The 144,179-nt window shown below is 42.3% G+C and overlaps 3 protein-coding genes and 3 non-coding genes across 7 annotated transcripts; 2 read left to right on the top strand and 4 right to left on the bottom strand.

Annotated features, from left to right (window-relative positions):
* The first annotated feature begins 45,130 nt into the window (after positions 1–45,130).
* On the top strand, positions 45,131–46,837 carry LOC103180731 (corticoliberin). The gene is made up of 2 exons (XM_007896748.2): positions 45,131–45,251; positions 46,336–46,837. The coding sequence occupies exon 2, from the start codon at positions 46,345–46,347 to the stop codon at positions 46,825–46,827; it is 483 nt and encodes a 160-aa protein (XP_007894939.1). The 5' UTR covers positions 45,131–45,251; positions 46,336–46,344; the 3' UTR covers positions 46,828–46,837.
* A 75-nt stretch (positions 46,838–46,912) lies between these two features.
* Positions 46,913–75,348, bottom strand: trim55a (tripartite motif containing 55a). Of its 2 annotated transcripts, XM_007896747.2 has the most exons (10): positions 75,020–75,348; positions 71,888–72,060; positions 61,901–62,066; positions 60,978–61,073; positions 60,253–60,486; positions 59,218–59,240; positions 58,974–59,098; positions 58,239–58,438; positions 56,699–56,983; positions 46,913–48,164 (listed from the first exon to the last, which is right to left on the bottom strand). In XM_007896747.2, exons 1-10 carry the CDS (start codon positions 75,185–75,187, stop codon positions 48,057–48,059), a joined length of 1,578 nt encoding a protein of 525 aa, XP_007894938.1. In that variant the 5' UTR covers positions 75,188–75,348; the 3' UTR covers positions 46,913–48,056. The 2 variants fall into 2 exon arrangements, with proteins under 2 accessions (XP_007894938.1, XP_042187764.1); XM_042331830.1 differs by lacking the exons at positions 71,888–72,060; positions 75,020–75,348 and adding an exon at positions 63,188–63,339.
* A 2,438-nt stretch (positions 75,349–77,786) lies between these two features.
* Positions 77,787–77,859, bottom strand: trnaa-agc. The gene has a single exon. It is a non-coding gene; the product is annotated as a tRNA-Ala (tRNA).
* A 4,562-nt stretch (positions 77,860–82,421) lies between these two features.
* On the bottom strand, positions 82,422–82,515 carry trnay-gua. The gene is made up of 2 exons: positions 82,479–82,515; positions 82,422–82,457 (listed from the first exon to the last, which is right to left on the bottom strand). It is a non-coding gene; the product is annotated as a tRNA-Tyr (tRNA).
* Positions 82,516–87,733: 5,218 nt separating this feature from the next.
* On the top strand, positions 87,734–87,806 carry trnar-acg. Its single transcript has one exon. It is a non-coding gene; the product is annotated as a tRNA-Arg (tRNA).
* Positions 87,807–92,472: 4,666 nt separating this feature from the next.
* Positions 92,473–101,091, bottom strand: LOC103180729 (dnaJ homolog subfamily C member 5). Its single transcript, XM_007896746.2, has 4 exons — positions 100,983–101,091; positions 97,568–97,781; positions 96,986–97,157; positions 92,473–92,567 (listed from the first exon to the last, which is right to left on the bottom strand). The coding sequence occupies exons 1-4, from the start codon at positions 101,087–101,089 to the stop codon at positions 92,473–92,475; spliced, it is 588 nt and encodes a 195-aa protein (XP_007894937.1). The 5' UTR covers positions 101,090–101,091.
* Positions 101,092–144,179: the final 43,088 nt, after the last annotated feature.

The raw sequence follows: 144,179 nt of genomic DNA, 5'->3' as shown, positions 1-144,179 counted from the left end.
CCCTTTCGCATTGAGTTGAGGAAGAACTTCTTCACTCAAAGAGTGGTGACTGTCTGGAACTCACTAGCCCCCAAGGGCTGTTGACGCTCAGTCCTTGAACATATTCAAGACTGAGATAGATAGATTTCTTATTGCAAAAGGGATTAAGGGATATGGGGATAAGGCAGGGTTAGGTTATTAGCCGGAGTTAGATTAGAAGATCAGCCATGATTGAATGGTGGGCAGGCTCGAAGGGCCGAATGGCCTACTCCTGCTCCTACATGTTATGTTATGTTATGTTATGTTATGTTATGTTATGTTATGTTACTTTGGACACACCCTGCTTACCTAATTCTAGAGAGTATTAGGTGCAGGTTGACAAGAACCAAATCTTGGGGACCTCAAATTGTGTGTTGATGTGTTGCTAGAATATGTCTCACAATATATCTGAAGCATCTTTGTCCAGGACACTGAGAGAAACTCCCTTCACTGTTTGAGCAGTACCATTTGATCTTTGAAGGCCACCTGAATAAACACACGGGACCTTAGTTTAACATCTCATCTGAAGGACGGCACCTTCAACAATGCAGTGCACTCTCAGCCGAACAGACAATGTAAGATCAAAGTCCTGACATGGGGCTTGATCCCATAACATTTCTTAATCAGAGTCAAGAGTGCTACCAACTGAGTCAGGCTGACCCTAGAAAAAATATTGTTCAGTCCAAAAATGTACAACTATAGCATTATGTGAACCATGGCCAAAAGGCACTGGAATGCTACTTGGAGTTAGACTTGGGTAGAACAGAGCAGCTCTGCAGAATGCTAAGAATGAGAGCTAGTGCCGGCGACTGACCACTAATCAGCTATTTGGGAGCAATCCTGGGCTCACATCCTACCACTCAGATGAAGAGGAGGTGAAAATTTTCAAGAGGAAACAATCGCAGTAAAAATCCTTAGTGGTTGCAGACTAGTCGTCATTGTGCTTCACATATGAACACATTGCTCATGTCACAATTGATTAGGTTTTTACAGCGTTATGTTGTACTCATGGTAAAGGCAAATGTCGTAGGGTAGAGCACAGGGCACTGTTCTGAAAGCTGGAATTGAAGCTATACTTTCAGTGTGACAGGGCCACCATTCAAGATCTGACCAATGACTCATTTCCGCATGTGACTCCACTTATATATAAATTGAGAGGATGTCTCAAAGTGCTTCCCAAGATTTACTGTAAAGTGTAGTGACTGGGTATTTTACAGGCAAATATGGCATCCAGTTTGACGCAGCAAATGTCCCACAAACATCAATGAAACGAATGACCAACTTTACAGAAATTGCCAACATTTCACAACAATATTTTGAATTTTTTTTGTTCATTATTACAAACTACTTGAGTCCAACATAAAGTAGCTCTTGTTACCAGTGATAAATGTTAGCAAATTCTACTTGGCTGTATGGAAACTATGTAAGTGGGATCAGGAAAGAATTTGTAATGTAGCTATAGCACTGGCATTTTAGTTTCTCAAGTAGGAGGCAAAATTGGTATTTACATTGGCTCTTACTGGGATGTACAGTTGTAACTCCACTGGATTGTGTTAGGATTAAGGAACCAGGAAGTGTTACTTTACCCAGAGGGTAATTGATGACTGGAACAGGCTACCAGGAAACGTGGTTGGATGCTGGACCCATTTAAAAATAAGCTTGATGCTGTGACGGGAAGTCAGCAAGGTGGGTATTTTGAAAGGATGAGGTCAAATGGGACCAATGGTTCCTACGTATGATTTTGTAAAAGTTAACTGGGGGAAAAATCAGTCCTGCATCAATTATGCCACTCGGGAAACCGACCAGAGGCAGAATTCATTCTGTTTATGCAATCCTATATGAACAGAAGAGCTGCAGTATTTGGGGTGTACAAAATAATCCCTCAGAGTTTGACTGTATGTGCTTCAAGCAACAAGTGCTCCAAGGAAATGTTTGCTGAAACTCCCTTGCTAGTCTGATCCCATTAGGTCTTCTTAGTTGACACGGACAAAAGATCATTCGAATAGTGCACTCACTTTACAACCAATTTTCATTGAAACTCAGGTAAAGTTGTCCTTGAAGGGCCTTTAAACAATGACTCAGAAACAAATTTCTAATATAATTGCTAAAAATATTATACTTTAAATATCATGCATTCCTTCTGTTTTAAATGCACCCACACAAATACAAACTGGCTAATATTGTAATTATACTGACATTCATAAACAATGTACTAAATTACTTTTTTTTAAGTATTTAAGTGCAGTGACTTTTAAAACACAATGGCCTAATCTAAAAATGCCATGAGTCTAACAAATGCACACTCATTGGTTACATCAAAGAAGATCAGTCTGACCGACAAACATGCTTGTATCACTGCTTCAATTATAACTCTTTCACTCTTTCCATTTATAATTAACATTAGCATCATTTATTAAGCATAAGAATTTTTTTTTGCATCTTACCTTTTATATATTCTTTACACTGTTAGTGACAATTCCCATACGCTTCCATCCAAGAATTCTGCAACTTGGTGCACAACCTGATATGTTATCAGTGGGATCTAATTTGCGTGTTGGGTTAACAGCCTATTTGCAAAGTTTTGGATGGATTTAACCATGTGCACAATTTGCGAGTTGGGTTAACTTACAAGTTGGGTGGAAACATACAGTCACAATCAATTATATAATACAACAACGGCAACTTGCACTTATATAGCGCCGTCCACAGGGTAGCGTCTCAGAGCGCTTAAATTAATTAATAATTAATTAACAACAAATGAAATTCACAAATTCACCAGTAATTATTTTCATTAGTTGTTAATGGGATAATTAGGGACATCTGCAATTCCATTTGCGGCTAATTCAACCTGTACATTTTGCACATGGGTTATTATCATTATTATTAATAATAATCTTGCCTTTGTTATAATGCCTGACATGTCATCTCAAAGTGTTTCACACTTGTAAAGTGCAGTGACTGAATTTTGTCAGTGAAGGCAGCAGCCAATTTGCAAACAGAAATGTCCCACAAACAGATCAATTTTAGGTAGGGGATTGTTGGCCAGGATACTGGGAGAAATTTCCTTCACTTTTCAAATCGTGACATGGGATTTTTAATGTCATCTGATCAGGAAGATGGGGCCTTTGTTTATCGTCCCATCCGAAGGATGGCACCTCTAACAATGCAGTACACCACCAGCACTATATTGATAACAACAACAACAACAACAACTTGGATTTATATAGCGCCCTCCACGCCGGACGGGGTCTGATATATGATATGATATGAGTTCAAAGTCCCAACTCGCTAATTAGATTCAGATGATTTAAAATGTCGTACCAACTTGGCACTGTTTTACTGCTCTGATCAAAGGCTCAGAAAACATTATCAGATGTGAGAGAGAAGCTAAATGGTATATAACATCACCAAAGGCTGAGAAAAGATTACAGACTTGAAATCATTCCCATGTATCTTGCATTTTTCTTAAATAATATATACTGTGAATTTGTGGGATAACTATTAATAGCAATCATAATTGTAGCCTTTCATGAAAAAGTCTTTGATAATGCTATTTTATGGTGGAGAACAAAACGAAAGCATCACTTTTGTGACAACTGCATCAAGTCCAAGTGATGCAATTCATGATGCGTGCATTTTAGAAACAAATGAGAAAAAGGTTTTGCAACATTTTGTTTTAAATGCAGGGGTGTTGCTTTAAATTTTATCTTGCTGATTTCCAGCACTCATGAAAGCATTCCAAAATTGATTACTAACAAGAAAATATGTTTTGCAATTGAAAAAAAAATGGTATCATTTTGAACGAACATTTCAACACCATTTTTGTACTGTGACTTACCTGTGTCATCAGTCTAATTTGGGGCTTGTTCAACAACATCAAATTACGCTTGATTAGCGCCCTTCACGTCGGAAAGACATCCAAGGACGCTGGACAATCAGGCGTTTTGGACCCAAGCTGGAAATGTAGGGTTGGGAAAGTGGCTGAAGGCATGGTCGAAGTGGAAGGTCTAACGATGGGATTTGAAGGAGGCAAGAGAGGGGTGAGGTGGAAGGATTGTGGGATAGAGTTCCAGAGTGTGGGAGCAGAGATGCTGAATGTCTGCCCACCAATGGTGGGACGGGAAGTGTGGAGTCCACCAGTGGAGGGAGCAGACAGACTTATATGGGGTTATGAGGTCAGAGAGGTAGGGGGAGCAAGACCGTGGAGGGCCTTGTAGGTAAGAACAAGGGTTTTGTACTCTATCGCTGAGGAATGGGGAGCCAGTAAAGCTGGGCAAGAACAGGGGTGATAGGTTCCTGGAGCCTGGTGCAGGAGAGGACACGAGCTGCAGAGTTCTGAATAATCTGCAGCTTGTGGAGGGAATAGTTGGGCAGTCCAGTGAGCAGGCAGTTGGCGTAGTCAAGCTGGAACCTAATGAAAACATGAATCAGGCTCTCGGTGGATGCGGTGAGAGGCAGTGGTGGGCAATGTTGCAGAGGTGTGGAAAGGTGGATTGGGTCACAATATGAATGTGGAGTTTGAAGGATAGCTGAAAGTCGAATGGGACACCGAGGTTTCGGATTGGCTCTTTGAGGTGAAGAGTGCAACCATGCAATGGTGATAGTGTCAGCAATAATGTCAGCTTAGGTGAAGAGGCATTGGTGGGAACCAAGTATGAGGGCCTCTGTCTTGCCAACATTGAACTGGAGGAAGTTGGCTCTCATCCAGGAGAGACAATTAGCAGGACATCAATGGTTCTGGAATCGAGGGTGGAGGTGACGAGATAGAGTTGGGTGTTATCTGCATACATGTGGAAATTGATCCCATGCCTGCGGATGGCATCGCCGAGCGGAACCATATATAGATTGAAGAAGAGGGGACTGAGAATAGAGCCCTTAGGGATGCCACATGTGACAGTGCGGGGGCTAGAGGAGAAGCCATTGGTTGGCCACAAAGTGCAGACGGTGGGAAAGGTAGGATTAGAACCAGACAAGAACAGAACCATTGAGGTGGAGGTGAGAGGAGAGGCTGTGGAGAAGAATAGAGTGGTCAACAGTATCGAAAGCAGCCAAGAGGTCGAGAAGGATGAGCAAACAGAGAGAGCCCTGGTCGCAGGTGGACAGAATGTCATTTGTCACTTTGACCAGGGCTGTCTCTGTGCTGGTAACAGCATGAAACCCAGATTGGAGGGTTCATGTTCAGCTACTTAACTGTGACTATTTCTGATGTAATATAACTTACAACAGGCAGTAATTCACAAAGCAGTGGATTGGGATATTCAACATAAATTGTTGAAAAGTATGGATTTAGTACATTACATTGTACTATCTAAAGTACCTTTACGCTGCAAAGATAGTACTATAGCTTTTCTCTAGGTCAAGGAAATTTTCAAAATCACTCACAATATTTGTGTTTTTCTGGACTATAGTATTATTCATTACTTATGTAACAGGAGATGGGAAAAATACCTATTAATAATCAGAGGAACTTTGAAATATTATGATATAATACAGTATCATATAAAATCTAGTGTTCAAAATATTAGTCTCAAGCTATGTTGTTACTGCAAAATCAAAACTTTGACTGGTGTCATGAGTTGCAGTTTTGCTTATTAACGTAGAAATTAAATTATAAAGTGGTGTGAAAATGCAATCTTTCATGACCATCCAATAACAGCATCCGATAATTGTCGACCCTGTTTTTGAAGCTTTGCATTTTTCACCACTAATCATACATTTACTAATTGATACAAAACAATGTTACAAAACTAGGCTTAAAGATCAATTTCTTGCAGTGACTCTTCAGTTGGTAGAACTCTTGCCTCTGAGTCAGAGGATTCAAGCCCCAAGTCGGGACTTTGAGCTCACAGTCCAGGTTGATATTCCATTACAGTGCTTGGGATGTGCTGCATTGTTAGAGATGCATGCCATCCTTCAGATGAGATATTAAACTGAGATCCCACCTGTCTGTTCGGGTGGGCATTAAAGGTCCAATGACACTATTTCAAAAGAGAAGGGAGTATCTCCTCATATCCTGGCCAACAATCCCCCAAATAAAATTAGACTTTCACTTCATATTTGTTTATGCGACATTGCTGTGCGCTTTTTAGCTGCTACTTCAGCTACAAAATAGACAGTCACTGCATTTTGCAACAAATTACGTGAAGTGCTTTGAGATGACTTCCCAACATGGGTAGTGCTATACCAAATGCAAGGATAATTATTATATAAATGACAGCTCCAGCAATAAAATAATGAATTACCTTTAATACTGTTTTGCAATATTATCCACCTGTGTACGGTCCCAAAAGTGACCATTCACACGGAGGTTTCACTGTCAGTGATATGAAAAGAAAAGGAATGAATGTCTTGTACTACACAGCAAGATCTGAGGATGATCTGTCTCTAGTGGAGGCCCAGTCAATATTATTCCTCCTTGCAATGCTGAAATAATTTACACGCTCTCTGTGAGGCATCATATTTAAACACAGGGATCTAATTTGAAATATTAATTAATAATAAATCATCTTCTGGTTGTTACCTACATTATTCTGATTACAGATTGCTCCATCTTTAACTAGCAAAGAACATCTAGCACTTTAATGATTTTAATGAACTTCAACAAACTCTTAAAAGTACAGGCTTTTGATCTCAGGGCAGTGTAGCATTATTGCGCTGCTGTAGTTTATTGCACTGATCCTAAAATGTCAGTAGGAGTCTCAAAGTGGTTCACAGGATTTACTGTGAAGTGTAGTGACAGTGTATCTTGCTGGCAAAAGTGGCAGTCAATTTGGGCCCAGCAATGCCCCATAAACAACTATGAAGTGAATGATCAATTTTATTTGTAGGATTATTAGTTAGAACAATGGAGAAATTCCCTTCACTTTTCAAGTAGTGCAATGGTATGACGAAGGACAAATAGGAGGATGGAGCCAGCCGAGCGGAGGCAACGGGTGGTGGAGTAGCAGCTAATTAGGTGGTGGAGTAGCAGCTCGGATAGTAAGGACGTGCAAGGGAATTAAGCGATTTGAAAACCAGTGAGAGGATCTTGAAACCGATCCATTCGGTGATTGGGAGTCAGTGGAGCCTGGCAAGGACTTGATTTTGCACAAAGTTTTATTCTCCAAATTCCATTATTAAACTCTACAGTTGTAAAGATGGAATTTTGAACCCCCCCCCCCACCCCCCCAACCAATGATAAATTCTATCAGCAAAGCTTACATTTTGCCAAGATTTTCTTTCAGAAAGTGCTTTTTATTTGAAGCATGGACTTTTATTGCAAGTCATATGTGAGGGAATGGGCACATAATACTTTCATGGAGGCAAAAGGAGATGCTGTACTTTTGCCTTGAAACAATTGCAGTCATTGGTATTCACAGTGGTTCCTCACATTCATGAATATGATCATTGAAGTCTTTTTTTAGATCCGTATATGCGCTAGTTATAATCCAATGTAAGAAGAATCTCAGAAACCCAATTGTGTTACTCGCTCCATCCTATTCATGTCACAACACCAATCAATTGACAATCACTTTACTGTTCCTGCATCTTTCCCGCTTGATGAGTGAATGTAATTAAAGAAAATGTGAGCTTGAGGTCGGTTACATAGTCGTGAGCCTCCAACCAACCCCAGGGTAATAAATGGTTTCTGTACCTAGGTAATGAAAAGAATTGCTAATTTACTCAATTATCTGTCAAACAATATATTTTTTCCAATTGCCAAAGTTAAAAGATTTCTTTTTAATTTCCCAAGAGGCTTAGGTAGTACTGACTGTACTTCCTTTCAGAAAAAGGCAATAGGAAGTTACCACAAAAGGTGTAACAAATCAAAAAGTGTGAGAAGAGCATTGTCAGGCTATAGAGGCATATCGGGGACTGTTACCCAAATAAGAATTATCTATACAAATGCACGTAGCATAAGAAATAAAACAAATGAGTTAGAAGCACAAATTCAGCTTAATGATGTAGTCGCCATTATAGAGAGGCTATAGAGAGAGAAATATATGGAAAGGAAAGATTTCGGTAAGGGCGATCAGGTGGTGGAAACACTGTGGGTAGAATTAAGAAACAGCAAAGGAGGTAAAACTCTGTTGGGAGTAGTCTGCAGACCTCCAGAGAGTTGTGATGTAGTGGAGAAATGTATAAATACGGAGATCAGGGAAGCATGTAGCAAAAGCAATGAGGTTATAATGGGAGATTTTTATTTTCACATAGACTGGGAGAAGCAGGACACCTCAGGTAGTAAAGGCAACAAATTTCTAGAATGTATTCAGGACAATATTTTTGGAACATTATGTTTTAGAACCAACAAGGGAACAAGCCATATCGGATTTGGTGATGAGTAATGAGCCAGAACTAGTTAACAATCTGATAGTAAGGGAACATCTTGCAAATAGTGATCTTAATATGATTGAATTTGACATTAGAAGTAAGGCAAACTTTGATTGGTGAGAAATATATTGACCAGATAAACTGGGCTGAATTGTTAGTGGATAAACCTGCAGATGAACAATGGGAAGTATTCAAAAAAGTATTTGATACAAAACAGAACAAGTACATACCCCTAAAATGCAAAAGCTCCAATCGTGTATTTAAGCAACCATGATGGACAAAATAGGTTAGAGACCGTATCAAGCTAAAAGAAAAGCCTTATTCAAATGCAAGAAAGAAGTGGGAATGCAAAGGACTGGGAGAACTACAAAAGGCAATAAAGGGATACAAAGAAAGTAATAAGAGGACCAAAAAGGATGTATGAAAAAAAACATGCAAGGGATATTAAAACCAAGAGTAAAAGCTTTTATAAATATATTAAGAGAAAGAGAATGGTCAAGGGAAATGTGGGTCCGTTAAAGACAGATGTAGGTGAGACTATAACGGAAAATAAGAAAATGGCTGACTTGTTAAATAAATACTTCGCTACTGTTTTTACAGTAGAGGATGAGGACAAAATATCAGTCGTACAGGGGAACCTAAAAATAAGTAAATGAGAAATGCTTAATAAAATTAATATAAATTAAAAAATGGTAAGAGAGAAAATAATAAGACTCAAGATAGATAAATCTCCAGGACTTGATAGTTTCCACCCCAGATGTTAAAGTAAATAGGAGAGGAAATTGCAGATGCAATTGTCATAATTTTCCGAAATTGCGAATGCCACCCTTTTATTAAAGAAAGGAGGGAGAAACTAGGAAACCACAGACCTGTCAACTTAACGTCAGTTGTAGGGAAAATACTGGAATCCATCACCAGGACAGAGTGACTGAACACTTGGACAGGTATGAGTAGCCAAACAGAGTCAGCATGGGTTTGTGAAGGGTAGGTCATGTCTGACTAATCTAGTTGAATTTTTGAGGAGGTCACTAAAATGGTGGATAAGAGAGTGGTGGATGTTCTTTATATGGACTTTCAGAAGGCATTTGATAAGGTTCCACACAAAAGATTATTAGCGAACATGGAAGCGCATGGAGTCAGAGGTAACCTTGTGATGTGGCTTGGTAATTGGTTGGGAGGCAGGAAACAGAGAATAAGAATAAAGGGAATATTATTTGATTGGCAGGACGTGACAAGTGGTTTTCCCCAGGGGTCTGTACTGGGACCTCAGCTATTCGCCATGTATGTAAATTACTTGGATGAAGGAATAGAAAGTTTTATATCCAAGTTTGCAGACGACACTAAGCTGGGAGGCTCAGTAAATTGTGTAGATGGGTGTACGAAGTTACAAAGGGACGTAGACAGATTAAGTGAGTGGGCAAAGTTGTGGAGGATGGAGTTCAATGTAGGGAAGTGTGAGGTAATCCACTATGGACCGAGAAAAGATGAAGCAGAATATTTTCTTAATGGGAAAAATTAAAAACTGTGGAGGAGCAAAGAGATTTGAGTTTCCATATCCACAAATCACTAAAAACAAGTTCTCAGGTGCAAAAAGTATCAAAAAGGTGAATGGAATGTTGGCTTTTATCTTAAGGGCCTGGAATACAAAGAGGAAGAAATGATGCTTCAGCTGTACAGAGCGTTAGTCAGATCCCATCTGGAGTACTGCGTTCAGTTTTGGACACCACACCTCAGGAAAGATATATTGACCCTGGATGGGGTACAGGGTAGGTTCACCAGAATGTTACCAGGCCTAAAAGTGTTAAGTTACGAGGAAAGGCTGCATAAACTTGGGATTGTGTTCCCTTGAGTTTAGAAAGTTGAGGGGTGATTTGATTGAGGTATTTAAGATGATAAAGAGATTTGATAGGGTAGATTCAGAGAAGCTATTTCCTCCGATGGAGGAATCCAAAACAAGGGGCCATCGTCTTAAAATTAGAACCAAGCCATTTAAGAGTGAAATCAGGAAGCATTTTTTCCTTTGCATTCCCACTTCTTTCTTGCATTTGAATAAGGCTTTTCTTTTAGCTTGATACGGTCTCTAACCTATTTAGGTTTAGACTTATTGTATTGTATTTACTTGTTGAAGGAACTGCTTGCTCCTACTTGACATCATGGAGTCCTGTAGCTCAGTGTTTAGAGCACTCGCTTTGCAAGTGAGAGACCTGAGTTCAATTCCAGGCAGAGGGCGAAACCTTGGGCAAGTTTCCTTACTCCACACGCCTAATAATAATCCCTCCAAAAAACCAAAAACAATAATTAAATTGGTCATTTTCAATCTACGACTGTTTGTGGGACACTGCTGTGCGCAATTGGCTGCCGCGTTCGCCCACAAATATACAGTCAATTCACTTTACAGTGTGTTCTGTGAAGCGCTTTGGGATGTCCTCGTGATGTGAAAAGCGCTATATCAAATGCAAGGATTATTATTATTATTATTATTATTATCATATTTGATTTTCTTCTAAATTATGCATTTAATTTCTCACTATCTCTTCTCTCTGTCTTAATATGGAACTTTCTGTGTGTGTCTCTCTCGATCTCATAATACAATAAGTTTAAACCTTTGTTACCAGTTATTGCAATGACATTCAAAACACGTTGGCTACTGTCGTTCTGCAGTTAGTAGCCAGACAAAGGAACACATGAGAAGACAGAGAGGGAAGTGGAGAGACAGGCCCCATGCTAAGAAGTTGAGCTCATAGTCCAGGTTGGCACTCCAATGCAGTGCTAAGGAAGTACTATATTGTCTGAGGTGTCATCTTTCAATGAGTCTGCCTCTTCAGATGAGTTTTAAAACATAAATGATAGAAATAGGAGTAGGCTCTTCTGCCCCTTCGAACCTGTTCCGCTATTTTAAAAGATCATGGCTAATCTGTACCTCAAGTCCATTTACCCACCTTGTCCCATATCCCTTAATACCCTGACCTGACAAATATCTATCTACCTCCATCTTGAAAAGGTGACATTGGTTGAAAGAGAAAGGGGTCTTGTTTTCTGATGTCCTGCACAACAATCCTCCAGATCCAAAATTTATTATTCATGGTTGTTTGTGGCAAATTGCTGTGTGCAAAGTTGAAAATGCAACAATTATTATTATCAGATTGGTCACTGCCTGCTTTAAATCCAACAGATAACAGCACAAATCTGACATTGTGTTCAGCTCAATGTGTCTCTGGTGTAGTAGTGCACATTTGCTCAAAGTACAAAACGGGTTTCAGACAAGTAAAAATGCAGCTGATAAAATATATATAAGTGGAACTCTTCATTCTGGATTCTTAAAAGCTGTGCCATTGGGGTATGTCATCAAATATTTATTAAACTTTGAACTGTTTTTAGACAAATGATGAGGAAAGTTCTTTATGATGGGAAGGTACACTCAGAATTGTCATTGACATACAAGAATACAGACAGTGCATCAATGATTTTAAACCATTTTTATTTTTAAAAATTCAAATTGATGGCATGCGGGTATCCAATTTTTTTTTAAGCACACCTATTCAACCGTTAAGTTCAAAGACTGCACATTAATGATGGTACAGTATGTTATAGCAGATATTCAGATAATCCATTTACCTGAGTGATATGAACTCGATTATCAGCTTCATCTCAAACACTGATCTCTATTATTTGGTTAATAAGAAATTACTATTAAAAAGTATTCCACATGACTCGCAAAAGCAAAAGTGTAATTTGCATGGAATGTTAGATTTCACCATAATTACAAAACAGTTGGTGAGCTAAGAGAAAAAAAATGGGAAGTTCTAGGGTTGCTCTCTAAGCAATTTAAATTAAATCAAATCATTGCGAGCAGTAAACATAGGTTAGTAGTATTACCCTCCAGGGAGGAGAATCATTAAATTATCCTGTGATATTGCCAAAACGCCCTGTAGCCAAGAAGTGACAGTGCAGAATAGATACTGTAAATAACTTCAGTAACTTTGACATCTGGTGAAGGTGTTCTCGCTAAATAGCAACGAGAGTTATTCAGTGCTTGGAGATGGCATCCCACCTGAAGGGCGCTATATAAATGCACATTGTTGTTGTAAGTGCACAAAGTGCCAGTTACAGTAGTTCTCTCTCCTCATCTCCTTACCCTCTGATGGTTGATCGTACCTTTCACAAGGCAGGTCAGTGGATGAGAAATGGCATCCAGTGTCAACAATGCCATGCAGAGGAATTATCCTTGTATACAAAAGCAGTCTCAAGTGCCCAGATAGGTCACCGGTATCTCTGTTGCTATAATGAAGATTGAAGGCAACCAGCTTATTACCTGTAGCGAAGATAATTAGTCGAACCTTGTTTTAATTGTTTTGATTCCTGAATTGATGTTGTTGCATGTGGAGCTTTCATAATGGAGCTAGTTCATCATTGTAATCAAACCCATGGAAACGTTTTCACGCTGTCAGAACGCAATGATTCTACCGCACCATGTCCAGCAACTTTGACATCTGGTGAAGTTGTTCTCTTTAAATAGCAATGAGAGTTATTAAATGTAAATCAAGTTCAAATGTCAGAAATCAATCCAAGCCACAGGAAGCAAAGCTGCTTTCTTAATGCCTTGTTTTTAAGATGCTTGTTTGGTTGCCACCCATGGCTTTATTATAGGAGTTTGTTATTGGTGGCTGACATTTAAGAAAGAATCAATTACTCAGAGGTGTCACTACCTATCTTTCAGCTCCATTCAGGATGTCATCGTTCAACTGATCAATCAGCTTTATTTAGCAAACATTGATCAACTGTGACTTGAGAAAATGAATAACTTATCAAATTGGATGGTTACATGTGAAGTTCTTGAATCGAAAAAGGATTTTTTTATTAAAAAAAAGCCATGTGGACAATATAAAAGTATCTAAAATGTTTTTTTCCTGTTTTGCCAATGTTACACCCCAGTTAAACGGATAAGGAAACAAGAGGCCTCCATTGGCTCTACCTATCTCGCTCTGTCTAACTAGTTACAGCACTTTGGGATGTCCTCCCGATGTGAAAGGTGCTATACAAATGTAATTTTGTATTGTAATGTGTCTATTATTACATTGACTTATATGGGAACAGAGTAATGTGCAGGGCTGTGTAAGACTATCTGGTAGACCCTAGAGCAAAGCATCTACAAAAAATACAGGATCCTACACTGCTCTATCATGTCATATTCATGGAATTCTTCAAAAAAATAGCTACCTAATTCCCTCTTGAATGTGCCTCTGCACACTTTGCCTCTGCCGCCTCCACGGGTAGTCTATTCAACATGTTCACCACTCTCTGTGTAGGTTAATTAAATCTGAGTTCTCTGTTCACCTTCATGTTAATGTGCTTGAGTCAATTTCCCATTATAATAATAATAATCCTTGCATTTGATACAGCGCTTTTCAAGTCTTTGTGACGTCTCAAAGCTCTTCACAGAATATACTGTAATGTGAATTGACTGTATATTTGTTGGCGAAACACAGCAGCGAATTGCGCACAGCAGTTATTAATCCAATATCTCAAATAGCACGCACTTATTCATTAGGGTGGAGGGCCAGTATATCTATACTACTTTGTGTGTCAACCTGGCTCAGTTGGTAGCTCTCTCACCTCTTACCATTGATAGAGTTTGGTTGTAGCTATTTGGATACAAATAACTAATTTTATGAGAGTACTTAAAACACCTGTTGATTTTAGCAAAAACATCAATGTTTTAGGGTAATGTGTTTACGTGAACAATGGAAATTACTTACAAATTAAAATTTCAGTTGTTGAGGCCATCAATGCAAACTCTGGTGTTTGCCCATTCCCATAATGCCCATTGTTTGAAGAAAGGTTTTCTGCATTCACTTTTAATTTCTTTAATTTTCACACTTGTGTTTTTCACTTTACCTGTGAAAATACCATTGTCTTTAATTTATCCTGTTAATATTTCCAAATTGGACAACTGAAAAGTCCCTGGGTAGACATTTCATCAGTAACTTCACCCTGGCAGGCGCAGGACAGATGAACCCAATGTAACTATATCGTGCCGTGACAGGGGTAGATTTATAGTGGCTGGTTACAATGACCCACTTCCAACCCACCATTAACTTATACATGTGAATTGGATTTTTTTTATTGAAAGGTTTGCTAGTATAAGTTGAAAATACGAGCCCATGCAATATATCAGGCTAATTGTCATGTCCAAGACGTGCTTCTCTATTATTGCTTTGCCCTTTAGCCAAGATGGGTCACAAGTAACTTGAATGAATCTGAATCTCTTGTCCTTTTCACCTTAGTTTTCAATGTCTGCTTCTTCAAACTGGCTAAATTACCTTTACTTCATGTCTAGTTTCACTTGGACATTCCTTTTTGTAAGATGCAACGGGAGGTGCAGCTCTTAATAATAACTGACTATTGTGTCACATAGGCCTGCAATCCTTCAGTATCATTGAGGTTTGTGTATGATTCTATAGAGAATCTGGAGAGCTGGCTTTGATAGCAACTTAACTTCAATGGGTAACGAGAATTGTCAACACTCATTTGGGAGCAGCAGCACAATATGCTTGGGGTGCGTTTGGTCAAGCTATAAATGAGGTTGAATCCAAATGTATATATTTTAATCAGGATTGCGATAAGTTAAAGCCATCGCAACAGCACTTCAGATACTGCACAGGAAATCCAAAACACAGCATCAAAACACGAGCACTGGTAAGTAGTTACTGGAAACTAATGTACCCCAAATAACATTTGAGTTCTTTGAAATATGGCTCTAACACCCCTCCTCCCTCATGTAAAAGGTCAGCAATATCATGGCTTGTTAATGTTACATCTAAAGTTGGAATTAAATATTGTACCTGAAAAAATGAATCCATGGTGGTGTTAAAACATTAATAGGTGGTTTCTGTATTCCAATGTTTCCTGCTTCTACTTTGGAGCAATATAATAAATAGAGTAGACCAACGGATGTGATTTAGCCTGTATTGATTTTATCTAAGCAGCCATTGAATACTAATTACAAGTTGTTCCTCATTTTCTACTTTGCATTTTGCACAGAAACGGTCCTTGAACACAGTAAAAGAGAAGGTAAATTTATTAAGATTGGGACTTTTAAAAAAAATGGCACATACTGCACACATTCAATAAAAGTAAATTTAAGTCCAATAGAAATGCAGAGCAGATTAGAACAAGCAGATTAGTATAAAGTGCAAAGAGCTATGGTTTGAATGGGCTCACAAGCCAGAAATGATTAATGACATTATCCATTAAGGAACAGACACAGAAGCTTTATAGAATAATGTCACAAACCACGATTAGAATTGTGGGACAGCTCTTTCATTTTGTAATTGTGTAATTACTTTAATCTTGACACATTCTTCAGAGTCTTAAATAAGCAATGAAGATGAATTAGTCCAGGTTGATACTGCAATGCAGTGCTGGGGGAGTGCTATACTGCTGGAGGTGCTGTTCTTCAGGTGACACATTAAAACTGAGGTCTCATCTCCCTGTTTAGGTTGACTTTAAAGATCCCACTGCACTGTTTGAAAAGAGAAGGGAGTTTCTGCCTGTGTGCTGGCCAAACAATTAATAAATAAGATTGATCTTTCACTTCAGGGATGTTTATGGGACATTGCAGGGCATAACCTGCCTGCTGTGTTTGCCTACAAATACATAGTCATTACACCTCACAGTAAAATTCTATAAAGCTCTTTAAGAATTCCTGATAACATGATAAGGCCCTGTATTAAATGCAAGGATTATTAAAACAAAAAGAAGCATAGAAATACGAGCGATGCCGGTCTATCAATAAATCTCTGCAAATACCTAAAAGCAGAATTCATTCATTTACATGAAAAAATATATTTTTTGCTCGATTCCCAGCCTCTGCAAGTAGCTCAGGTACCTAATTCCAGCTGTTAATGTACTTTCTTTTTCCATAATAGTGTACAAGTAAAGACAAAGGGACACAAATATCGTCACTCTGCAGTGAGCACATTAGGGAAGTTATGTTAAGGTCTATAATAATAATTATAATTATTACTGTAATTATGATTACTATAATCCATCCATTTGATATAGCGCCTTATCATGTTATCGAGACATCCCAGGTGCTTCTCAGATTTTACCGTGAAGTGTAGTGACTGAATATTTGTAGGTGAAGCATTTCTGCAAATATCTTTGCTTGAGAACATTACTAATAATTATTTTATTCATATTTGCCAATTCCCTTTTAATGTTGCACATGTAATGTGATAATGTCTGATATCCCGAACACTCTGAAATGGAATGAATGTTGCTCCATGTTCTTCAGCACCACCAATGGCCACTTCGTGTTAATGCAGTTCTTTTTACAAATGCCAATCTACAGTACATCTGCCAATAATATGCTGCAATTAGTTTGCAAATGTCATAAACAGTTAACCTGAATTTGTACAATATATCTGTGGCCTATACCAGTAATCTGTCACGTTATTACATCCTACCTTAATTGTGCAGGTGGGAGATTTAAGTGTCAGTCAAATACAAGCCAAAGCCCTATAGGGTAGGTTGGTCTTCGCTGTACAAGCAGCGGTGTAAGGAATTCTTACAGTGGGAAGCTTTCCAGATAGTGCTTTCAAAGGCAAGCTGTGTAGTTTTAGGCTGGTCAAACTCTAGCAGTACTCCAACACACACACTGGGAGTTCCCAAGCTTTAGCCTGCAACTAACTCTCTCCAGAAGTAGGTAATCAGGGTGCATCCCTCCAGAGAGAGGGTGCTCATTCCACATCCAGAGACAGAAATTTCCATTTACAGGTGAACAGTACCCATCTGTATTGTAATATAACAAAACCGTTTATAATATGTCTACATTTTGGAACCAGCTCTGTGCGTAATACCAATATGAATGTTTTCGAGTAAAATTACCCTGCTGATTTTGAAGTAGAACTCTCCTCAGTTTGAATTGGGAAAGTAAAGCTGGAACAATCTTTTCACATGTTCCAACGAGGTAAAACAAGAGGGAACAAGATTCACCAGTAAGATATTGAATTGTTACTTTTGGTTTCAGTAAATGATTTCTGGATTTGTGAAAGGCAATTTTAGGACATTTTTTTTACACAGACGGCAATCAACAGCTGGAACGGGTAACCAAGAAGTGGTGGTTGAGACCAGGACTCTTGGCTCTTTTAAGAAATATCTTGATGGTGTAAAGGAAAGATGGAAGGGTTAATGTTTTTGATGAACAAATTTTAGTGGACCGAAAAGCCTCTTCACCCGAATCTCTTTTGTAATCATCTGAAACATAGCCACTAGAATCTCTTGACACGGCTAAGTAATTTCTGTTCTAGCTTCTGTTTTGAGCCAGTGCTCACCACTATAATCTCACTAATATCATACCAGTGTCTACATTACGAGATGAATAAATGGACTTGTAAAAGCAATTCCTGGATGTGTCGCAGCTGACCCTGAAGCTTCTTTTGAGGGAGGTGTCACAGTCAGAACTCAGATTGGAGTCTGAGTGTCGTCAACCCCATGGGGTTGTACTTGTACGTGTCTGGGATTTACTATTTACAAATCATATTGCAAATCTTAAAGAATAAACCCCACAATATAACTTTGTATTATTTTGCATAATTATCTTCCCCCAGCTCAGGTATCAGTTACTCAGTAGCCTTTATATTACTTTGTGCTGATGACACAAGGTTTACAAAGTGCTGAAAGCAGCTGCTATTTCCCTTCTCTGCTACTCCCTTGCCTCTTCCCTAACAGTGTATGACAGCTGTTTCTGCTGCATTGCTAAATGAAAATATCTCACAAAATACGAAAATATCTAGAATCTTGCGCTTGAAAGGAGTTACTAAATATTTTCCAAAACTGGTGTGGACAATTAGATGTTCAAAATATTTTGACAGTTGTATAATTGTTCATTTCATTTCAGTTGTATAGAGAATAGATGGCTTTGCTGAGCTGCAAAGCAGAAGAATATTATTCTAGTCTCAAGAGCCTGGGACTGAAACACACACTTAGACATCTATTTCCTATTTTCAGGTCTCTGCTGAAGACCTTTCTTTTCGACCACGCCTTTGGTCACCTTCCTCCCCCTCCCCCTGGCTCGGCCGCGGGATCCATTACTGTGAAGCGCTCTGAGACGCAGTCCGGCGTGGAGGGCGTTATATAAATCCAAGTTGTTTTTGTTGTTGTTATTTAAACTGCTGCTCTCCTCTTCCCCAGAAGGCACTGACTCACGCAAGCATAGGGGTCCACAGCACAAGCCACACTTCAAGAATTTACTCAAGGGCCATTCTCTTCATTGGTGAGACAACTGTGAGTGTCAGTGGACTATACCACATTACGGTCTGAGTCAGGCTGCTGTGGCAGGTGGTGACAAGCAGTGGTCAGGACATAGGTTTGGAGCTGTAAAGGGCAATTTCTGGACAGATACCAGGAAGTTTTTATTTACTCCAAAAGCAATCATTGACTGGAACATGTTGTCAGACAAGGTGCTAGAGGTCAGTACACTGAACTCATTTAAAAAGCAGCTTGAGATGCTGTGATGGGGTGGGATGGTAGGATGGGTGTTCTGGAGGGATGAGATTGGATGAGCTGAAGGGCTTTCTTCATCCAAGTCCATCTTGTTATCTTAAGCGAAAACAGAAATTGCTAGGAACATTCAGGAGATCGGGCAGCCTCTATGGAGAAAGGAACGTGAGTCAACATTTCAAGTCCACGACCCTTCGTCAAAACTGGGGCATGTTGGGAGGGAGAGGCTTTTAAGGGCAAACAGAGAGGGGTGAGGCACGGCAAGGAAGCCAAAGAAGAAAATGGGGTAGAGGACAGGGGATGATGGGTTAAAGAGGTGTTAAAGATACAAAACAAAGAGGGGGCCTGCAACAAAACAAGGGAAAAGAGGTGTTACTAATGCAAAACAAGGGGTGGGGCAGACCAGAGGTGTGTCTGGTACCCAGATGATGTTGTCACAGTCACAGAAAAGGGGAGGAGGAAAGTGAGCTGTATGGTCCGAAATTGTTGACATCAATATTGAGGCCAGAGGGCTGTAAGTTTCTTGGTAGATAAATGAGGTTCTGTTCCTCAAGTTTGTTCTGTGGCTCATTAGAACAGTGTAGGAGACCTTGGATGGAGAGGTCAGAGTGAGAGTGGGAGGGAAAAGTTGAAGTGGCAAGAAACTGGAAACTCAGGGTTGTGCTTGCGGACAGAATGGAGGTGTTCGGCAAATCGGTTACCCAATCTGCATTTTGTCTCCCCAATGTAGAGGAAACCACATCGTGAGCAGCAAATGCAGTAAACTAGATTGGTGGTAGTACACATAAATCGCTGTCTCACCAGAACTTGTTATCTTGCCAGACCTTCTCAAATCAGAAAACAACAACAACAACCTGCACTTACATAGCGCTTTTATTTTGAGAGGACATCCCGAGGTGTTGGACAGTTGGACAAAAAAAAGGCAATAAAAAATAAAATCACTCTGTGTATCCGCTAATGGCTGGCTCTAGAGTGCCGCTGACACAGTAGCAAAATGTGCCTGATATGAGGGGCGCTTAACATAGGGAGCAAATATACCAGTAAACTATTAGGTAGCAATCTTACAGATTAATTGTCAATTACCTCATAGTTGTTGATGGGATTTTGTTGTGTGTAAAACAGCTGCCACGTTTGCCTCCATAAAAGACACAATTTAATGTAAAGTGCTTTGATGCGTTTTGAAATGATGAGATGCTATTGAATGCACTTTTTTTCACTTGAAAAGGAATGGAGGAGATTAGATTAGTTAACTCGCACTTCTAATATAACCTTTAACCCTTACTCCCTCCAGCTTCCTCCAAATCGTGGTTCTGACCCTTCAATCTGCACCCTGGAAAAATTCAATTATTTGGTTTCGCTCTTTGTAATTGTAATTAATATAACGGAATTCTCCCTAGCTTGTGCTGTCTTGAAGGATTAAAAGGATTTATAATTCCAATATAAAAAGGAGGTTTCATACAGTGTTTGCAGTTTTAAATGTCTCAGAAATTAATTGATGTTGAAGGCAAACGTGTTGTCTCTAGCTACTTTGAATGTAATAAGACTGTGAATTTTTAACTCCTAGTGTTGATGAATCGATCATTTTAGTCACATTGAGCCTTCAGGCATTGCTCTGAGATACTTATGTACTATTAGCATGAGCTTGAATTAATTTCTTGAATACTGTTCAGATCAGTATCCAGCACTGTGTCTAATGAGTTTGAGGAGAGAGAACACTCTACTATACTATCATTGGCTTCAGTGTCAGAAGCAAAAAGAATGACATACTTTCTTTTCTATTTAGAATTTGTGTTCTCACATAAATTACTTTTCAAACTCGAGAAAGTATCATCACTCAATCAATAATGAAAACATTGCAACACATCATACCCCGGCTTCATTATTTACACAAAGTTCCTTATGGGCAGCTAGTGTCAAGTACAGTGACTATCCTTTGTATGTAAATTAAACAGTAATTTGTGCCAACAAAGTCCCACAAGAAGTCCCACTACCAGCCTTGATGTGACTGACCGATCAACCTGGAGGATAGATGGTATGAAATTACTAAACGAATGAAGTACAGAATAATAATCCTTGCATTTGATAGAGTTTTATCACAATGTGGCGACAAGTATATGATGAGTTCTGTAGCTCAGTGGTTAGAACACCCGCCTCGCAAGCGAGAGACCTGGGTTCGGTTCCCGGCAGGGCGAAATGTTGAGCAAGTTACCTTACTCCACAAGTCTCTGTTTACCTAGCAGTAAGTAGGAACTAGGTTGTTAGTTGATTGTGGAGTCCTGTAGCTCTGTGGTTAGAGCACTCGCTTTGCAAGTGAGAGACCTGAGTACAATTCCAGGCACAGGGCGAAACCTTGGGCAAGTTTCCTTATTCCACACGCCTAATAATAATAATCCCTCCAAAAACAATAATAAATTGGTCATTTTCAATCCATGACTGTTTGTGGGACATTGCTGTGCGCAATTGGCTGCCGCGTTCGCCCACAAATATACAGTCAATTCACTTCACAGTGTGTTCTGTGAAGCACTTTGGGATATCTCGAAGATGTGATAACAACAAAATTACATTTGTATAGCACCTTTCACGTCGGGAGGACGTCCCAAGGCGCTGGACAGTGTACAGCATTTCAGACCCGAGCTGGGGTCAGGGGAGAGAAGTGGGGGAGGGGAAGGGGGGGTGACCGATGGCATGGTCGAAGAGGAAGGTCTTTAGGCGGGTCTTGAAGGAGGCTAAGGAGGGGTTGAGGCGGATTGATAAGGCGCTATATCAAATGCAAGGATTATCATTAAGGATTATTATTGTGTATTTGTGACTGTGTAGTTTGTGCGCAAGTTTGTACATAGAAATGTTCCACTAAACAGCCACAATGTGAATTTTATCTGGGGGCTTGTTCACCAGGACACTGGGAGAAACTTGCTTCTATTTTTGTTTGGTGCCATGGGACCTTTATTGTCCATCTCAACAGGCAGAAAGTTCTGATGCAGAGTTCTTCCATAACTGTATTGGAGCATCAGATGAGACTGTGAATTCAAAGTGAGGCCTGACATCAGGATTGAACTCACAACCTTTTGGAATAATGCCTGTGCATGAGTGGAATCTGCCATAGTTGGGTCTCAGAGAAGCTATCACATGTATGAGAGATGTTGTTTGGTTGCACTGTAAAGTGTTAATAAGAGGTCCTGCTCTGTAGCCAATCCATTTGTATATGTTCTAAGAGATCACTGTGTTTGGCACCTAGGGTGAGCAGATGGTCAGAAGTCATGTGTGATCCTTACACCCCAGGAGGTACTCGGGTAGGGAGCCCAAGCTAAACAGCATTTCAACCATGAAGTAATCAGGATGTAAGTCAACGATACACTGGGGCTTTGGAGTGTTCAGATCAACGCTGCTTTGAAAGAGGCCCACGTTCTTATTGTTCTTTTTTCATCATGAAGATCTTGAAAATAATGCATAAGCAACTCTCTAAGCTTGTACATTTTCATTAAAATGTCGGTGGCAAAGGGTCGGGGTCCCTGGAACACCCAGTTATCCTTTTCCGAGAGGCAACACTATGACAAGTGAGCTGTGAATTTGATCTATTATCTTCAAGAAATTCCCCGCCTTTATGAATCTGACTGAATCAGTTATAATAAATAATCCCTACCTTTGATATAGTGCCTTTCACATCGCGACACCATCTCAAAGACCTTCACAGAATATATTGTAAAGTGTAGTGACTTTCTGTTTTGTAGGCAAACATGGCAGCCAATTTGCACACAGCAATATTCCACAAACAGCCAATTTTTAAGACATTTGCGATTAGTGCTCCCAGCCTGTACAACAACAACAACCACTTCCACGTATATAGCGCCCTCCATGGAGGGTAGTGTCTCAGAGCGCCTAACAGTGGTGAAGCCTGACTCCGAACTGGGAGGCGTGGGGGGGGGAGTTTGCCACAAGCAAGGTCAAAGAGGAAGTTTTTCAGGTGGACTTGAAAAAGCGGAGAGAGGGGGCAAGGGTGAGGGATTGAGGGAGAGTGTTCCAGAGTTTTGGGGTGTAGTGGCTAAAAGCACAACCTCCGATGGTGGGGCGGAGGGTGCAAGGGACGAGGAGGAAGCCAATGCCAGTCGAGCAGAGGCCCAAGGTGGTGAATTGGGTAGTGAAGAGTTCGGAGAGATAGGGAAGTTCCAGGGAGTGAATGGATTTGAACATGAGCGTGAGGATTTTAAAGTCGATCTGTTCTGTGATAGGGAGCCAGTGGAGCCTGGCCAGAACTGGTAAGATGTGGGTACAGAGTTTGATCCGGATCAGTATGCAGGCGGCAGAGTTCTGAATGAACTGGATCTTTTGAGTAATCCAAGTGGGAGGTGACAAATGCATGCACGAGAGTTTCGGCTGCATTTGGGGTAAGGGACGATCGGAGGCGGGCAATGTGGCAGAGGTGGAAGAAGGCTGTCCAGGTCAGGGACTGGATGTGGGGGAGGAAGGACAGCTACGGGTCAAACTGGATGTCTAGATTGTGCACTGGTTTGGTGAGTCTGAGGGAGAGCCCAGGAGGTTGAGGAGTTTAGATCCACAGGAGTGAAGGCGTTGACGGGAGCCAAGTGTCTTGTCCATATTCAGCTGGAGGAAGTTTAGACTCATCCAGGCCCTGATGTCTGCCAGACAAGCTGATAGAACATCGGCGGACCTGGAGTTGGTATTGGAGGAGGCAAAGTAGATTTGTGTGGTCATCATCATATAATTCATGGTGCTCTGTATGTTACTTCTGATAGTCTTTTTAGTTTGCTCTATTTTGTAATTAAACTTATTTTGATTTGATTGGAAAAATCGAGTCATAAAATATTTGTTAATGAAAGAGATTTGAAACATAGCTCGGAAATCCACTCAATACGAGGCACTAAATAGTGTTCCTGAAAGACGCAACCCCAAAAAGCCAAATGCTAGAAAGTCACATTTCCTCTTCATAGGAGATGTGTGTCCAATTGTATTGACTGATTGCACTCTTTTAATACGAGGGAAGTTCCGCAAAATATTTCAAATATTTCATTTGATTTCAAATTGTAACAGGAGCCAGTTATATATTATGCCTCGCATTTGATATATGACTTATCACGTCATCGAGGCATCTCAAAGCTCTTCACAGGATATACTGTAAAGTTCAGTGACCGTGTATTTTGTGGGCAAATGCAGCAGCCAATTTGTGCACATCCCACAAACAGCCGTGGAGTGAATGAACAATTTTATTCAGGGGGATTGTTGGACAGGGTATTGGGATAAACTCCTTTTTTTGAATAGTGCCATGGGATCTTGAACGCCCTCTTGGACAGGCAGACGGGACTTCAGTCTTAATGTTTTGTCGAAGGATGGGACCTCCAACAATGCAGCACAATGGTAGCACTGCACTGGAGCGCAGTTTTGATACTGGTTCCAAGTCCTGACGTGAGACTTGAACCCACAACTTTCTGACTCAGAGGCGAGAGCGCTACCAACTGAGCCTGGCTCACACACAGTTATCTAATATAAGAATCCTGCACACTTCTGCAGTGTTGTCAGGAAATCACTAGGTATCTCATATATTTACTTGTCTATTTGACTAAGCAGCTGTCACTTGTGTGAATTGAGAATAAAGAGCTGACAGGTCTCTGTTGTGTAGCCTGTGGGTGTCTGAAGGACTCTTGTAGCAGAGTTAGTTAGCGTTACAGTCATTATAGCAGCTACTGACATTACAGAATTTTGAAGCGCTCTCCTTTTAGTCTCACCAGGTTGTTGCCTAATTAAGTTTCTACCCTCACGTGATGTACAGGTAGCTCTGATGAAAGAAATATTTTTTAAAAAAATATGCTTCTCCAACTCTCTGGTCCTCCATATTTATAGCAAACCATCACCAGCAATGGATAAGAGCTACTGAATATACTTGATTAAATCACAGATGTCTGTCTATGTTTAATAGTGAACGTATTCCACTATGGCATCTAGCTCATCTGGCCTTTGGGTGAATAGAAAGCTCTTCCATTCTCAAGTCATGTAAAGTATATCCTAAATAAAATATCTATTCCAGATGTCAGTTTGTCTTTCAAAATACTTCTGTGGCACTGCTTGAAGCTTAAACTATACATTGAGAAATAAATGTTGTCACAACGTTTTGCAATATTGTCTTATGAGGTTACATTGCATCTCTTGTACTGGTAAATGACACAGTATCGAGATAGTAGAGGTGACAAGACTGATTGACTCAAAAATGAGGTGGTGCTAGAGAATAGATGGAGGCAGGTTGGCTCCCTGAGTGTTTAATAGTTGCGGAAAATATTTATTAAAATAATTATTATCATTATCTTTTTGATCAATTTCCTTCAGCTGACAGCCAAGATTAGCTCTTGGAGTGGCATATATGTTTATATTATATATATTACATTAAATCGTCTTGATCAGTTCAAAACCAGCCTAACAGACCGATGAAAAGCTAAGAGATAAAAAAGTTAATGGGTAACTTTCCTTGGTTGTCATTGCTGGGAATTGACATTTGCAACCTGCCCTCCTGACCTTCCACTTTAAGTTCAGCTCAGAGTTTGACAGGACCATTTCTTTAATGGAATATTGTCAATCTTGCAGCTTTAGCTTTTGATTGCTTGTTAGACTATTGCCCTATTCAAACGGCTTACAAAACTTAAATTATTGCTTTTGATGTAAGCTCCTCATCAGGTCAGAATATCTCAAGGTGACTTGTTACTTGGGCAAATTCATTTCAATATAAAAAAGTTCTTCCTGCCATTCAGAGTTGAAAAAAAGCTGGAAAAAGGAAGCCAAACAAATAAAAGTTTAAAACGTTAGCACAAAGGTAAAGGTTAGATACCCTATTAGCTCAAATGCCTTATTTTCCCCAAGCCTCTCTTTAAATGAACAAGTCTAAATAGTGTTGGGATCTCAACTCCCAGTGTTCAAGTCAAAAGACCAAACAATAAAGTTTTGTGGCTTACTCAGTTTATTCAAATATAATACATAAAACCTATACTACGCAGTTCTGAAGCAGTCAGCATGCTTTGGCCCTCTGCCTCTGCGTGCCTGGTTCCCTTACAAATCAATTATCAGACACGTAGGCCTTTCGCAAAGAGTCAAGCGCGCTATTACTTCTGTTTATCCTATGAACCGGGCGTTTTGACTACAAAACAACTTGTATCCTCCCAAAGCCAATGGTTGTCTTACTTCAACATTTCATGTTGACCATTTCTTCTTAACCAGACAAAAACAACCTATGTTATTAACAGATGTCGAGCGATGGTTTAAGTACAAAATGGTGTTATCCGCCATTTGGTTCACATAAACAAGATTAACAACTTTACGTTTACAATTTTATGCGGCCCTGTCTTAAAGCGCTTTATGACATATATCATATTCTAACAGTCCTCACCTTGAGATTATTATCATTAATTAATAATAATCCTTCTATTTGGTATAGTACCTTTCACGTCAGGAGGATGTCCCAAAGTGCTTCACGGGATACAATGTAAAGTGCAATGACTGTGTTTTATAGATGATCATGGCAGCCAGCATATCGAGAAAAACTCCCTTCTCTGAGAATCTCTTCTTGTGTCTAGTGACGTGGATAAAATATCCTTTCAGTATAATACCAACATCTCTTTGAGTTTCTCCAGATATGTTATTATAACAGCTGCTTGCTCAGTGGGATTAAATATTTTTTTCCCCCAAAGCTGCCATATGCTGCTATGTCTATACAATTGGAAAGCCTGACTGTGAAAGATCTCTGAGGTATAACATTTTTCTAATGGCCTCACAAATCCCTTTACAACAGTTAATTAAACTTCTGAGTATCTGTTTCTTTGACATGAAATGTGTGGCCAATTTTGCTCCACTGGGTGTCCCAGCACGAAACGGTGGACTTTAAGTGAGAGGTGATAATCTTGCTTCAAAATGCTGCTTAAACAAACACTAAAAGCTGAAAAATGTCAGAATGGTTGATTGGCATCGGCTGAAAAAGAAAGGCGGGTTACCAGTATAGTAAATAGTGGAAAAAGGGGCTCAGGACATGATGCATGGAACTCACAGGGACCTATGAGATCTCTGACGTGAAGAACCGGGGGTGGGTGGGGGAGTGCGGGTGGGAGCACATAGAAAGAAATCAGTCACAGTTCCCACTCCTGATTGCTATACAGACATTTCCAAGTGTAGATATTGAATGAAACGAGGACTGAACTCAATAAGCAAAATGAACAAAAGATTTTTACAGACACATATGCCTATACATAAATTTGTACTTATAATAATAATTCTTGCATTTGATATAGCGCTTTTCACGTCTTCTCGATGTCTCAAAGCGCTTCACAGAATATGCTATAAAGTGAATTGACCGTATATTTGTGGGCGAAACACAGCAGCCAATTGCGCACAGCAGTGTCCCACAAACAGTCGTGGATTGAAAATAACCAATTTATTATTGTTTGGCTTTGGAGTGATTATTATTAGGCGTATGGAGTAAGGAAACTTGCCCAAGGTTTTGCTCTGCCTGGAATTGAATCCAGGTGTCTTGCTTGCAAGGCGAGTGCTCTAACCACTGAGCTACAGGACTCCACTGGACTTAACAAATAAACAGAGAGTTGTGGGAGCTTGCGCTACTCTGTCACACTAAGACCTGCTCTCTCTGCACAGGTGGAGTATGTGTTAGTGTAGATCCTCCCAGCCACAGTGACCCTTCATGGCCTGGGAGGACTCATGCCTAAATTGTCCTGAGCTCTTTTTGCTTGGAATGATGATATATCAGGAATTTACTGAAATCGGCTCTTGGTGTGAGGCACCATACTCAGTTGCAGGAAAATGGAGGCAGATATCTTCGGGAGAGGAGGGGAGAAAACGGAGGGAGAAAAATTGCCAGAGAGAGAAAAAAACATAAGACTGACTTCACCACCTATCTGCCCTGCAAACACAACCTGCTGAAAACACTGGGGATAAGGAGTGCAGCAATGGCCAGTCTGCCAATTGAACCTGTCTGCTCTGATGTCCTCCTTTGCCCAGTTTAGGGACATTGGCAGTGATGAAACGTCAGAACATTGAGGCAGGCTCAGGTGCCGCAGGGGCTGAAATGGCCCATGTGTGAGAGAATCTGCGTCTCTGATCCTGCTGTACACTGCTTCACACCAAGCAGCACTGAGCTGTCAGAGACAAGAAAAGGTGAAAGCATTTGGCAGAAACATAAATGGGTCGATTTTCCTCCTGTCACTAAAATTAGCCCATGAATAGTGACGGAGCTTCCATAGAGCAGAGGCTTAGTAACTGTAAAACAGAAGCCGAAGTGGAAACTTTCCTCCTAGTGGTTAGTATAATCATCAATGTATACCGCAATTGAAGTGCGCTGGCCCGTAATAATAATAATAATAATCCTTGCATTTGATATAGCGCTTTTCACGTCGGGAGGACGTCCCAAAGCGCTTCACAGAACACACTGTAAATGAATTGACTGTATATTTGTGCGCGAACGCGGCAGCCAATTGCGCACAGCAATGTCCCACAAACAGTCGTAGATTGAAAATGACCAATTTATTATTGTTTTTGGTTTTTTGGATGGATTATTATTAGGCGTGTGGAGTAAGGAAACTTGCCCAAGATTTCGCCCTGCCTGGAATTGAACTCAGGTCTCTCACTTGCAAAGCGAGTGCTCTAACCACTGAGCTACAGGACTCCACGTAGGTGTTCAACTACATAATGCACAGTCACTACATTTTATTGTAAATCCTGTGAAGTGATTTGGTACGTCATTCCCCCTCCCCTCACATGTGAAAGGCATTCAATCAAATGCAGCGATTATTATTATTTAATGAAGTTAACATGTAATTAGTTTACATGCGTTAACTTACAGGTGCATTACATACCACCATTGAGGCCGCTGTGATAAGCAAAAACTATTGCATCACGTTGACTTAACATTTACTCAAAATTAACATTTATCATTGGCGGGTGGGCCTTCTGCCACTCTGCCCCCACCATCTGGAACTTTAATCCGCAGTCCCTCCGCCTCACCCCCTCCGTTGCCTCCTTCAAGACCCATCTCAAGACCCACCTCTTCGATCACCCTGCTTCCCCCCCTGCCCTCCACCCTCCCAAATCCTGACTCCAGCTTGGGTCCAAAACACTGACTGTCCAGCACGTTTGGATGTCCTCCCGACGTGAAAGGCGCTATACAAATGTAATTTTGTTGTTGTTGCATTGTTGAAGGTGCCGTCCTTCCAATCAAGGTCAAACTGAAGTCCTGTCTGTCTATTCAGGTGAAAATTAAAGATCCCATGGCATAACTTGAAAAGAGAAGGATCGAGTATCCTGGCCAAAAATACCAAGATACAATTCACTTCATGGCTTTTTGTCAGCCATTGTTGTGCACAAATTGGCTGCCACATTCATGTGTAAATACACAGTCACTACACTTCATGATAAATCATGTGAAGTGCTTTGAGATATCCTCCTGATGTGAAAGGTGCTATGTCAAATATAAGGATATTATTATTTCACAGCACTGTATAACACTTGCACTTTTATGCATTCAATTTAGCATAAATCAGGACCCTGTAGCGTTCCAATCATAAAGGTATGTGTCATAAATATTGCCGACATCTACTTCAGATTGATCAATGATACTTGCTAGAAACTGGGCAATGTCCAAGTAAGGTTGCGTCTCTGTACATTAGCTGCAATGATTGTCTGCAGTAAATCTGCTACTGTTTTGAAAGGCATCTCATTTAGTGCTCTGTGACTTAGAGAAGCTCTGCAGTGGTCACTGCTGCAATGCTGTTCACTATCTTGCAAAAGCGCAGATGAAAGCCACAAGGTGCACGTCAGAAGTAGAACTTGGCGCTCCAGCCACACAGATGTCAGCATTGATAATTGTGCCGAGGCGGGAGGGGACCATGTGGGGGAGAACGGAAAGGGAGAGAACCTCTGGCACATCTGAGTAATTCCTAATCAATACTTGAAGAAATTCTAAATTTGCACTGTGCGCTACAACCAATGTGCTGGTCTGTATGCAACAGTCAACAGATGAGTCTGAACCTCTTCTTGAAACCTTGTACATTGGTACTATTTGAGTCAACAGGAAAAGTAGCTGCAACCATCTTGGAACAAAAATATGCTGGAAAGATTATTTTCTCAATTCGGGGATGGAAAATGTTTTCCTTAAACATGCAGTCAAATGTCTGAAAAACCTCCAATATACCATTTGCATGATACTATTTGCCTTTGCAAGTTTGAGGAATTTAAAGCTTGAGCAGGTGTACTTCATCACTGGGAAATGCAGTTTATCGAATTGTCTTCTTTATCGTCGAAGGATTAATATAATTTAAAATTTCCCAAATGAATTGTTTCTTACTGTTGCTTTGCTTAATTATTTATCTAATTCAGGATCTTATATAAAAAAAATTGGGGTTGGGGTGAATCATTGTGATGGTTTTGTACTTTGTTATTTGCCTGAAAGATATTACAACAGAATGCTAAAGAAATAATTTAGCCTTGCATTTGATGTACTGCCTTATCATGCCAATGAAATGTCTCAAAAACACTTCACAGGATTTCACTATAAAGTGTAGTGACTGTATTTGTAGGTAAGTGCAGCAGCCAATTTGTGCACAGGAATATTTCACAAACAGCTATGAAATGAATGACTTTTTTTTATTTGGGAGATTCAAATAATCCATGGTATCTGGACAGGCAGACTGGGTCTCAGATTAACATCATCAGATTAACATCTCGTCCAAAGAATGGTACCTCTGACAATGCAGCACATCCCCAGCATTGCAGTCTCAGCCTAGACTGTGAATTGTTGCAGCACATTATAATGTTTAAACATCTGAAAGTGCTTGCAGTAATTACTGTAATGTAATATAATGATTGTTGTTGCAAGCAATCACAACACCATGTTGCACAAAGTAAAATCCCAATTTCAGCCTCGAGGTGCTGTGACTTTGAACGTTCAACTTCCCTGGGCTTCAGCACAACAGTTCTATTATTAATAGCAGTTTGCAAAATACAAATGGTAACCTCAATTTTATAATGGAGTTGTGTTTAATTTATTAGCACTTGCATAACTGGACACATTTCTAAGGGCGCACTGAAGAATCTTTTTTCTCATACATTTCTTGATTTGTCCGTGACACGATGCACAATAAATTCCTACTGCTCGGTTTTCAAGAATAGGGTTGACTTTGCTCCATGTTTCTTACATGATTTACTTCCATCCCTACTCTTAAAGTGCCTCTGGGACGCTCCCCTTGTGTGAGGGACGCTGTATAATTGCAAGTTGTTGTCGTTCTAATTTAGAAATCCGTTACTTTCTTCGGAAATCTATTGAATAACACAAAATTGACCTCAATGTTACCTCTGAAGCAACCACAACAACTTGCATTGATGTAGCACCCCTCACGCAGGATAGCATCCCAGAGCATTTGACATTATTTCAATGGTTCCGCAAAAACCTAAAGTTACAGCCCATCACTCCTGTTTGCAAATGTTACGTGCTATAATGCTCCAAGGAGAGCAGGTGGGCATTTTGTATTAACATCCTAACATTTGTGGAAAAAATAAAGCCACATTTATCTGATTACCATACTTTCCAATAAATTGACTGCACTAGAATAGATATGTTTGAGCCAGGCATATAATAATAATCCTTGCATTTGATATTAAATATAGGCTATTTGCTCTGAGTTCAATGCAAGAGTCCATTTTGTGCTACATCATGGCAGCTGTGCAATATCAGCAATGTCTGTCTAAACAAGATAACGGCTCACATCTCTGCTAAATATTCTTAGAAATACATTACTTCTTCTGCTTTAGATATTCCTGCTGTTAAGTCCTACATATTTGAGACACTTCATAATGAGCCTCCTTTACTGGACAAGACTTTCTCCATTATGTCTAATGAGGTTTACATGATAGACCTGTGAGGCCAATTAATTCTTCAGACTGCCTGTTCCTGATTGGCACTTTACATTTATTGAGCAGCAGGCTCCCCTGAAAAATCGCATGAGCTACTTGTCAGTCTGATGTTAACACCCAATTTCAAGGTTAAAGACCATTTTTATATAACTGGAGAAAAAACATCCTATTTATCTCTATACCTTTGTTCAGGTTGCTTGCCAAATATATACATCTTTTCAAAATTACTTTCCTTTTAATCATGTATTTCTAAAAACTCCTCTTCAATTCAATGCTCACTACATGATGAGAAAATGTGCATAGTGTGAACTTTCCTCCCTGGAGGAGAAGGTAAGTGTGGTCTCCTTGGGGATGAGCTAGCTTCATAGTGATCTTCCTGACAACAGAATGTCAGAATCCAGTCAATGCTCTGTGATGGCCTCCGCAGTTTGGTTTCTGAGTCAAGTGGGTCTGCAGTACTCCAAAGCATTGTGCATAGAAACTTCTTTCCCGCGCTGAGTGGAGTATCCACACATGAGTTTGATGAGGGATATGTAATACACATATAGAGAACAAATCAAATTTTGTATTCGGTTAAATATACTATGCTGTTGTATTGGATATTATTATTATATCAAAATCAGTGTATTCACTGTCTAATACAATATATTCATATTGTATGATAAATGGTTTATGTATGAGTAGCCATACTAGTTATTAAATAAAGCACTGTTACAGAGTGGTCCATATACAGTATGGCAAATAGCAATTATACTTTAGATAAACCCTGTAGCATTTGCCTCGCAAGCGAGAGACCTGGATTTGAGTCCCGGCAGGGCGAAACCTTGGGCAAGTTTCCTTATTCCACACACCTGATAATAATAATCTCTCAAGAAAAAAAAGCACAATAATAATTTGGTCACTCAATCATGACTGTTTGTGGGACACTGCTGTGCACAATTGTCTGTCACATTTCGCCCACTAAAATATACAGTCAATTAATTTTACTGTATATTCTGTGAAGTGCATTGAGACGTCTCGAAGATGTGAAAAAGTGCCATAGCAAATGCAAGGATTTTTTTATTTTTTATAACTCGTCAACTCTGATAAGATGTCATTTAAACTATTTCCCTTGGGTATCACGTTTCCCCCAAAAAAGTTTAAAGTTTTTGATAGATTTATACAATGTCCTGGAGCCTGCAATAAACATCTTTGTTTAAATTCCCAGTCATTTACTTTCATTCTCCCCATAACCCACCCCACCTCTTTCTCGCCCTACCCCACCCCACCTCATTCTCCAGATAGGAGATTGGCCGTGACCAGATCCTGGTTTGACCATAATACAAAACTCACCATGTGGATTTATTGCTCACAAGCCACATGGATACCAAAAATCCGATGAATTATGGATAAAATAAATTCCGTAAGAAAAGTCAACTGTGCAAAAAAAGACAAGAAGGCAAAGATAGTCAAATTTGTTAAAGGAATGATTAACCTGGAAAGAGGCAATTTCTTGCGCAAATGCTCAACGGTTTGTATATTATCTCATTACCAGAAGAGGGCACTGATCCTGGACCCATCAAAGGTCAGTCACAAGCAAGGACGGCTAATCCCTAAAGACCTGTTAAAGTCATCAATCATTCCATCAGACCAGGAGTGTAATTGATGTCTTTCTTTTTCAGCTCTTTAGAATATTACAAGCTTTGAAAACAGGAAGCCTCCATGCTATTTCCAACGAATTATGGTGCTGCCAATGGTTACATTGGCTCATGTCTGCCCTGCGTTTCATTTATTGCAAACCGGATGAACAGCTGAACGTTGCATTAATATTGTTAAACAATAGTTACAGTGAAAGAATCCCGTCCAGTACTCAGGATTAATCGTGGTTGGTTGGTCTTTGGACAGTTTGCTTAGTTTTTACCTTTAAAATCTAGCTGGAGATAACTGAGGACCAATGAAAGATGATTTACTGTAACCACTGGTTTACTGCAATATTTCTGGGTCTTCTGATAACTTTTTTTTGTGAAACTAACTAAATGAGCCATTACAAACACCTTGTTTAGTTGACAATATAATGTTCTAGTTTAAGATTTAGAGGAATCTCAAGTGCTCAGGTATGTCTAAGAGAGCTGAACCTATATTGTATCCTTGAAACCTTGACAAATGCTTCCTGCTATTCACTGAGTAAACTGAGTATTCGACTCTCCTACTCTCAATTAATCTGCTCTGTTCCACAATCAACTGTCTCAGAGCAATTCTTAGGCTTAAAATAAGTTTGAATATGAATGGAGTCCTGAGGCTTGAGCTTGATTTGCATTGCCATCCTTCTGGAAAAGTTGGCCTTGTTCCATCCAAATGAATTGTGCTCTTGCTGCCCACTACTTTATTGATTCCTGAGCCACAAACCATATAATGTCATTGATTTCTTCCATTTCCAATTGCAATAATAATCCTTGCATTTGGTTTAACACCTTATCATGTTGTAACATCTCAACGTATTTGTCTATTCATGGATCTTATAGTAACTAGCCTTCATCTGTGAGAAGAGACTGCCTAACCAGTGACAAGTGTATGCCAGTCGGAAACTACAACAGAAGGTGTTTTCTTGCAGCAGTTAGAATGATATTTTATTTGAAGGCAAAATACTGCATGTGGAGTGCTTATATTCCTTTGAATAATTGATGGTTGTGTGCTGATAATTACATCTGTACTGATGTTTCTTGGTTCAGTGAACGATTTTTTTTCAAATAAAATAATTGTTTTAAATAACTTTGATTTATTATACTTACTGTGGTTTGATATTCTACCACAACCACAACAACCAATTACATGCGTATAACGCCTTTCACATCAGGAGGATGTCCAAAGGCACTGTACTTGTACAGTAAAACCTACTGGCCCACTGCATTGCTGTTTTCCATTTTAATTTCAAGCAGAGAAATATTATTCTAACCTCTGGAACTCCCTCCCTTTACCACTCTGTCTTTCCCCTCTCTTTCTGTCTTTATGTCCCACCTCAAAACCTACCTCTTCAAATGTGCCTATGATTATCTCTTCCTCCCACCTCGCTCTTCTCCCTTGCACAGTGTCCAACCCCCATCCTTGTGAAGCTCCCTACATAAATGCAAGATTTTGTTGTTTCCTGTATTTAATAAATGCATAGAACTGGTTTGCAGCATATGCCATCTTTATTAGTGAATGCTGATGTTCTGTTCAGTTCTGCATTTTACTAAATGTTTTTCCTCCCCATCCAAAAAAAAATACCAGGCTGTGACATACAGTTATCTCTAAATTCCTTATGTGAATTTATGAGTTTATTTACACTCATTTCTCACTGAAAGGACCTTGTTTTAGAACTAACATTAGGTTGCTCTTGCCTTACCTTTGTTTTCTTCAGAGTGAGATGGATGAATCAGGTCACCAAGAATTGGGTTGCAGTTTGGTTCTGAGGCAAAAATAAAATCACCAGGTTCTGATGTCATTAACAATGAGTAATATGCTAAATAAAGCGGAAAAGCTAAATAAGGTGGCGGGAACCCAAAATAACCTGCTTCAAGTTACATCCTTGCAAATGAGCCTAGAATTTGATTAGAATGATGGACAACAGCTTGATGTGTTAGAAATTTCCATTGACTCTTCAATAAAGAAGCTCGAATCCTTTTCCTTCTTTGCCAGTTGCCTCCTTTAACACTAGGTGAGGTGTGGCATTACTGCTAGCAGCACAACGATTCAGAGTGCATTTATATGTCCCACACCCAACCACTCTCCCCTGGGATTGAGATTGCTGCAAATGCCGGTCATTTTATTTTTGCAGAAAGATACTGAGAAACTAGATACAGTTTGGGGATTTAATTTTGTGTTGGTAAGAGAGGGAACTCCATATCACCAATATCTAGCCATGTCCTTCATAAGCAACTCAAAAGCATGGCCACATTTGTAGCCTGGCTATCACTGTGAACAAAAGGCAGCATTAGTAAGAATACCACTTAACCCGTTTACTGCTTTAGACTTTCACAATAGTTTCATCTATTTACATCTTTCGACTGTAGCTTAGAATGCGATGAGAATTATGTATGTTTTAATAGCTATATACCACTATCTCAAGAAATAATGGAGTCTGGGCTCACAATCCAGCGCAGTGCTGCGAAGCACTGCACTGTTGGAGGCATTATTGCTTCAGATAAGACATTCAATTGAGTAACAACCTTAATTAGAATTAAGAATTAAAAATTAGAGTAACAACCTTAATTGGTTCTCATGTTCGGAGAAGTGTTATTTAAATTCTGTTGTTTCTGAGGGTTTTTACACAGTGCTGATTTACACCTTTAATATTCTGGCTTAAACGTGCTAGAGGGTACTGTTGAATGAACCATCATAGTGGATTGCCCAGCCAGTTGGAGATTGTTACAAGTTTCTCTGTGTAAAGTAACCCTTATTTTTTCTCTTCCAGACTTCAGACATTATTTATGCTCACTTTACACAAAAAAGTTCTCCAGTGTGCATTCATGTGAATCTGCTTATATGTAAGCCCAGGAGTCTGGAGACATCAGTGTTAAGTCATGGCAAATATAGGAGTTGGGTTGGCAGGAAAATTGAATCTTTAATGAAATTCTTCTCTGAAATTAGAAAAAAAAGAATTTACAGCCCCAGACAACAACGCCACAGTTGCTGAAAATTGCAGCGTGGGATCAGACTGCTTTTGGACATTGTTTTTAGATAATTTGCAGCAAGCAACCATTTTACAGACTGCCTTTACTGTGAAAGGTTCAGCTTCTCTGCTTCTACAAAACACCGTTGACTGATACTGTTCCTTTGGGCATAAAACAAATAGGGAGTCAACCTGCCTCATTTAGAAGTCAATGAGTCGGAAGATTGTGCGTTCAAGCCCCTTGTTGGGGCTTTGAAATTATATAGTCTAAGCTGATGCTCCAATGAAATACTGGTGGGAGTGCAACATTGTTGGAGGTGTCGATCTATGGATAAGATATTAAACTGAGCCCTGTCTGCCTGGTGGGCAATATAGATCACACGGTACAGCTTCTCTAGTCTCTCCACATAACTAAAATCCTTCGTCCCGGGTACAATTCTGGTAAATCTCCTCTGCACCCTCTCCTAGGCCTTGAAATCCTTCCTAAAGTGTGGACACAATACTGCAGCTGAGACCTAACGAGCAACTTACAAAGGTTTAACAGAACTTTTTGTTTTTGTACTCTATGCCTCTATTTATAAAACCAAACATCCCATATGTTTTTTTTAATAGCTCTATCAATCTGTCCTGCCACCTTGAAAGACCTATATATGTGAACCCCAAGCTCGCTCTGCTCCTGTACCCCCTTTATAACTGTACCATTTATTGTATAGTGCCTCTCCTCATTCTTCTTCTCAAAATGCTGTACCTCATACTTCTCTACATTAAACCTCATCTGCCATGTGTCTGCCCATTTTACCAGTCTATCTATGTCCTCCTGCAGCCTGCTACCATCCTCCTCACTGTTTACTACATTCCCAAGTTTTCTTCCCAAGTAGTGGTCTTCAATTTCTGTTCACTTAACAAAATATTATTTTAAGCTATACTTATATTTAAAAAAGGAGATAGAACAAGCCTAGGGAACTATAGACTTGTCAGCTTAACAACGGTGGTAGGAAAAATAATGGAATCCTTATTGAAGGAGGTAATAGCAAAACATCTAGAAACGGAAAACATAATAAAGAATAGTCAGCACGGATTTCAAAAAGGAAGATCATGCTTGACCAACCTCATTGAATTCTTGAAGTGGTAACAGAAAGAGTAGACAAGGTAGATGTAATATATTTAGATTTCCAAAAGGCGTTCGATAAGGTACCACATAATAGACTAATGTATAAGGTCAGAGAGGCATGGTGGTAGGGGAAGGGTCAGGGGGAGCAGGGGAAAGTATAGGCAGAAATGGGATGAGGTCAAGGCTGGGCTGAAAAAGGAGAAGCAAGGGAAGCATGGGGGATAGAGTTCCAGAGCCTGGGGGCTGAGAGGCTGAAGGCCCGACCACCGATGGTAGGGCGATTGGGGCGGGAGACGTGGAGCAGACCGGAGCCAGAGGAACGGAGGGTACGGGCAGGTAGGTAGGGGGATAGTAGGTCGGAGAGGTAGGAGGGAGCAAGGCCGTGAATGGCCTTGTAGGTGAGGATGAGGATCTTGAAATCAATCCTCTGGGGGATGGGGAGCCAGTGGAGGCGAGCGAGGGTGGGAGTGATGTGGTCCCGAAGCCTGGTGCGGGACAGTACACGAGCTGCAGAGTTCTGAATGACCTGCAGCTTGTGGAGGGAGGTGGCGGAAGGCCGGCGAGGAGAGAGTTCCCATAGTCCAGCCTTGAGGTGACAAAGGCGTGGACCAGAGTTTCAGCGGCGTGAGGGGTGAGGTAGTGCCGTAGTCTGGCGATGTTCCGGAGGTGATGGAAGGCGGTGCCAGTTGTGGTGCGGATGTGAGGGAGAAAGGACAGCTCAGGTCAACAAAAACCAGAGGAGTAAGGGGTAAAGGGTGGCTACTCAGACTGGCAGGCGGTGGGCAGTGGTGTTCCACAAGGATCGGTATTGGGACCACTGTTGTTCACAATATACATTAATGATTTGGACTCAGGAATCAGCAGTACAATTTCAAAATTTGCAGATGACACAAAATTGGGGGGAATAATTAAAACAGAGGAGGACTGCAACAAATTACAGTAAGACATTAATAAACTTGCTGAATGGGCATTTAAATGACAAATGCATTTCAATGTGGAAAAGTGTGAGGTGGCAAATGCATTTCAATGTGGAAAAGTGTGAGGTGGTACATTTTGGTAGAAGGAATAAGGAAGTCACATACATCCTGAAAAATAAAAACCTAAATGGGGTAGAGGAGCAAAGGGATCTAGGGGTACACATACACAATTCACTAAAAGTAGCAATACAGCTTAATAAAGCCATAAAAAGGCAAACCAGGCATTGGGGTTCATTTCTAGAGGGATAGAAATGAAAAGCAGGGAAGTCATGGTAAACTTCTATGGAACCTTGGTTAGACCACACTTAGAATACTGTGTGCAGTTCTGGTCCCCACATTATAGAAAAGCTGTAGAGGCACTGGAGAGGGTGCAAAGGAGATTCACAAGGATATTTCCAGAACTGAGATGTTATACCTATCAGGAAAGGCTGAACATGCCTGGACTCTTCTCTGAGAAAAGAAGGGTAGAGATTGACCTGATAGAGATCTTTAAAAGTATGACAGATTTAATAGGGTAGACATAGGGAAGATGTTTCCACTTGTAGGGGAGACCAAAACCAGGGGCCATCGATATAATACAGTCAAAAATCGATCAAATAGGGAAGTTGGAAGAAATTTCTTCACGCAGAGAATAGTGTGAATGTGGAACATGCTACCACAAGGAGTTGTTGAGGCAAATAGCATAGATGTATTTAAGGGAAAGCTAGATATGTACATGAGGGAGAAAGGAATAGAAGGAATAGAATGCTTGAAGTCTTAGTTGAGGAAGGGCGAGAGGAGGCTCATGTGGAGCATAAACACCGGCATAGACTAATTGGGCCAAATGGCCTGTTTCTGTGCTGTATATTCTAATGTATTCTAATGTATGTTGAGTGTAGCATGATTTTAATATTGAATTTAGCATTGAGTAAGCCTTCTGAGAATATCCTGTTGTTTTGTGTTCATTTCCACAGACAGTTGTTATATTTTTCTGTACATAATTCAAGATTTGGGCGTTCCGATGGAGTGCTATAACTGACACAGACACACTATTAAATTTGTAATGTACACATATAAATTATCAATATTAAGCCATTATGCACAATATGCTTAAAGTAAATAACTGTGCTAACATTCTGCGAATGATTCACACCCACAAAATAAGCAAAATCCTCCATTATTGTCCCTGATGTACCATTATAATTATACCTGTGTGAATAACATCAGAATTCATGGCTGCTTAAGTAGCAAATAAACAAACTTACTACAGCTGTCTTGGTACAGTGATCACTTATGCTCCGGATTTCCTGATGCTCAGACATGGCACAAAGGGCACAGTTTAGAAGAAATGGAAGGTAACCATTCGTGGTATGATATGATATTGGTTCAAGCCTCGAGTGCTGAACACATTGCATTGCTGGTCAAGTCAGATATGCTCGCATGAGGAGAGAGAGGGGAACTCAGAGAACTGTCTTCCATAGAACAATTTCTTTCCATTCCTCCCAGCAGTTCACTTACAAAGTGTCTGAGAGGATCTTGAGCTCCCCCTGTTGGCTAGAAAAGGAGTATGACATTGGAAGAAGGAAAGGAAGAAGCATTTTTTTTAAAAAAAGGTCCATGACAATAATTATTACAACCATATTCACTGATCAATCTAAAAATTTGTAGGTTAACGACCGTTTTTTCCTTTTTTAATATAGTATTGGTTGTAAACACAAATATCTTAAGTGAAAAAACAAAATGCACCAAAACCGGGACTTAAAGAATGAGGTGTGACATCCGTCCTTCGGATGAAAAGTTAAACTGAGGTCCCATCTGCTTGTTTCAGGTTGATGTGAAAGATTCCATGACACAATTAAAAAAGAAAGGGGATTTTCTCCCATTATCCTGGCAAACAATTCCCCAGATAAAATTGGTCATTCACCTCATGGACATGGCTGTGCACAAATTTGCCTGCAAATACAGTCACTACACTTTCCAGTAAAATCCTGTGAAGCACTTTGATACATTTTGATGTGATAAGGTGATATGCCAAAGGCAAGGGTTACTATTATTATTATTGGGGCTGATTGAGATTATAAAAAGTTAAAAGGGAAGATACTTCTTGATCTAATTAGATTCTGTTTAGTTTGACAACTTGTGCAGAAATCTAGTTGTTTCAGATAACCTACATGAGTTATCTGTGAACTCTATGTCACAGGGCTTGTTTAAGAAACAACCACTTGACGAGCTTGCTGAAGAAAAATGCCATAATACAACATGAGTGCTGATATTGACAAAATCTAGATACTATCAGCTTTGGTACTGCTAGTAGTTAAGGCATTTAGCTACTTTTTTAAACAATTATTTACTTCAGTCAGTTTACAAGCTGAGAAGAGGATGGAGGAGCTTGATGTATATTAAATCTGTATGTGATTATGCTAACATAGAAAAAATAATGCAATCCAGCATATGGCATGACGGCAATATTGTTATTACTAAATTCAGATTTCATCAGATTCCTGGAAGCCAGATTCTTCTCAGAATTACTGTACCTAACATCACAAGAAATCAGAATATGATGTTTCTATAAATTCTAACAATTTGATTATTGGAAATGTGGTCTGCTGTTCCAACACAATTATCTTTCCAAAATCAAATTGTGCCCAATGGCAATTATAATACTATCAAAATAACACTGACTCGGTTGCTAATATTAGTGCTCTAAAAATACAATACACAAACAAACTGCATTTTTAGTTTATTTCTCCCTCCAATGATAGCAGCTCCTCGATTGTGCAATATTAACTACTTGAGGATTAAAGACTTCCAGGTTTTAACATTTGCATCTCTCTGATATGAGGATTTAATAAGATTACTCTAGAAATCACTGAAGACGAGTGTTAGTTCCAAATTCAAGAAGTGTACTGTTTACATTTTTGTACATTTGTACTTGTAGTTAGAACAAGTGTGGAATATATGTAGTTGTAGAATTTGTTCAATTTCGGGGACTGGGACTTAGTTTCTTACTCACCTTTCATTGCCTCTTTCCCAACTATATTTTTATATTTTTTAATTTATCTTATTTTATTTATGTATTTGTGATCTTATAATAAAAATAATGCTTGCACTTGATATAGCACCTTTCACATCAGGAGGACATCTTAAATCACTTTACAGAATGTACTGTAAAGTGTAGTGACTCTGTATTCTGCATGGTAAACTTATTGGTAATCTGTTTAAAACATATAGCTTTACAAATAACAGTGATAGACCCGCCTCTTGTTCCATATTTGGAAGCTCAGGAAATGCTCCTGAAAGCAGAATGAAGTGTGCGTTGTGTGAGTTATCTGCACATAACATCAATCTTACATACCAATTAGTGAGCTGGAAATTCAGTACTGATCGATAAAAAAAAATTAAATATAATATTTTACCCCTCATTATAAGTTGCATCCCTGCTAAAGAGATTTGCAGCATGATTATGGTTGGTATTCACTGCATCATGTTGTGTTTTTTTTGTTTCACCCATATAATGTTTAGGTATGCAACTTAATTTTAAATTGATAGGACAGTTAAAAACTGAAAGTGAGGGTGCTTTATATGTATGTTGGCAGGAGGTGGGGGAAGAGAGGAACATAACAGACAAAATATAGCAGCTAAAAAAACTCAAAGGTTGTACAATATGAGTTCTGCAAAATAAAAAGATATCCTGTCAGACTTGTTCATCTCATAATCACGCAGGAGTTAATTAATAATAATCATAGAATCATAGAATCATACAGCACAAAAAAAGGCCATTCGGCCCATCAAGTCTGTGCTGGCTCTTTGAAAAGAGCAATGTAATGTAAATCCCAGTCCCCAGCCCTTTCCCCATAACCCTGCAAACCCGTCCTCCTCAAATATCCATCCACCACGTTTTTCAAAGTTGTTATCGAATCGGCCTCCACCACCCTTTCAGGCAATGCATTGCAGATTCGAACAACTCGCTGCATTTGATATAGCACCTTTGATTTCAGGAGGATTTTGTAGCCAATTTCTGCATAGCAATGCCCTACCAGCAATCACAAAATGCCTGGCCAATTTTATTTGGGGAATTATTGACCAGAACACCAGGAAAAATTGCCTTCTCTTTTCAAGTAGCATCATGGGACCTGTGATATCCACCTGAACAGACACAGATAGAACCTCAGTTTAACATCTCATCCGAAGGATGGCACCTCTGACAAAGCTGCACTCTCCCAACATTGTACTGTATTGGGGTGTCAATCTGGATTGTGAGTTCCAAGTGCTGTAAGGCTTGAATCCACCACATTACGACTCAGAGGCAAGTGCTATCATATCAAATGAGCCTGATCGACGCATGTGTCTTGTGTGAATCATTGTTGCAGATTACATTTACATTGCTGCTGTAATTGAAATGAGATGTGCTATTATTGTACTCACTTCAACCAGTTCTCTGCTCTCCACTTTTTCCCTTTTCATTTTTTAGGGTGTTTACCTTCCAAAGACATATAATACTTACAGTTTTCCCCTCTGCAGTCCTATGTGCAATCTGGGAGTCGTTTTCTTTAACCACATAAAAAAATGACCCATCGACAAAAAACATCCATTTACTTTTCACGGTCTCATCCACTGTGAAATTTAATATTTTTATCTTAAATCAGAAGCTAAGGAGAATTGTATTCTCTGGTAAGGTAATACTATCTTCCAATGTTTTGCACCCACAATTTATCCTATTTTTCTAGCTATTAGATGTCAATCTCATTGCTATAGAACTGGGAATAGACTGGTCTTCTCAGGTGCTGTCATTAAGTCTATTTGTGCATAAAACAGGACAGAATTCTTCAATTCAACAATTGTGATCAAATATCGATGGAAGATTTGCAATTTGTTCTGCATGAAAATAAAGCTATTAATTGCCAAAGTCATAAAAGAAACTCATTTTGTATGAAGTAAACTATATTTTTTCCCTGGTGTGGAACCATAAGTGTATCTTTGGTTGTCACCCTTAACAAGGTAGAAAGGGGAACATGATTTTTTTTATCACATTGGAATGTCTCAAAGTGATTTACAGTAATTATTATCAAGTAACGTTACTATTGTATTTTGAAATTGTTGGAAAAGCTTTGCATTCCAAAGTAAATATTTGCTAACTAATTGCTAATAGTACATATTTGCCAACATGTACTGATTAGATTTGAGGTGTACCTAGACACAGTCACCAAATAACACTTTCTGTACATCTTTCAGGGAGGTCCACAGTCCGATTTAAGCAATCGTTGGTTCAGTATCGCAGAGTAGAAGATACTATGAATAAAACACGAACAAAAAAGACTGAGTGTTGGCAGACTATTCCACCAGAGGGATATTGTATTCAACCCACTATTGTCCTCCTCTAGTATCTACACTGTGCACTTTCCACCAGGGATTTCGGGAGAGTGGTCAGAAGTGGGAATACTGGCTAAATGTTTTCCTTTTCACGGTCATTGGGGCCAATTGCAGCTGCATTGACTGAGATGAGTTAACTTGGCACAGACTGCAGATTGGATCTGGCATCTTCCTGATTTGATGGCTCATTTTCACACGAGGCAGTGTGAAATGAGGGGAGTTGGCACAGGGTCATTTTGCATTTCATTAACTTGACGGAGTTCAATTAACCTTTGAATGGGCTTCCAAAACATTTCCATTAAATCGTCTTGAACCGTTTTTTTTTTAGTAAAATAAAATCTCAGCCTATTGTAGAAGTATCTGAGACATGGTGTTCTCTACGTTCATCTGATAATACAGCCCGCGGAAATGCATAAAGTAAAGGAAAATATCCCAAGTCTGATATATCACATTGGACACAAAACTATCCTATTGTTCCCTATCGCCTGGTCTCAGTGCAAAGTTTGTTTTATGTATTACATATATATATATATTTAGGTGTGGTGTTCATCGAGAAATCTGCAACGAAATAACGCCAAGAGAAGTGGGACGGAGTAGTGTTTTGGTCCAAACAAGTCTTCCTCACGACAGGCGCTGATCAGGATGTTTCAGCACCTTGGATAGCGCTGAGCTTCCACACCCAATATAGCCCAATCTTCCCAAAGACCAACCAACAGAACCCTATAAAACCACAATCCGACATCAAAGTCAATGCCTGGCCATCTCTAATCATAGTAAGTGATCCAGGCCCCTATAAAAATCCTAATACCCCTCCCCCCCCCAAAAAAAAAGAGCATCAGATAAACAATCTCAATAAACAAATCGAGGGTTTGCTGCACGTCGGTCTGTGTAGTCGCTTTAACCTGAATCGCTGTCAGGGGGAATCACAGAGAATAATACCCACCAATTGCCCCTTTCAACTTCCAGCATCGGCTCCAAATTAAGGGACTCCGCTATATATTAAAAAAAATATGGCCAATTGGGTCCCGCCGCGACTTGGACTGGGAGCTGCTGCGTGTGGTGCAACACGGTGCTGCCTGTGGGTGACTTGTTCCACAGTCCCTGCGTTCCCGGGAGCTGAGAGCCTCGCGTTGCTGCCGCTTGTGTTGTAGTGTAATATCTGTGTGTGTGTGTGTGTGTCCCTCCCTCTGTCTGTCTGTCTGTCTGTCTGTCTCTCTCTGAGTCCCTTCTCACCTCCTCCTTCATTGTTCATTCATGAGTGCGCCCGCACGCCGCTCCTGGGCGATGCGTCACTGGCCGGGGCTGCAGACGCATCTCTCTCCAAGCGCAGAGGGAGGGTATAAAAGTGGAGGAGTCGAAACCCCCAAATAACTTCCTATCACTTTGCAACCCGATCGTGAGGATACGAGGCAGCGGGACTGATCGGGATCCATCAGATCTCATTGAGGTAGGCGCTCCTGATGCATCCTCATCTCACTGGCTTCATACTTTTCTCTCCAGCTTTTAGGGGACGCAGTCAGTTACCTTATTGATGAGAGGTTTTGAAAATAGCTTGAAATAGGTCTGCGGGCGCTCTCTCTCTCTCTCTCTCTCTCGTACCAGTTGCCTGTTCTGGGCTTCCAACGTGGTAGCATTGGTTACTTCAGATCATGAGTCCAAGGCATCAGGCAAAGCAACATCCTGTGTGATGGAAATCTGCCTGTGATTTGTAGATCTCACCTCGAAAGTTTTGCATATCAGTGTGAGCCATCAGTCAGCCCCTGGCAGAATGCAGACTATTTTTAATCTCTTGTGCTTCACGTGAGATATCATTACTGTTTTAGATAGCAGATACTTTAGCTGTCGTCTGCTTTTTTTCGAAGCACGAAATGGAAATCCTTTCCTTTCAGTTACAGGGGTAAATGAAAACCTTTACGGGGAACCGAGCAAAGTTTAAAGTGCACAATGAAAGTCTTCGTTAACCAATATGTGTATAGCATATGTATGTGCTCGCTGAGCTGTTCTGTAGGTGTTCTCTCTAAGCAGTAGGGACCCCCAACATCAGAAGGAAAGAAATGATCACTGTGAACATTGATCATGTTTGTATTTTAATGTAAAGTCCCAATCCAGGGAGTCTAAAGGAACAGGGCAGGTATTGAGATGTCTTGGCAAGACGGTGGAAACACAAGTTACGTCTCATTTATTCATTTCATCTAATACTTGAATGAAAATAACGTGCATGTCATTAACAGTTCCCCTTAGTAACTATAATAGTAATCCTTGCATTTAATGCAACGTCTTATCACGTTGTTGAGGCAACTCAAAGTGCTTCACATGATCTACTGTAATTTAGTATCTGACTGTGTATTTCGTGGGTGATCACAAGGGATCGCAGTAAAATCCTGGGAAGCGTTTTGAGACGTCTCCGCGTGACAGGGCGCTACATTCAATACAAGGATTACATTAAGTGTGTAGACTCTTTGCTGCCGATGGTGTTGTTTGAAACGTGCCAATAGCAGTGAGTGCAATGTGTGTGTGGCTTTGTTTTCCAGCTTTCTGCCATGAAGATTCTCATGCTGCTTTGCACTGCCTTCCTTGTGCTCGCCTTTCTTCCCTGCCATGACTGTCGAGCCCTGCAAAGCTCTGCACCAGCTACAAGCGGCCAAGAGCTCAAGTCCAGACTGCAGCAGCCGGGCTTACCGCTTTGGCTCCGCGTCGGGGAGGAATACCTTCTCCGACTGGGCAAAACCTACAGAGACCCACCCGCCTTTGCTCCGGACCACGGGGTTTCCTTAACGCAACTGACCCAACTCAAGCGCGCACTTCAAGACAAAGTTGGAGACTTGGACGAAGTTGAGAGCAGGTACCAGGGCGAAGGCGACGAGATGATGATGATAGAACGGGGCAAAAGGCTGGAGGAGCCTCCCATATCCCTGGATTTAACCTTCCACCTGCTAAGAGAAGTGCTGGAAATGACTCGAGCCGAGCAACTGGCGCAACAGGCTCACAGCAACAGGAAAATAATGGAGCTAATCGGGAAATAGACACACACACCACCCCAGTCACCAAAGATCTGACATCTACCCCGCAAAAACAAACAAAAAAAAACAACACATTATAACGTCGTGCTGATCTGACATTATACCCATTTATTTTTATAGCGTCAAACTATAAAGTTGTACATTTCAATCAATCAATCAATCTAACACTTGTATTTGACGATCAACTGACATTGTAGAAATCTAGATAATAAACATATCGGTGCCCAATCATTTTTGTTGTGCCAGAGAATGTCTAATATTTATATTTTTTAATAAAAGCTGCAAAGTGACGCTCGCTTTATAACTTTATTGTGGGTGGGGGGAGCCAACAGTGTTCGTCGATCAAATGATGTGGTGAATTTTCTAAATGTCGGGAAGGAATTGTTTGCTGATGCAAAAGGCGCATAAACTAACGCATTTGAAGCACTGAAATAAACACACTCGTGTTACAGAATGATGGCTTCATAAGTTTTTGCTCCGAAGCTTGTATTTTAGGAGCGAGCGAACAGATCGGGGGTGGGGTGGGGGGGTGGGAACAGGATTTTTTTTTATCATCAATTAAATCTGAACCCACCTGAATCCCATGCGTTATTGCTACGCGGTTATTACTCCCGAAAAGGCGCCGTTACACACACATAACTGAAATCTGAAATCTGAATTGATATCATTCAGATTTGCAAACGATCTTGCTGAAAATTACACCATTGCGCCCTTGGAGATGTGGGCGATCTTATTCATGGTCTCAAAACATGTTTTGGACATGAAGCGTCTCTCCCCCTCGCCAGCCCTGTAGCTGTCTGGGGAGCAGATTCCTTCGCTTCACACTCCAGGTAAGAACTTAAAAGATTATTTAACATTTCCCGGATTGTCAACCGAAGTTCGTTGGAAACGTCCCGAAAGGTTACCAGAAACCCCGCCTCTCGGTGCATCTTAAAAAAAAAAATGAACGCTGATATTTTCCAAATCCCCATCAGCTCCAAATCGTGTGGTGGTGTCAAGTGAAATTAAGGTGGAGCCTTAGAACCAGAACAACGGGTGAAATTAAATCTCGCTTTTTGCGATATAAAAAAAATCAAAGTTCAGCAGAAACCTGAAGGTTACGTTTTGAACATTTAAAAAAAAAATTTAAATTTTTTTTTTTTTGGGGGGGGGGAAGTGATGGATGAGGGATATTCTCTCTCCCTCTCTCTCTTTCACTGTGGGCCGTTGTTCTGTGCGCTTTGCTGTTGGAGTCAGTTTAACCAGGAGAAGGAGAACACGTGGCGAGCGCCTTTGCCACTCTTCGCTTCACTCCCACTCTGATCCTCATCCCCGTCCGGGGCAGCGTGTTCAGAACCAGTCTGCGAAGAGAGGGTGAAGCCAAGAGTTCGTTCAAAGTTTTTAAAAAATATATATATATTAGCTCGAAAAGCAAAAAAAAAAACCCACCACCACCACCCTTCCGATTGCGAGACCACAAGCGACTGCAAAGAGTATCTCGGCTGAACAAAGCTGTTCCGTTTCCCCACACAGACCCATTCACCACTGAAGTACATTTCATACCCTGAACACTGCACATCAATAACAATAACACAGCAGGAGCATTGCATGGGCACTCTGACAGAGAGTGGGTGCTTTTCAGGCTCTGGACACCTCCATTGCACAGGCATATCCTGTCTTTCCAGACAGGAACATTCTGGCTTACCTCGGGATTCATTTATTATCGGTCCTGGTGTCAGAATTATTAATCTTAGGTGAACATATGAGCCTAGGCGTTTCTGAGCAGGGCAATTACCCAAAGGGAATCACGGCCTTGGGCATTCAGACTGCACTTCCGAGCTTCACATCCACGTTGCTCATCATCACATCTAACGCATACTTTCTCAGACAACAAAAAAAAAAGTGTCGGTAGGATTAAAGGAAGCACTGGCATATTGAGGGTTCCATTCTTGTGCAGCAAATGCATATGAGTTATCCGTTTATTTTACAACGGCGTCCTGTGAAAGGGGGAAGTGGCGCTTGTCCACAACATACAGTCAATCCACTTTACAATATATTCTGTGAAACACTTTTGAGACATCTCAACGACGTGATAAAGCTGTATATCAAATGCAAGGATTATTGTTATTATTGCTTGGCTGGGCATCGCTTGTCTACAGGCAGCGAAGCTGTTAAATTTTTAACAGCTCCTGTTCAGCATAGGCGCATCCCCCACTCCACAGGAATTGACGTATTTCTCACCTCTTCTCTCCAGATCTACCTTCTCAACTATTTTTTTAAACTCCAGTGAGGAAACACCTGACGCTATGCCGCAGGTCTGTATCTGACAGCTCTGGGCCAAAGGACTGCATCAGTGTACCACAAGGGTAGAATCCAGAGCAGTCAACCAGAGCATCGTGTGTCATTCAAAAGGAGGATATCTTAGTATTTTGGGCTTGGGGAATGGCTAATGCCTACTTTGTTTGTATTGATATAATTCAGCTAAAATCAATTAAAAATAGGGGAACATCTTCACGTCAGACTGAGATCGCTGCTGTCCCTTCACACCCTGGCACCTGCCTACCTTTCTAAGCTGCTTTCTCCCCACTCCACTACTCACTGCCTCCGCTTGGTTGGCTCTGGCTTTCAGCTCCTCCTGTCCCATCCGCTCCACCATTGGTGGTCGCGTTTTCAGTCACTACACCCCGAAGATATGGAACTCTCTTTCAAAGTGGAGTCCTGTAGCTCAGTGGATAGAGCACTCGCTTTGCAAGTGAGAGACCTGAGTTCAATTCCAGGCAGAGGGCGAAACCTTGGGCAAGTTTTCCTTACTCCACACGCCTAATAATAATCCCTCCAAAAAAAAATAAATAAATAATAAATTGGTCATTTTCAATCTACGACTGTTTGTGCTGTGCGCAATTGGCTGCTGCGTTCGCCCACAAATATACAGTCAATTCACTTTACAGTGTGTTCTGTGAAGCACTTTGGGACGTCCTCCCGACGTGAAAAGCGCTATATTAAATGCAAGGATTATTATTATTATTATTATTATAAAACATTTCTTCAAACATTTCTTCACTCAGAGGATAGTGAATTTATGGAATTCTCTACCCCAGAAGGCTGTGGATGTTCAGTCATTGAACAGAATCAAGACTGAGATCAATAGATTTTTAAAACTAAAGGGATATGGGGATAGGGCGGGTAAATGGAATTAGGTTAGAAAATCATCCATGATCTCATTAAATGGCTGGGCAGACTCAAGGGGCCGAATGGCCTACTCCTGCTCCTATTTCTTATGTTCTTATGTTCAAACTTTTTGCCTTACCCCCTTCTTCCCGTTTTAGATCATGATTGAAAACCTTCCTCTTCAACCAAGCTTATGGTCACCACCTTCCTCTCCCCTGCATGGCATCAGGCTCTGCCATTGTTAAGCGCTCCGAGACACTGCTCCACGTGAAAGGCACTATATGTAAATGCAAGTTATTGTTGTTGCTGTCATTGGGAAAACACACTTAGGGAAAATAGCTGTGTACAGCATGTGTGGGATTTTTGTCAGCCAATCCTGCGAGGGGCTTAAGAGCAAAGAAGTGGACAAATTAAACTATGCTTGAATGTTTGTGCAACTTATACACCTAGTTTGCAGTTGGAAACGGCTACACAAAAAAAATGAGCAAAATTAAAGGTGTGGCTGGTATTTGGAATCAGCTCACCATTATTCAAATTTCAACATGTTCACCAGCAGCCAGACATGGAATGGGTCCCAAAGTAACTCAGCATCAACAAGATACACGCATCTCAAATACATTATTTTGGAGTTACCACTTGAATTATGTTTCATGCCTGTGAAATGTATTCCCATGATACAGACATGCTTTAAACAGACTACTGACATGACATTGTGGAAACTGGCATTGCCTCTGTCAACACCCACATCTCATTATTAGTAAGGTATGTCACACATATATTTAATTACATTGCAGAGATGAGTACTTCAATAGATTCATATTCTGTTGTAGATTTATAACATATCATGGGTATTTAACCATATATATCCAGTGATAGGAAACTTCATTTGTTCAAATTAATGTTTCAGTTTTATGGATGTCAGGAGTGACTGGTATTTGTACACTTTGACAGGCTTTGCCAGCTCACAGGGAACCTTTCAACTTCAACATATCTCTCTTTCTCCCAAAAACTTCTTATGTTGGAGAATTGCAGAGAATCCAAACAAATCAAGTTTTTCAACATCCAAATCCAAGCAACAATCCAAATAACATCATCTATAATAATATTTGTCTACTACATTACAGCTAATCCTGAAATATAATATGAATTTTTAAAAAAAGATCTTGTAACTTCTTGTAACTAGCCTGAATGTTTTACTGATTGGATGCATGTAGCTTAATTCAACAAACAAAATGAAGCACAATAGCTCCTTAAGCAATCAGCCAATCGCTTAGTGTTAAAGTCTTAATGGATGAGAAAGTGAGGTTGGTTTCTTTTCTAATGGTGTCCAATGAAAACAATTTGAAATCAGAAATGTAAAAAGTTTACAGCACAGACGTACATTCAGACCATTGTGCCTGTGCTGGTGCAACACTTACTAGTTTTAATCTGTTACTTGGGGGCTTCAGTCAGACATCAAATTACATCAGGAAAAAAAAGAAGGTTGTGCTAGAATGGTGGAGATCAGTAATCCAAGATTATCAGAAAATTCTTGCACTAAAGTACATTTTCTGATGACAGTTATCAAGGGAAACACAAATACAATTTATTCAATTTAGATCTTTTCCTATTTTAGATTTTATTAACAACTTGCACTTACATAGCACCCTCCAGCAGCAGGGTAATGTCTTAAGAGTGCGTAACAATGGCGAAGCCTGACTCCGAGGTGGGGGGGGGGGGGGGGGGAAAGTGACCATAAGCACGGTCGAAAAGCATGGTTTTCATGAGGGACTTAAAAAGGGGGAAGGGGCAAGGCGGAGGGATTGAGGGAGAGTGTTCCACAATTTCGGGGCATAGTGGCTGAAAGCGTGACTTCCAATAATAATAATAATCCTTGCATTTGATATAGCGCTTTTCACGTCGGGAGGACGTCCCAAAGCGCTTCACAGAACACACTGTAAAGTGAATTGACTGTATATTTGTGGGCGAACGCGGCAGCCAATTGCGCACAGCAATGTCCCACAAACAGCAATATCCCACAAACAGTCGTAGATTGAAAATGACCAATTTTTATTATTGTTTTTGGTTTTGGAGAGATTATTATTAGGCGTGTGGAGTAAGGAAACCTGCCCAAGGTTTCGCCCTGCCTGGAATTGAACTCAGGTCTCTCGCTTGCAAAGAGAGTGCTCTAACCACTGAGCTACAGGACTCTACAATGGTAGAGCGGAGGGTGTGAGGAACAAGTAGCAGGCTGGTGCCAGTCGAGCGGAGGCGCCGGGTAGTGAATTGGGTAGAGGAGGTCGGAGAGGTAGGGAGATGCCAGGGAGTGAATTGATTTGAACACGAGTGTGAGGATCATGAAGTCGATCCGTTCCGAATTGGGGAGCAGTGGAGCCTGACCAAAACTGGTGAGATGGAGTACAGAGTTTGATCCGGGTAAATATGCGGGGGGCAGAGCTCTGAATAAGGTTGATTATTTGAATAGTGGAGCTAGGGAGACCAGCGAGGAGTGCATTTGAATAATCCAGGTGGGAGGTGACAAATCATGTACAAGGGTTTTGGCTGCATTTGGGGTAAGGTACGGTCGGAGGCGGGCAATGTGGTGCAGGTGGAGGAAAGCGATCTTGGTCAGGGATCGGATGTGGGGGAGGAAGGACATCTGGGGGTCAAACCAGATACCTAGATTGTGCACTGGTTCGGTGAGTATGAGGGAAAGCCCAGGGAAATTGAGGAGTTTAAGAGGACTGAAGATGTTGAGAGGAACCAAAGAGTATAGCTTCCGTCTTATCCACATTCAGTTGCAGGAAGTTTGCACTCATCCAGGCCCTGATGTCTACCAGAGAAGCTGATAGAACATCGGCGGACCTGGAGTCGAACCTGAAGGAGGCAAAGTAGATTTGTGTGTCATCCGCATACATGTGGAAGAACTGTGTCTGCGGATGACATCGCCAAGAGGGAGCACATAAATGAGGAAAAAAAGGGGGCCAAGGATGGAGCCCTGGGGTACCCCGCAGGTGCAGGGGGAGAAATCATTTACTGAGATAAAGTGGAGGCAGTTGGTTAAGTAGGACTTGGACCATTCGAGTGCGGTTCCACTAAGGTGGATGAGGGAGGAGAGGCGGTGGAGGAGGCTGGCATGGTGGACTGTTTCGAACGCGGCAGAGTGATCCAGGGGGATGAGGTAGAGGGAGCCCTGGTCAAAGATAGGATGTCGTGATTTTGACAAGCCCTGTCTATGTGCTGTGGGCAGGGCAAAAACCAGACAGCAGGGGCTCAAGGAGGGAGAAGCGTGACCAAAGTTGACCTGCAACAATGCATTCCAAGACTTTAGTAAGGACAGATAAGTTGGAGATGGGATGCTAGTGTGCGAGATTAGAGGGACCAAGGGTGGGTATTTTGAGGAGGGGTGTGATAACAGCAGTTTTCAGTGGGAGTGGAACAGAGCCTGAGGAGAGAGACTGGTTGACCGGCCAACAGGGGGGAGAGAGGGGGAGTTGAGTGACCAGCAGCTGGGTGGGGAGTGAGTCGAGGCAGCAGGTGGTGAACTTCATACGAGTGATTGTGGTTGAAATGGAAGAAAAATGGGGGCAATGGAGTGGAAGGAGGGGAAACAGCAGGAGACGTGGCTGAGGGAGAAGGTGGTGTGGATGGTCTGGGTGGGGTGGAAGGGGATATGCAGCCAAGCGTATGTTTTCAATCTTTGAGGCAAAGAATTCTAGGACCTCTTTGCACTTGGTGTTTGATGTGAGTATAGAGGGAGCTAGAGGGGGTGAACGGAGGAGGTGATGGATGGTGGAAAACAATGTCTTTGGGTTGTTTTTGGCCTTTGGGTTGACTTTGGAGTAAAAGTCAGTTTGGGTCAGTGAAAGGAGGAGGCGGTAGGTACAAAGGAAGCAATACAATTATTAATGGAGTATATGAATTAGTCAATCATGCTGAAGGACAAAATTTCATGAATGAGTCTTTTTGCTTTCATCTTGATTCCAATTGTCTCCCTCTTCTAGATACTAACTTGCAATGGTCTTTGATGCCTCACTTAAATGGAACAAAGCATTCTTCATCTATGAGATTAATCAGTGACACGACAAATAAGCCCAACCCTTTCCTCACCCAATATTATTCTTGATTGGGTTGTTTAAAAGGGAAATAGAGAGATACTTGGAAAGTAAAGAGTATTGAGAGAAATTGGAAAGGGTGAGGAAATAAAATGGCCCCAAAGACTGGATGCCCTACTGCTGTTCCTGTGTTACTGATATCCACACACATGTATGTTCCACATGAGATATTACTGATTCAAGAGTTAAAATGCTAGCTTTTCCTTTCAGTAATATGAGGTCAATTGTCGTGCTTTATCAGAGATTCACACTTAAGATTTTTTTTGGAGCCAAAATTGTGAAGCGCTTTGGGACAAACAACTGACACGAAAGGCGCTATATACGTGTACATTTTATTGAATTGCACATCGATTTGAGCAAGGTTCCCGATTGTCATGAATTTCATCAGTTGTGCCAAATTGTGAAAATACACACCAAAAAACTTTACGGAAACAAAATGCACTTTGTTTCACCCACTAAAAACTTTTAGGCCTTTACTCCACGCTCAGTTAATAATTTGAATTTCACATAAAAGTAGCTTCCCACTCTCATGGATGTAAACTGAATGTGCCTTATCAGGGTTTAAGCTAAGAAGCAGAGAATCTCGGCAGCTCAGTTAATTTCTCTTGAAAAGAAATCAAAACTTAACCTCAATAGTCAGGAAACATCAAACCCTGCCACTTGCAAGATTTCAAAGCTTCTCATAAGTGCTACGGCAAATACTGGAAAAATATTCAGCAATAAAAACAAAAAACTGCTGCAACATGCAGGTTAGCTATTGGCTTAAACCCTGTATCTTGGCAATTTAGCTTAAAAACTGTGATCAAAGGTGGCCAGCAGTTCAATGGCTTGGCAGCTTGACTTGTAAAAAGTGGATTCCCATTCAGAGCTTTGGGAGTTCAAGCTGTCCTGCTTGTATGGAACAGCTTCAGTATCTCCCAGTTTAGAAGGAAAATTAGGTAAGATCAGTCCAACTCTGAGAGGCATTTCTCCTGCAACCCAAGATATAGGACAATATTGAGAGGAAAGGCAGAAAGGGAAAAGCTTGAATGTCCCATGTTCTTCCTTGAAGTAGGAAACTTGACTTAAGGAGCCAAGAGAAAACCAAAAGGGGGAAATATGTTACTCTTTCCATTCCCATCTTAAAAAATATATTTTCCCTTTGATGCGGTATCATTACAGATGGAATAAAGCATGGTATCGTTGCGATTCTTCATACAATAGGGAAGAATGAGAAACTACTTTGTGCCCTTAAGATGCCTTTTTTTATGTAAAAAAATTCTTCCTACCCATCAAAGCAATAATCATGTACTGAATCTGATTCCAAAGATGGCGAAGCACGATCATCAAAGCCAAAACTGAAATGAAGAACGCTAGCCCCTGTGAGAGAATAAGACACTGGTGCTGCACTTGTGTTCATAACCGATTCTTTGAAGATTTTGTTATTGCACAAGAGTGATGAGAAGGCAATTAGGATAAATAATGCAAACACTGTTAACCGTAGTAAAGCATTTCATGCAACTTACATGAAAGGGCCATTTTGTTAGATCAGTCATTTTGGTGGAGAGTAACCCTTTCTTTTGTTGTTTTCTTTCACCCTTTATCTGTTCAGGCTATCTTCAAGAGAACAGGATTGGAGAGTTTCTTCCACCCTATTTTCTCTCCTTACTCCTCTCTTGCTTACCGAACTGAGATAAATCCACAGCCTCCAGCAGCAGTCCGCACCCCAAGTGGCCTTGCTTCACGTGTGAGCCAAGGCAGTGTGTATCAGGAGGATATTCAAGCATGACACCATACTCACCTAACATTCACCTGCATCCACCTTCTAGCAGAGCTCACTAGATGGCGAGCACGAGCTGATTCTGGCTGGCTGGTGGAACTCTCCTCTTCCAAGCCCAGGAACACCAAATGTCACTGGGGGAAGGGAATCATCCCACTCAGCTCCTGTTAGGCCTGCAAGCCAAAGCCCTAATGGGTAGGGTGGTTCTAGCTGGACAAGGAACAGGAAAGCTTTTGCCAGACAGCGATATCAATCACAAGCTCTGCAGTTTTAGCTGGTTAGAATCCAGCAGTACCCCCAACACACACTTTTGGGCTCCCTTGGCTCCTGCTGACCTGCACCAAATTAGGTGGGAATTTGGGAATTAGGTCAGCAGAATACGACCCTCCAGGGAGGGAGTGCACATTTCATTCCAACAATCTATCTCTGGAATTTCCATGTGAAGGTGGGATGCATGGAATTCTCAATTTTGTTTGGATTCTCTTAAGTATGGTGATGGGTTTCCACATGTGTCAGTCACCCAGCTGACCAAACAAAAATGCCAATTGCAGTTCTGAACTGTCCAAGATAACTTAATTCAATGCAGACAGGAATCAAATATGGGATTTTTCTACTCTGTGTGGGTTTGTGCCACGCCACATGGGTACATTTTTCATTGAGTCTTTGGGGGTGTGCATCAAATAGTGTTTTTTTAATGTACCTTTTCAATAATGTCCTAAATGGTAATGAGTGAAAAGTGCAGTTTACTTTAATCATGCATAAAAGGCTCATTAAGACGCATGATTGAGCATGGCAATGAGGTGCATGATGTTATGGTTGAATTGTTCTATAAATACAGAACTCTGCAACTATTTAGATACCAATCTTTACTGACCTGCAATGCAGCTGCATCTGAACTAGCTTCATCAGCTTCCCCTTCAAGTGCAGCCGAACTGTGATCTGCTGCGGGTTTCTTTGTGCCTTTCTCAGTGGATCCTGTTGACCCGATCTCACTGTTACTGCCTCCTGAACTGCTGCTCATTAGCTCCACACTGGGGCCAGCCTTATCCAACATCGGAGCTTTCTTGCAGGTTGGGTGAAGCAGAGTATCGGCAGTTGTTGCTGTTGACACCAACTGAGATCCCTCAACACCACGAGCCCCACTCAGCTCAACTGGTGCCTATATAAAGACAGTTAGAGGAATAATAACAATAACCTTGCATTTACTTAGGTGCCTTATTGCTTCAAATCACTTGTATATCTAGGTGAATGTGAGAGCAGTCCAAATCATGCGCAGCAATGTCCCACAAACAGCCAAGAAGTGAATGATCATCTTTTTAATTTGGGAGTTTGTTGGCCAGGGCACTGGGAGATGTTTCTTTTTCTCTTTTCAACTGCCGTAAGTTCTTTAACATCCACCTGAACAGGCAGACAGGACCTCAATTTAACATCTTATCAGAAGGATGGTAGCTCCAACAATGCAGTACTTCCCCAGCACTGTAACATAGACAGTATCTACTTTTATCCATCTAGCACTATAATGAGTTTAAAATAAAATTTAAACTTAATGGCATTTTTCTTTTTCTTGGTTGAATTTGAGCATTATTCTAGGGATAACTGCTCATCCTCATTGAGGGAATCACCCTTTTTTTTATTGAGATAACTCATGTTCCTGAGATGACTCCCCCCTTGCCTTTGCTTCTTATCACTGCTGTCAGTGGCTCTTTATACACCATCTTTGAGCTGCTTTTCTCAAGTACTCACTAAATCAGTCCAAATCAGTGCCACTTATGTGTTACCTACCAGTCCTTCCCATCCATATACATCATGCTGGACCTGAATGCAAGCAAGTTCCTATGATGACAGCAAAGTGGAACTCGCATTTCCCCCAACCATTACCATCTATTTGATGTGAGATTCATGATTTGGAAAATGGGCCAGTTAGAACGAATCGTGTGCTCACTGAAGGTGAATAAGAAGAAATTCTCTTGAGATTAGCTGGCACATTGATACACAACAATTATTTATATTATTTAGCACTGCATCAGGAGGACATCTCAAAAGCACTTCATGTAGCTGACTGGGAGTCTGAGTTTAGGGGTGGCGGCAGCTAAGAAGGGTAGGGAAGGGTGAAAGATAATCAAAAGTGTGGTTGCAAAGAAGGTCTTCAGGTGGGCTAAAAGATGCAGAAAGAGGGGGCGAGGTGGAGAGACTCCAGGATGGAGTTCCAGAGAGTGAGGACAGAATGGCTAAAAGCATGATGAAGTTGCAGTTTGGGCAAGGACATGAAGCAGGCTGAGGAGAGGGAGTAGCCAGGGCAATAGGGTTGCAGGTCACAAATGCAAGTTGTTGTTGCTTCCCTCTGGGATACCGCAACATATAAAAAACAGTTATTTCTCAAATATTAACATCAAGTGTTGAGTGTTAAGAGTTACCTGTTGAAAAGCTATCTCTGGCACTGAACCACTTTCCTTCCCTAACGGCAATGCACTGGTGCCTATCGGTTTCAGTTCTGCTGCAGTGTCAGGTGGCAGTACAGTAGTGGCAACATCATCCTCTCCTTCAGAAACTTCAGTGTGAACTTCTTCTTCCTCTGCCTCATCCGCTTGGTCCAGCTCATCCTCCTCCTCTTCAACTGTGCACATTAAAAAAGAACATCACTTTGAAAGGAGGTAAGAGCAACTCACAAAAAGGTCTGACATGACACACGTCTTGCCTCTAAATACGTTTTACTTTCTGCATCAATACAGTGTTACAGGTTGCCAATACCATGCTAGTTTGGATAAACTCAGTGTGCTCACACTGCTTTCAACTAGAAAGGTTTTAGGAATCAATCCCCTTACACGGAGTCAATTCATGTAGAAAATGGTGGAAATAAGCGATACTTTGTGAATTGGTCACAGATATTTTAAAAGAAATGTTATCCACTCCAGTTCTAGGAGCCAGTGCACAATCTCTGAGTTTTGTTTAACCCTTGCCTCTTCTGATCCTTGACCAAGTCCACTATAACAATGCTATCTAAGGACAAGTGATTTTTTTAAATGAGCACAATCAATTCGCTAAATACTGTAAATGTAATACAGTGTAAAACTAAATCAAGGGACCATAAAACTGAGTAGAATTAGTTAGAAAAAATTAAATCTTTGAAGATGGTTGCTGAATTTGCTCACATTTCTGGAAATCAATCTCTTTAAGAAGCCTTTCTCCTTTCCTCAAGTCTGCTGAAAAGTGGCTCATGTCTTCATAACCACGTTGTATCATTTCCAGATGTGATATTTTGGATGCTTCTGAAATTCTGAAAAAGTCAGACAGCACTTGTGCATTTGCATTAGAACTTGGCATTGTGACAATCCTTTTTTTTACCATTTTAAAGTTAAAGGAGAGCATGCATAAACAGCAGAGTTGGGTACTTACTTTTTGAGGAGAGGCTTGGCGTTCTGTAAGAGAAAAGGAATTTTGTTAAATGCTTAAAACTAAACTGATCAACTGCCCCGAATCAGTCCTATCCGCACCAATCCTATCTGCACAGGTAACCTTCCAGTGGAGAACACTGAATAGCAATCACGAGCAGGACGCTTGGCTGATTTTCCTCTTGCTAACCCAGGGGCATTGATAAGCAGGATCCGTCACTCCAGGGAAAGAGTGCGCATTCCATTCCAACACTCTGCCTTTGGAATTTCCATGTGTAGATAGGATGCAAGGAATTCTCAATTTGGTTTGGTGATATGGGTTTCTACTTTGTCAGACTCCTGGCCAATCAAAAAAAGGGGGTGGAGGGCAGTTCCAGTGCTCTGAATATTCACCTGGCTGAGATCATTTAAGTCAGTGCAGAATGAGATTCAAATATGCAACTTTCTGGTCTGCATGAGTAAAATTAAAATCATGTAATTCAAGAGTTAAACCAGATTAACTCCAAATAATACCATAACACCACCGCCAACAACAACTTCCATTTATGTAGCACCCTTCATCCAGGGTAGCATCTCAGAGGTTTATTAATATAACAATGCATAACAAAATATCCTATAAATAAGCATTAGTAATTGCTATTCTTGCTGCTCCCGGTGTTTGTTGGTCTCTTCTGTGTATCACTACAAGTGACAAATACTGAGGATATTACAACTTTTATTGTGGTCCATAAAAAACATGTTTGTACAATGCTGGTGATTATTTTAGTACTTCCTTTCACCTTTCTACCAAATGAATCCTTGGCACAGCAAAATTCCCGACACATATATGTATACCTTCTTGCTCACAATTAATAATAATAATCCTTGCATTTGATATAGCGCCTTATCACATCTTCGAGACGTCTCAAGGTGCTTCACAGAATATACTGTAAAGTGAATTGGCTGTATTAGTTGTGGGTGAAATGCGGCAGCCAATTGCAACGCATTCAAACGGCTTATTGTTAACTTACACATGATTAAACCCATCTCATCTCAGTACCTGTATAAAGACAGATATCTCAGGCTCCTCCATGGACTGCAGCCCAGACTCAACGACCTTGGACACCATCTCGAGGTGGTCTCCATATTGCTTCACCAGCGAACGCACATGTTGTGTCTTCTCTTCCTGTTCCACTGTAATTTTTTGCAACATGTTCTTTTTCCGTTCCTCCAAGATTTGATACAGACCATCAAACTTTTCGCACATGGTTTCTTTTTGACTCCTACTATTGTCCTGCAACATATTTCAGTATCAGCTTTTTAGCACAGGTCTCACTTTTCCCAACTCTCCGCAGAGAGAAAATCCCATTACAAGCTCAAACTGGCGAAGCTGACCTGTCGAGAATTGGATGTATTCGCTGAACAAGACACCTAAAATACCTTGCGATTGTGCCCTGAAAACCATAATCGTCAAATTTAAGTGTGGAGAATTGTGTAAAATTCTTAAGATTGCTTTTTAATTTGGAAGCCTGATCTCCGCATTTCTTAAAAGGGATTAAGACCACACAAATATATGAGGAAGAGGTCTTACCAGGAATTACTTAGGGTAAATGTTTGCTACTCCAAGAAACATTCATCCTAACCCTGCTTTTCCCCCATACCCTCTAATACCTTTCGTCAGCATGTGCTTGTTCAATTTGTTTTCAAATGCTCCCAATTGACATCCTTCCAACATTAGAGGTGCTATATAAATATGTATAGTATTGTAAGAAAGGTTATAAATACCTCAATGATTTTGCATGTGTCTTCCAACTGAGCGATCACAGACTGGAGTCTGTCGTTGCTTGCCACCAGTATTGCAATTCCATCAGTGAGTTCACACTGGACAAATGATACAGTAAATGACACAGGTAAAATCTAATTGAGACAAGCAGTAATTATATGACTAAAGCCCTCCAGTTTCAGATATGACATTTTTTTTCTGCAACTGAAATTATAATCAAGACAAGATGCAACCAATAATTACTGAAATAGCTTTGCTGTCAGAACCATCACCTCAAACATTTTCCAATCCCAAGATTTTCCTGCTCCAGTTTATTCCTTCCTTCCTTCTCCTGAAGGCAGTTTGACCCCTTTTCCCCCCTTTTATGGGTGTATAGTTCCTCGGATCCTGGTTGCTCTCTGGACCCGAGCCCGAGTCTGGTACCTGTCCCAAGTGACTATCATTTATGGGGGAGCCTCAACAATAAACGTTGGCAGTAAATGCAAATGCTGAGAAATCATAACTAACTCCAAACTGTCCTTGTCAAATGTGCACGTGCATGCACATTCTACCAGGGCTTTCTATAATTGGAGTGGGAATATCGAGTCATACCCCCTTCCCTAATCAAACGGCCAGTTGATTTAACTTTAACTGCTATCCTGACTGAAATGGCAAAAGACAGTGCATTTACCCATTAGTGAAGCTCGGGGGCAAATTTTTAAACTGTAATTTTTGTGCTAAGGCAGCCTGGGGGTATGGTTCTCTGGTGTATCAACATATTAAGCCAAGGATTAGTAGGGGGTGAATTTCTTGTCCTGATTGCTTCACTCCCAGTGCATGACCAAATAACATTAGGAGCATATTGCTGCCTGTTCTCTATTGGGAAGGCCCAAGGATGAGGGAAGACACTGTAAACTGGAGAGGACAATGAGGATAGAACACCCACCTTTTGTCTTTTGTGAACATTGTTGAGTGGAGCCACCTCGCAGTCTTTGTGAGCCCCAAACACTTTACACAAGGCACATGTGGGTACTTCACATGTCAGGCAGTAGATATTGATCTTTTCTTCATCGTGCTCTTCACACATAGGCAGTTCAATCTTCTTTACAGGTCTGCAAACAGAATGCATTTTTGCAGCTCTGGGTTAATTTGAAGAGACAAGATGCAAGGAGTAAGAGGACTGGGACAGGCTGGGCATTGGGAATGAAAGTACAGCTTGTTCTGAAAGTTAGTGCAGATGCGATGAGCCAATGGCTTCCTTCGTTGTAATATTAATATTATCCTATATTATTATTCCACTATATGTGTCTGGCTTAACAGGCTTCTACAGTATATATAATAAATTTCTATGATTCAAAATTAACAGTAAACATCCAGGGTTGTTTGACGCTTCCACTAATCAAAAATTTCTGGCCAACAGCTATTCAAGATAAATTGATCGTTCACTTTATGGCTGTTTGTGGGACATTGCTAAGCATAAAATAGTTGCTGCTACGATTACAGAGTTGCTGTCTTTGACGGCAATTCCCTGTGAAGTGCTTTGAGATATTCAAATAAAAGCAGGATGATTGTTTTTTAACATTTTTATTTTTTAATAATAATAAAAAAAATAATAATTAATTTATTTTTGAATAATGAATTAATAATGATACGATCCTTGTCTGCGCTCATGGAGTACAGCTTTCATTCGCTGCCTTACTTGACAGTCTAATTGCAGCCAATCCTGCGCGCAATTAATCGGCTGCCGCCTTTCTCGACACGAAATATACAGTCAATTCACTTCACAGTTTATCCTGCGAAGCCCTTTGAGGCGTCTCGAAGATCAAATGTAAGGGTCACGATGATGGTGGTGATGGTTTGGTCTCTTCACACCAACATCCGAGGATTCAAGATGGCGGCGGTCGGGCGGCGCGACGTCGCCGAACACGATGGTAAATCAGGGAGAAAGCCCCGTAGTGTGTTTTTTTTTTTTGCAATCCAGACGCGTGGGCGGAGCGGGGCTGCCAGGGGTTCCCGGGCTCGAGGCCTCCCGCCGCGGGGGAGCGGGGGGCGGCCTGGAACCGGGACCGAGGCGGCTGCACGTGGCCTCCTGAAGCAAGGCCGGGGGTCGACGCCCCTGGCGCGGGGCCTCGGGTCGAACACGCCAGCGCGCGGGAGGGCAACACCGGGCGCGGGCTCCGACGCCCCCAACGGCCCAGCGGATCCGACGCGGGGAGAGGGACCCGGGTCTTACCTGTTCGGCGCGGAGCCGACGGCGGGGGATTCGCCGTCTCGGCTGCTCCAGACCACCATCGCGGCCATCGCCGACGCCTCCAGTCGACTCCGACTGCCGCGTGACGTCACATCCGCCCGCCTACCCTCGCTCTCCCCCTGAGAGCCTCGCCTCCCTGACACCACGACATGGTCTCCCTCCCCACTCGACCCCACTCTCCCCTCCCCGCGGGCTCGCCACGCCACGTTACCTCCCCCGACCCCACTTCGCCCTCAGCCGTTACTCCTTGGCTCCCTTTCAGCGTCTGCACTCCCGCGGCGCTAAACGCCTCGACCTCCCCCCCCCCCACCCACCCGGGCGCTCCCTCACGCTCATCGAAACCGGCTCGCAATCTGGGCGTCCGGTTCGACCCCCCCACCTCCCCGGCGCTGCCGTCCTTTCCTAATCCCCCGCATCCGGCCCCATGGCCAGGAGCGCCTTCTTCCACCTCCGCCACATTGCCCGCCTCCCACCCGGATTACTCAAAACGCACCCCTCGCCGGCCTCCCCGGCTCCACTGTTCACTCGGAACTCTGCTGCCCGCATACTGACCCNGGACCCGAACTCCGTACCCACATTTCACCAGCTCTGGCCAGGCTCCACTGGCTCCTCGACTTCCAAGATCCTCACGCTCGTGTTCAAATCCCTTCATTCTCTGGCACCTCCCTACCTCCTCACTCCCAATCCACCACCCGGCGCCTCCGCTCAACTGGCACGAGCCTCCTGCTTGTCCCTCGCTCCCTCTGCTTCAGCATTTTAGGTCGCCCTTCAGCCACCACGCCCTGAAACTTTGGAACACTCTCCCTTAGCCCCTCCGATTTGCTTCCTCTCTCCCGTTTTTCCAGTCCCGCCTTAAAATCTTCCTTTTCGACCCGTGCTTATGGTCACCTCCCCAACGCCCCCTCCTTTGGAGAGCACTATATAAGTGCATGTTGTTGTAGTCTTGGCTGACTGTCCAACAGCAGCCACTCTGACTGCCCTATCTCCCATTCCCGCCACAAGGACCATCAGCAACAATAACAACAACAAAATTACATTTGTAGAGCACCTTTTACGTCGGGAGGACGTCACAAGGTGCTGGACAGACAGAGTTACGGACCTGAGCTGGGGGTCGGGGAGGATGGAGGGCAGTGGGGGAAGCAGGAAGATTGAAAACATGATCGAAGAGGAGGGTCTTGAGACGGGTCTTGAAGGTGGCAAGTCTTTGAGCCTGGGGACCAACCTCTTCTCCCTCATCTACATCCCCACCCTCCCTGTCAATCCTACCCCTCCTTGTTCCCCACATTCCGCCACAACTGTCCCCTCTGCATCGGCCTACAAAATGTCCGCTTCCTCTCCAATCAAACATTCACTATCCTCATTGTCGATGAAAACATTGACAACCTCGCACCTACCGAAACTAGGCGACACCTTTCCCCTCCCTGACAGAGGCCACGCCACCCGGCTACACCTTCCGTCGTACCCCACAACCTTAACGGCCGTGGTGGTGGCGGTATGGCTCTCATCTCCCAGTCCCCATTCAGCCTATCCCCTTTCTTCTCCGGAACATTCCCCTCTGAGCACCTTACTCATTATCACCCCTCCAACCTATCCTTCAAAATTCTCGTCATCTAACGCCCCCTCCCCAAGCCCTCCCCCACCTTCCTCCCTGACATCGCCACTCTCCTATCTTCTCTTTCCCTCAGTCCGAACGCCTCCTTATCCTAGATGACCTCAACCTTCACTTCACTCCCTCCTACCTCTGCTGACTTCTCCCTCCTCTCCTCCCTCAACCTCTCCCTCCACATCCACTCCGCCAGCTCACATCCACCAACACCCGCTCAACCTGGTGCACTTGGGGCCTCAACGTCCCTCTCCACTGCCTTGGAGTCATCTGAACTCCTCCCACTGTGGGCTTCCTCCCGCAATGACCTATCCTCCTCGGTCACTCTCTTCCACAAATCCCTCTCCATCACTCTCTATTCCCTTGCTCCCCTCACTTCCTGAACCGTCTCCTACTCACGGAAGTCACCCTGGTGTATCAGCCACCTCCGCTCCCTTAAAGCACAGGTGTGTCCCGCTGAATGCACCTGGCTCAAATCTAATTTAACGGTCCATCGGCAGATCTGGCTGGACCTCCGCTAAATAGTTCTTCCACTTCAAGACAATCTTGGAGATCAAGGACAACCTCAGGTTCCTCTTCTCCATCACCAACCGGCTCCTCCTCCCACCTTCTCACGCCTCGCCCATCATCTCCTCCAAGTCCAACTGCGAGGTGATGCTGGACTTCCTCAAAACCAAAGTCGAGGGGATTTGCTCAGTTGCCTCTGCCTTTCCGTCTACTATCAGCTTTCCCAATCTCCCCCTCACTCCTTGGCCCTTACCCATCCATCCCTCCATAACTTTGAACCTGCCTCCCCCTCCTTTCTTACCACCACATAGCTCACATGAAACCGACCACCTGCTCCCTCGACCCGATCCCTACCCCTCTGCTTATCTACCAGCTCTTTGCCTCCTTGCCCCTCTACTCACAGACATCATAAACCTCTCCCTGTCTACTGGCACCTTTCCCTCCCCTTTAAAAATGGCCGTCATACTCCTATCCTAAAAAAACCTCCTTTGACCCATCCCTGCTCTCAAATTACCACCCCGTCTCCAACCTTGCTTTCCTTTCCAAGGTGCTGGAATGAGTCAATGCTTCCCAGCTACGCTCCTTCTTCTTCCGCCACTCCCTTCACCAACCCCTCCAATTGGGTTTCCGTACTGCCCACAGCACAGAAACAACTTTGGTCAAAGTAATCAATGACATTTTGTCCATTTGTGACTAGGGCTCCCTCTGCCTCGTCGTACTTGACCTCTCTGCTGCCTTTGATACCATTGACCACTCTATCCTCCTCCATCGCCTCTCCTCTCACATCAACCTTCATGGTTCTGACCTTGAATGGTTCAGATCCTGCCTCTCACACCGTCTCCACTTCATCTCCACGAATGGTTTCTCCTCTAGCCCCCACACCATCTTGTGCGGTGTTCCTCAGGGCTCTATCCTTGGTCCCCTCCTCTTCAATATCTAGATGCTCCCTCTTGGTGACATCATCCGCGGACAAGGGGTCAACTTTCACATGTATGCCAATGACACCCAACTCTATCTCTCTGCTTCCACCCTCGGACTCCAGGACCACTGCTGTCCTGACACCATGTCTGTCAGACATCAAGTCCTGGATAAAATGCAAAATACTGCAGATGGCGGAAATCTGAAACAAAAACAGAAGTCTCTGGGAACACTCAGCAGTTCAGGCAGCATCTATGGAGAAAGGAAAGTGAGTCAACGTTTCGGGTCCACGACCCTTTGTCAGAAATGGGGCATGTTGGGAGGGAGAGGCTTTTAAGGGCTAATAGAGAGTGGGGAGGCAGGCAAGGAGACAAAGGAGAAAATGGGGTAGAGAACAGGGGATGATGGGTTAAAGAGGCATTAATGATGCAAAACAAATGAGGGGGATTGCAACAAAGCAGGGGAATAGAGGTGTTAATACTGCAAAACAAAGAGGGGAAAAATTGCAGCAAAATAGGTCTTGTGTCATTACAGTAGTAAACGTGGTGTGGCTGGAGGCAATGGAGCTTCTTTTGCTGTTATTGCTGTTCCTCAAATACTGCACTACAGGAACTTCAGACACAGCAGGGATGGAGCATGCTCAGCACAGCGCTTTGCAATCTGACCTCTCCAGCAGCTGTAAAGAGCACTACGTAAAATGTGTATGACCACTCCATGAGTTACAGCAATGCCCCAGTTCTGACAAAGGGTCGTGGATCCGAAACGTTGACTCACTTTCCTTTCTCCATAGATGCTGCCTGACCTGCTGAGTGTTACCATCAAATCCTGGATGAGAGCTAACTTTCTACAGTTTGAACGTCAACAAGACCGAGGCTCTCCTGATTGGCTCCCGTCAGCACCTCCACACCTCAGGCGCTGGCAGCATCACCATCCAAGGATGCACACTTCACCTCACTAAGCCAGTCCAGAACCTTGGCATTTTGTTTGACCCTCAACTATCCTTTCTACCCCACATCCATGGCATGACATGCTCTGCCTTCCCCTGCCTCTGCAACATTGCCTGGCTCCACCACTGTCTCACACCGCAGGCCGCTGAAACCCTCATACATCCATAACATCCAGGCTTGACTATGCAAACTCCCTGCTTGTCGGCCTCCCTAACTCCTCCCTCCATAAACTGCAGATCATCCAGAACTCTGCAGCTCGTGTCGTCTCCTGCACCAGGCTCCTTGACTCTATCACCCCCATTCACACTTGACTCCACTGGCTTCCCATCACACAGATACAGTTCAAGATCCTGGTTCTCACCTTCAAAGTCCTCCATGGCTTTGCTCCCCCCTCCCTCTATGACATCCTAACCCCCTACCATCCTGCCTGCTTCCTCCGCTCAGCGGACCCTGGCCTGCTTCACGTCCCGTGCCTCACCCACCCCACCATTCACGGGTGGGCCTTCAGCCCCAATCTGCCCCTACCCTCTGAAACTCCATCCCGCTGTCTCTCCGTCTTGCCCCCTCCCTTGCCTCCTTCAAGACCTGTCTCAAGATGCTCCTCTTCATACCTTCGATCACCCTCCCTCCCATCCTGCCCTCTACCCTCCCCAATCCCAACCCCCAACTCGGGTCTGAAACATTGATTATACAGCACCTTGGGATGTCCTCCCGATGTGAAATACACTATACAAATGTAATTTTGTTGTTGTTGTGATCCATTTACCTGGAGATATCTCTCAATCTTGTGATGCCTCCCTATCCACACCCCTGTCCCATTGATCTTAGACTTTTAGGTTTGCGTATCTCAGGGCACTAGTCCAAGGGCTTGTGTTCTTCACAGGAATACTGGGAAAAAATCAATGGATAATGTATTCCACATCATTCTCTCATACCTCCTGCTAGCTGAGTCCAGCACATGCAAGTCACCTTCCCATCCTGACCAGGAAGGGTACCAAGCACAGGAAGAACCAGAAGTGGGAGAGCGAATAAAATATAAGACCATTTTATTAGTAGGTACTCCACTTAAGTGCTAATTGTATTTTTTTAAAAAGGCAACATTTCCCTTTATGACTTTCGATGGGCAATATCTAAGAGTAATTTTCTGCTAAGTATGTAATTGGCAGTCTACCCTCCAAGCTCACATTCTGAATAATAACCTCTTCGTTCATCAACCCTCAGCTGAACTTTAAATATTTTACTTGAAGTAGTGTCAGTTATTACAGTGCTGGAAAAAAGTTTTCGCCTTACCCCTTTATCTTCAAATCCCATCTTAAACCTATCGCTTGATTGTCCCTGTGATCACCTCCCCCTCTGCTTGTTTGCTCAAGTCTAACCCAACCACTGGGAAGCGCTATCCTAGATGAGGGGTGCTATATCATTGCAAGTTGTCTGCAATGCAGCTTGTGTTCCTGGTTATACATTTCAGTTAAGCATATAAAAATTGTGAAATCCATTAATAGTAGCAGAGGGATATTGGACAAAATTTATGGAGTTCCATTAAAGTTTTTTTTTCTGATATAGAGTAAAACATAACATATGAGTTAAGAAATCCTGTAAATTGTGCTCTATTGTACTCACACACAGATTGTATATATAACAGCTTGATAAGTTCAATTTGACACATTGACGTAAGTGCCTTTCTTCAGTTCTACAGAAGATTACTTTCAGGTATGCCAACGCATTAGCACAGTTCAGGATTGCTATCCTGCCTTTCAACTCTACCCTCTACAAGGTCAAGCTTATTCAGAACTCCGCATTCTCTCCTGCACACAGTCCATCAGCTCATAACCACTATCCTCATCAGACTCCACTGACTTCCCCTTCCCCGCTCTTTAAGACCCTCATTCTTACCTTCAAATGCCTCCACACTTGCCCACTGCTTCCTCCACCATCATGTCCCCCATCCACCTTCCACCTCACCAGCCATTTTACCTTTGCTTTCTGGAGCTTTCTCCCTAAATCCCTCTGCGATCCCCCCAACCCATTCTACTTTCAAAACCAGTCTAAAAACCTAACTCTTTGACTGTGCCTTTGGCCACTTCCCACCTTTACTCACCTAATCTCCTGTCCTATGGGGACTTCCACTCTGTTACTGTAAAGCACCTCAAGATGCTTTCCTAGGTAAAAGGCACCATATATAAGTGCAAGTTGTCTTTTATTAACTGAACTGGGCCGACACACACACACAGGTTTATTCAATGTCCTAAATAATGATATCGACTGCACTGCAGAATTGACCCCAACATGAACACTGAGGTAAAAACATCCAACTATGTGTACAGTAGATAATTTTATATCACAAGAGTAGCAGGGAAATTAGACTGTCAAGGCAGTTCTGAAACTCAAACGTGGCTGTGACCATCCAAGTGAGAAGGCAGGACAGTTACTGATAAACTTCCAGGCTAATAAACTGTAGCCACTTCTTTGTGAGGCAGAACAGTGATTCTAAAAACAAAATATGCATTGGCTGGATGAAGGTAGTGTATAGCAAGCTCATAGCAGGGCAACAGATGCCCAAATTAACACCTTGCCTGGTCCATGTTATCATGTCACACACATTGTGCTGACGAGAGATGTTAAACAGCAACGTTTAAAAATAGATCTCAGATAAAACTGGTGACAAAACGATTATTTTTAGTGGACTTGTCGCGCATTTCAAGCATTAGCGTCATAAACCAGATCACACCAGCCTGCTGCACACAACATTGTGTTTCTTTCTCTGAGGCAAGTTGCCATGAATAAACCATCCATGTTTATAGGCCTTGTGTCATTACAGTAGTAAACGTGGTGTGGCTGGAGGCAATGGAGCTTCTTTTGCTGTTATCGCTGTTCCTCAAATACTGCACTACAGGAACTTCAGACACAGCAGGGATGGAGCATGCTCAGCACAGCGCTTTGCAATCTGACCTCTCCAGCAGCTGTAAAGAGCACATCGTAAAATGTGTGTGACCACTCCATGAGTTACAGCAATGACCAGGTCAAAATTCAATATTATTTTGCTATAAGTTACTCTGTGAACTGAAGGCTATGTAGGAAAGGTCTCACTAATGCAGCAAGCGCTACCCCTCTGAAGTTTTGGTCAAGGCTTGTTGTAATAATAATCCAGGCCTTTGATATGGCATCCATAATTTCAAAATGTCCAAAATTGTTGTAAAGTATTACAATTGTGTATTTGTAGGGCAACCCAGTAGGCAATTTGCCCACATCAATATCCCAAAAAGTCACAAAGTGAATGATCAATTTTATCTGGAGGATTATTGGACAGGACTCTGGGGTAAACTCGTTTCTCTTTTTGAATAATGGCATGGGATCTTTAATGTTTAACTGAATAGGTTTTAACATCTCAACCATACGATGCCAACTCTGACAATGCAGTGCTTCCCCAGCAGTGGAGTATTATACTAGATTATGAGCTTAAAGTCCCCATGTGGAGCTTGAATCCATAACCCTCTGATCCAGAAGTAAGTGTACAACCAACTGAGTAGGGCTGACACATCGTTATGACAAAAGATGATCAAGACCTTTCAATCTTCTGACAATCCTTCCAGAATATTACTCCAGTGCACTACAGGGCATCCGTTGTATTGTTGGAGGAGGTGTTGGGGTCCTGTCTGCCTATTCAGGGTGGATGTTAAAGATCCAATGGCATTATTTGAAAAAAATGGGAATTTCTCCCAAAGTCTTGGCCACCAATCCTGTCCTGATAAAAATTGATCAATCACCTCATGGCTGTCTGTGGGGCTTTGCTGTGCACAAATGGGCTGCTGCATTTGACCACAAATCACACAATCACTGCACTTTGCAGTATATCCTGTAAAGTTCTTTGAGACCTGATGTGAAAGGCGCTGTATGAAATGCAAAGATTATTATTATGTCAGTTCATCAACACTCTGTGGTCCTATTTGGTGATTTTTGTGATTAATCAATGCATGATAATTTCAAAGAAACTGTATTGAAGCAGTTACTGTGCCCGACAGTGTGAAGAAAGTGAATCATCAGCACATTGAATCTTCAATCCTGCAAGCTCCAGTTACAACCATTGTTTCAACTGTGAGTATCAAGATCCCTGACATTGAAACGTACTTTGTACATTCAGCAAACCATTTGACTGGTCATATGTTCATAGTTTTTTTTAAAGTGAGTGTAGAGAAATAAAACAAAAGGTGTTAAAAGTTGATCATAACTCTTTTTTGCACTTTTCTTTTTTAGATGACTGAGGGTAATATTTCCCTCATTGAATATAATAATAACATCCTTGCATTTGATATAGCACCTTATCATGTCTTCAAGACATCTCAAAGTGCTTCACAGAATATACTGTAAAGTGAATTGACTGCATATTTTGTGGGCGAAACGCAGCAGCCAATTGCGCACAACAGTGTCCCACAAACAATCGTGGATTGAGTGACCAACTTATTATTATTATTTTTTTTTGGAAGGAATTATTATTCCCAGAAAAGCAATCCACCAATCGACTAACACCTGGTTTCCTACTTACAGCTAGCTAAACAGAGCAATGTGCAGAAATATGCTCTGTCTTGTCTAAGGAAGTCACAATGTAGATTCGGTGGTATAAGTCCTTGCTGCTGTTTCTCACCACTCCACCACAGCTTTGAGACAATGTTTTGGGTTGTAACAATAGTACGTGTCTCACTTAATTGTTACCTGATAGACTCCTGTTTATACAAATCAATGATGTTTTCGACCAGCAAGTTTCTTTGTAATCCATAGACTCCATGTCTGTCCAGAATCACCTCATGTCGACAGGACGGACATCGGAAACGACCCCCTGACCCCAGCATGCTCCCTCCACGTGTCTGCCAATATGGGTTGGATGCCTGGTGAAAATTCAAAACAAAATCATTCATTTAAAATGGAAACAGAAATTGCTGGGAACACTCAGCAGGTCAGGCAGCATCTACGGAGAGAGGAAAGTTTCAGGTCGATGAGCTTTCGTTAGAACAATCAAACTTCTGTTTTTATTTCAGATTTCCAGCATCTTCAGTATTTTGACATTCATTTAAAATGTGTCTTAACAATTTCTTTAACGCTGCCATTTTTCTATGATTTCTACATCACTCAAATTTATACTTTGCTTCACAGAGCTCTACCCAACACTATGCTTGCTTAGACTAGAATCATATAATTATCCAGCACAGAAGAAGACCATTCCTCAATGACTGACTGTCAGACATCAAGTCCTGGATGAGAGCAAATTTCCTCCAGTTGAATGTCTACAAGATCGAGGCCATCCTAATTGGCTCCTGTTGGCGCCTCCATACCTTGGATGCTGACAGCATCACCCTTCATGGATGCACTCTACACCTCACGGAGTCAATACAAAACCTTGGCGTCCTGTTCGACCCTCAACTGTGTTTCATCCGCCACATCAGTGCCATGACCTGCTCCACCTTTCCTCACCTCCGCAATATTGCCCGGCTCCACCATTGGTGGAGTCCTGTAGCTCAGTGGTTAGAGCACTCGCTTTGCAAGTGAGAGACCTGAGTTCAATTCCAGGCAGGGCGAAACCTTGGGCAAGTTTCCTTACTCCACATGCCTAACAATAATCCCTCCAAAAAAACAAAAACAATAATTAAATTGGTCATTTTCAATCTACGACTGTTTGTGGGACATTGCTGTGCGCAATTGGCTGCCGCGTTCGCCCACAAATATACAGTCAATTCACTTTACAGTGTGTTCTGTGAAGCGCTTTGGGACGTCCTCCCGACGTGAAAAGCGCTATATCAAATGCAAGGATTATTATTATTATTATTATTATTGTCTCACTGCAGGCCGCCAAGAACCTCATCCGTGCATTCATCACATCCAGGCTCAACTACTCAAACTCCCTGCTTGTCGGCCTCCCCTTCTCCGTCCACAGGCTGCAGATCACCCAGAACTATGCAGCTCATGTCCTCTCCTGCACCAGACTCCACGACCCTATCACCCCCATCCTCGCCTGGCTCCACTGCCTCCCCATCACTCAGAGGATACAGTCAAGATCCTGGTCCTCACCTTCAAAGCCCTCCATGGCTTTGCTCCTCCCTACCTCTCAATCTCCTAAACCCCTATCGACCTAGGTGTCCCCTCCCTCCGCTTAAAGGGCTCTGGCCTGCTTCACGTCCCCAGCCTTGCCCACTCCTCCATTGGCAGGCGGGCCTTCAGCCGCTCTGCTCCCACCCTCTGAAACTCCATCCCCCAGTCCCTCCACTTCGCCCCCTCCCTTGCCTCTTCAAGATCCGTCTCAAGACTCGTCTATTCAACCGTGCCTTTGGGCACCCTCCTACCAGTTTGGTTGCGGATCCCTGACTGTCCAACACTGTGGGATGTCCTCCTGACATGAAAAGAGTTTTACAAGTGTAATTTGTTGTTGTTTTTGCCCACCTGTCTGTTAAAATTGTTTGCAGTAGAACATTTACTTTTAACCTGATTGCCTCCTAGTGATGTAGACAACTAAGCAAGAGGGAAGAGGGAGGGGGTGGGGTAGTGACTGTAGGCGCAATCGAAAAGGTAAGTCTTTAGGTGTGTTTGAAGGATGGATGGGAAGTGCAGAGGGACTTTGGGATGGAGTTTCTGAGAGCGGGGGCAGAATGGCCAAAAGCTTACCCACTGATTCTGGGGGCGGATCAAGCTGGGGACCTGAAGCTGGCTGGTGCTTGCTGAGCCCGTGGAGGGATTTGAAAGTGAGAATTGATGATGGAGGAAAGTTGGGGGCGGGAGACAAACTAACACAGAGAGAGAGAAAAAAATCACACTGGAAGAACATTGCTAAACAAGTTATATTATTTTATTATAACGAAGAGATAAAACTGTCTCTTACATTCCTCTAGCCCCCACCCCCTCCACCCCCCACCCCCAAAAAGCTTCTCTTTTTTTCCCTGCCAGTGAACACTTACTTTGGCTGGTGCTGCTGAGTTCTGCAATCTGACCAGGGTCAGGCAGAGTGACAACACAGAGTGTGCTGCCATCTGTCCCCCTCACCAGATCTGTTCGCGAATGGTAGGGGGTTTGGATGGGGGACTCTGGTGACAGGGATCACGAATGCACAGCTGAAGCTCTCTAAACTGCCGTAAATTTAAGAAATCCTGGCCCTGTGCAGGCCTGGGAGGGAACTCTACTATTTTCAAGGCCTTTTTTAAAAAATTCTATTATGTTATGATAGTTGGAGAGTCCTCACACTGTCACCAACAACCGCATCTTTATAGAATCTGAGCGTCAGGTAAAATACAAGAGAACTTGTACTTCAAGTGTACTTTAATTTAAAGCAGTTGAATGTTATATGAATGAAATAATAAACACAGTGAAAAAGACAAATCCTCTTGTCAGGTGCATTTAAGGCTACGGACCCAATATCAAGGATGCAGTCTGCAGCTTTAAGGTCAGTCAGGGCACATAGTACATTGCAATACATGACACGCTTCCCATTTACATTAGCAAATGGTTGATGAGATAACCCTCACCCATACAATTTACACACACACACATTCCTCCACTCTCACTCCCAGAGAAAGTTTTCTTGAACTGTGGCTGAATATTTCCCACCAGAATCCTAACAGTGTTAAACAGGGAAAGAAATGGAGAAAAAGATTTAACTTGTTATTAAATGTGGACTGATTTACTTCCTTCCCCCCACCCCATTGCCTTTGGTAAGATAAACATTATCTTATCCAAGTATTTTTCTCATGTGTTTTTCTCTTCTCCACATTGTAATCGAGGTGCATACGTTTTCACTGATTTATTTATCTATCAGACTCCAATTCAGGCAATAACATCTCGCCTCAGCAATTGTTAACTTACCTGAAACATGTCGTTGGCACACTTCCTGCACAGGTTGTGCTGGCAGGGCAGAATGACAACTGGTTTGGAGAACATTTCTAAACAGATTGGGCAAATGAGCTGCTTTTCCAGGTTGTCCATGGTTTGGCGATCCTTAGGGAGAAGGTTGTAATCCATGGAAGCGGTCATGTCAGCAAGTTCCCTGGGGGAGTACTAAGTTGTAAAATAACTTTTTCAGAAATGGAAGCCCGTCCACACTTCTTTTCCTTTTTTTCTCTCGGATTGTAGCTGTGACCTGATTGTCTACAGCTCCGCTTGATGTTGCTGGATGGGTGACATTGTCTTGGAGTGGATTGGTGGTTTTGATGGGGTTTTTTTTAGCAGCAGGACGTCAGTCGTTGCCATGTGGTTGCGCATCGCTGTGGCCTTATATGAAACTGACACCGAGATTGACTACTAGAGCTGCTGTCTCTCACCCTCTCCCTCTCTCTCCCTCCAAACTTAACTCCTGTCAGCACTCACTGCCCCAAACAGCTGTTTCTCTGGACAGTGACTTTCAGAAAGAAATGTTGTAAACCCTACTTCTACCAAACAACATCAAATGAAGCAGCTTTTGCCAAATTTGTAGTCATTGGAGAATAGTTATCTGATATGTAAATTGTGTTTTATTAATGTGTCTCAGGATACTGTCAGTGATTGTTGATAATCCTGACAGGACTCACTCCGGGAGTCCAGCCAAAGTTTTAAATAGCAGATAGACACTATACAAAGCTTTTTGAAATCTGTGACACTAATGAAGCGGATTACACTACCGGTTACTGTAAGGAAATCAGGAACATACAAAAATGTACTTATTACTCCTCTACATTATGTTCAGATTTTAAAAGTCTCAAAGGGATATTATAAACAATAAAGTTGCTTTTAAAAAAATGAAGAGTTTGCCTCCCTTTTTGGGGGGATTTGACCATGGTTACATACTGCGGTTTCTCTTTTTTAATACATCATTCACCAAGTGATAAAATGAATATCATTCAACTCATTGAGCCTGCTCTGCCTCTTTATAAAAGCTATTGGATTATGGGTCCCACACATTGCCTTTTTGCCACATCCTTTAGATTTTTCCTTTTCAAATATTGGCCTAATGCTATAGATCTATATAACTCTACAACGCAGAAGGTAACCATTCGGCCTATTGTGTCCATGCTGGCTCTTTTAAGAGCAATCCTTTCACTCCCACGTGTGAAACGATTTCTTCTAATCTCCCCATTTACTGGTTTTCTAACTACGGCAAACTCCTGATAACTTGTCGGACCGAGGGAAAAGGGCACAGGGATGAGTTAGGCATGTTTATAAATACATAAGTAAATGCAGCCGGGATGTTGACAAGTTAATGAGTTAAGTGGTAGTGACAAGTTAAGCCAGGGTCAAGTTATCAGGAGTTCACTGTATCTTAAATTTATGCTCTCTCGTCACCCACTCACCAATCGCATCCCTTTCACAATATGCTACTGTTGAAAATTATACTTCTCTTTTATTACCTTATAATTTCAAAGATGCTTTCTTAAAATTCTTATCATTTTACAAATGGGGTCTTGTGATGTATGGTGTAGTATTTAGATCTCTATCAAATAAATCTGCAAATCATCAAACTGGCAATCATGCACGTCCCTAAAGTTAACACCTGCCTCTTGCCATAATAGACTGCACTCTTGCAGGTTCTGCATACCATTTATTCAATACAATAATCAAGGTCATGTTAGACTCTGGAGAGAGTTCGCTCGCTACCAAGGATGATTGTGTGAGCTGAGAAAGGGCACAGCTCGAGTTTTAGAGGAGACACAATCTGCTTAGGAACCTGTATGTCGCCGTGTGCCAAAGTGTGCGTCAATCATACGAAGGATTTGGATGTACAGCTTCACAAACGTGTTAGTTTTTTTTTACAGAGAATGAATTGGAACTATTAACTAGTTTCGCCCACAAATATACAGTCAACTCACTTTACTGCATATTCTGTGAAGCGCTTTGAGGTGTCTAGAAGACGCGAAAAAGTGCTATATCAAATGCAAGTATTATAATTATTATAGCTGTTGACTCTAAACAGTTGGAAAGATTGGTTTCAACAGATGGGGGGGGGGGGGGCTTCAATGCAAACTTTGCAAGGGTTTTGGTGGTGGGTTCTGTTCTGGTGTGTGTATGAGTGCAGTGGTTGGTGTGAAATCCATTGCGGGCTTGCAGGGTGTGAAATGACATGGACATTTGCGGATCAGCATCGCCCTCTGGGAGCGCTGGCGTCCGGTCTGCTCTGGGGATCGCTCCGCAACGACGCGCGGCGTCCCAGCGGGCGAACCGACTCCCTTTTAAAACGGGTTGCGTGGGTTTTGCGGTCGCTGCAGCCTCGCCCGCTGATGTTGTGCAGAGAGAGAGAAAAAACTAAGAATGCAATAAAAGTGATGGACAACCCCCAACCCCCACCCCCCCCACACCACACACACACAAAACCACATAAAACTGCTGCTCAGGGTAACATTAACATCACAACGCCTGCAGAGAGCTCTGGTCTTGCCTGCTGACCCGAACAGCCTTTGCCACTGCTCTCAGTGTGTGTCTTTGTGGCGCGTGTGTGTGTGTGTGTGTGCGTGTGTGTGCGCGTTTGTGTTTGTGCAAAAGAAAGAACCTTTTCACGTTACTTGAACGGCCACCATTTAGTGTTTGCCACAGCAAAAAAAAACACACGCACACACAGAGAAAGGGAAAAAAAAAAGGGAGAGGGTATTTTTTTTTTTTTGCTTGGAGAATGCGGGCATCGATCCCGCTACCTCTCGCATGCTAAGCGAGCGCTCTACCATTTGAGCTAATTCCCCGGCGAAAGCCCCAGCCACGCAGGTCACTGTCCATCCAAATCGATATCGATTTATTATTGGTCTCGGTTCTGGTGTTCGGCTGCAGCCCCTTATTCTGCGCACACACACAAAAAAAATTTGTCACTCTTTATTTGGATCGGGATCTGCATTGACCCAAATGCACTGCACACACGACTTCTCCCACACACCACCCCCCCCACACACCCACCCCCTCCCACACACACCCACACACACACACACACCCGCCCCCTCTCACACACCCACCCCCTCCCACACACACACCCCCTCCCACACACACATACACACACACACCCGCCCCCTCTCACACACACGCACACACACCCTCCCACACGCACACACACCCCCCCCCTCCCACACACACACACACACCCGCCCCCTCCCACACACACACCCCCTCCCACACACCCCCGCCCCTCCCACACACACCCACCCCCTCCCACACACACACCCCCCTCCCACACACACATACACACACACACCCGCCCCCTCTCACACACACGCACACACACCCTCCCACACGCACACACACCCACCCCCTCCCACACACACACACACACCCGCCCCCTCCCACACACACACACACACACCCACACACACACACACACACCCGCCCCCTCTCACACACCCACCCCCTCCCACACACACCCGCCCCCTCCCACACACCCACCCCCTCCCACACACACCACCCCCTCCCACACACACCACCCCCCACACACACCACCCCACCCACACACACACACACACACCCGCCCCCTCCCACACACACACCCCCTCCCACACACCCCCCCCCTCCCACACACACCCACACACACACACACACACCCGCCCCCTCTCACACACCCACCCCCTCCCACACACACCCGCCCCCTCCACACACACCCACACACACACCCGCCCCCTCTCACACACACGCACACACCCACACACACTCCCACACCCCCCTCCCTCACACACACACCCCCACACATCCCCACACCCCCCACACACACACCCACACCCCCCACACACCACCCCCTCACACACACACACACACACACCCCCCCCTCCCACACACACATACACCCGCCCCCTCCCACACACACACACACCACCCCCCCCACACACACCACCCCCCACACACACACACACCACCCCCCCACACACACCCCCCCCCACCCCCCACACACACCACCCCCCCCACACACACACACCACCCCCCCACACACACCCGCCCCCCCCCCCCACACACACACACACCCGCCCCCCCCCACACACATACACCACCCCCCACACACACCACCCCCCACACACACCCGCCCCTCGCCCCCCCACACACACACACCACCCCCCACACACACCCGCCCCCCCCCCCACACACACACACACCACCCCCCACACACACCCGCCCCCTCCCCCCCCCCACACACACACCACCCCCCACACACACCCGACCCCCACACACACACACACACACCACCCCACTCACACACACACACACCCACACACACCACCCCCCACACATACCACCCCACACACACATACACCACCCCCCACACACATCCGCCCCCACCCCCCACACACACCCGCCCCCTCCCCCCCACACACACCCGCCCCCTCCCCCCCCCACACACACACCCCCCCCACCCCCCACACACACCACCCCACCCACACACACACACACCACCCCCCACACACACCCGCCCCCTCCCCCCCCACACACACCCCCCCCACCCCCCACACACACCACCCCACCCACACACACACACACCACCCCCCACACACACCCGCCCCTCCCCCCCCCACACACACACCCCCCACCCCCACACACACCACCCCACCCACACACACACACACCACCCCCCACACACAACCCCCCCCCCCCCCCCCCACACACACACACACCACCCCCCAAACACACCCGACCCCCCCCACACACACACACACACCACGCCCACCCCCACACACACACACACACCCGCCCCCTCCCACACACCCACACACACCACCACCCCCACCCCCACACACACACACACACCCGCCCCCTCCCACACACCCACACACACCACCACCCCCCCCCCACACACACACACGCATACAACCCCCCCACACACACTCCCACACCCCCCTCCCTCACACACACACACCCACACATCCCCACACCCCCCCACACACATACCCACCCCCCCACACACACACCCCCCACCCCCCACACACACCCACACCCCCCACACACACCCCCTCACACACAACCCATCCCCACATCTTCCACCAACCCCCCCCACACACGCATCCCCACACACACTCCCACACCCCCCTCCCTCACACACACACACACACACACCCACACACACACATCCCCACACCCCCCTCCCTCACACACACACACACCCCACACACACACCCTCACCCACAACCCCATCCCCACATCTTCCACCAACCCCCCCCCACACACGCATCCCCACACACACTCCCACACCCCCCTCCCTCACACACACACCGACACATCCCCACACCCCCCCCACACACACACCCACACCCCCCCACACACACACACACACACCACCCCCCACACACACCCACACCCCCCACACACACCCCCTCACACACAACCCATCCCCACATCTTCCACCAACCCCCCCACACACACATCCCCACACACACTCCCACACCCCCCTCCCTCACACACACACACACACCCCCACACACACACACCCACACCCCCCCCCACACACACACAGTCTCTCACCCACAACCCCATCCCCACATCTTCCACCAACCCCACCCCCCCCACACACACACCCACAACACACCTCCACACACACACACCCATCCCCACATCTTCTTGTGTCTGGATTGCAAAATATATCAATGCCACAAACTGGATCTCGCACCCGTGTTACACTACAGATTTACATTAATTCAGGAAAACTAACTGTCCCAAGAGTTTTCTCTGTTAAACGCTTCGGGACGTCCTGCTGACGTGAAAGGCGCTCTATCAGGTGTGTAGCCATGGGTGGACCTGGGTGCTAATAGGGTGGGCCGTGGCTATGCCCCTGATATAGCGCCTTTCATGTCAGGAAAATATCCCAAAGCGTTTAACAGAGAAAACTCATGGGGCAGAGGTAGTTTTCCAGTGTTTTTCTACACCAGCCTTTTTGTATTCCCTCCTTGGTGTGAAAGTCAATCTCAGGAGCTCCTCCACTCTGCCACGGGAGGGGAATTAGCTCAAATGGTAGAGTGCTCGCTTAGCGTGTGAGAGGTAGTGGGATCATATGCCCATATTCTCCAAAGGGAGACAAGACTCCTAAAACACAGAAACACTTTTGTGCGTTCAGACAACGCACTAGCTTATAAAAGCTACTAAAAAAAATTAAACATTTTAAAGGGAAATGCACAAATTCAGATTTTTTTGGGGGGGGATCAGCTGGGTGTCTGACACACGTGGAAGCCCAACAGCGTGCTTAAGAGTATCCAAACCAAACTAAGAACTCCATGCATCCCACCTACACATGGAAATCCCAGAGATATATTTGTTGGAATGGAATGCGCACTCTCTCGCTGGAGGAACGCATCCTGCTTGCCTAATTCTGGAAAGTATTAGGCGCTGGTTGGGGAGGTGCCAAGGCTTGGGGACCCCAGAGTGTGCGTTGGGGTGCTGCTGGAGTCAAACCGCATAGCTTGCCATTTCTGTCGGCCAAACTTTCTCCCTGCTTGTCCAGTTAGGCCTAGGACCACCCATCCCTGTAGGGCTTTGGTTTGCAGGGCTAATAGGAGCTGAGTGTTGAATGGGAAGAATTCACTTGTTGGTCGTTGGACAAATTGAGAATAAAAAGACAGGCACAAATCATCCACAGACAAGCGCCACCCGGCAAATTATCGTTTCTTCCAAATAAACAAATTTAAAGGGTTAAAATGGGACTGGCTGAGGACTCCAGGTTCTCTAGCCCCCCCCCCACCCCACCCCACCGTGTAGAGCCAGGGAAGTTCTGGCTTTCACATCGATTAATTAACACATGGTGAGAGATGTCAGGGAGCAGCTCACTGACCCTCCCCCCACCCACTCCCCGCTCCGCCCCCCACCCACCCCCCGCTCCCCCCCCCACCCACCCCCCGAGCAAAAGGCAAACAGCAAAGTGTGAAATGCAGCGAAAGTTCTAAGGTTCGGTGCCAATGAAGACTCCGGCGCACCCACTGCAAACCCCCCCCCTCCCCACTGCAACCGCCCCTTCCCCCCACAAACGCCCCGTAGCCCCCACATCGATCATTGCTGGGAATTATAACTCTGGTAAAGCAAAGGCGCTAAATAACTGTAGGAAAACAAGATGAAACGCGCTGCAAATCGTCCAAACTCGCTCTTATTCCACATTCTCAGTAAAAGCTACTAAAACAATAAAAAAATAAAGCAACAACCACCCCCTCCCCCACACACATTGTGCGAAACATATCAAGGTGCAAAGCTTCAAGAACTGAACAAAGAGTCGCGTGTATTTTTTCGTGGCGGTGGGGGGAAGGGGTTGCATTGAATGAATGACTTTTCCACTGTTTCCAATCAAAACACATCGTCCTTCGAGCCGGAATCGAACCAGCGACCTAAGGATGTCTTTGTAAAGCTTCAACTTCTACAGTCCTCCGCTCTACCATCTGAGCTATCGAAGGCACTGGGTTAGTCTTAACCGAATATCAGAGAAGAACAAGAGCACCTGAGGCGAATGGGGGGGGGGAGAGACTCTGACCGGGCGACACTTACACAAGCTTCAAGTGGGGATTCCACCAAATAGAGTGACAGCAAGAGAGGAAATAAGAGAGTAAAAGATTAATGGGCAGTGTCTGTAGCGCAGGCTTACAGACCGGGCAATGTCCTTACACTTGCAGCAGGGGGCACAGCGAGGAATTTACAACAGCGGAAAAAGGAGGGATTCAGACAGCAATTAATTACAGACGGGGACAGGCGGACTGGAGAGGAACAGAAGATAATGCAGAGGAGTTACCACAGCGGGTTATAGGGGAGTTAACACTGGGAACACAGGGAATTATGGAGGAGTTATCATAGGGAACACAGGGGATTATGGAAGAATTATTGCTGGGAACAGAGGGGATTTTTGAAGGAATTACACCAGGAACAAAGGGGAGTTCTGGAGGAATTACACCAGGAACAGAGGGGATTTTTGGAGGAATTACACCAGGAGCAGAATGGAGTTTTGGAGGGATTACACCAAGAGCAGAGGAATATAGAGGAATTGCACTGGCATTCCCCAAAGAGGATTATACAGCATTCGCACTAACATTTAACAGATCTGTACATGAATTTCAGTAGGAGATTTGCAGCATCTTATACAGGATTTACACTGGCAGGGATTATACTGAAACGGTTTAGACTGCAGGGGACTGCAGAGGAAATACTCACAGATTGCCTGTCAGACTTCAAGTCCTGGATGAGAGTTAACTTCCTGCACTTGAATGTCAACAAGACTGAGGCCCTCCTAAGAACATAAGAATTAGGAGCAGGAGTAGGCCATTTGGCCCCTCGAGCCTGCCCCGCCGTTCAATAAGATCATGGCTGATCTTCAGACCTAACTCTAATTACCTAATTTATTAATTCCATAAGTTCACTACCCTCTGAGTGAAGAAATGTTTCCTCAACTCTGTTCTAAAAGGCTGACCCTTAATTTTAAGACTGTGACCCCTGGTTATAGATTCTCCTACCAGAGGAAACAGTCCCTCAGTGTCTACTTTATCCAGCTCTTTAAGAATCTTATATGTTTCAATAAAATCTCCCCTAATTCTTCTGTACTCTAGAGAATATAGCCCTAGTTTATTCAGCCTATCCTCATAGGTCAGTCCCCTCATCCCAGGAACTAACCGAGTGAATCTACGCTGCACCCCCTCCAGGGCAAGTATGTCCTTTTTTAAATAAGGAGACCAAAACTGCACACAATACTCGAGGTGCGGTCTCACCAAAGCCCTATACAGTTGCAGCAAGACTTGACTACTCTAAACCCTCTAAACCTTTTGCAATGAACGCTAACATGCCGTTCGCCTTCTTAGTTGCTTGCTGCACCTGCAAACTAACTTTTTGAGACTGGTGTACAAGGACACCCAAATCCCTCTGAACACTAACAATATCCTGTGTTATGCATGGTTGCATGGTTCCTGTCACCGCCTCCATACCTCGGACGCATCTCCCTCCATGGATGCGTTCTACACCACACGGAGCCAATATGGAACCTCGGCGTCCTGTTCGACCCACAACTGACCTTCATTCCCCCACATCCGTGCCATGACCCGGTCCGCCTTTCCCCATCTCCGTAACATCGCTCGGCTCCGCCACTGTCTCAGACCGCAGGCCGCCAAGACCCTCATACACGCATTCATAACATCCAGCTTCGACTACGCAAACTCTCTGCTCTGCTCGGCCTCCCCAACGCCTCCCTCCACAGGCTGCAGATCATCCAGAACTCTGCAACCCATGTCCTCTCCCGCACCAAGCTCAGTGACCCTATCATCCCCATCCTCACCCGACTCCACTGGCTTCCCATCACACAGAGGATACACTTCAAGATTCTGGTCCTCACTTTCAAAGCCCTCCATGGCTTTGCTCCCCCCTACCTCTGTGACCTCCTAACCCCCTACCAACCTACCCGCTCCCTCTGCTCAGTGGGCTCCAACCTGCTTAATGTCCCCCGCCTCGTCTGCCCCACCATTGGCAGATGGCCTTCAGCCACTCTGCCCCCACCCTCTGGAACCCCATCCTACAGTCTCTCCGCCTCGTGCCCTTCTTTAAGACCCATCTCAAGACCCTCCTCTTCCAACATGCCTTCCATCACCCTTCTTCCTCCCTGGGCCCCAGCCCCATCCTTCCCTCTGCCCCCATCCTCCCGCCTGCCCCCATCCTCCCGCCTGCCGCCATCCTCCCCCCGCCGCCATCCTCTCGCCCTGACTAATCCCGAACCCCAGCTCGGGTCTGAAACTCTGAATGTCGAGCCCATGGGACGTCCTCCCAATGTGAAAGATTCCATAAAAATGTAATTTTGTTGTTGTTGTTGTAAATACGGTCATAGGGACTGGTCAGATCCGCCAGGTGCTGGAAACAGGTCGGCTGGCTGGTTTGTCACCATTGGTGTGTTGGAGTATTGTGAAATGCAAGCATTAGTATTTCTCAGCAAATCCCCTGTAAATCCCTCCACTAGGTGCAGGGATTATTCCCACTTGGCTCCTGTTACCCGTGCAAGACAAAGCCTTCCCGGGTTGGGTGGACGAGTAGCAGGACATTTATCAATCTTTACAATGGTAAACTGCAAAGTTTATGTGTGGTGTGGTTCACTGGCTCCCCACCCCGCAAAGGATCGAGTTCAAGATCCTGGTCCTGCTTCTTAAAGGAGTCCAGTGCCCCAGCGTCAACCACCTTTTCTGGCAACCTGTTCCAGTTGTTGATTACCATCTGTATAAAGTAACCTTCCTGGTATCTGCGCTGAAATTGCTCTTTGCAACTCTAAGTCTATAGCCACTTGTTCTGCTGACTTGTTGCAGCTGAAAGTATTGTGCTGGGTTGACTTTTTAAATCACATTTAAAATGTTAGCCCAATCTGCCTCCCACTCTCCCTGGTTAGATGAGCAGGGGATAGAGTGCATACTACACACCAGACAAACGGAAATTATGTATTCCTTAGTTTCGGGGATTGTTAAGTGTGGTGATGGGTTTCCATATGTGTCAGATCCAATTCTCAACAACAACAACTTACATTTACATAGCGCCCTCCACGCAGCATAGTGTCTCAGAGCGCTTAACAGTGGAGGAGTCTGACTCCAAGCCGGGGTGGTGGTGTTGGGGGAGGTGGGAGTAAGCACGGTCGAAGAGGAGGTTTTCAAGCAGGACTTGAAAAAGGGGAGTGAGTGGGCAAGGCGGAGGGATTGAGGGAGAGTGTTCCAGAGTTTTGGGGTGTGATGGCTGGAAGCATGACCTCCGATGGTGGGGCAGAGGGTGTGAGGGACAAGCAGGAGGCCGGTGCCAGGCGAGTGGAGGCACCGGGTGGTGGGTTGGGGAGTGAGGAGGTCGGAGAGGTAGGGAGGTCCAGGGAGTGAAGGGATTTGAACACGAGAGTGAGGATCGTGAAGTCTGAGTGTATAATGTGTGTTGGGGGAGCCTTTAAATCCAATTTATGGATTGCAATGTGTGTGTCTATGTGAGTGTGAGGAGGGGGTCCTTGTGTGTGAGTGTGAGGAGGGGGTCCTTGTGTGTGTGTGTGTGAGGAGGGGGTCCTTGTGTGTGAGTGTGAGGAGGGGTTCCTTATGTGTGTGTGTGTGAGGAGGGGGTCCTTGTGTGTGAGTGTGAGGAGGGGTTCCTTATGTGTGTGTGTGTGTTTGAGGAGGGGGTCCTGATGTGTGTGTGTGTATGTGTTTGAGGAGGGGTCCTTGTGTGTGTGTGAGGAGGGGGTCCTTGTGTGTGTGTGAGGAGGGGGTCCTTGTGTGTGTGTGTGAGGAGGGGGTCCTTGTGTGTGTGTGTGTGTGTGTGTGTGTGTGTGTGTGAGGAGGGGGGTGTCCTTGTGTGTGTGTGTGTGTGTGAGGAGGGGGTCCTTGTGTGTGTGTGTGAGGAGGGGGTCCTTGTGTGTGTGTGTGAGGAGGGGGGGGTCCTTGTGTGTGTGTGTGTGTGTGAGGAGGGGTCCTTGTGTGAGTGTGAGGAGGGGTCCTTGTGTGTGTGTGAGGAGGGGTCCTTGTGTGTGTGTGTGAGGAGGGGGTCCTTGTGTGTGTGTGTGAGGAGGGGGTCCTTGTGTGTGTGTGTGAGGAGGGGGTCCTTGTGTGTGTGTGTGAGGAGGGGGTCCTTGTGTGTGTGTGTGAGGAGGGGGTCCTTGTGTGTGTGTGTGAGGAGGGGGTCCTTGTGTGTGTGTGTGAGGAGGGGTTCCTTGTGTGTGTGTGTGAGGAGGGGGTCCTTGTGTGTGTGTGAGGAGGGGGTCCTTGTGTGTGTGTGTGAGGAGGGGGTCCTTGTGTGTGTGTGTGTGTGAGGAGGGGGTCCTTGTGTGTGTGTGTGTGTGTGAGGAGGGGGTCCTTGTGTGTGTGTGTGTGTGGGGGGGGGGGGGGGGAGGGGGTCCTTGTGTGTGTGTGTGTGTGTGTGTGTGAGGAGGGGGTCCTTGTGTGTGTGTGTGTGTGGGGGGGGGGTCCTTGTGTGTGTGTGTGTGTGTGAGGAGGGGTCCTTGTGTGTGTGTGTGTGTGTGAGGAGGGGGTCCTTGTGTGTGTGTGTGTGGGGGGGGTCCTTGTGTGTGTGTGTGTGTGTGGGGGGGGGGGGGGGTGTACCAGACTGTGTGAGCAGCTGTGGCTCAGAGGCTGGAGCTGAGCTGCTGTGGTGCTGGTGGAGACCAGCCCTCGGGGGGGTCAGGCTGTACCCTCCCTCCCTCCCTCTGCCATAGCACAGTGTGTGTGGGGGTCAGGGGGATGCTGAGGACAAGAGCATCTGCACTTAACGGTGGTGGGGGGGGGTGTGTGTGTGGGGCTGTGTGTGTGTGTGTGTGTGGTGTGTGGGGCTGTGTGTGTGTGTGTGTGTGGTGTGTGGGGGGGTGTGTGTGTGTGTGGTGTGTGGGGCTGTGTGTGTGTGTGGTGTGTGGGGCTGTGTGTGTGTGTGTGTGTGGTGTGTGGGGGGGTGTGGGTGTGTGTGTGTGTGGTGTGTGGGGCTGTGTGTGTGTGTGTGTGTGGTGTGTGGGGCTGTGTGTGTGTGTGGGGCTGTGTGTGTGTGTGTGGTGCTGTGTGTGTGTGTATGTGTGGTGTGGTGTGTGTGTATGTGTGTGGTGTGTGGTGCTGTGTGGTGTGTGTGTGTGTGTGTGGGGCTGTTGGTTGGTATCTGTCACTGTAGCTGTATCCCCGGGTTTGCTGAGTGCAGTTCTCCGCGGGGCCAGTGGCGCAATGGATAACGCGTCTGACTACGGATCAGAAGATTGTAGGTTCGACTCCTACCTGGCTCGGCTCGTCCACGTTTTGTTTCTGCTGCTCCCGTGTCAAATGATTCAGTAATTTTTAAAAATTTTTAATACAATAACATATATATAATATGCATCAATTTTTTTTTGTGTGTGTTTGCGTGTTGCGTGTTGTGCTGATCGTTTTGGGAGAGTGGACTATCTTTTTTTTTCCCCCCTCTCTGGTGTTGGGGGGGGATTGAGAGGCACTGATGCCTTTGCATCATCCCTGGATGGTGGGAAGGGACTTCATGGGGACCAGACCCTTATTTTCCACTCTTTGGTGACTCTTTTTTTTTTGTTTAAAAAAACTTTTTATTTTAAAAAGCAAATAATCACGCTCTTTTTTTTTGTCCGGAATAAAATTGCCTGCAATTTGTTGCACGCAATGACATTTATTGTCATTATTATTGTTATTTGTTATTTGCTATTGTTATTATTATTATTATTATCTGGAAACAGGTCAAGTCTAAGAATGAGCCTTTTTTTAGGAGCAAAGTTATCAGAAGTACCTTATTTTGGGATCAAAGGTAAACGGGTTATATGTCGCCCGCTGATTCCTGATGTCAAATGTGAGACTGGTAACTGATGCGAAATACTGCATTACGTTGGGAATACAAAGACTGGGAATGTATTTATTTCCCGGAGCGCTGTATACGTTTCACTGGGGGTTGTTTTAAGCCAAGGCTGATGAGCGGTGAAACAAAGCAATAGCAATGTGGATGCATAACTTGGCACAAGTAGGGTTATTTGCTCAGCCGGCTCCGGCCTGCTCCACGTCCCCCCCGACCCACCCGCCCCACCATTGGCGGGAGAGCCTTCAGCCACTCTGCCCCCAACCTCTGGAAGTCCATCCCCCAATCACTCCGCCTCGACCCCTCCTTAGCCTCCTTCAAGTCCCACCTCAAGACCCTCCTCTTCGACCGTGCCATCGGCCACCCCGTCACCTCCCCTCCTTACCCCCCCCAACCCCAGCTCGGGTCTGAAATGCTGTACTCTGTCCAGCGCCTTGGGACGTCCTCCCGACACGAAAGACGCTATACGAATGTCATCTTGTTGTTGTTGTTGTTGTTCCTGAGAGTTGTTCACAGAGCACCACTGTCAGCAGTCTGGTAATACCTAGTAGCTGGTAAATAAATGTATCTGAACAAGGACACAAAATACTTAAAGGAAAAGGTGTGGATTTGTTACACACAGACTTACAGTCAAAATTCCATCGATGTTGCCTTTATTTAGAACAGTGCACCTTTTTAATATCATCCCAATTCTCTCAGATAGTAAGTACATACACAAAACATAAATGTTGAATCACTTAACCGGTCGCAGACATTTTACAAAGACTTTGTTTGTAATTTTGTTCTCCTTTCTGCAGCTCCAGTGCGACCCTAATTATATTTTGTTACTGCAAACAAATTCTATTTCAAATACTTTTTCTTTACCGACACTTCGAACTTACATTCATCTGTCAAACATGAGCAAAAGCAAACATAAAATACCAAGCTAAAACAAATGCTGATTTATCCTTTGCTACATGGAAGGCATCCTGACCCTTTAATAATAATTTGCATATGGCTTGGGGTTTTCTTCCTTCACAGAAGTTAAGTCACTTGATGATTTTTAATGTCTCAGAATGTAGCATAAAGTGCTTCAAGATGTTATTCCTATGTGAAGGGCCCTATATAAATGTAAGCTGTAGTAATGAAATATATTGTACCTATTACTAATGTAATACTGCATTACATATATTACTAACATATTTGTATGTGCATGAAATAAATATCATGGAAAACCTTCAGTTGTGTAATCTGGTGACTGAACGTTTCAATTGTGTGACCTTCCATTAGTGCACTGGTTGTGCAATGTTCAGCTGCACACAACCATTGTACCATCTGTACCATTGAAGGCTGTAATCTCACCTTCACCTTGGATTTTAGACGATAGTTCAGATTCCTATACACCTGAACTCGAAAGTGAAATTGTTTTGTAATGACTACCAGGTATCCTTTATTTAATTTGTTTATGGGTCTCGTCCTTCTTATATTTTAAATAATTGGCTTTGGTCAGCATTTTTAAATCTCTTATTGGTCACCTTATATTTGTCAAGGATTTTGAGATGTTCTTTTATTCGAAAGGCGTTCTTTAAATACAAGTTGTAGTACAGATTTTTTTCTCTGTGTGGTACAAGAAAGTAAATGTTATTTCCTTTATTGTTGTACCTACACTAGTTGCTAATATTAGAATATCAAATATGGTGCCTTTATGGATGGTTTATTTATTTATTACTAAATGTAGGTTAAAACTGATAGAACTGATGGCAGATCAGGCAAGTGATTAATTGTTGGAGATAGAAGGAGGTGGTAAATGGCAAATGCGCTCTGGCTTGGAGACAGTAAGTAGTGAAGCTTTACCAGGATGATTCCAAGCCATGAGGAACTAAATTATGAAGGAAAACTGAGGCAAGGCTTTGTTTTCACCTTGTTTTTGCTTAGAAAAAAATGAGGTTGATGTAAGCAGAGTATTTAACTTGGTCAGTGAATGTAGAGCTGGAAGAAATAAATATAACATTTAAAATCCAAGAGGCAAATAATCCTAATAATCAATCTACACCAATACACAAGTGATGTTCACACACTGGCCTGAACCGGGGGAAATGATTAACTTAAGCTTTAGTCTTTACAAATCGAGAGGTATGTTACATACAATAGAATCACACACAAGATGACTACTGTACTGTAGTGTTTCAAAGCAATAATTACAGCAACTTAATATAATAAGTTACAGAAAACAAGTACACTACACAATCAAAAATAGTTCATTTAAGTGACTTGATTTTTAACATAATTTTGATAAAATGGATGTACCTTTGTGAAAAATCAGGCTATTTTAAATTCAGAAATTGACCCTCCATTAAAGTCATGCATATATTTACTTAAGTAATACATTCCTTTTTTTGAAAAATATCCATCTTCTATTCCCATCGCAGCAGATGTATTAACTGCAATAATTTGTTAAATAGCAAAAGAATATTTCAGCAGCTCAATATGTTGCAATAAGAATATAGTTTCACCTCTTATTTCGTTTCAGCATAGGATTGAAAATTAGCAGGACATCATAGAAACATGTTATGTGAGGAATATGTGTACTTTCAAAACCACAGGACAATTCTCAACAACTTTGTCAACAACTTTAACAAAGTTTAGAAGGTCAGTGTGTATGATTCTCTGCTGGCGGTAAATTTACTGACCTCTGCAGTGTGAGAATGGAATGGGGCTCTGATAATGTGAGTCTCATTATAGATGTGATCAAGTGCTATATTTAGCGATTGTAAGATAAATTCATTAGAGTTAAAACAAAACCGATTCTTCAGTCAAAGAATTACTAGCAATGAATGAAATGTGCTTATCTTTCAAGATTAGTAAGTTTATCAATAATCAGAGAATCAATGCCTCAGTATCAGAGAGCTGAATGTAAATGGTTGTACGTAGTTGAGAAGTACATTAGCAAAACCAATGATTAAATCACACCAGTTCATATTCTTTTGATTACAAGTTTAACCTGAGGAACTTTATTAAAAAGTACATACACAGCCCAGTCTGTACTTAAAGTGTTCAGTTAATTATCTAAGCGGTGGTTTTACTACTCACTGGTGCCTCATTTTATGACTCTGATTGTGTTTAGTAAATGACGACTCTCAAGACAAATAGATAGAACCATAGACATAGAAACCGGAGAAGGCCATTCAGCCCTTCGAGCCTCTTCTGACATTCTATAAGATCATGGCTGATCTGTACCTTAAATCCAATTACCCAACCTTGCCAGTATCCCTTAATAACCTGACCTAACAAATATCTGTCCACCTCAGTCTTGAAAATGTAAATGGAAAGATAATGTTATGAAGAATTATAACGGCTATAAAGAGTTATAGTAGCTTATAATGAGAGCCCCATTGAAGAAAAAGTGTCCCACCCTGCGAGAGGTTAGTAAATATGCTCCCTGCTGAACTTGCTGACAATCGGAGCATCATCCTTTAATTGTCCATTTGTAGCTTTCAAAGTTCATACATATCTCATCACATTCGGCTTCCACGCCAAACTTGGGTGTCCAACCTGCAGTGTCAAGTTTGTTGAGATATCCTCCTGAGGTGAAAAGCACTGTATAAAAATATATATAATATATGTTTCTACAAAGTGCTGCTAATTTCCAATTAACTTCTTCAAGAGAATCAATCATAGTGCATCTACTTGATGAAGTTAACATTTGCTATACACAACCACAATGAAGTGTTAGCACACCGTTTGTCAAAGGGCAGGTGGGTTAAACGTGCAAAGTGAATGTGACAAAGGTCACCAGCAAATATTCAGAATTATGATACAATATGTTCGTTTCCAAGTCATGATATCAAGGTAAAGTAAGATTTGAAACACCCATAAAAGCAGGGATTTGGGTTTTGAAATATTTAGAGCAACAAGTAACTTTTAACTCTTCTTACACAGATGTTTTTGAACTACTTTACAGCTACAGGTGAATCTGAAGTGACTCTTTTAGCTGACATCAGGAGTGGCAGTTACTTTGCTTCATTTTCCAGGTGAACGTCATAATCCCTCTATATGGCATGTCCACATCATAAAGGTTGTTTCAGGTTAAACCTCGGCTTCCTATTCTTTATTGAACTCTACCCATCTGTTTTGTAGCTACGATGGCTGTCACCAATAAGCTGAGTCTTTTCACTTGAGTTTGTAGGCTGAAGCATGATTGGGGTTTCACATTCTGCAACGCAAATAAAAAATTCCAGTATTCGTCGAAAGTTTATTAAAGCTAATCTATAAATGAATCATTTAGATTAGTTGGCAGCATGAGAAATGACTGTTTCGAGTTGCAATGCACCAGTAAATCACATATGTACTCATTCAAATAATCCTCAGAGTTTGCTCTTGGCAGTTTGTTCTCTTATGTCCAGAAATTCGAGGCCTAATTGTCATTTTGAGGTTTCTTTGCTGAATGACATTAATAAATAATGACACACCTTGCACTTGATATAGCGCCTTTCACGTCAGGTGGACGTCTCAAAGCATCTCTCAAGGTATTGTGTAAAGTGTAGTGACTGTATTTTGTAAGCAAACGACAGACATTGAGCCAGTGACCAGAGATATCGACTTTGACTAAGTTTGAATTCGTGAGCAGAAGATAGCTTATTCTATCTTCTGCTCATGAGATTCAAACAATTACATTGCCGGTAGCAAGATTTACCCACATGTTTTGCCGCTGAAAAAAGCTGGCACCAATAAATGCCAGTATAGGCATTGTAATTATACTTAGCTGGAAATTCTGGCTTACCGCATCAGATATCCCCCCACTCCCCATTTGGTTAGCTGGGGTTTTAGTGTATCATATAATAATCTTTGTATTTGACACCATCAAAACATCTTAAAGCCTTTCACAGGTAATTGTTAGACGTAATCGAAGGCAAAAATGTCGCAGCCAATTTGCACACAGCAAGGTCCACCAAAACAGCTATGAACTCTAATCAATTCACATGGTGAATGGTTGGCCAGGCCACCGGATTAAACTTCCTTCTCTTTTTCAAATAGCATTATGGGATCTTTACAGCATGATTCAATAGCAAAACAAAAAAAAGCTAAAATGCTCAGTTGCTCACATTAGCATTCATTCATTCATTCATTCATTCATTTATTTGAATAATGTGGTTTTGCACCATGTATCGCCTCTATTAATAGATGAAAAGCAAGGAGTGCAAAATGAACGTAACAAAAATAATGACGCAACAATATGTATATTTAAAAATATATTATTCCCACACAAACAATTGTCCAATGGTGTGGTTCCCTATTTCTCTCACCACCCACCCCAATGTAACCCAACACAACCAACCTCCTCTAAAAAGCCCCCTTCTTTGCTGAGTGGTCTCTGTTGAAACAAGTCTGAAAATGGCCATTTGACAACTTGGCTTTGACCAAAGGGCTTTGAAGGTAGAATGGCCCTATTGTGTAAGAAGAGCAAAGCATTCAGCCAGACGTTGAGATCCACTCTAAAGAAACTCAACTGAGCAATTTTAACATTATATTGGAAACTGAAAACTTAAAATGAGAGATCTAGAATACAGCTCGATAGACAGAGCTTGTTACATGAGGTTTGACTTTTAAACTGGCAAATACAGTCGATCACATTGCCCCAAGGTAAGGGAAGGTAAAATCAGCCATGGCTCCTGGGGAAAGTTCGTAATTTATAGATATTGGGGAGGATGGCGATGGGAGGAGGATGGGGGTCTGGGGAGAGGACTGTGGATGGTGAAAAGACGGGGAAAGGGAGAGGAGGGAGAGGACAGTGATGCTAAGAAGATGAGGATGGGAAGAAAACAGAAATGGGCTCTGTTGTGATGCCTTCCATGATCAAAATAATCTTTCAATACTCACTCACTGCTCGCCCATGAAGAACGACAGTTCTGACAAGTTAAAGCTAATATGAATATTATGAATACATACATAAGAAAGTCATAAGATAGGGTTAAGCTTTGACCTGCCCTTCCTTTGTTCAAACCTGCTGTCAAATAGGAACTCACTGTCTTGGCTCACACATGGAGAATGGTCACTTTAGGTGAAATGCTGAAGCGAGATCATGGAGCTGTGAGTCAGCTCTGACTAAAATTCTCTTCCCTAGTTTATTGAAGCTAATTCTAGCACTCTCATTACCACCAGCAGAGACCAGGGAATGAACCTATTTGGTCTGTACAGCAGAATAGATGGGTAGAAAAGTAGAAATGAGGTAAGGAAAATAATAAAATTGAAATTGAATGTTTTATCCAAAACAAATGCGTCCCTGTCACCAGAATTTCACTGTCACCTACAGCTCTTGTATCTTATGTGGCTAGTGGTGGTTCAGTAGTTTATATTGTGGGAGAAGGGAAAGGCAAAGGGGGTCATGGCTTGGATGTGGGGAAGAAAAGATAGTTGAGGGTTGAGCAAGACACCTTGGTTCCTGACTGGCTTGTTGAGTTGAAGTATGCAATCATGGAGGTTGAAGCTGCCCGAGCCTGAGGTGCAGAGGCGCTGGCAATCACGAGAGCCTCAGTTTTGTTCACATTCAACAGTAGGAAGTTTGCCCTTATCCAGGACTTGATGTCCGACAGGCAGTCTGTCAGTACAGCAGTGGTCCTGGAGTTGAGGGTGGAGGCAGAGAGATAGAGTTGGGTGTCATCCGCATACATATGGAAGTTGACCCCATGTCTGCGGATGATGTCACCAAGGGGGAGCATTCAAATTAGTTCCTGTGAATGAGCGAGCACCCAGCTTAGGTTTGATGGTCTGCTGTAACTGCTATGATTTCATTACCTTTAACCCACCATTGTACAGTTATTTTTAAAGGAAATTTAAGAGACACATGTGAAAGATTACGCCAAGAGTAAATTGGTTAAGTGACATTATCTGGGCAGCCATTCACCGACAAAACACACAGTCACCTTGCTTTACAGCATGTCCTATGAAGCGATTTGAGACATCATTCCGACATGGAAGGCGCTATATCAAATGTAAGGATTATTGTATTATTTATTCATTTTTCAAGCTCTCCAATTTCTATCATGCGGTTTTGGTGAGGACAAAGGTCACACTTTGCAGCCGAGATAAGGTCACATAAGTTATATCTCATATCAAATGCAAGGATTATTATTACTATAGGTGTGTGAGATAACTGGCCACTGTGTCAGCACAAAGCACTGAAGCCCTTTTCCTGACATCATGTGCAGGAGGTGGCTTTGGGACTGTCGCAATTCTCAACTTCTAAAATAGAAACTTGGCGAGTGTGTATTCCATTAGCTCGCTCACTCTCCCGAGTTCTGATGAAACTTACGAGGACTTTTAATGTCGTTAAAGCGCGGGTCAGGCAAGCGTTGTCTTTGATCACATTAAAAAGAAAACAGCCCATTTTGGTATTATGTGCAGAAATCAGGCTTTGGGCCTTTTTCGAGATTTGTTACATTGTGGAGCAGGAATGAAAGCAGTGCTTCCTGCTCCTAAGCACTGTACATCAAATGGCCATCATGTGCTTACCTTGAACTAAGGTGGACACAGCATGATGAAATCGGTCTTTGTTTAGTGAGTCAACTGAAGCAAAGTCAGATATTTGTGTTGAAACAGAGGAACCATCTGTCATGCCCATACATATATATGTATGATCAAAACAGACCTGTAACTATTGTACCTCATGGGTATTATATCATGGGCCGAATAAGCAGCAATTTGCCACAGATACGTCAAACCAAATTAACTTTTGGATTCAATACAAAAGCAGTGTCAAGGGCTTTTCTTTGCTGTGCTGAAAGGAATATTATTAGGCTTAGTTATTTCAACTATTGCCATGACACACCAAAAGTAATTATCACTTCTCCTGAACAACACTGCAGGCATCTTAACCGTATACTTAGGTTAATCTGGAATGGAGGAGAGTAAAAAAAGAAAAGAAACCTACACAACTACCTGCTCCCTCCCAGGAGATTCACATTCAGATTCTAGGCAATTTGCAAGTAGATGTAGATGTCACACTAGCAAACAGGGTAATAGCAAATCTCAGCAACTTCCTGAATTGAAGACTCATCATTGAGTATAAAGACTCCAAATATTTTTCAAGAGGACTTTGAGGTCAAAATGCGGCATTCGTAACAGGACTCTCGTATCTGGACTATTCAATAAGAAATTAAATATCCAATATTGAGTCATAATCAGCAACTCCAGATGCTGAACAGAAATGCATCATGCCAACTTCACAAATTGTGTCTGAGAGGCTTGTCACTACACTTTACGGTAAATCTTTTGAAGCGCTTTGAGAGATCCTCTGACATGAGAGATGCTGTATCACGTGCAAGGATTTTTTAATTACCTACTTACCATCTGATCGTTTTAATTGCTTTATTTGTAAAATGCAACCTAGCAGAATTATTAAATGTGGTCTTCTCACATGATTAATGGATAGTTAACATTCTCCCTCAATGACCAAAGGTTTGGAGAGGGTGTTTAGTGAGAGGCCTGACTGCAAGAAGTGTTGGAAAGATTTTCTAAACCATCCGGGCAGTCGAGCATGTTGAATAGGCTTGCTTGAGGGCATCTGCCCATTGTGAGGCTTGAACCCAAGTAAACCAAAGCAAGTATTGCTATAAGCCAAGGCACAGCACTTACCGGTTTCCATGTCTGTGCGGATTTGTTCCTCCAGGTCCTCTGGGGAGACGTAGTACTCATAAGCCTCTCCCCGTGGCTTGGGTTTGCACTTACCAAAGCAGCAGTTACAGCAACAGCACATACAGCAACAAAGGTAACAGCCAGTGATCAGCCCACAGAATAAAAAGAGGCTCTAAAAAAGATAGAAATTAGCAAATTAGACAAGTGCCACCATCCAGATCTGATTACAACATTGGTGAAGAAGTCCCTCCAACACATTTGATCTCATCTCCTACAATGCCCACCCTACCTTCCTCCCATTACATCAAGTGTTTTGAGACGTCCTCCTGACATAAAAGATGCAATATGATCAAATTGTATGGATCCAGTGGGGGCTGCTACACTGATTGGCTTATCGGGTTGAGGTATTTATAGTGCATTACAGTGCATTTGTTTGCCCACAAAACACACAGTCACTGCACTTTACAGTAAATCCTGTGAAGAGCTTTTGATGTGAAAGGCTGTCTATCAAATGCAAGGATTATGATTATTAATAAAACAAACCAAAAATCACAATGTTTGATAAATGTTTTATCATCCTACCATTGCCCACCAGCTAGAGAGCATAAAGTATGTGTTCACATTCTCTTCACCAAAGTGCTCGGCCACATAGAGCCCCAGTGATCCGTATTTGTCATAAATGTTCCGCTTTGTTATATCTGAAAGAATCGAATGAGCATTGTTGATCTCTTTGAATTTTTCCGAGGCATCTGGGTTGTCCAGGTTTTTGTCTGGGTGATGTTTCAAGGCAAGTTTCCTGTGGTATACATAAAGTTGTAGAGTGTCAGTAAAAGTCATTGGGTAGGTGAACGCAGCATAATTTGGAGCATAACAACGTCCCACAAACAACAACATGAAGTCAACAAAATGAAACAAAGTATAGACTGCATTTCAACTATAGATGATTCTAACATTGTGTAGGTCACCAGTGAGGCCACATTTGGAATACTGTACAAGCTTTTGGGTACCATCTCTTCAAAAGCACACTGAAGGGTTGTGAAAGGTTCAGGGAAGAGGAACAAAGATGATTCTAGGACTAAATTCTAAATGAGAGACAAAGAGGAGGAAAATGCGACAAATGGTTAGAGCACTCGCTTTGCAACCGAGAAACCTGGGTTCTGGGATCTGGACCTGCGAAACATTGGGCGAGTTTTCTTACTCCACACGCCTGTTTACCTCAAAGTAAATAGGAATCTGGTTGTTAGTTGATTGTTGGATCGCTCTTCCGGAGGTACTAACCCTTTCAAAAAATAATTATAATAATTTGGTCTCTCAATCCATGACTGTTTGTGGGACACTGCTGTGTGCAATTGGTTTCGCCCACAAAATACAGTTAGTTCACTTTATAATATATCCTCTGAAGTGCTTTGAGAGTCTCAAATATGTGATTAGGTGCTATATCAAATGAAAGGAGGATTGTTGTTATTCAACATCACAATTATCGCATCGGCTATGCTGCTCTTGGCATTGACCTAATCAATACCTGACCACAGGTAAACAGTCCCTTGAGTTTTGGAAAGTGATTGGGCCCAATGCCATTTGAGAGAGCCATTCAATATCACCTTTTAACCTGCTGGCTAATGAATTGGGGTCATTTCACAGCCACAATGCACAGAACACACTATTAAAGGCTGTGCCCTGCCAGTCTCCATCTCAACTGGAATAGCAAAAAATGCGCATGGGCGGGGAAGATGTGCAGAGTGAAGGAAAAAGAACTGAAGTAAAATTGAATAACAACAACAACAACAACTTGGATTTACAACAACTCGGATTTATATAGCGCCCTCCACGCCGGACGTCGTCTCAGAGCGCTTGGTAAACCAATGTCAGGGGTTTCACAAACAAGTGGGGAAGCATCTGGCAGGAGCAATAAGGAAATTAACATTTATGATAAATGCTCTGCCTGTTTTGTGGAGTACAGTGATTTTCCTTTGAATGGATAATCATTCACACCGACAGTACTAATACCCCAGTCATCTGCATAGTATTTTGTTATTAGTAATTCATTACACTTATTAGTTAGATAAACTGTAGTTTACAATTCAAGTAATTTTTCCAACATTGAAGCTTGCAGCAATGACACCAGCTCAATCCATTTCTATTAATTAGGATGTATCACAAAACTAATAATAAATTCTTGATGTTTAATTTACATTTGATATCTGATAATATCAAAAACAGTTTTTTTTCCAACAAGGCCACATTGAAGTACAAGCAGAGCTGAAATTATAGAATATGTTACTAAAACACTAATTACTGCTTGTGAGATTTTTATTCTAATAACTTTCCACTGGTTTTTATCCAGCTGAAACTAGCAATACTTTTATTTATATTAGTTCTTCTCTGAGACGCAATAGTCATTAGATTGAGAGTTCCATGTATGCCATAAAAACACGGAAATTTTCTTGTCTGGTATGGAATGGAATGTGTACACTCTACCTGGAGTATACACATCCTGCTTACCTAATTCCAGAGAAATATGGTGCAGGTTGGCAGAGCAAAGGCCTGGGAACCCCATAATAATAATAATAATAATAATCCTTACATTTCATGTAGCGCCTTATTGCGTCTTCGAGGTGTCTCAAAGTGCTTTACGGAATACACTGTAAAGTGAATTGACAGTATATTTTGTAGGCGAAAAGCGGTAGCCAATTGCGTATAGTAGTGACCCACAAACAGTCGTGGATCGAGTGACCTAATTATTATTATTTTTATTTTGAAGGAATTATTAACCCCGGAAAAGCAATCTGCCAATTGACCAACTTATTGCTAGGTAAACAGAAACGTGTGGAGTAAGGAAACTTGCCCAACTTTTTGCCCTGATGGGAATCAAACCCAGGTCTTCTCGCTTGCGAGGTGAGTGCTCTAACCACTGAGCTACAGGACTTCACATGCGTATTGGGGTACTGCTGGAGTCTAACCAGCTAAAACCGCATACCTTCCCATGGAAACCTCTGTCTGGCAAACTTCCTGCTGCTTCTCCAGTTAGGACCACCCTACCCATTAGGACTTTGGCTGGTATGGTTAACTAGAGCAGTGTGGGAAGAATACCTGCCCCCACTGACCTGTCGTTTCCTCCTCGTCTTGTTGACAAGCCAGGTTGACTAGTCTAACATCAGTAGTGCCTAAGAGTCCTGCAGATTTGCCTGGCTCAGAAACTGGACAACCGTGACTGCCACGGAGGGTTGCTTCGATTCTGACAAGCACATGAACTTGGAGCCTACTCACTATCCAGGAGACTCCGCTTACCCCCTCAAGGATAGTTCTCAAATAACACTGCTTATGCCAAATTATCCCAGGTGACCTAATTCTTATGTTACAAACATTCACCAGCGTCAGAGGAGTGAGATATAAGCAACAGTTAGACAAGTTCCAGCTCTTCAGTCTTCAAAAGAGACATGTCAGTGGGGATTGAGTACGTAAACAGAATACTATTGGATGTGGCGAGACAGCAGAGGGCACAAGTTTAGAATTGTGAAGAGCAATTTTTGGACAGATACCAGGAATTATTTAGAAGTTAATTAACAACTGGAACCAGGGAGGATGGTTGAGATCAGGACACTGGAATCTTTTTTTTAAAAATGTTGAATGCTGTCGTGGAACACGTTAGGGCGAATATATTAGAAGGATGAGATCAAATGGACCAAAGGACCTTCTTCATGCTAACCTTTTATAACAACAACAACTTGGATTTATATAGTGCCCTTCACGCCGGGCTAATGGCCTGTGACTGCATCCTTCATTGAAAATATAAGTAAAATAATACAGTAGTAACAATAATAATAATCCTTCATTTGGTATAGTGCCTTCCATGCAAGGAGGACTTGCCAAAGCGTTTCAAAGGATACACTGTAAAGTGGAGTGATGTATGATTTTCCCGGCCAGATGCTTTTATGATCTTCAAAGTTACAGTAGAATATTACTGAATTTCACAGTGGATCTCACTCCCTCTACCTACCTATAGGATTTTTTTATTTGGTCGGGTGAAGCTCCTTTCTCCAGGCCTAGAATTTGGTAAAGTGCTTCTCCAGATGTGGACAGTGAACGCTGTCTTGGTTCAGACATTTTAGTCCCAGTCTGTTTTTACCAGTCTGTAAAACAAACAAATCATATGTCTGTGAAACCAGTTCCATACAATTCAAATTTATACATCAGGAAAAAAGTAAAGTAAAAAGGTAAAGGATGATCTACACAACAGAAATCTACTGAATCAGGTTGAAAATCTGTAGGTGCACAAATAGTTTCCTGCGTAAGTAGAACTAGAAGCATTATCACAACAACCTAAAGAAGAGGCCAGTGGAAATGTGACAGTCAAAGCCAAGGTAAAAAAAAATACAATACAAAATTACATTTGTATAGCCTCTTTTAAGAAAGCCTCAAGACTTGTGACATTTTGCAGAAGGGGACATTGTGCACTTTTTGTAAAGTAACACATTGTTAACATGCTGCAATCCTTTCTCCCCCTCCTTCCCCACAGCTTAGATGGTCTAATGGTCGGTGTGAAGAAGAAGCTTGAGTTTCATTTATGATGCTGCAGTCAACTAGCCTGGAAACGCTCATTATCTAGGATCACAGGTGAAGAAAGATCACTAACCTCTCTTGACGAGAGGTAAGTAGGTTCTCTGTGGGGCTGAGTTGGCTCCAAGATTACTGCCTAGTAATGAAATTTCTGAATCAATTTTCTGTGGCAGTCTCAGTAATGCAGATCCTGAGCCAGGTAGGGCTGCAGAACTCCAAGGCACTGTTGATGGCCCAGCCAACTTGGGTGGTTGGCAGGACTTGGAAGAGTAGACCAGTCACTGGAGGGTAGGTTTTTTCCCAATTAGCTCCTAATAATCTTACAAACCATACTTTGAACCACCACTAACAAACATCTAAAAGACATGTTGAGCATTTACAACTCCTATTACAAATCTTATAATTGATACCCAAGTGTCTGAATCAGAAGCAACTGTGTTAATAAATAGCTACATGCATTTCAGCCAAATAATGTACAGGTCATTAAAAAAATGTATTAATTAATCATTGCTCTTGTGGATGAGGGCCGGACTCTGAATGATAGATTGCATGTTGCAATTCATGCTTGTTTAACAAATTGAAGAGACATGGAAGTTATTTGTGAGCAGTGTTCCTTCACCAGCGATTTTTGTGATTTGGTTCTGAATCACTTTTAATCAAGCACCCCATCTGTAATTTGTACTGTGTTGTTAAAACAATGATTTTAAGAGAGAAGGTGAAGAGAAGGTGTGTGGTTCAGACCAGTGCTTTCCACTCATTACTAGGTAACATAACATATTGGGTGTTGTCCTGCATTAACCTGCTGTAGTTAGATTACCATCTCGTGGCTAGTGACATTCATTACAGTTTGTAACCTGCCACCTATAACCTGGATTTGATGAAACGCCAAGCCAAGGATCTGTGGTCATTGTAAGTTTGACCGAGACACTGTTAAAGGCATATGAGTGCGTATTGTTACTGAACTTCAATACCACAAACTATACAGTCAATTCACTTTACAGTATATTCTGTGAAGCTATTTGAGACGTCTCGAAGGCCCTATATCAAATGCAAGCATTATTATTATTATAAACTGCGGCAATTCCACTCCCACTAACTGCACTTATGCAAACCAGCTAGAATAGTGATCTCAAAGGAACATAGCTAAGAGATCTGATATAATGAGAGACTGGTTTACATTATAAATTTTGTGCCCTTTACCACAGGCCTATAATGTTATCAGGGGAGAGCAATAATCTTCTTGGAATACAGTGAACAAAGTCAGTTTTTTTTTGTTTGGCTTTGAGTGAACGTAGTCTGTCTTTGTCACAAAAATTGGGACAAAGGGCCACCTGCAGTCGCCATTCAAACACAATTTATGTGGCATGACATTAACTGACACATCAACAGGGGTGTAAGTTTTGCAAAACAACACATATTGCATATTAGCTCCAATGCTCCAAAGGACTTTCTTGCATCAATGCAGTAAGACAGCAATGGGGTCCAATTTGCACTGTTCACACAAGGGGTGCAAAACACTAAGTGGGATTTCCAAAAGTAACTAAAGTACGACAAAATGTCACCTTTTCATGGCCATCCAGGTTGCTCTCCAGACTCTTTCCCCCATTTTAGCAGCAAATTACTAATGAGTCCAACGAAGGAATCTCAAATAAGCATTTCTCATCCTTTTGACAAATGTTGCAAGTTAAGCCCCAATGACAACCAGAGCTGCAGTGCACCTCCACTATATGAGCACCCAATTAGCATGAAAAATGTATACCCTGTGGAGTTTCCACAGAAGTTGTAAACTTCCAGCAAAACAGACAATACCAATGTCATTCCTGCATTCCCAGTCAATCTCTGACTGTTTTGTCCAGCCGTTATTCCCAGATCAGATTATGGCTTTAGTCAGAGTGTTGAACTCTTACAATGGAGGAAGACACCATTTGCAATCCAAAGCACCACATTCTGTCTGTGACTTACAATCTGTGCCTTTCATGTGGCAAATATGCATGTGATGGCACAGGAAAGACACGGTTTCTTTCTGCTGAGCGAAATAATGAAACATGAATCATTTTGGAACAGTTAGCTCAGCGCTAGAGCTGATTTTAGAATAAATATCACAGAAACACATGAGGCCCAATTTCCTCCTCGCTGCCACTTGTGCTATTTACATGGCACAATCTGCTGCTGTTACTTGTGTTGGAGAGCAACAAAGAAGCTTTGCTGCCAGTGTTTTGTGTTAAGATATTAATAGGTGTTGCTTCCTTATTTATGTATAAGCATTCTTTACATGGCTCCAAACCAGTGATTTAGACACTTTGTGTTCAAATAGAAAGGTTTCCATAATAATAAAAGGAATAATCTGTTGCTGCGTCTTCTTAATACAAAATAATAATTCATGTATTTGATATAACGCCTTCATGTCGGGAACCCATCTCAAAGTGGTTCACAGAATTTTACTGGACAGTGTGGTATCCGTGTATTTTGTAGGAGAATGCAGCAGCCAATTTGCACACAGCAATGTCCCACAAACAACTGTGAAGTGAATGACCAATTTTATCTGCAGGATTACAGACCAGAGCGCTTGGAGAAATTCTCTTCTCTTTTTGAATAGTGCCATGGTATCTTCAATATTCACCTGAACGGTAGGTGGGACCTTGGTTTAATGACAGCACCTTTGACGATGCAGCACAACCCTGCATTCAATTAGAGTGGCACTCTTGACTATGAGTTCAAAGTCCTAACTTGGGATTTGAACCTCACGACTGTTTGACTCAACTGAGCCAGGCCACCATCATCTAGTTAGTTATAATTGATTTTCAGCTCTTTACTGCTTCATTGCTGGGCTAGAGATAGAAAAACAACTGAATGGGAAGAATAGTCAAGACCCTTGCTATAAGTAAAGACTTCTAAGAGTGTGCTTCACAAATGAAGTCTTGTAGAATAGGACTTATTTTTCTATGTTGTTCTCCAGTTTCTACAAATCAATATATATATGTGTTTGATTTATACCATTTTGATTGTAAAAATAAACTGACAGATCAGTTACTTCTAGGTTTTGGCTGATGTGGCAACATTAGATGCACTATTTATTTTGCTAACTGGATACAGGTTCTCCCGAGCTTTTCATTCAATAATTAATAAGATATGTTTAGCTCAATGGATACGATACAATTCCGACAGCATTTTAGTTAAAACAGTGGAATGACTGCCTCAAGCGTAGCAGGTATAGAAACTGTACAATAAATATTCTTTTACCCTCTATCATAACCTAAGGGTAACATATTCCTGTAATCATTGCAGCTGAAAACCAACATTAAATTAATACAACCACAATTTGCATTTATATAGCGCCCTTCACGTGGGCTAGAGTCCCGGAGCACTTGATTAATTTCAGTAATATCCAACTTAATATCCAATTCCAATTTTGTCACAGGTGGCAAAATCAGATATGACTTTGTGAGACAATAGAATAGTTACCGGAAGAAAAACAATCTCGTCAGCTCTCACTGAAATTAAGGACAGTATAATGGAAACTTCCATCAAATATCTTGCTAAAAATGCCTGAATTCAACCACAGATCCACGACTGACTTGAAACATGTTGGCACTTCTAAGTGGACATGGGCTAGAAATGGAATCATTCTTTTGATGCCTTTATGTTAGAACAGTATGCCTATAAGCATTCAAGAGGGTATGTGAGCTGGTTGTCTGATACACATGGAAACCCATCACCATGCTTAAGAGTCTCCAAAACCAAGCTACTCAGAGTTCTATATGTGCACAGTTTCCATTTACCTGGTAAGGAGTGTGCACTGTCTCCCGAGGGACAACATAACGCCGGAGAGTTTAGGTCCCTCATTGAGACATTGGCTCTTTGAACATGTTTGCTCAGCTGCTGAACTGAATATACAAACCAACCCCAGGCGATGATGTTTTATTTTATTATCACAGTACTTACATAGAGCTCCCTTGGAGGAGTCTACTTGGCCCAACCTGTTTCTTGTCCCCATCAATTTCCTTGTGTATGCCATATGAAGTGAAGCTGCATTTACAGTTAACAGCACCCTCTAGATGTTGATAAAACTGGTAGAAGTAGAAACCTTCTAAAAAGCTTCTGGCCTCCTAGTCACTGTCAATCTATCTATAATAATAATAATATAATAATAATAATCCTTGCATTTGCTATAGCACCTTATCACATCTTTGAGACATCTCAAAGTGCAAAATATACTGTATTGCTCTGGATTCAGTTTAATCTAAAGCCATGCAAACCCATGAACCCAGTCTATCCCAGACCAGAAACTATTCTCTTCCATATCAGAAATACGTGGCCAATCCATCATTCTGCTTCAAGAGTTTGATTGAAGCAACATCACATAATAATAATCCTTGCATTTGATATAGCGCTTTTCACGTCGGGAGGACGTCCCAAAGCGCTTCACAGAACACACTGTAAAGTGAATTGACTGTATATTTGTGGGCGAACGTAGCAGCCAATTGCGCACAGTAATGTCCCACAAACAGTCGTGGTTTGAAAATGACCAATTTATTATTGGTTTTGGTTTTGGAGGGATTATTATTAGGCACGTGGAGTTAGGAAACTTGCCCAAGGTTTCGCCCTGCCTGGAATTGAACTCAGGTCTCTCGCTTGCAAAGTGAGTGCTCTAACCACTGAGCTACAGGACTAAGATGCTAGCACCAAAACAAAACATGTTTATGCCAGAAATATAAGAACTACTACAATCGCACCTCAATATTTTGGAATCTATCACACACTGAACACTAAAGTAGCTCTTATTCAATCTTCATGATAGATTTCCCACAATGGAAGTCATAAAATATGATCATTATTAAAAAAAAAATTTGGTGTGTAAGTGCGCAGAGGGCATACACATCCTATGTCAATCCAAATTAAGGCTATAAAGATCAAGGCTAAGACCATGAGTTTCTTTAGCTTTGAAAGGCAAGTTAACTCAAATAGTTTACACTGACATACAAGGTTATTGGTGTAACAAAACCCGACAGCAAGGTCAGATGCACAAGATCTGATAGCACTGTACCTGTTGTGAAAGAACACCCTCAGTACAAGTAGTTAATCGTAATCCATTTGTTATACTTGTAATGCCAATATACAATGTTCCATGGTGCAGATTAACAGTAAAGAGTTGTTTGGTTGCCAAAATAAAGAAGAGCTGGGCTCTACATTAGTGTTGTCTCATACCTGTGGTGAAGATACAGCGACTGCTCTCAGTGCTCAGGACACAGAGGTAAACAGGTCAATAGGATTCTATTCCCTGTTTTATTCAAGTAGGCATTTGATTGGTCATCCAACCATAAACCCTAGGAAAAAGTGAATAAAACATTCATCAGCTTGTGGTCTACATTTACCTGGTAACCAATGAGAACCGACTAAGCACATGAAAAATGGTGTTGTGTTTCACCCGGTGTGTTGGACTATACTGTACTGAAGTCTGATAAGGCAATTCTGCATTCAGCCAGTTTGCTCCACCCCATCAGGCTGATTGATGAAATCAAGTGGTGAGGTTCCGGGAAACTTGATCTTTATAACCAAAATTGATAAGATTAAATCCATTTAAATACCTGTCCTCCTGTGAAACGACAACAACTTGCACCCTTCACACAGGGAAGCATCTCAGAGTGCTTAAAGTTCTCTGTGACGCAAAACCGAAGAACCAGCTACAAAAGTCAACAAAGATTTCCACAATTATTTGCTACTCTTTGTGTTCAACAAATTTGATTCATAAGAAGACATGGAAAGGGCAGATAATTGGGACTGAAAGGATTTCTCTATAAGAGCCAGCACAGACGCAATGGGTCAAATGGCCTTCTGCTGTGCTGTAAATGGCTGTAGTTCTAAATTGCAGAATGTTATTATTATTTGTCTTTGATGATCCAATGAAAACTGTAGATCAATTTGTGAATATTGAATTTGTTTTACAAACATAAGCACGGAAATTGCAAAAAAATCTTACATCCTATTTCAATGTTTAAGAAACCATATAGTGCCATTCTCCTCTCCTCCCAAACTAACTAAATGTATGGTAATTTTTTTATATCCCTATGTTTTGGATGATCACTAGGATCACAAATATACAAACTGTTTTCACAGAAAGTTAATTCTTTGTGCATTAGTCCAATATTTTATAAAGCAGGGTATTTTGGAGTGGACCACACAGGACCCAGAGACGACATGAGTCACTTCTGTAGTGGCACATTGGACAGATATACATTTTAAGTTTTAACCCATTATTATTATTTCAGAAACAAACTGGTTTGCCATCTTAAAGGCAGGTAGTTAAAGGTAGTTGCATTGTCAGATATGAAGCCTTTATGTTGCTCCAAAGCAAGATCATATTGATGGATGGGTATTAGTTGTAATGTGAGGCTTGTGCGGTGGAAAAAGATCCAGTGCTCTGGATTGATGGCTGTTGCATCAGTTTTACAGGCGGGTCTGACTTAAGCTGTTTTTAGAGATTTAGATTCAATAAGCAAATGCTTTATGATGTACAAGACAACCTGGGATGACATCCAGAGCAAATTATATAGCACACTGGTGCCAGTGAAGGCAATTGATGCTTTCAACTTCTTTGTACCAACACCTTTCAGAATGTGGCCGGAGCAAAGTTGGGTATTAAATCACTCAACAATGTAAATTCATTTCTTGAATTATAAGCCTTTTGCTTCAGAGGACAATGGACTGTATTCACTTTTTAAAAGTTTGAACAGTAACAATTAAGAATAAAACAGGCCTTGTTGGCTGCTTGCCTATGAAATACACTGTCACTACAGTTTATAGTAAATCCTGTGATGTGTTTTCGGACGTCCTCGTGACGTGAAAGGCGCTATACTAAAACGTAAGGATTATTATTAGTGGTGTGAAACAATTACAGGAATATTATAAAAAGATGATGCATAAACTATCCTGGCAACAGTCGTGAGTCATTTGTTGATCACAATGTAGGATTAGGCAAGAGGGTTATGGCGGAAACTGGAGCATTCGGTGCATGCCAGCGTTTTTGCTCTGTGTTTCATATACCATTCATTGATTTACAGAAGTGACTAAAACTTTGTTTCAAATCTGTGACTTGTGACTTAAAAGCCAAATTTCCAAAACGAATGCCACGAATTAGTTACAAGCATAAATAAATAAATGGTTCATTTTCATAAAACATTTGCTGAGGGTTGCAAATAGGTTACAGACAATAATGGGCCACCCATGTTCACATATGGGGAACAATCCTCCAAGATAAAATTGGTCATTCACTCCATGGCTGTTTGTGGGATGTTGCCTTGTGCAAATTGGCAACAATTTTATGCACCTCAGCTAAGTGACTGAATTGTTGTGCACTGCGGTGGTGTGAGCAGCAACCAATACTGTTTGCAGTAAGAGAGAAAATAACAGAGTAGGATTCCTTCCCATTTACGAGTTACGCTTCCTTTGAGAAGAATGACTTGCTTGACACAACAGGTTTCCTACAACCAGTACATTTAATGGACAGTTATGTACAATCTGTACATCACATAGAAATTGTACTGAGCACAAAAGTGGTAAAGGAATAGGAACTGTATTGGCTTGTACCTACTCTGAACCCCTTTTGATTACAACCCCCAGTTTGAGTGAAAACTCTTAACTGTTGAGTGCCTTGGGACATCCTTCTGACATGAAAGGTGCTACATAAATGTAATTTATTTTTGTTGTCGTTGTATGCCAAAAATAATTTAAAAAATTGTTGCACTGTCCAGTGCAATATGGAACGCTAAAATTTAATTATGAATAAGGTATATATATTTTAATGATTTCTCACCAATATACTACAATATGTTGCACCTGACGATAACACAAAAGATTTTTTATAGAAATATTTCCTGTATGGCTTTTCAAAGAAATAAGAATCATAATCCTTGCATTTGATATAGCGGCTTTACGCCACAAAGACGTCTCAAAGCGCTTTACAGGATTTATTGTAAGGTGCAGTCACTTTGTAATTTGAAGGCGAGTGAGGCAGGCAAATTTGCACAATGCCCCACAAACAACCATGAAGCAAATAACCAATTTTATGTGGGGAATTGTTGGCCAGGAGAGAAACTGCTATTTGAATTGTTATCTGCTATCTGAACTATTTGAATTGTTCCATGGCACCTTTAGCATCCACCTGAAGAGGCAGATGATACATCGATTTAACACTTTATGCAAAGAAACCAGAGCTATGCAACCACAGCAGCCAACAACAGCAGCCAACAACAACAATAAATTACATCTGTATGGTGCCTTTCACATCCCAAAGGGCTGAATTCCTGGTCTGGGGCAGAAAGTGTCTGTGTGTGCACGTGGAGTGCAACGCCTGCCAATCCTTGTAGCTCATATGAGGGTTGGACCCACTGGTGCACAGGTGGCGGCGAGATTACAGCTCCCAGGGAGCACCACAGGCAGGTGACACCTTTCGAGCATGCGTATACTCCCTCTCCTTCTCTGCTTCTCCCTTTCACACCAGCTGGCTTGAGAAGGGGGTAAAGTAACACAGATTACAAAAAATCACACTATGGCCACTAGTAATGGCTGAATACTGAGGTCACCAAAAAAAAATTGGGTAAGAGCACTGGCCTAGACAATGAGTCCAAATATATTAATACTGTGAATCTAATTCATTCCACATGAATTGGAATGAAATTTGGAAACCATCTTACATTCACGCTTAATTTTGAAAGCCACTTTCCCGCAGTTCTTTTTGAGGACTGAGTAAAAACAAATTCCAAATTATGACTGAATTTAAATTTCAAAATCTAATGCTTGGATTTTTTTTAAAATCCAGAAATGTGTTTATAACACATCCCTACATCTCTATAAGTGTAGGTAGTTTTTTTTCCCCGATCCAGTTCTACTTTAATAATAAGGCTGTTTTACAAGTTCCGATGTACACTGGACACTCACTATTGAGGAAAATGTATTCTGTCCTGATTGTGCACTCATTTGTGTGTTTGAAGTGTGATCCGAGTCAGTTTGAAATGAATAGAAAAGACTACAAAAAGATTGACTATAATAATAATCCTTGCATTTGATAAAGCACCTTATCACGTCATCAAGACCTCTCAAAGCATTTTACAGATGGACCGTAAGGTGAATTGTTGGTGAAACGCGGCAGCCAATTGCGCACAGCAGAGCCCCACAAACAGTCATGGATTGAGTCACCAAATTATTAATATTATTTATTTGTTTTGAAGGGATTATTACTCCAGGAAAGTGATCCTCCAATCGACTAACAACTGGGTTTCTACTTACTGCTAGGTTAATAGGCGTGTGGAGTAAGCAAAGTTGCCCAACATTTTGGCCTGCCTGGGAATCAAACTTGGGTCCTCTCATTTATGAGGAGAGTGCTCTAACCACTAAACTACAGGACTATACAGCATCATGGCATTGTGCAGTTTACCCCATTTGTATTGTCTTTGGCAACAAATGATAAAATGTTTGGCATAAGTTTTTTCATAGAGTTGCTGCCCTTGGCGATGTGTGATCATCCAAACTGTTGATGTGCAGAATTTCTGGACTACACTGAACATGTGTTATGCTTCAAACTTGATACATACAAAATCCTTTGCATTTGGAGCTCCTGTCGAATTATGTTTGCACTTTATGTAGAGCAATGTTCTACAAATGACAATTTTATCTGAGAAATTGTTCTGAGTTTACCTGAGGAATTTACACTTCCAAACGTACACTGCAAAATATTTGACTTTTCCAGATACTGGATTCCTACAATGACGTGTTGACTGCATGTGTGAGGATAAGCATGCCAGACTGATTTATAAGCCATTGTTAAACTGTGTAATGGAGGTCATCGTTCCCTTTGTAATGTAGAACCCAATCTACTCCTGTACTATATATTCAACAGTAAAATATTGTCTTTTACGACAAGCCTACCGTTTCACATTTAGATTTATTTTCTAAGTGCTATTATGGACATGGTCCAGGTTACTTATCGCAAACCTTCTGAAACCTTCATCCAAAGAGAAGTGAGGAGAGTGTCTAATGGATTTAACTCTCCCAGTAGTCAAACTGGAATCTACTAAGATTATTGTTATTTCTTCTCATTAGTGTTTCCTTTGCATTTATAAACTAAATTGGATTCCAATGTGTCCCATTGTAACTTGCATTGCACTGCAATCTCTGCACGCTTGGGTGTGATCAGAGGACTAGGCAGACAGATGGTGACGTGAGCAGATTGTTTCTCCTGAATTATCTCCCCTGCTGAAGGCATTTGACTCCTTTTTTGCCCTTCAACAGAGGCCAGGCAGATTTATGCAGAGATGTCACTATCTCAAAGCGCTTCACATATTTGCAGGTGAACGCGGCAATTTTATCTTGGTGATTCTTGGTCAGGACACCGGGATAAACTCCCTTCTCTTTTCAAATGGTGCATTGGATTTTTAACATCCACCTGAACAGGCAGACTTGGTTTAACATCTCATCTGAACATCTCATCCAACAATACAGTCCACTCCCAGCACTGCATTGGAGTGTCACCCTAGACTATGATCTTATGGAAAGTAAGGCGGGGATGATTGGAATTTATCTGCTTCCAGGTCATCAGCTCCCATAGCTAGCCTCAATCTGTCTTCCACCTACTGTGGCATTTTACTATACACGTTTTAGCACAGGCCCCGAGCCAAGACTGTCAACTAAACATAAGTTTTCTGCTTTAGACCTATGTCCACTGGGGAATTAGACTGAGCTTGTCATCATTTATTTCAGATGCAACTATCACAAAGTAGAGATCTGTTTTGTCAAGCTTGGCCGGGCTGATTTGATCCTGGGGTCCCTAGAGGTGACGGGAGATGTGAAAAGTTAGCCTTTTTAAACCAATGTTTCACGGAGACTTCAAGAACCATCTGCAGTGCTCTGCAAAGTAATGCCCTAAATCTAGATGGACATTACAACCAAACAGAAAAAATCTCCAGTTGGGTTATATACATTTGTCCGGCTATTCATAAAATGCAAGAATACATTCAGTAGTCAGTCTGGCTCAGTTGGTAGCACTCTTGCCTCTGAATCAGAAGGTTATGGGTTCAAACCGTACGTCTCACACCAGGACTTTGAACTCACAGTCCAGTCTGGAAGGATGAGATCAGATGGATCAAACCAATCCTGTAATCTTGTGATTCTGATTTACAGCCTTCTGGGAGCATTGCTTATAATAATAATAATAACCCTTGCATTTGATATAGCGTTTTTCACGTCTTCTGGACATCTCAAAGCGCTTCACAGAATATGCTGTAAAGTGAATTGACTGTATATTTGTGGGCGAAACGCGGTGGCCAATTGCGCACAGCAGTGTCTCACAAACAGTCGTGGATTGACAAAGACCAATATATTATTGTTTTTGATTTTTGGAGGGATTATTATTAGGCATTATTATTAGTGCTTTCCACCCTCTCACAACCTGGAAAGAAATGTTTTCAGACAAAGCTTTTACATTTCCAGTTGTTCACCAGAACTTTTCTGCTGTTTTGCTGGAAGTTGGAAAAGTAAACATTAGCTGGTAAGACAGTATTTTTCTCAAATGGTTCTAAAAAATTGATTAATTTCAAAGTGGTTATGACCAGGTTATGTCAGTCGCATTTCTGTAATTGACTAATAGGTGGATTGAGTGTAGGTATACAGTTTAGGATCACAAATTTGTCCCTGTATGTTTATAAATTCATTGATTTGATATTTATTTTGTAATATAATTTGTAAATTAAAATTGCATTAGTTGCAAATCCACATGGGATGGAACAGAATGGCAATTTGACCCAGGTTAGTGTCAGCTTGACTCAGTTAGTAGCACTCTCGATTCTGGGTCTGTATTCACTTCCCAAATTGTCTCGGCTGACACACTAGTGCAGTGTTTGGGGAGGTGGTACTGGATTGTCGGGGTTGATCAGGTGCACTCTGCACTATACTGTAACACTATTCCAAAAGAAAAGGGAGTTTCTCCCTGTGTCCTGGCCTACAATCTTCCAGTTAAATAGTTATTCACCTACTGGTTGTTTGTGGAACACTGCTGTGTGCAAATTGGCTGCAGTGTAAATTGCCTGCCGTGTTTGCCAAGAAATATACAGTCATTACACTTAACATTAGATCCTATGAAGCACCCGTAAGATATTTTGACCTTATAGCATGTATACCAAATTCAAGAATTAAGCATTGTTATTTTTGTCACACATTTGACTGTGAAGATTTACTGCTAATATTGGGGTCAAGGATAATATTAATAATTATCCTTGCATTTGACATAGCCCCTTATCATATCATTGCGACGTCTCAAAGCACTTCACCGGATATACTGTAAAGTGGATTGACTCTGTTTTTATGGGTGAAAGGATGCATGGATCACACCTGTTACACACAGGTGTCCCTAAGGCAAGTTTATGAAGGACAGACACCTACCATGAGGCAGAAAGGCAAAAGCTCGTTTGAACTCAATTTTCATTACGAATACAAGTCATGAAAATAGGGCCACAGAATCCTTCTGATATTATGTGTTAAGCAGGAGATGTCAGAAAGGTTTTCACAGTTCGCTTGGTCTGTTTTCATAGAGTGCCATCTCCTGGCTCAATATAGTCTTACTACATTGTAAGTGGCAGCTAAGATATTGGGATGAAATTTACAGCATTTCATAACTGAACTGATAACAATAATAATAAAATTGCATTTATATAGTGTGAAAAAAGTCTCAAAGCTCTTTACAAAATATAAATCAATTAAAAGTGAAGTGAATGTTGCTACAATAATAATAATCCTTGCATTTGAAGTAATAATAATAATACTTGCATTTGATATAGCGCTTTTCCCGTCAGGAGGACGTCCCAAAGTGCTTCACAGAATACACTGTGAAGTGAATTGACTGTATATTTGTGGGCGAACGCGGCAGCCAATTGCGCACAGCAATGTCCCAGAAACAGTCGTAGATTGAAAATGACCAATTTATTATTGTTTTTGGTTTTGGAGGGATTATTATTAGGTGTGGAATAAGGAAACTTGCCCAAGGTTTCGCTCTGCCAGGAATTGAACTCAGGTCTCTCGCTTGCAAAACGAGTGCTCTAACCATTGAGCTACAGGACTCCAGTAGCACCTTATCACATCATTGAGACATCTCAAGGCACTTCACAGGATATACTGTAAAGTGGAGTGACTGTATTTTGTGGGCAAAACTATATATAGTATAGTACAACTTTGGTAGCACTTTTGCCTCTGAGTGAAGAAGCTTGTGTGTTCAAGCCTTACATCGGGATAGGCACTTTGAGCTCATAGAAAACAACACCTAAACAAGGACTTGAAGCAGTGAGATAGATGAGAGCCTTGGGAGGGGTAACCAACTAGTGAGAAAAGCTTGAGCTATCCAGACACGGGTGAAAAACGATGGGAAAGTGTTGGGATACCAACAGCAAGAAATCCTCATGTTGCCAAAAACAACCATTGAATCTGCCAGGTGGCAAAATATTCTTCAAGTTGTTCAGTGAGGCAACATTGATGATCCGTCTGCACAAACTGGGCCAAGACTCAACAACAACAACTTGCGCCGTCCACGCAGGGTAGCGTCTCAGAGCGCTGCATTTCATCTCTACAGCAACAATATTTAATCTGTTTGCATTCCTTCACCTACAGAATCTCTCTAAAAATATCTGTAATAATGGTGCAGGATTCCAATGAAAGCTGATCTGGAAACGCAATGACCCGTTGTTTTTAGGTGAAAGGCCCTAAATAAAGGTACTAGTTCTTGCAGTGGCCCATGCTGGAAATTCCATGTCACTGCATGCTGAATGCTCAGCAACAAAGGGATTCGATAGGGTAGATACAGATAAACTATTCCTTCTGGTGGGGGAATAAGGAGGCATAATCTTAAAATTAGAGCTAGGCCATTTATAAGTGAAATTAGGAGGCAGTTTTTCACCCAAAGGGTAGTGGAAATCTGGAACTCTACCCAAAAGGCTTTGGATGCTGGATCCATTCACATTTTCAATGTGGAAGTAGATAAATATTTGTTAGGTCAGGGTATTAAGGGATATGGGGCAAGAGCAGGTAATTGGACTTGAGGTATAGATCAGCCATGATCTTATAAAATGACAGAACAGGCTCGAGGGGCTGAATAGCCTACTCCTGTTTACATGTATATGTATCTATGTATCGTGGATTTAAAGTATACTTTTCACTTTGAAAAACGCTTCTCAGCACTAGAAAAATACCCGAGCAGAGAAATAAGCGCTTTGAAGATGTTAATCAATAGGTTGGTTGGGAGATATGTTTCCAAGAGATTTTTAAAGGCAGGGAGAGAGGTACTTTAGAGTGACACAGCACAGAAACAACAGGCCACTTGGCTCAACTAATGCTGATGTTTATACGTCACAAGAGCCCCCATCCCTCCGCTACACCCTGTATTCCCTTTTTCCTCATGTACGGATCAAGTTTCCTCTTAATTACCTTGATTTTTTTGCTTCAATCACAGTTTCCAGCAGTGAGTTCCACATTCTCACCACTCTTTGCATGAAGAAGTTCCTCCTAAACTACCCATTAGATCTATTACTGGCTAACTTATACAAAAGCCCACAGTTTTGGACTCACCAACAAGCATCTACCTTATTGAATCCTTTCATAATCTTAAACACCTCTATCAGGTCGCTACTCAATTGCCTCAACTCCAGAGAGAAAACCTGACCCTGTCCTTTTTTCTTGATAGGTGTATCTAGTCATCCCTGGTAAAATCCTTCTAAAACTACACTGTGCTCTCCACAATGTTATGATATATTTCCTAAGATATTATAGTAATAGAGTTTGGTTAATAAGATGTCACAACTTACCATCTAGGCTCACATGTGGCAAATGGACATTGATGTAACTTGCTAAAGGGCTATGAAATCATACTCCACCATGGAATACTGTCTTCAGAAGAGTGTAGAAGAAAAAAGGGAATACAAAATTAGATGGGTTGGGAAGGAAGGGAAGCTAGTGACTATTTACATAAGAAAATAAGAATTTGATAGGCAAAAGAAGACCAATGTCCATCCAGTTCGCTTTCCACCATCCTGGCAGTCGCAAGAATGGTGAAAAGTGAAATCTACTGCAGATATACTTTTAATTCCTATTATGTTGCCAAGAAGCTCTACTATAAAACGCATCTAACATTAGCACTTACCATTGTTACATACATTCTGTAAATAAGACAAAGCATCACACAAGGCTCTGTATTCCACAGAGAGAGAGAGAGAAAGCAGCCATGCAATTTCCATCACAGTAGTGTTCCACCACTTGAAGCCATGATGTGATTTGATGCAAATTGTGTTGAGGCCTTAAGCAAAAAAAGTTTAACAAACGTGCTTGAATAACAGGCTTTTTTTTTAATTGCAGTTTTGAAACAATTCATTATTTTTGATATCAGTTGTTATGTGAGATACTTTGCACAGTTAAGTACAATTTCTTCACCATGGTTCCTTTTTTTTCCTATGTTGAAATGAAACATCATGAAAGAGCCCCTCTTTTCAGGAATGCCCTTATAGGAACAGAATGTGTCAAGCAAGATTATATAGTGCTTTAATCACCCTTATCACCCATAATATAACTTTAGCATTAACCATATGCTAAATGCACTGTTTTTATAAGTCTAATTTAGCAATGAGCAGTAGAGATGCTTACCGCTAAAACTTTTACAGCACAGAATGAGGCTATTCTGCTCATCATGCCTATGACAGCTCTCTAAAAGATTTATGCATTTAATCCCATTCCCTTGTCGTTTCGCCGTACCTTTTTATGTTTTCCCTTTTCAAATATTTGCCTAATTCCCATCAGTCAGACAGGTAACAATAAGTCACATCAGTCAGACATGTAACAATAAATTACATCAGTCAGACAGGTAACAATAGGTCTGCTATTTCATTCCTGAGTATTACCATACAGTCATAATGACGCAACATTTTAATCACTGCATCATCACGGATAAAAAGGTCAATCAGTTTAAAGCTTTGTTAACATGACAGCCAATTTAAACACAACACAGCAATATCCCACAAACAGCCATGAATGACCAATTTTATCTGGGGGATTGTTGGCCAGGACACTGGAAGAAACTCCATTTTCTCCTTTCAAATATCCATGGGATCCTAACAGGCAGATCAGACCTCAGTTTAACACCTCATCAGAAGGACGGCACCTCTGACAATGCAACACAATCCCAGTATTTCAGTATCAACCCAGATTACAAGCCGACGTGCAACATTTAAGAAGTTTCAGTCACCGTGGAATTAGAGAATTAGAGTGCAATAGCCGTTATACTTTGTTTATTGTAGAATCTTCAGGCACGTGAGATCTATTTGTAAATAATTTCCATTACACACTTTGCTTTGTAGAATATCTGTGAATTGATGAGGTGGATTAAAAGAAATACAGTTCACCTAAACATCAATGATTCAAGGTTACAAAAATGGGTTCATTGCTCAGGAAATGACATTGCAATAACGTACTTCTTTGTATCATATCCATGCTGACATATACATGAAGTTAATCTATTAACAACATTAAATCTTATGCGAATGACATTTTAAAATATTTCACAAAAGGACACAGTAAATAACGTGTGAGAAAAATCTGTGGTTACAACAGAGTTTCTGTATTTTATCATTGAGATTTACAAGAAAACTATCTTGTATTCTTATGTTAGCAAGTGCAATAAGAACAATTTCTTGGGATGGGTTACCACAAAGTATGGTTGAGACCAGGACACTGGACTCATTTAAAAACAGCTCGATGCTGGGATGAGAGGATGGTAGGGTCAGTGTGATGGAGGGATGAGATCAATGGGTTGAAAGGCTTTCTTCATCCTGATCCTCTCTTGTGATCCTGTGATGATCATGGAATGGGAAAAGGCTTTCCCTTCCATGAGCCTTGCACAATTTACAATAAGAACAATAGAAAAGTCAAGGTTTGGAAAAGATTATTCAGTCATCTGTGCTCATCCTTTTACTTACTATTTTACCCAAACAGCAGCAGGAGAGATGAAAGCCTGTGCAGGAGGCCCAAGCCAGCTGAAGGGAGCGAGCAGAGGAACGAGTTGTAAACTGGTCAGAGGGGTAGGGAGGTGCCAGGACATGATATAATTTGTACTTGAGTGTGAGTCAGAAATCACTCATTACTTTTTAAGTGATTTTTTTCTGTCACTGGTGAAATTCTTATAAAGGCTTCAGAAAAAAAATTGTGTGCAAGGGTGGAGCAATTTAGAGTTTCCCATAAATCATTAATCCAACATTTTCAGGGATCTTTACTCTTATGTGTTGCGTATTCCTTTCCAAAAGCACTTTTTGTTTGAGGGAGAGCAATTCTCTGTTTATTTTGCAGCCGGAGTCCTGCCAGAGCTTTTGCTTGTCTACCTATTAACGTCATATACACTGCAAATATTTACTTTTGTTTTACAAGACGAATTATTGCACTCATCAGAGTTCATAACCTCAAACAGAATGCACGTTTTCCCAGAGTTAAGGTGACAATCGATAACTTTGCAATGTACCTTTCATTGATTCTGAAATAGCTACTGCACACAGTCAGAATGTTTTGCAATAGTTTGCACTGTATATTTGGCTATTGAAGCCGATGCTTACCGAAATTTTTTTTTGAAAGCCAGTTTTTTAACTGTATTTCAGGTCCATATAAAGATAAAGGTCTCCATGGCAGTTTACAGATTCATTTCAAGCCTCTGTATGTTTCCTTTGTTCACAGGAATACATCACATGCTACAGTGGTGTTTGAAGGCTGACTATGGAACCGTAACAGTTCTTTATTCTGCATCATCTATATTGCTATCCATCGCTGCCTTTGCTCCTCCCATTCATTTCTTCAGCTTTTTTAAATCATTGATAACACTGTCAAATATACCTTGTCATTCACAAGCTATGATAGGAACCTTGAGAATTGGAGATAAGAAAAGTCCGCCTTGCTCCCTCTCCCCTTTTTCAACTCTTGCCTGAAAAACTCCCTCTTCGATTGTGCATACAGTCAACTCCCCCCCCCACCCCCAGCTCAGGCTTGGGCTCTGCCATTGTTAAGCGCTCTGAGATGCTGCCCTGCGTGGAGGATGCCATATAAGGGCAAGTTGTTGTTGTTCATCCCCATACTGTTTCAAGCCCCTCTCTTTCATATATAATAATAATAATAATATTCCTTGGATTTGATATGCCTGTCTACTTTCATCGTCTGCAATTTGTTTTACAAAATTATACTGTCAGTGGAGAGGTGACGACTAGACATTAAAAAGCCTAACTTTTGCGAAGAGTAACAGCATAATTTCAAGTCATTTATATTTTTTCACTTGTGTGCTATTTTAAAACTGCAGCTTGGGTTAGGGCAAAGCAAAAGTTGCATTATACTGCAGCATTTAAAAGGGCATAAACAAATGTCATTGTCTATTTTCATGTGTTTGTACAGGCAGCCACCAATAGACTCTCATTTTACTCAATAATGACATTTGCGTCAGTCTGGCACAGTTGGTAGAACTCTCGTATCTTGAGTCAGCAGCTGTGAGTTCAAACCCCAGGACTTTGAACGCCTTGTCTAGGGTGGCTAACACTCCACTACAGTCCTGGACCAGCACTATATTGTTTTAGATGTCATCCATTCAATGAGACTTTAATTAGAGAGACTGTCTGCCTGCTCAGGTTAAAGATCCTATGGCACTGTGGTATCGGCTGACAGCTGGCAGGGAAAGGTGCACGGACAGATAAGGTGTACAAAAAGGTGCAAATAAATATTGATTTCAATTGAGATTTCTTCAACTTGGGATCCTCATATATGTTGTATCTGCCTTCTCCATAGAAAAGCCTGTCAGAAGTGGAAAACCCAAGTCAATTTTAATACTGCAGGCATTAACATGTGGGATTTTAAGATTGAGTTAATGCTCCTGACAGCAGGAGCAGACTTTAAACTTGCTGTCAGTAACAATAACTCAGTCTTATAGTTATAAACTACATTTTAATGCCTGCAGTGTTTAAGACTAAATAAGAGTTTCATATACTGCTGGTGATGCTATGGAGGACAGACATGACCCTCTGGATAAATCTGACCTTGACAACTTGCAATCCTTTCCACCAACATTTTCATTTTTTGAAATATTTTTGAATTCTTTGCAATGTAACAAGAGATATCAATAAAGCCCCTGTTAAGACAGTACATACTTAACAAAGATGCAGTAATATATTGTAAATGAATTAATTGGATTCAAAGTAACCAGAACATTTTTGTTCTTTAGCTCCCTATTCCCGTGTTATCCTGTTTTGTGAATAAATCTCTGCCATGTAATTTGTTTGCTAAAAGTAGTGTTTATGAAGCTCCTCTGATGAGCTAGTTGGTAAAAGCACTGGCAGATGAATGCTCGGCTGTACAAGCCAGTGTGTTGCAGTGTGTTGCAGTGTGTCTGCGCTGAGTTAGCTGATCTCAGCCAGGATAACAATTGTGATGCTAGAATTGGCCTCGCTCCTACAAGAGACAGTCTTTTTTTTAACCAGATTAACATTCTCCCAAGGTTTCACATATATTGTGGGAGAGCAGTCTAGAGGGACATCATTTCCTGTGTCTGTGACCAGGGCTCCCTCTGCCTCCTTGTCCTCCTGGACCTCTTCGCCGCGTTCGACACAGTCGATCACGCCATCCTCCTCCTCCGCCTTTCCTCCTTCATCCACCTCTGGTTCGAGTCCTACCTCACAAACCGCCAGCAGTACATCTGCACAAACGGCTTCTCCTCCTCTCACCCGGTCACCTGTGGGGTACCCCAAGGATCCATCCTTGGCCCCCTCCTCTTTCTGATCTACATGCTCCCTCTTGGGGATGTCATCCATAGACATGGGGTACATTTCCACATGTATGCGGACGACACCCATACACTTCTCTTTGCGACCCCCAGTCCCCTGATGTTCTGTCAGCCTGCCTGTCAGATCTCAGGGGCTGGATGAGCGCAAACTTCCTTCAGCTGAACGTTGACAAGACGAAAGCCATACTCTTTGGCTCTCATCAACATCTAAAATCTCACGGCTCTCACCTCCTTCACCTACCCGACCTCCCCCTAAAACTCTCCGAACCCGTACGCAACCTAGGCATCAGGTTCGACCCCCAATTATCCTTCCACCCCCACATCTGGTCCCTCACCAGCACCGCCTCTCCCCAAAAGCTGCTGAAACCCTGGTCCATGCCTTTGTCACCTCTCTGCTGGACTACTTCAACGCCCTACTCGCCAGGCTCCCATCCACTACCATCCATAAAATCCAAATCATTCAAAACTCTGCTGCCCGCATTCTCACCCGCACGAAACTACACTCCCCAATCACCCCAGTCCTTGCCAGACTACACTGGCTGCCTATCTCAGAGAGGATCAATTTCAAGATCCTCATCCTTGTATTCAAGTCTCTGCACTCCTCTGCACCCCCCGACTTCTCTGACCTCCTTTCTCCTCAAAACAGTACCCGTTGCCTTTGTTCCTCCAGGTCTGGCCTCCTCCTCGTCCCCTGAGTCCTCCGCTCCACCCTCGGCAGCCGTGCCTTCAGCCACTATGCCCCGAGGCTCTGGAACTCCCTTCCTCACTCCCTTCGTCTCGCTCCCTCCCTTCCCATTTTCAGGTCTCTGCTGAAGACCTTTCTTTTCGACTTTGGTCACCTTTCCCCCTCTCCCCCTGGCTCGGCCCCGGGATCCTCTACTGTAAAGTGCTCTGAGACGCCGTCGGGCGTGGAGGGCCCTATATAAATCCAAGTTGTTGTTGATGTTGTCTCCAGACAAAGAGAAAGAATCTCTGGTTTGCCAAGACAAACTAGAAGGAAAAATTCAAACTCTGCCACCAATTCACAAATTTAACTGCAGGAAATACTGTATTGAGGAATCCTTGGTGAGCACCAACACCAGTCAAAGAATGTGTAAACAAAACACGGTTTATCATTTAGGAATACTTATCACCATAAACATCACAATAAATTGATTCGTCATTTTACTTATTCATCTCCGAAAAAAATTGATTAATAAAGTCAAGCAATCTTGGCACATTACTAAACCTTTTGCTTCTGAACGAGCGCCAAATCTTCGGCAACTATACTCCTAACTTCTGGAACGCCCTCTACTCTACCCTCTCCATCAGTCTTTAATTTGCCCCTAAAAACCTACCTCTTGGACCATGCTTACGGTCACCTCTCCTCCCTTTCTCAGCATTTATCCCTGTCTTTCTTTGTGAAGCACTGCAAGATGTCATCCAACATGAATAGCACTATGCAAGTTGTTGTTGTTGTTGATGTTTATGATAATTAGTATTCCTGAAATCATAAAAAAAGTGTTTTTTTTACACATGATTTCGTGTTTTTTATACATTTTTCTTTGATTGTGTTAATAATTTTAATGTTCCAACTTCCTTGTACTTTTAGGTCCGTCTGTCCTCCAGATGAGATGTTAAACTGAGCTCCCATCTGCCTGTTTTTAGATGGATGTTATCCATCCTATGACACTATTATAAAAGAGGAAGTATCTTCCAGTCTCTCAATAATCCTCCTGATAAATTGGTCGTTCACCTCAAGACTGTTTGTGGGAACTTGGTTGCTGGGATTGCCTTTAAAAAAAAGGCCCCATACTTGACAATATTTACTTGTGCAGGGCTTTAAGATGTTTTGACTTGATAAGGTGCTATAACACACATGTTTTCTTAACATATTGAAATATTTTTAAAAAAATAGAAAGTTGTATCAAGATCTAAAGACAGAGTTCAATAATGGAAAAAAATCTCCGAAACACTGTCTACAATAATAATTATTGCATATGTTATAGCACCTTATTACAACTTTGAAACGTTTCAAAACACTTCACAGGATTTTACTGTGAAGTGTAGTGACTGTGTGTGTGTGGACCAACTTAAATTGACCCTCTACAAATTACAACAATAACAAAATTACATTTGTAAAGCACCTTTCACGTCAGGAGGGTGGCCCAAGGCGCTGGACAGACAGAGTTATGGACCCAAGCTGGGGGTCAGGGTCGGGGAGGGTGGAGGGCAGTGGGGGAAGCAGGGAAATCGAAAGCACGGTCAAAGAGGAGGGTCTTGAGATGGGTCTTGAAGATGGCAAGGGAGGGGGCGAGGCGGAGGGACTGCAGTATGGAGTTCCAGAGGGTGAGGGCAGAGTGACGGAAGGCCCACCCGCCAATAGTGGGATGAGCGAGGCAGGGGACATGAGCAGGCCGGAGCCCACTGAGCGGAGGGAGTGAGCAGGATGGTAGGGGGGTTAGGAGGTTGCAGAGGTAGGGTTGAGCAAAACTGTGGAGGGCTTAGAAGGTGAGAACCAGGATCTTGACTGTATCCTCTGTGCGATGGGAAGCCAGTGGAGTCAGGCGAGGATGGGGGTGATAGGGTTGTAGAGCCTAGTGCAGGAGAGGACATGGGCTGCAGAGTTCTGGATTACCTGCCTATGGAGGGAGGAGTTGGGGAGGCCGACAAGCAAGGAGCTTGCATAGTCAAGCCTCGATGTTATGAATGCATGTATGACGGTTTCGGCGGAGCTGGGCAATGTTGCGCAGGTGGGGTGAAAGCCGAGCGGGTCATGGCATGGATGTGGGGTATAAAGGATAGTTGAGGGTCAAACAAGATGCCAAGGTTCCGGAGTGGCTTAGCAAGGTGGAGTGTGCATCCATGGATGGTGATGCTGTCAGCGCCTGAGGTGTGGAGGCGCTGATGGGAGCCAATAATATTATAATAATAATAATCCTTGCATTTGATATAGCGCTTTTCATGTCTTCTCAACGTCTCAAAGCACTTCATAGAATAGACTGTAAAGTGAATTGACCGTATATTTGTGGGCGAAAACCTTCAAAGCCCAACCAGGAGAGCCTCGGTCTTGTTGACATTCAACTGAAGAAAGTTAGCTCCAAATTGCCAAATTAACACCAAATTGCCAGATGGTGCACCGCTCCAGGCTTTTTTTGTTACACTTTTCTGACTTTCAGAAATCACATTAGCCATTGTGTGAAATTAGACCCACTGCAAATGATGTGGTTTCTTCATGTGTGGTACACATATGAACAAAGTGAGAATCCAATGACTGCATTTCTAGAGTTTTACCATATGATGGTGCTGTTTACAGACTGTTTTCAACACATCTATCTCATGTCCTTTATCAATCTATAATAATAATAATCCTTGCATTTGATATAGCGCTTTTCATGTCTTCTAGACATCTCAAAGTGCTTCACAGATTATAATGTAAAGTGAATCGACTGTATATTTGTGGGCGAAATCTGCTTCTATTGCACAATTCTGTATTACCAAACTCCACCAATGTTCTTCGTAAAATGGAAAATAATAGTTTGCATTTATTATATTTATTTTGCCTATTGTTGAACCCTGACATTTTGTGATCAGATTCATTATGTGATATTAGTACTTTTAAGAAAAGGATTCTGAGTATAGACAAAGGCTTTTTAATAATATTAATCATTGCATTTGATATAGCGCCTTATCACGTTGTTGAGACGTCTCAAAACACTTCAATGGATATACTGCAAAGTATAATGACTGTGTATTTTGAGGGTGAACACAGCAGCCAATTTGCGGACAGCAATGTGCAACAAACAGCCAATTTTATTTGGAGGATTGTTGTCCAGGAAAGCAGAAGAAACTCCATTCTCTTTTCAAAATAATGTCAATGATGAAAAATGTCTTGGTTGCAATTAGTACGTGGCCCTGGCAGAATGGGGAGCTGAGGGATCTTTGACATCCACTTGGACAGGCAGATGGGACCTTGGTTTAATATCTCAACTGAAGTATGGCACTATCTAACAAAACAGCACACTCTCAGCACTGCATTGCAGTGCCAGCATGGACTATATGGGTTCCAAGTTCTGACGTGTGACTTAAATCCCCAACCTTCTGACCCAGGAGTGAGAGTACTATCAACTGAGCCACATAGTACTGCCATTATTAGCAATCATTGCCATTAAATTGTTCTGTCCCATTTGATGAATAATTCTCTGTGAACCTCTCTGGATTCCACGTGGATATCTTAGCCTTATGGTTATTTGGGGTCTCCAATGCTGCAACTTAGTAACCCCCAACCAAATAAAAACTGCTCAGCGCTCTTCACATAGCAACTTTCCTCATGTTTCAGAACCTTGGGACGTCCTCCCGACGTGAAAGGCGCTATACAAATGTAATCTTGTTATTATTGTTTTCACGTTGCTTTGGAATGCTTCACAACACAAAAAGATTCCTGTGTGTGGCTTCTAACATTAGGTTATTTTTCTCGACAGTGCCGACAGCCTCTTCTCAGGGAACAAAAGGTTCTTCAGTCAGGCGAAATGCCTGCTTTCGGTAACAAACCAGCACATCCCCATTTCCAGCTGATTTGTACCTTTTGCTGTGTCTCAAATCCTGGCAGTGTGAATGTAGATTCAAGCCTTGATAAGAGTCCCAGAGAAAAATCGAAGAAAGCTACTCCAGAACCAACTCAGCAAATAATTGGAAGAAACTGACAACATCCTGAAAGCAATTGCAGGGTCATTAACCCCAACTTCTGGCATCAACTTACAACTCATAGACGACTGACTTCATTGAAGGCTTTCAACTGCTTCTGTTTGTCAGCTGTCTCTGAAGGCAGATTCCCTGGCCTGATCTCACAAATGCAGAGTCTGTATTGTTTTTTCTCGGGCTGGCCTCTGTAGATGGGAATTATGATATTTATGATTCCTTACTGTGAGGCTGGTGTACCTCAGTTGCTAGGTTTCTACCTTTCAATACCTTTTTGCTTGCGTTGTTCCAAGCCCTCCTACGATGAATATGGAGAGACTGGGTGTTTGTGGAATGAAGCAGCTTCTGTCATCCTCCCAACAGACTCTCAAGGAAGGTGGCATTGACACACAGCTGGCAATGGGTCTAATCAACTTGTTTGGCTAAGAAAAACACATGGGATGGGGAACAAAAAAATCACAAATTAATATTGGTTGAAATTTTAGAGGATTTTCAAACTCCAATCCAAGTTAGTTTTAGACAGACACTAAGACTACATAAGGGTACAACAGGACCTGCTTGAGTCTCCTTCTGATAATTACAGCTCGGACCTTTGGTTCAAATGTGGCCCAAACTTTCTCAAGATCTTAACCTTGTAAGACCACTGCTTAAGATTGTGCAGAATTTTGGAAAATACAGGTGAGTGCATGGGCTCAAAGTTACAAAGAGCAATATCAGTACAACCAGTAAATAACCATTTAAAACTTTCTGACGTGAAAAGAGCTATAGAAATGTAATTTGTTATTGTTGTTAAAGTGTCAACTGAAGAACAGCAACTCCAACAATGCAGCGCAACCCCAGCACAGCATTGGAGTATCATCCTAGATTATGTGAATTTAAAGAGCTTGAACCATTAATCTTTCCGACAAAGAGGTGAGAGTGCTACACTGAAACAAGGTGACACCTATTTAATTGTGAAGCCTGTAAAAAGGTCCAATGAAAGTGCAAGATCTTTGTTCAATCCCTAAAAGTGATTGTCAATGAGGTAAAACTATTTAATGTTATTATATTTAAAAAATGAAATGAGCTCATTAATAATAATCCTTGCATTTGATTTCACATCTTCAAAGGGCTTCACAGAATATACTGTAAAGTGGATTGACTGTCTATTTAGTGGGCAAAAAGCGGCAGCCAATTGCACATTGTAGTGTGGAATAAGGAAACTTGCTTCGCCCCATCCAGCAATCGAACCCAGGTCACAACAACAACAACAAGATTTCATTTATAGAGCGCCTTTCACGTCGGGAGGACGTCCCAAGGCGCTGGACAGTTGGATCAGGACCCGAGCAGCGGGGAAATGGTCAGGATGAGAGGAGGGAAGGGAGGGAGCGGGGAGAGGGTAGAGAATCGAGAGGGGAGCTGAAGGCACGGTCAAAGAGAAAGGTCTTGAGACCGGCCTTCAAGGAGGAAAGGGAGGAAGCAAGGCGAAGGCACTGGGGGATGGAGTTCCAGAGCCCACTCTGAGATGCTGCCCTGAGTGAAGTGCACTATATAAATGCAAGTTGAATGTGCAAAAATTTTGTGTGGACAACTTTCCATCTGATTGCTGCCCCTTTCCCTCCCCTCCCCTCTCATAAGTAGACTCTAATCTTTGGTTGAGGAATAGGTCAAGAATGTATTCTTGTCATTCGATATTTGTAAACTGTAAGATTTTATAAAACAATCCAGTTTGCAAATTTGGGATGAGTCATGGTAAAAACTCAGTACTGCGGGTGAACAAGGAACGAAAATTTTTTAAAGCACTGGTTTGATAAATCTTGCCATTTTTAACATGATTACAAAGCAGTCGACAAGAACTCTGTTAACCTCGCAGAAATTTGAGGTTGTTTTGAATAACTTGAGAGGGAGGAGAAATTGGCACCTACTTTCTGTGTACACCACTGCCACCGTGCACCACCCTTAGCCTTGACCCTTTAGCTTTACGTCACATCCTCGCTGGCTTACCAAATCCCATTAAAATAATGGGCATTCCTGAAATTCTTAATAGTTAAAGGGTTACATTTTGCCTCAGAGTGACCTCAAAAGATTAGTCAGAATCCTGCTTCTGCGTAATTCCAGAAGATAATATTCACGAGCTCCTCCCAGATGAGTGCTTTCCAAATAGCCCACAGTGTTGAAACAACATGATCCGAACAAGTCTGCCACCAATGATACTGGCAGATACCTGAGCACTGGAGCGACGCACATAATTTCAATCATTACTTATAAATAAATAACCTGTAAATATTCCTTCAGACATCCTTGTCCACTGCAGTGCAATACTAGAGATTCTCAGGACTCCAGCTACAACAATTTCTGTCCCACAATAGAATGTATTGCAACAGATCCATGGCAACTGTTGCTCTTTTGAAGAAAATTGACTTGGATCATGACAAACTGGCATATGAAAGGGATTAGTCTTATCACTTATTGGGGTGAAAAATCCATTGTTTCATGACAGATTTGATGTGAACACATTGAATATTTTATGAAATACTGGATGTTTATTTGTAGACAGAAAAGCACTAACATCTGCTGTTCGTAGGCCAAAGCAGGACAATAAAGTTAGTGCCAAATAGATCTAAAGTCTGCGATTTGCAAACTGGATTTGTTTCATTATAACTTCCAGTTTACAAATATCGATTGACAAGAGTCTCATCAAGATCAAAAAATGGTGAAGGCTGAATATCGAACTGGCAAAATCTGAAAAAAAATCCAGCAAATTAGGATTTACAATGTATTGTTTTTCTCTTTAAAACAATGACCTTCAGTTTGTAGATATCAGATTGTGTAGACACCACCCTGGTCTACTCTGAGAATGAGAGCACAGTTCAGAGCAGTACTGATTGTTTACAAGGCTACAAAGAAACAGCAAACATAGGGAAGTTTATGAGAACATCTTTTTATGAGATTTATAATCAGTTTTCATCACCTTTGGGCGGGATATATTTTTATAAGAACAATGAATCATCTGTTCTACTTGTTATTAATAATACACTGACAAACTCCTTGTCTGAAGTTTAGGTGGTATCTTTATTCTCCTCCTGTGACATTTTGGTTACTGAGTTGCATGCATTTTGATGTGAACATCATTAGCATTGCATAAGCATCTGTCATGTCACTGTTATGTGAAAATATTCATAATAATAATCCTTGCATTTGATATAGTGCCTTATCATGTCTGTGAGACGTCTCAAAGCGCTTCACAGAATATACTGTAAAGTGAATTGACCGTATATTTTGTGGGCGAAACACAGCAGCCAATTATGCATAGATGAGGAAGAAATTGCCGAAATTGGATTAAAATGTGGTATTTCTTATCGCAATTCCTTAATAAGGTACTCCATCCACTCCAGCAGTAGATTGCATCAGAACAGAAATCTGATCTGATCCACTTCGGGCTTAAAATAATCATTGACTATGTTTCCCATTAGCGATTACTACCTAGTGGCCCCTCCTGTATTGTGCATTTGTTTAGGTGTCAGATTAGTAAGAGATGTGGCTTGGTTGTGTTGTCTTCCATGATTACCTTCCTTTTGACACTCATTGTGCAAGTTCACACATAAAGAATTGTCTTTTTTGGGTGAGATGCTGGAAGCTGCCTTGTATCTGCTGAACAGGAATCCAGTGTGAGTCAACACCAACAGGACGGGGAGGGGAGAACTGGGGGGGGGGGGAGGGGGGCAGAGAAAATTAGAGAACGAAGTAGAGACAATGAAGAAATGGCATTGTTCAAATAGTACAAAATATAATTTATTCTTACATTTCTCCTTCTTTGTGACTTACTGTGCCATTGCTGTTTCAGTGTTACCCTGAACAAATAGGTGAAATACTGGAAATGAGATTAAGAAAGAAAAATAAACAGAAACAAAGGGTTTCTACAGTTGGGTGGAATGGAAAGGAAAGAAAGGTTTTCCAAGTGATCTTTTTCCAGACCTCTACCAAACCTAATGTGCAACCAGCTCTCATTAATTTATAAATCCTTTGCAACCTTGATGGCATGGCTAAAATTGGGAAATTGTCACATGAGACAATTATGAATGTAAAGCCATATCGTATTATCCTGTGGCAATATTTATCATTTGATTTATTTGCAGCTTCCACAACTTGCCAAAGTGTTTCAGTTACCTGGAAGCTTTGCAACAACATTCAATCCACTGATTGATGAGAGTGCAACTGCTTTGTTAAACCTTCAGATTAATTTTAATCCTATAATAATAATCCTTGCATTTGATATAGTGCCTTATCACATTTTCTAGACATCTCAAAGCACTCCACAGAATATACTGTAAAGTGAATTGACTATATATTTTGTAGCCAAAACGCAACAGCCAATTGTGCACAGTAGTGTCCCACAAACAGTCGTGGATTGAGTGACCAAATTATTATTGTGTTTTTTTTNGAGGATTATTATCGTTGGAAAAGTGATCTGCCAATCGACTAACAACCGGGTTCCTAATTATTGCTAGGTAACCGGAGGTGTGTGGAGTAAGGAAACTTGCCCAACATTTCGCCCTGACCGGAAATCAAACCCAGTCCTCGCTTGCAAGGTGAGCGCTTTAATCACTAAGCTACAGGACTCCATTTCACCACATAAATGTTAGTAGGACTTTACTGGCGTGACTGGCTGCTAACTGCATTCTTCTACGAAAACCGAAATCATTTGTGATCTTCTATGATAATTTTCAACGTGATCTGGTGCTTTCAAATGCAAGTTCCCTTTTTTTTCCTAACCTGATTGAAACAAGCAAGTGGTGAAAAATTTGTCCTTTTCCCCATTGATCTATCAGTGCAGAAATGTCATTGCAGACTACAATAAATGCAAAAACCTTATCCAAAAGCATGAGTCTCATTTGGTATGAGGTACCAAAGAACCTACCACCCTACAGAGACAAAGGGATTACAGTAGACTCCTGATAAGTCGACCCTGTCTTAATTTGTCACTACCACTTAAGTCATCATGTTGTCAATAACCCAGCTGCATTTATTTATGTATTTATACATATGTGTTCTGTGAACACAGTGTGTTCTGTGTTCTGTGAAGCGCTTTGGGACGTCCTTCCGACGTGAAAAGCGCTATATCAAATGCAAGGATTATTATTATTATTATTATATATATGCCTAACTCGCTATCCGATAACTTGCTACTGAGCTCTATTTCCTCGGAGTGACGAGTTATCAAGAATTTACTGTATTTTGTTCTGTGCAGTCTACAGTACATTATTGATTTGGGTATGTTTTCTGATCAGAGGAGAATGGTAAGTAGCCTACATCAATACACAACACAACATTTTTAGTATGTTTACAAATTGCTAGATAGATTTGTATTCTCTGTTTAATAATAATAATAATAATAATAATCCTTGCATTTGATATAGCGCTTTTCACGTCGGGAGGACGTCCCAAAGCGCTTCACATAACACACTGTAAAGTGAATTGACTGTATATTTGTGGGCGAACGGGGCAGCCAATTGCGCACAGCAATGTCCCACAAACAATCGTAGATTGAAAATGACCAATTTATTATTGGTTAGTTTTTTTGGAGGGATTATTATTAGGCGTGTGGAGTAAGAAAACTTGCCCAAGGTTTCGCCCTGCCTGGAATTGAACTCAGGTCTCTCGCTTGCAAAGCGAGCGCTCTAACAACTGAGCTACAGGACTCTTTAAGCTATAAACGTTGAGTCAATTAGCAAAGCTAGTGATTCAAATGAACAACAACAACCAAATGACCTTTGTATAGCACCTTTCATGTTGCGAGGACGTCCCAAAGCGCAAGACAGTAAGAGATTCAGACCCGAGCTGGGGGCTGGGATCGGGGAGGGTGGAGGGGGAAGCAGAGTGATCGAAAGCACGGTCGAAGAGATTTTTGAGATACGTCTTGAAGGAGTCCTGTAGCTCAATGGTTAGAACACTCCCTCCAAAACAAAACAATAATAATTTTGGTCATTTTCAATCCACGACTGTTTGTGCGCAATTGGCTGCCACGTTTCTCCCACAAATATACAGTCAATTCACTTTACAGCATATTCTGTGAAGCGCTTTGAGACATCGAGAAGACGTGAAAAGCGCTATATCAAATGCAAGGATTATTATTATTATTATAAGGAGGCAAGGGAGGGGGTGAGGTGGAGGGACTGAGGGATGGAGTTCAAGAGGATGGGGATAGAGGGGCAGAAGGCCCGCCCGACAATGGTAGGGCGAGTGAAGCAGGGGACATGAAGCAGGCCGGAGCTCATTGAATGTCAAAAATCCCAACAGGATGTGGAGAAGTCAACATAACAATTGTACTTTTAAAATATTAAAAAGTTACAATCTTATCAACTAATGTCAACTTAGTGCTTAAATTATATCAAACGGCAAACATTAAACATTATCTACAGCTATTTTAATTAATTCTAACTTGATGAAATCTCTGTGGGCTTCACACATGACTGCCTCCAAGAGCGTTCCACAGACCGTGATGATCTGGGTTCACTTCAACAATGGTGAAGAGTTTCAATTCAATTCGTGCATGGCTGTGTTAGTACAATAAAGCAACGCTTAAAACTTGTTACTCACATTGTTTTTATTGGCTGTAATAAAGCTTTTGACTTAATCCCCTTTTAGTGAGCAAAATGAGAAATCGTGACAATCATCTTGCCATAATAAATGGGTCAGTGTGTTCTTTACACTCTGTGCACAGTCAGAATTTAAGGTTAACCCAAGAATCTATGCCAGAGATGCATTAATACTATTTCACATTTACAGAAATAGAGAACAAGATACGGTAACTGACACCAGTCTGCATTTTTCCTGTACCGATGCTATTGATTAGCTCACAATACTTAAGCAAATTAATGCATTGAGAAGCTGTGATAATGTGACTGAAATAAGTCAGATTGGTGTTGTTTTACAACATATGGTCACTAAGTGGAGTCTGAAACTCGCTGATCAGTAAAACAGTCGCTGATGTTTCTAGTCTGACCCAGATTGAGGTCAGCTCTTCCCCCCATTATGATATGAAGCTCCTATTCTTGGAATGTAACAATGATTAATTTTTTTCTTGGAAAGCCTATTCAGCTCATTCAAAACTCCGCTGTACGCATTCTCACCCGCATCAAACTTCGTACCCCGATTACTCCAGTTCTCTTTGACCGTGCCTTCAGCTCCCCTCTCGACTCTCTTCCCCCTCCTCGCTCCCTCCCTTCCCTCCCCTCACCCTGACCATTTCCCCTCCTCGCTCCCTCCCTTCCCTCCCCTCACCCTGACCATTTCCTCCCTGCTCGGGTCATGACCCAACTGTGCAGCGCCTTGGGACGTCCTCCTGACGTGAAAGGCGCTTTATAAATGGAATCTTGTTGTTGTTGTTGTTGCCAAACTCCACTGGCTCCCTGTCACAGAGCGGATTGACTTCAAGATCCTCACTCCAATGTTTAAATCCCTCCATTTCTTGGCACCGCCCTATCACTCTAACCTCCTCTCTCCCCACAATAGTACCCGCTGCCTCCGTTCTACTGGGTCCGGCCTCCTCTGTGTCCCCCGAATCCTCCGCTCCATCATCAGCGGCCGTGCCTTCAGCCATTATGCCCCGAAACTTTGGAACTCCCTCCCTCAACACCTTTGCCTTGCCCTCTCCTTCCCCATCTTCAGGTCACACCTGAAGACCTTCCTCTTCAACCGCGCCTACGGTCACCTTGCCCCTCCCCATGGCTCGGCCTCGGGATCCGCCATTGTTAAGGGCGCTGAGACGCCGCCCGGCGTGGAGGGCACTATATAAATGCAAGTTGTCCTTATTGTTGTTGTATTCAATAATAGTTATGTTAGATGACATTTAATGCATTTTACATGCTCTGAGCTTGCACTAGTAATGGGACTACTTAGCTCAGAATAACTTGCAAAGTTGACTATGTCATGGACTCTGTTAGTTTTCATCTGATTCATGCTGGAGTGCACTTCCATAGCTCCAAAAGCCCTTGGAGCTTTCAACAGGCTCCAACAGTACCTAAGCCAAATAGCCAACCCCTTCATGTGTCATCTAAAACAATTAAGTCAAGTTATTTTATGATGCAGATCCTCACAGACAGACCTAATCCTGACCTCATCTAACATTCCACAGCTGTCATCTCAATGATCAAGAGCATGAACCTGAGCTAAATGTCCCCCCTCTTTAGCTCAGGTAGACTGAGACCATTCGTTAAACCCTTCCTGTTCTGTGTGGCTCACTTTCACACTAGACATTTGAAGTATGCATTTACATGAAACATTTAAAGAGCTATCAGACTGCATGCCTTTAAAAAATACATGAAAGCATTTATTCCTTAAAAATCTTAATGAAAATGCCTATTGGAGCCTGGAACACAAGTATATTATAATACTGTGTCATATCCTCAAGAACCGTCCTTCTCACACTACTTTTGCATATGGCATCAGTCATAATTGTATCCATTTTCTAAAGCACTAACTTTGTGTAAATACTGGCAAACTTTGTTTTAATTAGACTTTTGATGAGAGTCTAATTGGCCTTGCCCCCTTTCTCTCCCCCCCCCCACCCCGGCTCACATTGCCAGTTATGTGAAGCACTTTGAGACATCATCCTACATTTATGTAACACTGTAAGGTGCTATATAAATGTAAATTGGTGATGTTGATAATTTGGCACAGTCAATATTGTAAATTTAAATTATAAAATTTACTGAACAAAATTATATCATCTAACATTTATTGCAATGCAGTGTCTGAGATGGTACCACTCCGACACAAAGTATTTATTTATTATTTATTTTAGAGGTGGGCCATTTCTGGTGTTAACTTCCCAACTTTTAAATACAGCCATTTCTTTCTAAAGTACTGTGCAGTGCCATCTCATATGTAAACACGCAGAGTGGATTTTGCACAAGGGAATTCATTTTCCATCAAAGAGCCTAAAATGTTTGTAGATTTATAACACAAGCATAAAACATGGAAAATCAGTAAATAAGATCCAAAGAGGCAGGCCTGCAATGTTGAATATTGATCCATCATTCCCTTTCACAACCAAATTGACTCGCTGTCCATTCTTTTATTTTGCTCTGTAACAAACGTTTTTTCTGTATCGAAACGCTTTTGATGTGTGGGTGTTCCAAAAATCATTAACAACTGCAGTGAAGCTGTTGATGAATTTGAAGATTTTTTTTGTCCCACTAACCTGCCTCTCTCCTCCGCCGCCTCCCACACCTATCAGTCAGGATCCAGCCTACAGCTGTCTCCACAAATGCTGTCAATGACACTACAGTATTTATCAGTCTTTAGGGAGGTATGTTTGAGTTGTGTGGGAAGGGACCCCCGTCACCAAGCCAGTTTTTCTTGCTTCCTACAACATGCAGACTTTGCTGAGGATGGTGCAACCTAGCCTTTAATGCAGCTTTTGCAGCTACTAGGTTGTCTCTGGAGGCGACTAGTAATTGTACAATGACCATATTTCTCAGCTGGAAAGCCTGACTGCGTCAGATTTCTTATTGCCTCTACACCGAACCAGATCTGTCTCGATAGTGAAAATCGAGCAGTTGGATCAAATGGACCCAACAACAATCCACGTCTGAGTGTATGTCTAGATGCCATTGTGCTATCATTGCAAAGATATCACAATGGCATCAAGAAGTATGCATTTACATAAAGTTGTATTAGGATATCTTAAGTATCTCTACCAGCTAAAAAGTAGAACTGGAAACCCCTGAAAAACTGGAGATCAAAGACACCTGATTTTCAGACTCTTCTTCCACCCCCTGCTACTATTATTTGAGCAGTGGAGATAATCACAACCCCAATATTTCTTTTTAAATGGCAGTTCAATGTCTTAACGTCACTGCTATATTTATGCTGTGCATACATGCAACCGGGTCTCCAGAGGTTCAAACACTGTAAACGTTTTGACACCTTTCATACCAGGGAGTCATATTTGGAGCACCGGGACTGCTTAGAATGAACTGAAAGGCAAAAGTCGTGTAAGGATTGTCTCAATGCAAGTGCCAGTTGAGTCAATGACATCTGCAGGGGAACAAGGAAGAACTATAATGAGGATAATGTTGGAAGATTTTTTTCACAGTGTTAGTATGTGGAATGTCTTGTTTCAAATGGCTGCCTATAATAACATTTAAAAAGGAATTGAATAAATACTTGTGGGAAAATAATATCAAAGTTTGCAGGAAATCAGCATGGGAATGGGATTATAGGGTACATAGCTCCAGTGCGGGAGCTTGCATGTGCCTGATTTATATTGCTAATAGCAAAACTATATTGTTTCCCACGGTACGGGGATGTGGAATGGGAAGCCAGATTGAAACAATTGTCATTGCATTAGTTCGCATTGTTATAAAACTAACTTCCAATTTTGTAGATCTGCACATTGAACTTTTAAAGAGATCATTTGGGAGGGGAGCAAAAATCAATTTATACAGTGATGCAAATTGAAACGCGGCTGAAATCAGCTCCTTAACTTGATTCAGCAGCACTCCAGCATCATTCCCTTCCAAATTGGGCTGCTCAACCCAGCTTTATACTGCACTTTCCATTACAAAATGTGCAGTAAAACACAGCATAAGTGAATGAGTGTTAGCTTTATTCATAAGATTCTTTCTGCATTAACAGTAAAGGAATGAATGCAGCTAAATGGTCTGTGAAAATTCAAATGCTGAAGATATTTAACTTCCTTAATTTCATACCTAACGGTAAGAATTCTTTGTGCTTTTCATCTAGCATGACAGATAGTTCTTTTGAAGTTGATAGCCTGATCCCATCCACCCCCATTGTTTTCCTTCTTTGAGCAGCCATTAAAATGTTCTCTTTGTCAGGACAGTTTGAATTTTGATCTGGATACTCGAGGTGGGTCAGTTGAAGGCGTTTGCCTTAACAATATTGGTCTCCATTCTACCTCCAGCACCATGATAAAGTCCCCCAGTAGTAACAGTTGAGTACTTAGATTTTGTCTCTTTTGGTTTTCAACCTCGCCATGCATCTTTGGGGATTTTGCATTTGCAACTATTTTTAAGATGCATTAAACTTTTAGAAGAGAAATGTGCTTTGGCATTATTTTCTTTTGTCAACTTGAGAGTGCAACATGTGGCAATTTCAATTGGAATTACAAAATAATGGAGCCACGTGGACAGCATGACAAAGAACTGTGGAAATTACAACGCAGACTGAGAAGACAATTCAGCTCATGGACATGGTTGAAGAGCTACGCTTTTAGGAGGGATTTAAAGACAGATAGAGAGAGGGAAGTGGGAGAGAGTGCCAATGGTTTAGTGATTATTATTGACAGCTCAGTCACTGATGGTGGCATTTTGGGGTGGGAGACTTTCAGCAGGTTCAAGTTAGCTGAGTGAAGGTGGCGAGCAAAAGAGTGGGATAGGAGATCAGCAATAGGGAGGTGCTAGGGAGTGAAGGTATTTACAGGTGAGGACCTTAAAGTCAATCGATTGAGAGACAGGGAGCCTGGAGAGGACTGTGTGATGGGTGTCTTTAATCTGATATGGGTGAGCTTGGCGAAGTTTATCCGATTAAGCTGACAGATTCTTGTGGAATTAGAGAGAGGCAAGGAATGTTTGAGGTCAAGGCGGGAGATGACAAAGGCACAAATGAGGGTCAGCGCCTTGGAACGTCCTCCTGACATGAAAGACACTACACAAATATAATTTTGTTGTTGTTAACATAAGAGTGGAGGCAGACATTGTGGCAAAGGTAAAGAGAGTTTGGTCAAGGAGTGTGAGAGCGGAGGACCAAACTGAACCCTACGACTGTGTTCTGGTTCAGCGAGTTTGAGAGATACACCACAACAACAACAACAACAAGATTCCATTTATAAAGCGCCCTTCACGTCAGGAGGACGTCCCAAGGCGCTGCACAGTTGGGTCATGACCCGAGCAGGGGGGAAATGGTCAGGGTGAGGGGAGGGAAGGGAGGGAGCGAGGAGGGGGGAAATGGTCAGGGTGAGGGGAGGGAAGGGAGGGAGCGAGGAGGGGGGAAATGGTCAGGGTGAGGGGAGGGAAGGGAGGGAGCGAGGAGGGGGTAGAGAGTCAAGAGGGGAGCTGAAGGCACGGTCAAAGAGAAAGGTTTTGAGACCGGCCTTGAAGGAGGAAAGGGAGGAAGCAAGGCGAAGGCACTGGGGGATGGAGTTCCAGAGCCTGGGGGCTGAGAGGCTGAAGGCCCGACCACCGATGGTAGGGCTGTTGGGGCGGGGGACGTGGAGCAGACCAGAGCCAGAGGAACGGAGGGTACGGGCAGGTAGGTAGGGGGATAGTAGGTTGGAGAGGTAGGAGGGAGCAAGGCTGTGAATGGCCTTGTAGGTGAGGATGAGGATCTTGAAATCAATCCTCTGGGGGATGGGGAGCCAGTGGAGGTGAGCGAGGGTGGGAGTGATGTGGTCCCGAAGCCTGGTGTGGGACAGTACACGAGCTGCAGAGTTCTGAATGACTGCAGCTTGTGGAGGGAGGTGGCGGGAAGGCCGGTGAGGAGAGAGTTCCCATAGTCCAGCCTTGAAGTGACAAAGGCGTGAACTAGGGTTTCAGCAGCGTGAGGGGTGAGGTAATGCCGTAGTCTGGCGGAAGGTAGGGGAGGTCAGAGGCAGAATTGAGGAGTGTTGGTGTAAGCTAGGAATGGCTTCTATTTGGCTTTGTAAAGCTGCATGAAATTGATACCACCTGGAGTCTACCTTTCCTATTCACCCCTGTGGGACCTCACTCTCCAAGTTCCAATGAACCCATTGCCTCCATTTTGTCACCACCAACAATTTCTCCTCTTGCCTTGAAGGGTTAGTGTAACACGGGGCGCTATCCTCAGGCTCCTCCTCCTTATCTATATGTTCCATATTTTGAATATCATCCGCAAATTTGGGGCTAACATCCACATGTACCCAAAATCTACTTTTACACATCTACTCTTGATTTCAGGTCCACTTGCATATTAAAATATAACTTTGGGGTCACTCAATCCACGACTATTTGTGGGACACTGCTGTGCCCAATTGGCTGCCGCATTTCACCCACAAATACACAATCATTGCACAATACATTACACAAGCATTGCGTAATAATCCACTTTGCAATATATTCTGTGAAGCACTTTGAGAAGTCTCAATGACATTATAAGGCGCTATATCAAATGCAAGGATTATTATCATTATTTGAATAGGAAGAATATAAAAGGATACAAGGAAAGAGCATGGGATTAGCTCTAGTGTATGAGAAGCATATTTGAGGTTCGATAAGATAAACTAACATCTCCTAAGCTTTACTTTCTAAGATTCCATGCGTCATTGCAGTTCATAGTAATTATAATTGAAGCACTTTGAGATGTTTTGATGCAATGAGGATGGTTGCTGATAAATAACAACAACAACAATCCTTGCATTTGATATAGCATCTTTCATGACAGGAGGGCATCTCTACAGGATTTTACTGTGAAGTGTAGTGACTGTATATTTCATAGACGGACGTATAATAGTACAAAAAGACATGGAATAATCGTACTCTGATACCATCCAGCATGTTTCTACCTTCATTGTACTTTTACTCAGTGCCACAGGTGTATAAGCAGAGGATGATTCTTCCCCTCCCCATTCTAAGCAAAATAATAATAATAAATTGGTCACTTCAATCCACGGCTGTTTGTGGGACATTGCTGTGCACAATTGGCTGCCGTTTGGTTTGTGAATCAGAAACAAGGGAACATAAGTTTCCTTACTCTACACACCTCTGTTAACCTAACAGTAAGTAGGAACCCGGTTGTTAAGTCGATTGGCGGATTGCCTTTCTGGGGGTAATAATTCCTTAAAAAAAAATGGTCACTTAAATCCACGACTGTTTGTGGGACACTGCTGTGCGCAATTGGCTGCCGCATTTCGCCCACAATTCACTTTACAGTATATTCTGTGAAGTGCATTGAGACGTCTCAGAGAAGTGATAAAGACTATATCAAATGCAAGGATTATTACTATTATATTATTATTGCATAATAATTGTTGTTGAGCATCATGAATTACAAAGTAAGGCTTTAATTATTTACAACTTACAATTTCCACATCTTTCACATCAATAGGACGTCTCAAAGTGGTTGCTGCTACTGGCTGGGCACCTGAGCTGGGGTTGGGAGCTGAAGGGGGAGGAGGTAATATTTGTGTTGAACCAGATGTGGATTGTAAGATGTCACACATTGATCATAAAGTCGAGTTAGACGTTATCGGTTTACACTCCTGAACAATATTTTTCTACTGATTCCAAATCACAAACTAAAATGATGGTAACTCTTGCTTGGAGATACTGCTCACATTGCTGTGTAAAAGGTTTCTTTTTGGCACGCTCCAGCCTAACACTGGCTGAAGGCAACTCTGGGACTGGGAATTTGTATATATCATGATGCTGACCAGCTTGTAACCATAAATACAACGTAATGAGCAAAACAAAAATATTGGAGATGTGGACGTGGTCTCCTGACAATTACAAATAAATTGTACACAATATCACACCTTAAGTTTTAGTTTAACGTAGAATGTTTTTCTCGTAAGAAAGAAAGAGCTGGTAACTCATTTGTGGCTTGATTACTTGTGGACTGTGCTCCCCCCCCCTCCCAAACTTGCGGGAATACTTCCTTGTTCAGTGCTGAAAGCCTTGATTTAAGCATCTATTTAACTTTTTAAAATTCTAGTGTGAACCCTGGTTGTTACCATAGCGATAGAGCACTCTAACATTTCTAAGCGACATTGTAATCTGCACTGCATAACAAAGGACTCCTGTAACCACAGCAACAGGACACTTCAACATTTTAAACGGGTACCACATCCTAATCTGCATAACATTAAAAAGCAATGTTATACCTTGATATGAGCAAACTGTTTACAGTGGTTGCTTGGTCAGATTTGAACCAAATCGAAATCCACTTGAGCCGGAACTTTGCAGAGCTCACTTGACGATGTGAGCAACTCCTTTTGCTCAGTGACAGTCTGAAGTCGTGGGCCCAATACAATGTATTTCATGTTAAACTTAAACATAAAATTTTTTGTTTTTCCTGCTCAATTGACAGCAACACTTTTTTTTGGGGGGGATGGGAATTTTTAAAATAGTAGTTTGCCACTATGCTCACCACCCTCAATTATAAAATAGTTAAAAATTACACAAAAGACATGGTTGCAAAATTATAATAACAATAATCCTTGCATTTGTTTCAGTGCCTTACCATGTCATTGAGACATCTCAAGCACTTCACAGGATAAACTGCAATTGTGTGTTTATTGTTTTTCATTCTTCAAAAATTTCCAATGTTTGAAAATGTCAGTGTGACTGACCACCCTGATTTTGCGAGGATTTTACAATCGTATACATTATTCAGAATTTGGCAGGATAAGTTGATTTGAAGTTTAAATGGAGTTTATGTTTAAAAAAGAATGCTTTCTTTTCCCCCTAAAATAAATAAATAAACAAACAGACAGACAGACAGATAGATAGATTGGACTTAAATGTATCTCTCATTATTTTCCTCTTCCACCTTACTCTGAGGCATTATTTGAATTTTGAGTAAGAAATAATATTAAGAGCTAGACTGAACCAAGGTTTCAGTCAGGCTTTGGGAAGGCGATTTATATTGTAACCTGCAACAGGCTCCCTTGGGAGATGGTTGAAGCAGGAAATGTTGATTTCTTTAAATAGTTTTCTGCTAGGAAATAACATTACGGGATATAGGTAGTTTGGGACATAAGTGCATTCGACCACCAGGAAGGTTGAAGGCAAACTAGATGGACCTTGGTCTTTTTTTTGCCTAGCATTTCTTATGTACCATCCCTGTAAACTACTGTCTCATGCATTACTCTTGAGTTATCCAGATATTCCATAGCTGTGATGCACGTTTGATTGGTAATAATAAACTAATTGAATTTGATGTAGTGCCTTATCACAACAACAATAACAACAAAATTACATTTATAGAGCGCTTTTCACATTGGGAGGACGTCCCAAAGCGCTGAACAGTCAGGTGTCGGGGCCCGGGCATGGGGGAGGGGTGGTGGAGTTCCAGAGTGTGGGGTTAGAGAGGCTGGAAGCCCGGCCACCAATGGTAGGGCAGGTCGGGCGGGAGACATGGAGCAGGCCGGAGCCCGGTGAACGGTGGGAGAGGGCAGGTTGGTAGGGAGTCAGCAGGTCAGAGGGTAGGAGGGGGCAAGGCCATGGATGGCCTTAAAGGTGAGGACGAGGATCTTGAACTCGATCCTCTGGGGGATGCGGAGCTAATTATCTAATCACAATTAGATAACTTAAAGCTTGCCTACAAAATAGTCATTCACGTTACAGTAAACCCTGTGAAGGGCTTTGAGATCCTCTTGCAGTTAAAATTTAGAATCATAGACTATATCAAATGAAAGAATTATGAAAGTGCTTCGAACAACTGGATATGAAAAGTGCACACATGGCAGAAAGGGGGTTACAATCTGCATCTTAAATTCTGATTTATAAAAATCCTTGCATTTGATATTGTGCTTTATTATCGTCATGGTAAAGGATCACGATTTACTGAAAACTGTAGTGACTGTATATTAATAAGTGAACCCGGTAGCCAGTATGCACACAGCAATATTACATATTCAGCAATGATGTGAAAGGTCTACTTTATCTGGTGGATTGTTAGCCAGGACCCTATGCGTCACAACAACTTATAAGTGCCATAATAGTTTCTGAGACAATCTTGGGTTGGAGTTGGAGTCTCCAGATTCAGTGATGTACATGGGATTCCCTGTGGATAATAGAGTTTATGTTCTGAGTGCTTTATACAGCTCCAGGCACCAATAACTTGGCATTTTTGCTATTCACTTTTCCAGCGTCACTAAAATGCTTTGCAATGCAATAACTGACTTTGTAAGCAGGCAAGTTAGTTTATCTACGCTGTTCACTTCCTGCTAATAGTAACAAGATGAATAACCAAATTTAACCTATTTGTTTTTTTTAATTTATGTGCTCATTATAATATGCTCTATATACAGTGACGTAAAGACACAGAATTCAAAGGACCATTGTGCAGAAATTTACCACTCTATTTGCATCTTACTGATATGGTTAAAACAAATCAAAAATAAAAACCTGTGAGATTTGACTCAGAGTGGATGTAAGTGATGAATTAAATCAAATGTCACCTGGGATATTTCTGCTTTATATTTTTAGCAAAAATATTGCAAAAGAAAATATATTTTTGTAAAAAAAATGTAAGCATACAATTAACAAATTATTGTAGTTTTTTCCAAGCTGTAAGTAGGAATTAAAGAAATCTATTAATTAGAAATAATTTGCCAGACCTATCTTACTTAAAATGTCATATCAATATTAATAATAATTGCTACATTTGGTACAGTGCTTTTCACAAAGGGAGGACATCTCAAAGCGATTCATGGTGCATATATATATATTTTATCATACGGGTGTCCGACACATGGGGAAACCCATCATCGTGCTTAAGAGCATCCAAACCAAACTGAGTTCCATGTATCCCACCTACACATGTAAAGTACAGAGATGTTTGTTGGAATGGAATGCATACTCTCTCCCTGGAGGGACACATCTTTCTCACCTAATTCTGGAAAGTATTAGGTGCACTGCCTGGCAAGCTTTCTCGCTGTTTGTCCAGCTGGGACCACTCTACTTGGCATACAGGGTTAACGTATGTTGAGTGGGAAGTGTCCCTGCTCCCAGAGACTGGTCTGCCCTTTCAAGGCCTGCTGATGAGCCAGGTTGGTTGTGCTGTACCCTGGTATATTGTGGGACAAACTGGCTGATGATCTGGACCACCAAAACCGCCACAGGATTGGTTTGATTCTGATATTTTGTTGCCAAACACGTCATCACGCAGTCAGTTTAACAATAACAACAACAAGATTACATTTGTATAGTGTCTTTTACGTCAAGAGGACGTCCCAAGGCGCTGGACAGAATACAGCATTTCAGACCCGAGCTGGGGTCAGGGGGGAGAAGGGAGGGGAGGGGAAGGGGGGTGACCAAATGGCATGGTTGAAGAGGTAGGTTTTGAGGCTAAGGAGGTAGCAAGACAGAGTGATTGGGGGATAGAGTTCCAGAAATTGGGGGCAGAGTGGCTGAAGGCTCTCCCGCCAATGGTGGGGCGGGTGGGTCGGGG

Source organism: Callorhinchus milii, unplaced genomic scaffold, assembly GCF_018977255.1.
Source record: "Callorhinchus milii isolate IMCB2004 unplaced genomic scaffold, IMCB_Cmil_1.0 Scaffold2, whole genome shotgun sequence".
In the NCBI taxonomy this organism is placed as follows: Eukaryota; Metazoa; Chordata; class Chondrichthyes; order Chimaeriformes; family Callorhinchidae; genus Callorhinchus; species Callorhinchus milii.
This window is presented reverse-complemented; position numbering and strand designations above follow the sequence as displayed.

Excerpts from the sequence above, each read along its gene's own strand:
- LOC103180731 (XM_007896748.2), top strand. The coding sequence starts at position 46,345 with ATGAAGATTCTCATGCTGCTTTGCACTGCCTTCCTTGTGCTCGCCTTT.
- LOC103180729 (XM_007896746.2), bottom strand. The coding sequence starts at position 101,089 with ATGTCTGAACCAAGACAGCGTTCACTGTCCACATCTGGAGAAGCACTT. Across the intron at positions 97,158-97,567 it reads TCTCTAGCTGGTGGGCAATG|AGCCTCTTTTTATTCTGTGG; the intron begins GTAGGATGATAA and ends TATCTTTTTTAG. Across the intron at positions 92,568-96,985 it reads CCGCACAGACATGGAAACCG|AATGTGAAACCCCAATCATG; the intron begins GTAAGTGCTGTG and ends TTTGCGTTGCAG.
- trim55a (XM_007896747.2), bottom strand. The coding sequence starts at position 75,187 with ATGACCGCTTCCATGGATTACAACCTTCTCCCTAAGGATCGCCAAACC. Across the intron at positions 59,241-60,252 it reads AGATATCTGTCTTTATACAG|AACGCCAAGCCTCTCCTCAA; the intron begins GTACTGAGATGA and ends TTTCTCTTACAG. Across the intron at positions 59,099-59,217 it reads GCCAAGCCTCTCCTCAAAAA|AATTTCAGAAGCATCCAAAA; the intron begins GTAAGTACCCAA and ends TGACTTTTTCAG.